Source organism: Dunckerocampus dactyliophorus, chromosome 12 (genome assembly GCF_027744805.1).
Source record: "Dunckerocampus dactyliophorus isolate RoL2022-P2 chromosome 12, RoL_Ddac_1.1, whole genome shotgun sequence".
In the NCBI taxonomy this organism is placed as follows: Eukaryota; Metazoa; Chordata; class Actinopteri; order Syngnathiformes; family Syngnathidae; genus Dunckerocampus; species Dunckerocampus dactyliophorus.
Genome location: NC_072830.1, coordinates 29,245,446 through 29,389,624, shown reverse-complemented (window position 1 = coordinate 29,389,624; position 144,179 = coordinate 29,245,446). Strand labels below are relative to the sequence as shown.

The 144,179-nt window shown below is 42.4% G+C and overlaps 2 protein-coding genes across 4 annotated transcripts in view; both read left to right on the top strand.

The window, feature by feature from the left end:
- The window catches only part of pax3b (paired box 3b), a 38,373-nt gene extending 33,189 nt beyond the window's left edge, over nt 1-5,184 (top strand). For both annotated transcript variants that reach the window (XM_054795288.1, XM_054795290.1), the window contains exon 13: nt 2,653-5,184. In XM_054795288.1, coding sequence (XP_054651263.1) covers nt 2,653-2,687 — 35 coding nt within the window. In that variant the 3' untranslated portion in view covers nt 2,688-5,184. The remainder of the gene's footprint in view (nt 1-2,652) is intronic.
- A 55,349-nt stretch (nt 5,185-60,533) lies between these two features.
- Nucleotides 60,534-115,659, top strand: epha4l (eph receptor A4, like). 2 transcript variants are annotated; one of them, XM_054794085.1, is made up of 18 exons: nt 60,535-60,757; nt 62,351-62,418; nt 64,532-65,195; nt 83,482-83,637; nt 89,440-89,775; nt 94,567-94,691; nt 94,782-94,941; nt 96,495-96,606; nt 99,448-99,506; nt 99,926-100,039; nt 100,527-100,712; nt 104,007-104,068; nt 105,552-105,761; nt 105,854-106,003; nt 106,204-106,400; nt 108,458-108,616; nt 109,800-110,812; nt 114,355-115,654. In XM_054794085.1, exons 1-17 carry the CDS (start codon nt 60,661-60,663, stop codon nt 109,912-109,914), a joined length of 2,970 nt encoding a protein of 989 aa, XP_054650060.1. In that variant the 5' UTR covers nt 60,535-60,660; the 3' UTR covers nt 109,915-110,812; nt 114,355-115,654. The 2 variants fall into 2 exon arrangements, with proteins under 2 accessions (XP_054650061.1, XP_054650060.1); XM_054794086.1 differs by lacking the exon at nt 108,458-108,616 and having other exon boundaries at nt 60,534-60,757; nt 114,355-115,659.
- The last annotated feature ends 28,520 nt before the right edge of the window (nt 115,660-144,179 follow it).

Below are 144,179 nucleotides of genomic sequence, written 5' to 3'. Positions count from 1 at the left end.
TCCATTGTCCCGTATCTTGTTGGTGTAAATATACTTACTTTTGCTGATTCCTGTCCTGTTCACAGAGGTGCCAGCCCGCTCTCTGACGTTGTGAGGGTAATCGTGCATGTCTGATTGCCACAGCAAACTCATTTGCTTTTTCAGTCTTTCAGCAGCGTCAGCTTGCATCAAAGAAAAGCCAGGCTCCCTGAAAGAATACGCACTTGTTCAGTCAGAAGGGTCTTTTCACTTGACATTACTGCTAGGAAGGTCTTGCAGTCAGCATCAGATCTTGATTTGCAGGGCAATGTCGTTTACTGTTACGGTATGATTACAGCAACCGCCGTTTACAATTTTGGTCCATATGGGATTGACCAATCAGTACAATACACTCAAGACAGAGGTCCAATAAGTTTGAATACATTTGGCAAATATAAAATCAATATTTAAGAGAGACCAGTTTTGCAAACATTTCATGAAACATTCCAGTAAAAAGTCTAAAATAAAGAATCAGGGTTGCAAACATGAACAGCCTCCAATCCATGGCGCTGTACTGACACCTATAACCGCTAATGTGCTAACCAGGACAAAACATACGCTCTCGTCCACCTACGCATCTTTACATGGCTGTCTAGTCCATCTTGATATGATTAATCAGTGGGATTGGATAAGCAGCGTGCAGTTGGGCTTGGAGCTGTAGAAGAAAGGTCTTTTCATGAAGTGGACAGATCTTAATGGCCTGTGGCAGAAAGGCTATTAGAAACAGGTGTGAGGACTGAGGTCAGCTGGAGAATCAGCATTTAACAGCGCCGCTTCAGGTCCCAGCTTGAAAGATAGTGATGGTCTGTAGAGCTGGACCACAAGAAACTTTCACTGGTCTGCCGCTAGGAAATAAGTCACTCATGTTTCCCATGGCTGAGACATCAATAATGCATTCTTTCAACATTTGCGGATCAGTGATCTGTGACACTTTATTCCTCTGTTCAATAGATGATGAAAATATGCATCATATTGCATGCATTACAGTGTTTACATGGAAGGAAAGGCCCGAAATAACACGCTATACATTACTACTTTTGTACATTGATGTGATCTCACAGCGTGGACCAGTGACCTGCTTTTCAAAACTCCTGTTTACTTCCACCATTCTAACAACTTCCACTATTCTGTACGTTTGATGACAATCCTACATTTCTGTATGTCCATTTAAGACTTTTAAGTTTCTATTATGTGATAATAGCACATCTCATCCTGTTCATCTGTTCACTTTGGTCATGGTAGTTGCAATGCTTTGTTTGTTTCAAACATGTCGGAAGAATTACATTATATTATACAGTATAATGTGTGTGTATATATATATATATATATATATATACCGGTAATGTGTATACATATACTGTATATAATATAATATAATGTAATATAAAATGATATAATACAGTATTCTATATTTATATATGATATGATTGATAATATATTTATCCTAAGCCTTCTGCATATCTTTGTAATGGTTATGGTTTAATTGAATGGTAATGAATTTATTTTCAGCATGCATACAAGGTAAATTGGAATACATCGCATCATACAATTCACATTTCCACACGTCCAAAAAGAAGTAGGAAGAAGCAAAGCTTATTTCATGGTACTCCCTTTCATATCAATTACAATACATGTGTTCACTTCCTGTATTCCAAATGCACTCTTTGCCAATTTTAAATCCAGAGGAAAATGATAAGGCAGTATAACCATGTGGTACAGTGGGAGTCAAGGTGTACAATCACTGTAAATAAATGATATGACAGTCATGATAAATATACGGTATAATAATAAGTGAAAGGGTTAACAGCTGACAGAAACGTAGCTGGATGATGAGTGAGGCAGTTAGTACAGACAATACTCACAAAGAGATGAAGAGTTAATAGTAGGTAGTTTTTAATAGTAGTCTGTTTTCATCAAACCATCTTTTTAGTATATTCCATTCGTGTGTGACTTTTTTATGACGTAGCTTTTGTGTGCTTTCTCCAGAATGGCGCAGAATGTGGTATCAATCTTTAGGTCTGTCATGACTTGACAGATGTCATTAATACACAGTATGTTGAACAGTTCTGGTCCCTGTATGGACCCCTGGGGTACGCCGCACAATGTATTTAAGCTTGCGGATGTCTGTCTGTTCTTCCATCGTGCACATATTGCTTCCTGTTTGTAGTTTTTTACCCAGTTTAAAACTAACCTTCTGATTTCTTTAAATGTAACAAAAAACCTTAAATTTACCATTTAAAATAGGGAAGGAAAATAACGAGTGTGTAATAATAATTATTCAGTGATAAAAGAAAAGAAGGAAACAATTACAATAAATTACTCAATATAAATATAAAATCATCTAAAATAAAATACATTAGAAGGAGATTTAATTCATGAAAAATACAGGAGTAAAAACTGGCAGACATTGTATAATGTTGATCTTGACCAAGCAATAACTTGTTGATTAATGCTAAATGAATGAAATCAGTAATCAATGATTTGTCTATCCAGTCATCAATATGTTTGTTTTTCCATTCACGTGTCATATCGTGAGTGAAAATGTTTTTAATTAGCGTCATTTTCGGACATAGACTCGTAACATGTGTTGAGTCATTGTAATATTGTGTAACATTTTATTTTCCACGTCTGCAGGTGCCTTTCCTTATCTGAGACCTGAGATCGCCTAAGCAGAAGCTGGAGTCCGAGGAGGAGATCATTCATAAGTCGGACCAAAACCAACCCGGACATCACATGACTGCTTCTTGTGGAGGACAACTCTAAGAAGGGACCACAAGCAGGAACTTTGGATCAGAATCGGTTGCTCCACTGTGGACATTGAAGATGGACAGCACACATACCAGCGCTTACTTCACCACAGCACATACTGTATGACTTCCCAAAACGCCTCAAGCCGACTCCACCCAACTGTGGGGTCTTTTAGAACCCAAATCTAACCAGCCATGAGAGCAACGCACACATCTTAAAGCCACATGAGGACGTATGAAAATCCACGTAACGCCAAATTATTCTCCCAAGCGGTCGCTGCCCAGGGGGAAAAGGAAGAGGCCTTTGCTGATTTTATCTTCATGCCATTATTTGAGATCCCACACAAGCCACACATGGAGAGAAATTCCAGAGGCAAAGAAAGCAAACACGGGAATATGAATATGTGGGTACTCTAACATACACCACAGCTGTACTGCACAGAAAGTTGATTTAAAACTCCATCCGAGCACCGCCCCCTCCTCCGTCTTCCTCCCTGTGTCTCATTGACGTTTTGGAGAGCGAGGCACGGATCCTGGCCTTTTGTAGTAGTCCAGAATCCTTGCAGGAGGTCAGGGGTGACGTGAAGGAAAGTGACAGATGAGAGAGCAGTAGAGGAGGGCGGTGGAGAAGGGGCTTTAAAATAAAGGAAGGGTTGATAGGCAAGATCGATCACAGGCTAAACCCTTTAAAGATCTTCCTCTTCCCAGAAAAAGCCACCAGGTCACAAGTCACGACCACGAGACACTTGAGAATGCAAGAGCGCAACAATGTTTAGATAAAAAGGCGGCCATTCTCACAGCTGAGCAGAAGTGCAATATCATGTGTCCACACCATTTCAGTGTTGTCACACAATGCTTGATTGGAGAACAGGCATGAAATGAAGCCCAGTATTACGTTCAAAGTGGACAACCTTCCCATAACGCCAGCTTCACGGCGCCTGCAGGCTTGGATATGATTTTGAAACAATTAATGCTTGTTATTTTCTCCACAAACAAGAAACGGTTATGACAGATTTTCATGTTTCGCATTGTCTTCTGTACAAAATTCATAATTCTTCTATAATACTTGTGACAACGGGTATCCCCTTTTGTATGGGAGTTCATTACAGTGGAACCCGCTGAAGTCGGTCCTGCTCAGGTGGACAACTCGTCTCTGTGTGCTCAACACGTTCTTCTTATGACTAAACAGTGCTCGCTTAAGTCAACACCATCCACGAGTATTGGGGCCACATTGGAAAAAAATGATAATCGGAGATCTGGAGAATAAAGTAGAAAGAAAAAACATGTACATTTACGAGAATAAAGTCCTAAATTTACGAGAAAAAAGTTGTACATTTATGAGGAAAGTCATAAATTTAGGAAAATAAAGTGGTAATCTTACGTGTCAGAGGGAAAATAGAGCATAGCTCTTCAATCAGGAAGGAAACATTCCTCGTGCTTCAGGCAAGCTTTTATTTCTGACGTGGCAGCAAAACAGAGCAGTTGAGCACAAACAGATGCTCATGTCTTCCCTTCCGTCCTCGCCCCCTCCGCATGCCCACGTACGACACGATGACACGTAGTGTTACGACTTTATTCTCAAAATCTCAAATTTTATTTTTCCAATGTGGCCCTAATACTCCGTCGTACCTTCAAAATTTCAGACTCAAAAGGCTCCCTATGAAAAAGGAGTCTGTATTGTCAGTGTCATCATTTTGGCTAAACAGCAACCCAGAGTGTATTTACACAGCATTAACACGTGCACTGTGACTTCCTGTTTAGTGCAAAGTAAGCTTCAAAATAATATTAGCCAGGATTTTACCACAGCAACTAACAAAATGCACCCATTTAATTTTGTATGCATTTTTTTTTTATTTTGTTAGCCACCGAAAGTTAGATTTGCACACGGTCGAAACATTTCTTGTCATTGTAGTCGAGGAGTACAACAAAAGGACTGTAGGGCTGTAGCTGCTCATGTATAAAAAATAAAAAACATTTGAGGAAAACAAAGTCAACAAACTGCTAAAAAGTCCTTCATTTTCTGTCCAAAGTCACAAGTTAATGTGCAAGCAGGGGCTAGTTTCGGTTTAGATTTCGGTTATGTTGACAGCCGCTTATGTCGACGTCAATCAGCCAGCCCGATATGAACGGGTTCCACTGTAATTAGGGAAATGCACATGTGCAACACCAACCGACCAATCGCACGGAGCCGGTGTAAATAAAGATTGTTTGTCAAATTCATTCCGAACTCGTTGCAAAGCATTCCAAATGAAAAAACAAAAACATGAAAGTTGCCCACAAACAAGCACTCTGTTGTTTGGATATGTTTGCTAGAATGATCCTGTTAGTCGTTTGCTATATTTTTGGTACAGTATTATGAAATAAAACGACATAAGGCCATGTATGTGTATAAGCGCATTATCCTACTATTTATAATGAAATAAACATTCTGAAATGACTCGCTGTTTTGTTCATTGTTTGCTGACTAAATGGGATCTTTGTGCTTACTTTGGTCACATTTCAGACAAATATGTACTTTCCACTCAACCAAGCAACCCTCAAAATAACCATCACCAGACAAGTTGCCATTGAACACAACACAGCCTTTCTTGAGCACCACTGTTCCCTTTCAGTCGTCCATGCAGAGAAATTTGGGTCTTTTTATCCAATCAAACAAAAGAATGATTTGAAAGCAAAAAAAAAAGAGTTGCAAACAAAAATAATTGCATTGGAAGCAAAAAAAACAATTTGCAGCCCCCCCAAAAATTGCAAGGAAAAAGAAAAGATTTGCATGCAAAAAAATGATTTGCAAACAGAAATAATGGATTTGTTAGCAAAAAACTATTTCAAGCAAATGATTTTTGCTCGCACTTCCACTGGATAAAAAAGTGTCTTTTATCCAATCAAACAAAAATAATGGATTTGCAAGCAAACATGATTTGCAAACAGAAATAACGCATGTGCAAGGAAAAAATTGCTTTTATTTGCAAATGGGAAGTTTTGTTTGGACTCACAAGACAATTTGAAGGAGAACTTGCCAAAAAGAAATGTATAATAAAAGCGTTTGTACAGAGTGGAGGATAAAAAATAACCACGTTACGCCAAAGGTAATAAAGTACAGTAGACGCACAACAGGGTCTTAGAGCTGCAAACAAAACTTCCACATTTGCAAATAAAAGCTTGTTTTTGCTTCCAAACCTTTTTTTTTTTTTGCTTGCAAATCTTTTTTTGTTGTTTGTTTGTTTGAATCAAAAGACACAAATGTGTTGTAATACCCCCACTGGTGCCCGCTACTTTAACAAACTGACTTTTGTTCAGCAACGTCTACAATGAAGCCAACAAGCCTTAAAGTGTTTTTTTGGACACACGGCGGACCCGATCCTCTAGAAGCCTCTGCAACACATGCAGCTTACGCTCACAGGGCCTCTCTGTGTGTTTGAGTACCACAAGCATTCATATGTTACGTTCATGCTCACATATACTGTAGTGTTGTTTCACCGTATGTGTGTGTGTGTGTGTGTGTGTGCTGCCTGAGGGTGTTAAGCCTAATTATAACAGCCTTCTGATTAATAGTGTCTGCCTGCAGCACCTTCTGTAAATACACCAACATCGCTTTTAGTTGTGTGACACTACGCCAATGTAAATAGTTGTTTGTGGGCATATAAGCGTACATGCGTTGGCATGGACACTTACACACACACACACACACTGTTTGTGTTTCTATTCACTCCATAAATGAAGACAAATTATGTCTGCAAAATTCCAGAGGACTTTTAAAAAAAAAATGTTTTTTAACTAATGAACCTCCTGCTCCTGCCCTGGAAAGGCAATTAGCCACTGGATGCTGTGTGGTAATGACTCAGCTATATTTTGAACATGCATACAAGTTGCATTGTTATACATCACATATTACAATTCCCAATTCCACATGCCCAAAGAGGAGTAGGAAGAGGCAAAGCTGATTTAGTGCTACCCCCCGTGCTAATACATGTGTTCACTTGTATTCAGCATGTACCCTTTACCAACTCTCAATGACATAAGAGAATGATAAGGCATTGCAACAATGTATTACAATAACAGTTAAGGTTGCAATTCAATATAAATAAATGATAAATGATGTAGCATCCATCATAACTAATAACAGTAAGTTATTAGTTATGATCTTGCGGTGATGCCGTAATGACACATAATGTCATTTCATTTGGTTGGCAGCTAAGAGAGGCTGAAAGTGCTGAGGGTGGTTTAATATAATATCCATGTTGATAATAATAATAATAATAATAATTATAATGTTAATAATACTTTTGTTTCAGCGTTGAAATTGTGATACAATGTGTTTGTTGTCTCCCGCTGTCTCACATGCTCACACACACAACATTTGTGCTGGTGAATGTGTTGCCATGTGATCTTGTAACACACATCCAAGACACCCCCCCATCCCCCCGGGTTGAAGAATGTTTTCTTCCTCTTTCTTGGGATCTAACATGACCTCCTGATCACGCCAGCAGCTGCCTCTGCCTCTCACCGTGTGTTCAAGGCATCTTACGTGGAATATGTCCGCTGTCTCCACCTCACTTGTTTTTAGCATTCTTGGTGTCTTCAGCGGGCGGCTTGTGGCATCAACGGTAACGCCATGCAGGCCGGGATTGCCCTGTGGAAGTTTGGCACACATGTTGCCATGGTCAGTCGTAAAACGTCACTCAAGGTAGTTTGAGGGGCTTATATAGATACACAGATACTTTATTCATTCACGTTTCGAGCAGCTCTCCAGAAAATTAGAATAAATACATAAATAACACAGAACCAATTTCTAGTGCAATAATGCAATAATAATAAATAGTTATATCATTCTACAACAGACAGTTCTACACCACTGCAAACAATAACCAACATAATAAACATGTTTGTTACAGCGGAACCCGTTTACGTTGGCAACCCACGTACAGAATACCGACCAACTCAAGCCCTGGTCCACCGTGTTCTTATTGTTACTAAAAGTGCCCGCTTAAGCCAGCGTCCGTATGCATGATCAACCACTTTTGTCGACCCAAAAGGGTCATTTCTTTGAAAATTGTTTGTTTTTTGTCAATATGTGTGGTGGTGCTGTGTTGTTAACTCCATCATAAGGTCGTGGTTTGCAAAAGCAGATTTGTGGTTATGTCAAAGTCATTAAATACAACAAAGGAGCATCAGGTTGGGAACTGCCGCTTAAAAGTCTTCCCACTTTTGTATTTTCTATTTTTTTTCAGTTTTTACGGATGTATCTGGACGTGTTTAAAATTTCCGACGTCCAGCTTTGGATCGTGATTGGCAGTTTTCATATGCTACATTTTTTTTTTTGCTGTTTTACCATTTCTGTGGCGGAATGTGAATTTCCGTGAATTTCCGTAAAGTAGTATTCTTTATTTATAAATCAAATGTTTTCATAGTTAGAGCAGAAGAAATGTGTTTACGGCCTTGAAAATATGGTTTTTAACATTATTTGAGACCTCTAGACCCGAAATAACACCCCTATAGTCACCTTTACACTCATATTACCCAATATGGTCAACAGCATAAGAGAAACCAGGACGTTTCTCTGGCTCCCTCTGGTGGACTAGAAGCAGCATTGCCGCGGCATTTACACTGCTTTCTTTGCTCCTCCAATTAAGTGGTTTTCTCAAACGAAATGCATTATGGGAGCACTTCAAAATGTTGCGTTTTTTTCCCACATTAAACTCGTATTGATACATGTTTATATATTTCTAAGGTATAATGTTTGAGTGTTAAGTTTCTGTGAGATGAGTTTCATGTTGTTTGTGAAATGGAACCGTGAGTCAGACAAGCTTGTTGTGATGTTTTTCATAGCTCCTGATTGGCTGCTGTCAAATAAAGACTGACTGGTCCTCACGGACTCATGAGCGCCACAATATGCTCTTGTCTCCTCTTGTCTTCTCTTGTCTCCTCTTGTCTTCTCTTGTCTCCTCTTGTCTCCTCTTGTCTTCTCTTGTCTTCTCTTGTCTCCTCTTGTCTCCTCTTGTCTTCTCTTGTCTTCTCTTGTCTCCTCTTGTCTCCTCTTGTCTCTTCTTGTCTCCTCTTGTCTCCTCTTGTCTCCTCTTGCAAATATGCTAGCAATGGCTATTTTGTTTATGTCGATGAGAGCCAATCTGATGTCAGCTTAAAGTATTCAATGACAAAGTCACTCAAACAATGTGGGACGTTAAAGTGGTGTCCGATGCGAACGAGGAATGTTTCATTCAAACTGTACTTCTCTGCGAGGGCAACATGGCGGATGTGCTTGGGGTGTCTCCTTATACCCCCCCGGACACGCACTTAACCCCTGACACTGTGTTGCATTCACACACTCTGTCATCGCCGGTCCTGGCTGCTGCTGACCTGAGCACTAACGCATGCTGGGCACAACTTAACCTCCGGACCCCCGCTTGGAAAAACGCAGTGATACAGGAGAAAGCCAGCATCCCAGGAGGGGAGGGTGATCTCTCGCTTTAAAACATTTTTGTTGAGACTGTGGGTTTGCTTTGTGGGGAAAGATGAACATCCAACAACCAAGGTGGTGTTTTCTATTTACACACATTTAACTACTTTTAATTGCTTTTAGCATGCTTAGTACGTTTGCATTTTTCTATCTTTTTTTGTTTCTCCATCTGGCCCCTCGGGGGAAGAAAATCTGACGCCCGTTGAGGCTTTACATTTGTTCGATGTGATGTTTTTTTGAGCTTTCGTCCGAGTGGAATGGACTGGCTGTGTGATTCCCTGCACTTACTGCTTGATTTCTCTCATTGCAAAGGAAAGTGGCAGAATGACAAACATTGTGGCTCCCGAAAGAGTTTCTTTCATCATCTCAAGTAAAAACACGCCTTTGTTCGGCCCGCAGCAAAATCACCAGTCGTGAACTTGGCTTTTATTGGGGCCATCAGCGGTACAAAAACACTTTGTCCATTTTGCTGTAGATGCAGCTTCCTGTTCTTATGCCGATAATGCAAACTGGGGGATGACAACTCAATGGAGGCGGTCACGGGGGCTGCAAAACACCGATGACGTTTCTCTTCTCGGAATTTAGTTGGACTTGAACGTAAGTGGAAAGTTGTAGTCCATCCACTCGATCAGAGTTTTGAATAATATATCAATTAAAATCATAACGTCTACTACTAAAATGATGTGAAAAATGCATGCATAAGCAAATGTTATGTATTTTTTGCCTAGTGTTCTACACTGGTCACCAGGTGTCAGTAATGTTACTGTAATGTACGGAGAGACACACAAGCACCAGACTTGATCACCGGAACAGCAGGCTTTTATTGCAGGTTTGAATTATCTCACAACAGGCGCAATGATCCCTGACTGTTGCGGCCGTGACAAGCTAAGCTATGCCAAGCTAAAGCTCAACTCCCGAACACACATTTAGAGCAAGCACAAGTCTTATTGGTTTGAAATGGGTTATTTCCTCCTATTATGGCTACTAGACTGGGTAACACCAGAGTAAAGGTGACTATAGGGGTGTTATTTCCCATCTACAAGGTTCTAATAATGTTAGACTTATTTAGAAGATGTAAGCAGGTTTTCTATGCTGTAACTATGAAAATATTCAATGTATAAATAAGTTGTTGGTTGTTTGTCTCGTTTAAATGAGACCATATCTCTCTCATATCCCCCCCCAATCTATCCATTTCTTATACCACTTGTCCGTAGTTGAGTCACGGGAGAGCTGGAGCCTATCCCATTCATACAGCCGTCCCTCGTCACCCTTTATTTCAGAAATGAATTAGTTCATGAATGCTTGCTGTTTCATGTTCCATCCATCGTCTATTTTCTATGCTGCTTCTCCTCACTAGGGTGTGGGTATGCTGGAGCCTATCCCAGGGCACATATAGACAAACAACCCTTCACACTCACATTCCTACCTATGGACTATTTAGAGTCTCCAATTACAATTTTGGAAGGAAACCGGAGCACTCGGAGGAAAAGGAGGAGAACATGCAAACTGCACAAGCGGAGTTTCGAACTCAGGTCTTCCTGACCTCCTGACCGTGTGGCTTATTGCATTAGCCTACTTTGCACTCAATGTAGCCAGCGTGAAAAAAAGGTTCAGGGGTACATTTGTGGCTTCTTACTTTGTCCTTCTTCCCCACTTCGTTTGAAAACCTTTCTTATGTTTAAAAAACAATAAATTCGAGGCTAACTTGTTAGCTTGCTAGCTGGCAGCCGTCTAAAGCCCCTTCAGCATAATAGTGTGCCATCCGGTGTAAACAATGAATAACAGGAGTGTAAAGGTGACTATCGGGGTGTTATTTCATTGTCAGCGGTGCTCTAATAAGGTTAAAAATGTAGAAAGTCATAACAGGTCACCTATGCTCCAACTACGGAAATATTCCATTGATTAACATGAATCCTACATTGTGGAATTTCATTTATTAGGAACCCATTAGCTGCTATAAACGAGGGACGACTATAACGCGATATGAGAATGCCAGCACTATTAGGGACTTTCAGAGTCTAACCCTGTGGTGTTCCCACCAAGGAGCCCCCGCGCCCTAACATGAAGCCCTCAACATACTCGTTCACAAGCATGTTGACTGTACCTGCGTAAACACCAGCAAATTCAACATGAGAGTCATCATCATGAGTCAAACTTAAAACATAAAATGCCTGGTTTAGATGACTAAAATACCTTAATAGTACTAAATGTGACCAATAGCTGATCATTTAACAACTAACCTGCTGTCCAATGACATTATAACCAAGATAGATTGAAACAGAGCTGTCCTATTTTGGGGAAATTTAGGAATTTTTGACTATTCGTCCAGAATTTATGCAGATGCTGGACCCGAGGGAGGGTGCTGGCTTCACCCACAGCAAACTAAAGCATGTAAATGCTCCAGTTAATGCATTTTTTCAAATAACGCCAAGTCAGCAATAGTCTCCAACAGTGTGATTGACTGGTGACCAGTCCAGGTTTTGTCATTTTTATCTCAGAATAACATGAAGAGGGAGTCAAGATATGCGGACTACGTGCAGTGTGCCTTTGTGTTATTTGCCTGCCCTGCAGGGCGGTCCAAAGTGCGGCCCGTGGCACATTCTAAAAATATTTAACAAGAAAACAACAACAAAAAAACCCAGCAAAAATTGAAAAATCAGATGTAGTTTTACAAAAATAAAGTCAAAATGTTAACAGAAAATATTTGTAATCCAATGAGATTACGGCTTTTGCATCCTTGTGGACCCAGTTTGGACGCCCCTGCTGTACCGTGCATGCATGTGTGCCGTCCACTCACAGGTGTTGTTCAACAAAGACAGGCAGACATTCGGCAGACAGTGACGTACATCAGAGGGACGGCGCTGGGTGAATGAAATCAGCAAGGAATTTTGTAGGAAATGACGGTTTGCAGAAGAAGAGCAATGTGACTGCTTCCATATGAAGCCGACACCGACTGCCACCGCCCTTGGAACCGACTTTGCCTGCGGTGCAAACGCACGTGTTTGGACATGAGACAGGCTGGACGGCGACCTCGGGGCCTCTCTCACGCACTACTTCTCTTGACTTGGATGGACAATGTTGATATGGTTATACGGTACCATGCCGCCAATCATTTTAATTAGCCGGGCTCGTGCTGGAGAGCACTGATTGCGAGCACAAACAGGAGAACTTGGGAAACACGCAAGTTAAAAAGACTTCCTGTCAGGGCTCATTGCGCCGTGATCTCTCCTGACAGTCATCTGGACGAACATCGAGACATCTGTCGGCAAGCCCTGCTTATTTGGATCGACTTCTGTCTTGGATGATTTAACTCATAGCTGCTGCAATACCTCAAAAAGAGAGCAATGCAGCTGTGGATGTGAGAATGACCTTCTTTGCAAAGAATTACTGGAACAAATGCAAATCCATCCATCCGTTTTCTGTACCGCTTGTCCTCATTAGGGTGAGCTGGAGCCTATCCCAGCTGGACTGGCCGCAGCCAGTGACAGGGCAAGAACCACGCTCCTCACACTTGAAAGAAACTGAGCCCCACACGAACAAGCACTTGACAATGGGGGCAAGAAAAAGCCCTCAAAGAGATCCCAAGCTGTGAGGCCTTCTGCCTCGACCGGTTGGGTTGAGATGAGAGACAGAATGAAGGGACAGCAGGACAGACGGGCTGAGTGATGGAAAACAATCATTACGCTTATAACAGTGGTAGTGCTATGATCAGGGTATCGAGCTTCGATGGAAACCGGGACTAACATTCCGATTCGCCCGGAATTGTTCATTTTTTTAAATTTCAGTTCCTACTTTCGGTGACTGACCAGCCCGCCGACCAGAAAAAACACCAACGAAGAAGAAGCAGCAGGAAGCGTTTGTGTTTATCCAACTCAACCATGGACAGTGTGGGACGGATAGGCTCCAGCTACCCTAGTGAGGACAAGAGCCACAGAAGATGGATGGATGGATGGATGGTTGGATGGATGGATGGATGGATGGATGGATGGATAGATGGCTGGATGGATGGATGGATGGATGGATGGATGGATGGATGGATGGATGGATGGATGGCTGGATGGATGGATGGATGGATGGATGGATGAATGGATGGATGGCTGGATGGATGGATGGATGGATGGATGGATGGATGGATGGATGGATGAATGGATGGATGGATGGATGGATGGATGGATGGATGGATGGATGGATGGATGGACGGACGGATGAATGGACGGATGAATGGATGGATGGACGGTGTACAACGGATAGGTGACTTTTTTTCAGACGACTTTATAGGAGGAACAGGCATGACCCATACATGCACTAATGAGCTGGCTCTTTTTATCTGTTTTTATATCTTTCAAACACACAGAAAAGGGGAGGACATGCTGCATGTGTTCATGTCTCACATAAGGATTGTGGATGATGGGCAAAATAACCTTTTACCTTCTTTTGCACTTCAGTGTGTATGACTTTAAAAACTGTTGATGTTTTTATCCTTTTGTTCAGTACAGCCTCGTGTGTGTGTGTGTGTGTGTGTGTGTGTGTGTGTGTACAGTTATTTTAGTGTATTAACACACTTGGTCTGAGGAGAGGAAACTGGCATTCAAAATTGGGAACGTGTACAATGAACCCTTCTTAGAAGTTCAAATGCAAATATCAAATGTGCAATTCAAAAACTCATGTACACATTTGGCAAAAACCAAGGCTAAATGTTGTCAAATAGCTATTCTAAGTATTATTTATCAGCAAAACCAGGGAAGGCATCAGGCTGTTCAAATTTACACGCAGCTCTGTCGGGAATACAAAAAAACGTGGGAAATTGGCGTAAATGTCACGCACACACACGCACACACACACACACACACGCACACACGCACACGCACTCAAGCACACACACACACACACACACACACACACACATGCACACCGCTTCCATTAAGGGCAAAGTGACTTTCTTAATGCAAAGAGAGACAACATGCAACTTGTGTGAGATCACAACAGTCATGTGATTGAATGCAGCAGATGGACACCATCAGATGCCTCTGATGTTTTGGGGGTTTTTCAACCTACAGAGAAACTTTGGGGGCGAGAAGGCTGGAAGTGAGGGAGCAGCTGAGGCTGTCCAGGACTCATGAATCAGGCTGAGGCACCGTGAAGTGGTGGCCCTCATCGGAGCCAGATGGGCCCTCGGCCTCGCACACACAACACACACACACAAGACATTGTTAATGGCGTTGTTGGAGTTGTCGCTGTCCTGTGAACAGCAAATGCAGCAGAGCGGCTCATGCATAACTTTTTTGTGTGTTTTTTGTGGTCCAAAGTCCATTTATATCTTTCTACTTAAGTAGAATGTTTTATAGATGTTAAATAAAGTCTCATTTCATTTCATGTCATTACAAGTTACAGTTACAAATTCCAGTTACAATTTTTAGTTGCAATTGCTAGTAGCAGTTACAAGTTAAAGTTACAAGTTCAAGAAATAAAATAAAAAAATAAAATAAAATAAAAGCTTTATTGTACTTAATTTTTCCTGAAATAAAATTAAGTTATTAAGATCAGCAACATAGAAGATGGACGGAAATGAAGTTACTGTATTAATTACGTTAAAGTTAGTTATATTTATTGATTTATTTTAGTTATAGTTTATTTTATGTAGTTTGCTGTAATAGACATTTTTTAAATTTAATTGAATTTTATTTTGTAATTGAACCTTTAACTAGTAAGAGGAACTAGTAACTGTAACAAACTGTAACTAGTAAGTGATTTGTAACCAACTAGTGACTAGTAACTAGTAACTGTAACTATAACTTATTAGTACAACTGTAACTCTAACTTGCAATTCTAACTCACTTAGAAATTGTGACTGCAATTAGAAATTCTAAATAGTAATTGTAACTGTAACTATAATATGTCAAATAAAATAAAATAAAATAAAACAAAATAAAATAAAAAAACAAATTTTACTAATTTTTGAATTAAATTAAATTATAAACAACAAACTTAAACTACATTAATAGTTAATTAAATAGTTAATTAATTAAATACTACAATAAAATGAATGAATTAGAATAAAATAATAGCTATAATAATTAATCAGTTAACTTTATTCCATAAAAACTAAAATTCAAAAATACATTAAATGAAAATAACAAAAATGACAATAAAGGATTTAAATTAAAACTAATTTAATCATATTTTAAATTAAATGTCTGTTTATTTTATTTTAATTTTTGTCAAATACAATTAATGTATTAATTAAAATAAAGTTATTTATCAATTTATTTTATCAATTTTATTAATAGTTTTTATTTTTATGTTATATATTAATTTAATTTAATTTAATTTAATTTAATTTAATTTTGTAATCGTAACTGTAACTAGTAATTCTAACTCTAACTTGTAATTAGTAATTGACTATCTGTGACTGTAACGAGTAATTGTAACTATAACCTGTACCTATAATTGTAACTCTAACTTGTGATTGTAACTATAACTAGTAATTGTAACTGTCAAGTACAAAAATGAAGATGAATGAAGTAGAATTCACTAAAATAAAATAAAACATTTTGGTTCATTAATAGGTTCATTTTATTTTAGAGAAACAAATGAAAACAATTAAAAAACATTAAATACAAACAAATAATTGTATTCCGTTTTATTGTATATTTTCTTTAATGTGTTGATTTAATGTGATGTCATGAACATACATTGTAATCAAATTATATTAGAACAATTATATTAAACTTAAACTCAAATTACAGTCAAGTACGTAAATGAAATACCAGAATAAAATGAATTCAGATCAAATGAAATGAAATCATCTTTGAAAGGCACAGAAAAGAGGGACACGTGTGTGTTCATGTCTCTCGATGGAAAAAATCCACAAAAAGTGCAGTTTTCCTTGAAGTCCTGTCACAGTGCAGGGATATTATTTAAACACCAGGGGGCAGTAGTTCACTGCTGGAGTTGGCACCAAACCATTAACCGCCATGAAAGTGTGTGTGCGTGTGCGCGTGTATGTGGTGGCCACGTGACTATGAAGCCCTTCATTCTCTGTGGCTTTCCCGTCCTCGCAGTTTCAACATGCATTGCCAATGCACCCTGTGCGTGTGCGTGTGCGTGTGTGTAGTTTGAATATGCAGCAGCTCCAGCATGTTAACATGGAGCTAAGTGTAAAAACTAATGTAGTGCTAGGTTTTATTTTGTACTTTTCCGGAAGGTCTGACAGGTGCTAAATGACATTTTACCTGAAGTTCTGGGTTGGCCTTTTTTCACGTCAATGTGTTTTTACAGACTGACACTAAAAAGGCAGGAAAATGCCAGCTTTTGCCAGCTTGTGCAAATGCGTCCAGTTGGTAGGAAAGTCGCAGTGTGCATTTTAAAAGGCGTACACGTCATGGACTATACATTTGAAGCGTCCAGTTGATCCACAAGAGGGCGCCACCGTGAATCTGAAATTGCCGAATTGAAAGTGGAGGAGGCCTTATTCATTGTAAAAGGGGGATTGCATGCTTGCCTTTGAAAGCTCCTTAATATAGGATGTATTTTTTAACAGTTTAAAGAGGTCCCACACGGACCAGAGTGGCTGCTTAGGACCCCGCTGGCACCAGGGGGCCCCAAACACTGACACAATCAGTTTTTGAGTCCTGGCGGTTGTTATTCAGAGAAGAAGAAACTTTCCCCCACGGTCTGGTTTGTAAAGTTTGGTCCGTGTCCATACACATTGGAATACGGCCGGAAGGCATGAATGAGCCTTAAAAGCGGCTCCTGGCTCAGGCATCATGTGACATATGCCGCATGCACCACCCACTCACCCTGGCCACCTTTCTCCCCCGTCATTATTCCATCATCTGCCTGACTTTGCAAACACAACATAACGCTGCGTTTCTAAATGAGGAACGAGCGAGAGCGGGTGGAAGGAGGCGGAGGAGGGCAGGCTGGAGTTTAAACACCGTGATGGCCGACTCTCCATCATGGGGAAGCCTTGAGGGGTTGCAGCCAAGCAGACCTGCGCTGAAGGATGAATTAATCATTGCCTTCCCTTCCGTGCACTGCTTGACTTGTTTTCCGTCTCTCCTTCATCCCTCCATAAATACTTACGTACACCTCTCTCCAGGTCGCCATTTTCTCTCCTCGTGTCGTTCCATCTCCATCCTTGAACCACTTTGCACTCATTTTTGACCTACTTTCTCCGACGGGACACATTTGGTGCACAAGAATGTTGAGTAAAAAGCAAGGCAAGATGGACACCTTCTCCTCCCCACATGAATGTTGTGTTGAAGCTAAAGATTTGTACAACGCTGCTCGTCACAAGGACTTGTGGCACAGCAACATCAAATATTCATGTCTTCCCATCTCGCTGCAACAATTCTACTTTTCTCACTGCTCCCCACATGTCTCACTACTGTCCACTTACCATGTAATCCAGGGGTGTCCAAAGTGCAGCCCGGGAGCCATTTTTGGCTCGCATCTCGTCTTTTATTGGCCCTCAGCGTATCATTGTGACTTTTTCTCGTAATGTGTAATTCACGTTCACGTTCTGCGCACTAACAAAAAACCTGCTTCAAATAGCAAGACGTGATCTGACGATCATCTGACCAGTGGTTTTCAGTTTTTGCTAATTGTTTTTGCATGTTTTGTTCGACCTGTTCGAGAACTTTCAAGTCAGTGTTTAGCAGCTGTTTAGTCGCTGTTCTGTTCATTATTTTTATGTGCAGAATTTGAGACGAAGTAGCCTGGGGAGAGGGGAGTCAGGGCTGCCCTGCTGAGGCTGCTGCCCCCGCGGCCCGATCTCATATCCGCGGGAGAAGATGGATGGACGGATGGATGTTTTAGCAAACAAACAATGACGCCAGGCAGTTGACCAGTGATGCTTGTTTTCTGCTGTTCAATAAAGTTACATTTAAGGAAGTCCATAACCGCAACTCAACACCAAACTGCAAATCTGTCTCGAGAGGAAGAAATTATGATGTTTTTTTGGGTGACGAATATCAGGAAGTTCCCTTTTTTTGCATGTAAAATGGACTCCACTTCCCTTGTGGGTAAATCATGTCGAGGAGTCGGGGAACAATGGGCCGTAATAACAGAAGTAAACGTAATCGTCCAGTAGCAATATGCTCGGTAGGTATTTTTTGAAGAGACCACACGGCTAAGTAGCATTCAAGCTGTGTAATTTCAGCCTTTCGACACTACAGAGTTTTGGTTCAGTGCCACTGCTCTCATAAATCATCAACACTGAACTGACAGGGACTCAGAAACCCCGCTTGGAATGCTTGCTGTAAAACCTGCACAAGGTATTACATTATTACATTATTACAGCCAAATTGTGTTAATAACATGTCCTGTTGGCAGTGTCTTTTCTGGAATGACATGCAGAGTCAAGTCGTGACTGAAGCGCTATTTAAGTCAGATGCATGGGGGACATCGTCTGCCCCCTATGAATATTTAACGCAATGTCTAAAAGCACCACTGCAAAGTCTGAAAAGGTGTGACAGATGAAAATGCTCAAAGTGGCTTGTTTGTGTTTTGTTGCAGGATAAGCATGTTTTGAAGCCAGAAATGCAAACATGTCAACACACTGTCCTCATTTGCATCTAAAAGCGGAAAGTGGTCGTTTGTGAAAATCATGCAAATGCGGTTTTATGTGCACAGTTTGGACGCGCACAAGTTTGTTGCAACCACAGCGGCAACGGCAGGCCACAGGCCTTGCTGTTGCATTTGTGCTCATAACATTGACGCCCCAATTCAGTGCACACAGTACCCACTTGTTGGTGCTGTTTGATGAAACGCTCACAAGTCGGTTGTATGATGTGCCCCTGCATGAACGGTTAAAACGGCATTGCCACACAACCAACAAAAACATATTTTTAGTCGTAACATTTTCAGCAGGTGATTGACAATAAAGGTAAAATATCTACCGTAAATTCCGGCGTATAAGCAGCTACATTTTTCTTCAACTTTGAGCCCTGCGGCTTATACAGCTGTGCGGCTAATTTATGGCTAAATTCCAATCTGACATCTCCTTGACTTCGGAACTACTACTAATTGTTTAAATACTGTGCTGCTCGCGATTCAGTCTTCTTTGGCAGGAGGCAATTGGTAGTCAATAGTCTGCCTCACGGTGTCATTTTACTGAGAACGCTTTACTAACAGCACTAAATTCATCACACAGCAACTTAACACTCTAAAGGTATTCTTCAGACATATACAAACATGTACCAATGTGACTATAAAATGAAAAAAAAACGTTTTAAAGTTTTCCCATATGGCATTGCAGCTGAGCAACACATTCACTGATGTCAGCCTTCCTCTGGCTCCCTCTGGTGGACAGATGCAGGATTGCAGTGCCATCCATGCATTTGCTATGTTGCTTGTCCTCCAATGAAATGGTTTTGTCAAACGAAATGAATTATGGGAAAACTTGAACATGTTTTTTTTTCATTTAAAATTAATTACATTCAATAAAATAAAATAAAAGTATATTAAATTAAATGAAATACTGTGCTTAATAATACTTAATTAATACTTAAAGGTGTAGAAAAAAAGACAATCAGTTGGTTCTTCACAAAGCGAAACGCCGAGAGCTGGCCTGGCATGCAGCATTTTTGTAGGCCTGTGTGAATGACGATTGTTCCTGTCAAATGTTCCAGTTTTTATCATGTCAAATGTTGCAACATACTCATGTCTAGGCGCAGGAAACACCTGCAGTGCAGCAGCATTTGGCATTAATTGTCATTCGTTTGCCATAATCATATTCAAGGTCAGAACCACACGACCGCTCTTTGTGTGTCACCGTTTGAAAGTTACCTCAACGGCAGGAATAACCCTCAATTTGATTCCATAGCTTAATAGAAAATGCATTATTGTCCTCAGCGAAGAAAATTTCCTTCCCCAGGCTATCCTTGCGAGGACGTGTGGTTATTAAAAACTCGCAAGAACACACAGGGTCGCTCGTAGCGGATGATACACTGCAGTCATCCACGGCCATTGAAATATTGATGGAAGCCTCTCTCTCCCGGCCTTAATGAAAAATCATTTTCCGATAAATGTTTCATCCCACCAGATGCATCACCTAGCAGGTTTGAACGGACGGATTTGTTCATTCACCTTCACTGGGGGGGGGGTGGAGCTGGGATGTCTTGCTGTCACCATAAAGAGGGACTGAGACGAGACAAAGAAAGAATGATCATTCCTATCACCGTGTCGCACGTATAGTCACCGTAATCACAACGTCAGGTAAACTACTTCTGTTTAATGCCATCAAATACAAGACCTGTAATCTGCCTTTACAAAGTTAGCCATGCATTATGAGTTAGCTTCCCCACACTGGTATGACGAGTGGCCTCTAGGGGGAGACAAAGGAAGGATGACCACAGCAAAACATGGAAAGGGGCAAGTAGAGTAAGGCTGAACCCCACGTCTCTGAGGGCATACACACACTACAAGTATGGGCTTGGACCCGCAAAGTCCAAAACTAGCATGGCTAGTGTGAGTGCCCTGACCCATGCTCAGGTTTGCCTCCTTCACTTTTTCCTTTCAGCACGATTGGAAAAGGTGGGCCAGGGCACGGCGTGATTCTGTGCATGTGCGCAACACATGCACAGATATCTTAATGATAGCCAGGTTTCACAACAGAAATACAATACCAAGACTCAAAATAATGCAAAGGTCAAACCCACATCTGTGTACATAATAAAGACAGATCATTTAATTCATGCAATCGCCCCTCTAATTGATGTACTCTGAATGGCCTCGTGTGAGAAGGCCCTTATTTGGTTGGAGGTCAGTCTCACTCTGCCACATTGTTGAGGATCCCAAATGTCCAAATGCCCCAGCTCAGTAAGGAGCGAGGAGGCTCCATGGAGGAATGGTAATAGAGGCCCACTGAGGAGGAAAAAATAACAAACGCTGAAGGACTATAAGACTTCTGCTGCTTGTTTGAGCTGCAGCAAACGAAGGTGACATTAGAACGACCAGGAAAATGTGAGTCATGCTTGTCCTCATTTTGTTGCCGATTTAAGAGGAACTAAGGGCAACGCTTCAATGAGAAAAAGGAATTGGCAGCAATAATAATTTCTTAATGGATTTGTGTATATTCACTGTGGCGCTTATGGCGTCTTTGAGCTCCTTTATTGATTAAACTCCCAAATGCCTTTTTGGAATCCTATTTCATTCAAATAGCTGTTGCAGCAAGGATGTTACATCATCCGCTATTTGAGGAAGAAAGCCATTCAAGTGTCATATACATTATTAAACCGCCTGACTTTCCATTTTCCAGGTAAAACTTTGACTGTCCAGTGAATGCAACCAAACAGAGGCGTGTGTTGGCAGCACATATTGATCATCAGGATGGACTCCACATCTATTTCTTTTGCTGCTGAAAAACTTCATGCCTGTAAACTTTATATCTCAGCAAATGAAATGGTGTTATCAGCGGCTCAGACTAAAATAAACAGAATTCATCTTGCCAAGAGCTTTTGTCCCTTTCTTCAGGACGACTTCTTATTTCAGTCTGGCAGTGTAGCGTTACTGCATGCTTTACGTGTTACACCAGGGTGTTACACCAGACTGGCTGCCTTATTGTACTGAAGAAGGCACCCAGAATGTATTGGATATGAAGGATTTTATAGTTACAATTTCAACAATGAACTATAAAACATTTTTAGTCGAGTCTTTAATAATTACTGGGATTCAGATGCTGATTTATGACAAACATTCAAGAAACAAAGCAGCAAAAAAACAAACAAATGTTGAATAAAATATCACCTTTCTGCAGAACTTTGCATTTAAACTTGCTCGGCCAGGCTCAAGCCCCTCGTCCACAAACCCCCACTCTTCTTTGTATCTCATCTTCTCAACGCTGCTGTGTTGCAGTCTCCTGGGTTACCGTAATGGGCGCCACACACGGGAGGCGACAAACAACAGCGTTTGGGGAAACTCCTCGCCAACGCGTAGCAAACCCTGCACACGGGAGGCGATGACCAGCTGCACCGTTGAGCGAGGCGTTCACATCCAGAGCGACGAGTCTCCCACGGTTTGGATTGTCTGTCATTCGGGGGTAGCAAAGTAGTTCAGAGGAGGAAAAGCTGGTATTGATCAAGTACTCTTGCTGGTACCGGATCTTGCTAGTATTGAAGATAAACTTCATAAATGTCCGTGTAAATGAAAGTAAACCTACCTGATATGTTTACTCTGGCGCCAACGAGTTCCCATCCCACTGCTTTTTTCTTCATATCTCTTTATTCTTTTTTAGAAATGTCAAATAGCTCTGGGAAATCTGAGATATTTAGTACGTTTACATGCAGTCAAATAACCCTATCATAACCAGAATATTAGCAATAACCCGGTTGAGCACGGCCATGTAAACACCAATAACCCTTTTGAAAAACAGGAATATGTTCATATTTCGGTGTGTGTTCTATTTGAAAGGAATCTTGTGTCTTCGGAAGGAACGACTTGTAAACATGGCGACACGAGTGAGGAGGAAACAAGCTACCTCGTTAGTGTGGTGACAGACAGGAACATTATGTCTTTTATAGATGGTAGAAAGTACCGTGATGGCGAAGTCTAGCAGAAGGTGAGTGAGAAGTTATGCGAAGCCGGCTTTGTACGAACGCACCTTCATCCAAACTTTCCGGGGAGCTCTGGTGGAAACGGTAGCATGGATATGGATGGCACAGCTCCAGTTTCCTATTTTTTCATGTTCTCGCCTTCCATTAAGGAAGAAAGTGAGACAGAATAATGTCAAGTACTGCTGGCGGGTCAGTACCAGCGCCAAAGCGCAAACAATGGCGACTGCTGCCGGTCCCGCGCTATTGCACATTGCGTCATGACGTTTTCTGTGCGTCGAGACATTGCCCGTGCGTTTTTATTTGTATTTTTTCATGTCACGCATGTAAACGGGTTATTGTGAATGTTTCAGAAACCGGAATATTGACCTTAACCCGAAAATTGACTGCATGTAAACGTAGTGAATATTTACCTGTGAGACCGTACTGATTAGCATCGTGTCCGCTCATTGGTCGATCAATAATCGATTGGTCCTCGATTGGGTGACAGCGATGAAAAGTTGGACATTTTTCAACTTTCTGACATTACTTCGCAAGCCAGCGTGTGCACGAGCACAAACTTTCACACGCGTGAATTTCGCATGTCGCTTGGCTGGACGGTTACTTGCGATAATCGCCCTATCGCTGAAAATGTAGAGGCGATGTCGCGTCCCGCGTGTGGCGCCCATAATGGTAATGGTTTGGTTATTTTGAGCATGAAAACCAATTTCCATACAGTAGCAGTCACATTGACTCTTGCACGACTTAACATGTCCAGAAAGCACAGTCAAAGTGTCTCCATAGAGGACAGACATGAACGTGAAAAAGGAATCATTCTTCTGCATCTAACATGTGGTATCAGAGTGGAACCAAAGGGGTCTTCTGTCTGACAATATGCTCTACTGCTTTCGGTCATATTGCAAAGTGACCATCTTTTTTCTGTTAGAATGGGGTTTGAAGTGATCACTACTCACAATGTGCTTCTTTTTTAGTCCCAGTTGGAACGTTAACAATTTCTTTAAAATAGAAGTGAGATTACAGCTTTTTGTCTGCTGCGTTCTCTCACTTCCTTTACGTCTTCTGTGTGCCAGCAGCCTGCTTCTGGTCAGACGGAAGGTGGTTGTGAGGGAAAACAGTATTAGGCGTGATTGTGGGCTCGGAGTCCTGACACTAACCACTTGCAGCCAGGGAAATTAAGCATCACAACAAGTTTTATTTCTTTTCAAGCTTTTATGAAACCAAATGCCTCTTTTAAAACCACAGCGATGGAGAACATGCGGCAGAGAGGATGAGTCCTTGTGTAAAAACCTGCTTTTGCTTTTGATGGACAGGCACAGTGCAGATATACAGAATGCCAATTGTGCCAATGTTCCATCATTCCATTGTGAAAACGTCCAGCAGCAGCTTGCTGGCATGAAAATAAACATGAAAAATCCCCAAAAGGAAATACCACAACTGGTCAGAACAGACATTACAATCCCCAGAGGGCTCCCACAGCCTGAAAGCACTGTTGTGTACCCGTCTCTGCCTTGCAGCATCACAATAAAGCACACCGAGGACATATTGACATAGCAATATTGTCAGGTTGGCACTGTGGCAACCATGCCCACACATTAGTGGGCCTGGCAGTAACATGATCTGGAAGAGAATGCGATTGGGCCTTTGGGCATGGCTGCTGGTATCTCTTGGCATTTACGGTGCTGCTGTAACGAGAGCATGATGGATGAGGACCACACTATGGGCTCATGTACTCAGAGGGGCGCACAGCACAAGCCAGGCAGCTGCATGAAAAGGTACAAATTAGGACGGGTACTCGTTTTAGTATCAGTTAATGCATTTTTGTCGAGTACGAGTATGAAACGAGTACAGCTGGTTATTATCCTCGTGCTCGTACTCGTGCTGAAGGAAAATCCTCATTGGGTAACTCCTTATGTATTCACTCTTCATGCTCCGTGATTGGCCAGTCACACACAGCGACTGCCCCTCCCTAGACAGACAACCTGCAGGCTGCAGCCAGAGAGGAGCCGTGCCTCATGCTTTCACACACAGACAGTGGCTTGACTCCAGCTCACGTTGCTCAAATTCATACTCACTTTTCCTCAGCTTGCCTCTATTTCGGTTTGTATGATCTTCAAAGTTTGTTGGTAAACTTGTTTCGTAACGTACGCTGTGCATTTGGCAAGACAGACTCAAAAACGGCTCGTGTCACATTGATCACTGTCTCCACTCCGAACGGGACTTTTTAGGTTTTCCCCAGCTTGCCTCTATTTCGGTTTGTATCTAAAGTTACTTGGTAAACTTGTTTTGTAACGTACACGGTGCATTTGACAACACAGAGCTGTAAACGACTTGTGTTGCATCGCTTACTACCTGTGCTTTGTTTTCCCCCCGTCTGCTTGCTTATCAGTGATATAAAGATGTGATATATGATATATGATATAAAGTCAGGTGGGAAACTTTGCTCGTGGTACTGAATGTGGCGCTTTTGAGAAAAATACAGTGACCAAGGCTGACAGATTATTTCCCTGTTTGCCATCACTGGATGTTCACATGAGTCATCAACTTCACGCAGATCGTTAAAAACTAATTAAATAACAAAGTCTCACGGATCACTTGCACACATACACAGTACACGTACAGCTGAATAATAAACAATACATATAGCAACTTCTGATCAATCCATGTCCATTTCAGACTTAAAATAATGTACTGATTTAATCCCCCACCCATTTCCGATGCCCCACCCACTCTGAGTACAGATACGGATAGAGATCATTTAGATGGGTGAGCAGATACAGATACAGAGAGTGGTGTACTCGCTCATCCCAAGTACAAATGATTATCTTGTTGCGTACTCAAAGGAAGTATTGGAGTGTGCTTACTTTTTGCTCCTGCTGGGAAGGATGCTTCATGTGCACACGTGCAGGCTCAACCTGCAAAATGATTCTGCCACTGTTAAAGGTTCCTGCAGTCATCTGGATAATTACGTTGCCATGCTCAGGGCCATGGATGAAACTGGAACTCCACCTGAGACATTAAGAATTTTAATGTTATCATGCTTTAATGGGGGCATTTGCACCAATGGTCAAGGTAATTTGGCTTAAACCTTTAAAAGAAGGATGATGACTTGGTGTGCTTTTTAGAATTATTTTCAATCTCCCTAATTGGGCCTACAGTTCACAAGCTAATGTAATAAAACCAGAAAAGGCATCTTAATCAAGCAAAGACACTGCGGGTAGCGCAAATACCTGGCAGGTTCCACCTCCTGCCACACTACTTCATCTTCAGCTCACTTAGCCAAATGAATAGGCTGCTCACATGTCACCGCCGTGATAATTCATGTTTTTAGCAGCATTTAAAGAACAGAAGTCAATTGTTTGTCTTGCATACTGTTCTTCATGCATTATTACGTGTAAACCTTATTCACAGCTTAAAAACGGTGAGTTGTCATCCCAAGTTTGAAGCAGAGTTCTTCTGTCCTGTGAAATGTGATATTGAACACCACATTAGGACATATAAGGAAAAAAGAGCCAGACGCTGGCATCCTGAATGGAGGTTTATCAAATGGGTTATTGATTTGTAATTCATCATTCAATCCAGGCCAATGGGCTAACGCAAGCGGAACACGAGTTGGCTCAGGCCTCAGATGATGACTCCCACACAATCAATGACACAAAATACAGAAGCATCCCCACTTATTGATGCCTAGAGCCACTCTTTCCTCTGACTCCACTCTTCATACACAGGGGGGTCAATTAAATTGTGTCCCACGCTCACATTGGTTTGAACAGTTGGTGCTAGTGTCCCAGTGGAGACAGGGGTGAGAGGGCGATAGAGGTAGAAGTTGAGGGCCTAAAGGCGCAGTAGCCCACAGTTGGGCTTTCTTAAGATGCAGAAAATGTTATCAGGTGACTCATCAACCAACAGCCGCAATCACAGGTGCAGCTTGAGGCTCGGAGGGAGGTCGCAGAATCAACAGAAACTCAAGACTACGATCCAGTCTCATGTTTCCTGCTCTTATTTGACTCAATGAGTGTGTGTTGGTGTGTGTGACGAGATCCAGTGCAAGGGTTATAAGGACACCAACTGACTGCCTTTACAAACGAGAAAAGCACCAATAAAGTGCAGAACTACTCCAAGGCTAAATTGAGGTCCATTCCCACGATGGTGATGTAAGTTGAGTTTTAGTTGAAACTTACACAGAAAACACGAAGAACATATACAACACCTTAGTAAAAAGATTCCAACAACACTCCGACAATATCGAGATGGGACAACGTTAGCACACCATTAACATGAAGACACAAGGAACTATGCACTTGCAAAGATCTCACCTGGGAAATGCAGACATCTGACCTATTCCAGACATTTACTACAAGGCTCTTGTCTTCAGCAGGAGCAGAGAGAATGTGCAAAAGGAACGAAAACACATAGCACAACAATTCATTCAGTAAAGAAACAAAAAAAGACCGTGAGATACTTTGATCATCCTGCAGGAAATGTGGAAAAACATCAGTCAGAATGTGAACCCACACAAGGAGAACCCAACTGATTTATAGTCCATCTCCTTAACCGCTTGGCCACAACAACTTTGAGGCAGCTTGAATCTTACAGGTTTACAAAAATAGGCTGACATACCAAAGTGGAAACTGCAATAAATCTCGAGGCTATAACGTAAAGCTGGCAATGTGTGAACTGTGCAGGTTACCCTGACTTACTGAGTCCTCAACCTTCCACCACTTCAGAGGACTGTGTTCTTTGAATGCCCGTATTTCCTATGAATTCAATTCTATTCTATTCTGCAGTCTAATGCATCATTCGTATGCAGTGCGTTCCATTGCCATTTTCATCACTGACATGTGATGTCACCTTTTCCTCGCTGCAATTAACACTCTGCCGTAATAAGTGCAGAGTGCTGGCAGAATATCAGCCATCAATCTGTCCTGTGCTGTCACACGTGGAAATGTTAAGATGTACAGCTGTGTTACTTCCCATGTAAACACACACATGCATTAGATGGAGCCAGGAGGTCCATGTCGACTCCATGGGACCTGCTGGGCTTTTATCTGCGGGACACTCTGCACCTGGCCACTGGTGTGTGTGTGGAGGTAGGTGTCTAGCTGGATCAATACGCAAGAACATCTTCTGATACATGTGTGATTGTGAGATATAAACTTTTTTAGTGCCTCTTAAAAAGGAACGTATTAAAGTGTGATTGGCAATTTTTGTTTTTATGTCACAGGTCAGGTTGGGAGGGAGTGGGAGGTTGATGGGATTGTGACACAACAGCCATAACATGCCCCTTATCACACACATAAACACACACACACTCCTGTCTCTCCCACAAGGAATGCCATTTCTCAGTCACGGTGTGACTTTCCTGTTTGAATTACGAGATGCAAACATCAGCCTGCGTTGATAAATGCTGTTTATCCAGGGCCAAAGGATCAAGGAAAGTCTCCATGTAGTGTAAATTGATGACGAGAACGTAAGCGAGTGGAAGCAAATGATGTCAACGCTCTAACCAAGAGTTAGGAGAGGCAGAAATAATGGGATTTAAGTCGGGGGAAAGAAAAGCCAGGCAGGGGGACACCGGCGATGTATGAAGGCTGCTCTTATCTTTCTGAATGAACGGAATGCACACACGCACACACGCACACCCACGCGCACACAACTAACAAAAGCAACTCAGTGGGCTTCCTCTCTTTTTCCTGGGGATAAAACACCTCCTGGGTAAGACACAACATGTTTGTGGCTCTTTGTGTAAATGTGCACGCATTCAGTGGCACACAACACTTTTCAATCTGGTATCCCAGTAGCTTGTTCACCCATAGCATGCCTGGGAAAAAACGTGTGAGTGCGGCAGCTGTTTAATGACAAAGGGGCACAGTGTGCATCAGCCTCCAGGTATTCCCAGCACAATGACTGTCTTTGCATTTACCGACTGATGACGCAGCACCGGGGGCACCAGGAGCACCAGGAGGACGACCGCCCTGCCACCTGAGTCACAATATCGGTGACCAAAGTGGTTGACTATGTACGTCTTTTTAGTAATATGACGAACACAATTGACCAGGCCTTCATGTCGACTTAAACGGGTTGTGGACATAAACTGGGTTGACTTAAACCGTTTAGAGTGTAAAAAGAACACTTTTCTTTTTTTCTAAGCTGTGCGTTTTGTCATCCTCCATCAGTTTTCCTGATGTGTGTGTGTGTGTTCAGAGGCCAAAAAGCCAACAGCAACACATCCATAAGAATCAGGAATCTTTATTGTCATTGTGTTTGCACACGATGAAGTTCCGATTGGTCACTCCCAGCTATATATAATATATATGTATATAAAAAAGGCACACCAATTGTACCAATCATCCCAATACCAATTGTAATTTCTCTGTGTGGAAACACAATAACAATAAAGATTCTGATTCTTGAATAATAGTCAGACCTGCCCAGTTAAGACTTTGCCTCCATATACGCCCATGGATTTGTACTGATGACTTATATCGAGCCTTGGGTTCTTTCTGAAGCCGAATTTGTGATCCGATTTCATTTAACGTTTCAGTAGTTAGGAATGTCTTAAGCAATTCCGCAAAGGGATTCGCTAAAAATCCAAGAGAGTAGAACTGCTCCTCAGTGAGGCTTTAAACCCCTTTGAGCACAAGACAAAGGCTACAGTATGTGGCTTGGGGAGGATTAGTTATTTTCATAGAGAGGACTGACATCCCGAAATGTGATTAAGTGTTTGGTAAATGATTGAGGAGGGCTTGAGAGACTTAAAGCAACGCACTGCAGACGTCATGTCTTTTTTTATGTTAAATACAAACGGCTGGTAAGACACTGCAAGGGCAATGAAAAGTGGACTCCACTTCACCGCCTGTAAAGGTGCAGGAAAAACTGTCTCTTTCTTTGCCCAGTTTTGTCAAAATCTGAGAATTCCATAATCGACTTTTCTCGTGAATGTTAAATTCATTCATTGAATAATTCGTTGTCTACCACTTGTTCCTGTTCAGGGTCACACGTAAACCAAAAACTATCCCAGTTGACCCTGCCTGGGTTTGTGTGTGTCTGTCTCTGCAAAAGAGTGTGTGGAAGGGAAGTATAAGCTGTAGCCTGATGGCACTACAGGGTATGCGTGCAGTCCTCGTTCGGTCAACTACTGACTGTTCTTCAGGCCTGGTAAATGACTTCAGCCCCAGCAAAGAGCTGGGTTATCATTAACAGAGGCACAATGCCGTAGCACTGCTGTCAGAGCTCTCGAACCCGTGACGCATATGTGACAAGGACACGAGATGTGTTCTGTTTTGACCTTGTGTCATTTCAACAAGGCTGCATGGTGGCAGCTCAACGGAGTGCTTGGTTCTTATTTTTGTATCATTTTAGATTTATGTAGCGTGTATTCAAGTCCATGGCATTTTAGAACTGTGTCTGTCAGTAGACACGCAACCACATAAACACACACGATTTAGGCCGAGGACGCAGCTATCAACGTCCACCCTCAACACTCAGTCACTTCTTAGGCTTCATTTTGAAGGATGTGAAGAATAGTAAATAGGAAGACGTTTCCGGTGCTTGCAGAACTGCTTGCATAGATGCATACCTCCGCTCTGAAGGGGACAATGTTGCGGGGGTTTTATGTTTCCACTGTGGTTAAATGCGTCGTGCTCTAGTCCTACCTGAGACTTCTGTGATCCAAATGCTACAACCGCAGAATTTGAGGGGCCTTGGAAAATGTACGCTACCTTTCCTAATGGGCCCACTGTGAGGAAGGAGAGCAGTTCAGCGGTGGAAAATACAGTTTCTTTACTGTTACATGAGACAACACTCACAGGAAAAAGTGGTTGCTACACAAATACTCAGTGTGAGAAAAAAACACACATGTGACCAAAAGTGAGTTCATTAACTTCTTAAACGCCTGGGCCATTTCGCTTAACAAAAACATTCACAATAATCTGCATCTGCACAGCCTGCATGGGTTATCTTGGCATCAAAGTAAAGGGTAACTCTTACTTAGTTAGTTCTTAGTTAGTTCTTACTCAGTTCCAGTGCTGCTTTTCTGCACAACGGGCAGTAAAGAGCCTCCAATCTTCTTGGCTTCCTGCATAACTTTCAACGTTGTCCCAGTTCACGTTGATTCCGAGTTCTTCTTGCACTATCTTCAGGTTGTTCTTAAAAGTTCTTTTCACGTCTCCGGGTATCCTGAGGCCTGTACTGTGAAAGTGGCTCAACATACCCAGGCTTTATTCTCACGATGCAGCTCAACAAAACCTAAATTCCCCAAAAGGAGTTAAACGGCTAAAACTGGGATTATGCGTAGAATGGAATGCCTTTTATTGTCACTATACACAATGAGATCTCAAAAGTTTGGTGATCCCAACGTGAAGCCTGGATTATGCTTCTGCGTAGTCACTACGTTGTCACCTCCTATGCCTTCTGGATCCTTTTAGAGCTCTGCATCGGGTTTGAGTGCATGACGTGCAACTCTATTTTTTTCCAGAGAGTCAACTCAGTGAGCAACCATGACTGTCGTCCACAATTTACCGTGTTATCGTCCTTTGTTGCCAGTGAACAATGGTAATTAAAGAGAAACAGGGAATTTGATTGGAGCTGGAGGTAATCTAACTAATTTCACTTTTATTCAAAAATAATAATAATCCGAAATCAAACGTAGGTTGAACGCTTCCTAAATGAGACATGTACACACAGGAAATAATGTAGTACAAACCGACCAATCGCATCCTTCACAGAGACGTGCACGTCACGCACTGCAAGAGGGTGTGAAGGGGTTTGAAGCCGGCCTAGCGGATGCTGGCACATTGGCGAGGGAGCATAATCCAGGCTTAAGTGTAAGCTTTCAAGCTCTGCCGAGGTTGTCGCATTAGTGTTATGCTTTATGAAATTATTCATGACGTACGCTGATGTTCTTGTAGTTACGTGGACATGTGGTTATTGAGCAATTACCGTAGCAACCCGGTTACCACCCAGCAGCCACCCGCACCGGGGTGCTGCGGTATTAAAAACGTTAACATGATTTATTTAAAACGAATCATTATCAAGATAACCTTCGCATAAACCTCTGTCACCGCTGTCATCACCACCGCCCACCACCCAGTCGTCTCGCTCCGTCCCCCTCCCAAGTCACATTGTCAGCCTGTCACTTTCTGAATAGGCTGAGGCGGCACGGCATTGTTTTAGATTTCATACATGTCATGTGACACAACTGCGTGAATGAATATCACAGGGAGGCTGTTCAGAGACATAAAGAGGCTGTCATCTCTTTTTGACGTCACCTTCGTAGCTCTCATCAGCAGATGAGACGTTTGACAGCCCTGCTGCTAATGAAGGGACATGAACGTTTTGCAGGATCAGAAGAAATTAGTCAATTTTCTCCTATTTTTTGTTTCGGAAATGTTTCTTGTTTGTGTTTACAGTTACACTGCACAGTTTGGGTTGGCCTTTTATTGTGGCCACCCTAAGGCACACCTGTGCAATAATCATGTTGCATCACCAGTGAGGTGGATGAATGACTAATTATGCCCACGAACACAAATAAAGGGGGTATTCTGAGGACGTGGCTCAACCAACCCAGGCTTTAGGCTCAAGATGCAACTCAACCAATCCTAAACTCCCCAAACAAAGCTAAATGGTACTGCAACAGTGGTTCTCAACTAACTTTGTCAAGTCCGGTTCTCGGCATTGTGCGTTTGTGAGGAGTTCAAAAAGATTATTACTGCCAAAAGCTACCGTGTCGCTGACGATAGACCGGGGTGGGGGGCTGACAGAATGAAGCTAAGCAAGTTAACAGTGATTATTATACTAAGTATACCCTACAAGTCTTTTAACACTTAAAACGTTTTAAAAAGTAAATCAATTGGAGCAACAACTTTCTTTTATCATCTTTAAACTGTCTACAGTATATTGTTTTCAAATGCTGTATCTCACTGGAGCCACTAGATGGCAGTGCTGACATGTTTGTGACCCTTTTTAGTTTAACTTAATTTTTTCCTTGTTACAACAAACAAGTGTTTTCTTCCAGTTGTTTGCGTCAGAGTGCTTATTACTCCAGCAAATATTGTAATCAACCCAAGCAAGGACCGCTGTGACATATACGTCTGCTACCATTGGCCAACTCATTAATATTTCATATTGCATTTTATTCCTGGTACTCGGCTCTAAAAGTGAGCGTATCTAGCGTATTCCCTCGGCTGAAAATCTACCTCGCTTACAGATGGATGATATCATCAGGGAATGCTAGCGGCACAGTGTCAAATGTCCAATTCTTAAACAGATGAATCACAGTTTTCAAATCAGTTAATCATTAGTAGCATCTGGAATATGAATATGAATACATTTGGGCTGTTTCTAAGTTGAATTCACATGTTTTGAGTGTACTTTCTGGGATTTCTGAGCACACTTACAGTAAATGCTGGTAAGAATATTCACTTATTCTTGTTTGATGATTAATTACGCTAATAAAATTTATGTAACTAATGAAAAAAATTAGTTACTGCCATTAACACATTATTGACAACCCTAACAATAATATAATATACAATGGGACATACCATACAACAATATAAGACAATAACAATATCAACATCATATCAGTCATAATGAAATAACACAATTATTTCTTTTTATTACATACAATTGTTTGAGCAAAGTAAAGTCAAAATCAAAGTACAAAGTAAAAGTACCAAACCTTTCGTGTCCAACAACCGATTCCCTGAGTTTGTAAACAATAAAACTAGGGATGCTCCAATGAGGGTTTTATGCTGCCGATTCGGATACCGATCAAATGGGATTAATTCAATTAATTAATTATATTAATTAATTAATTAAATTGATTCATTGTCCTCCATTGCTCTTTTCGTTGCGACGTACTCAGGAATGCGTAGATCGGATTCTTAACTGTTAAACCTTCACAATGTTTTACGTTTTTAATTGAAAGCAGTCCCTCTCAATGAGGTGTAGCATGTAACGTAGCCGACCAAACGAAACAAAATCTCTTGTCTTGCATGTGTAAGGCTTGCTTAGTACAGGAACTGTCCCTTGTTGATGCGGCTAAAAGTCAGCTGTGAGAGGCTGACAATTTCCAGACGGTTTGTCTGCTTGAAGGCATTCATCGTGTCGGGCTCAGCCCGTTCATGTGAAAAGTGACAGAAATAGTTACACCAAGTAGGAAAAACACAGTAGCTTGAAATAGAAACTTTAACCAGGGCTTCATATTCACTTCAGCACTGCTGCACAATTAAGAAAAGTGGAAACTAACGGAATCTTGGCAGCAGTTAAGTTACTAGAAGGACTGAATAATGTTTTCCTAATTGTACACTTTATTCCTGTGAGATCCAGGCTGTGTGCAGGCTAATGATGATTAATACACAACTAAAGCAGCTTACAGTTAAAGATGGTTATGTTTGTACTCAATGATTTATGTGAAATGTGTGATGAATTTCTTTTGCTGGCAGCTTTTAAACACAATAGAACTGTTTAAACCATCTTCATACTGTTAATAATGTCCAAGCTACTGTAAGTGTATGTACACACACACACACACACACACACACACACACATACACACATACATACTGTGTATACTTGTATATTGGGCACATAATATCATAACATGTTTGAGGGGCTGATGGAAAAGTAATTGCCTGTCCAAAACTATGGACATACAGAATAATGCGTGGATCTCTGGTTGTGAGCAAAATTGAAACTTAGCTTCAGGCCAGCTGAGCAGCTTGGTGTCAAGTGCTCTGAGCAGGTGCTAAACTTAGCTCTTGCACTGGGTCAGTTGTGTGTTTCTTCTGCCGTCTGCACAGCGTGTGTGTTCTCGTTGTGTCTCTGCGTCACAGACGGATTGACGTCTGCGTCCTCACACTCTTGTGTGGGGGAGCCTCATAACTGCTGTTTGACTCTAACAGAAGAAAATGACACAATAATGTGGGGCAAGTTTTTCAACGAGAGGAGAAAAGCGACCCGTGCAAATGTAAAACATTTGTACACATGCAGAAGACTAAAAGCTTTTAGCAATCAATGTGTGGAGTTAAATTAAGGAACAAGGAGCCAGTTTAAGAAATGGTACATGCTTGGGGTGTATGCTCGCCATCAAGCTACATGGAAGAAGACCATTGCTGAGAACTAGAGATACTCCACATTGGCTTTCTTACCGATATACAGTCGTCCCTCGTTTATCACAATACACACATTTCCGTGAAGTAGGATTCAATATTAATAAATAGAATATTTGTAGTTAGAGCATAGAAACCCGTTTATCACTTTCTAAATACGGGTTTTAGCATTATTAGAGTAGAGCCCTGTGGACATGAAATAAGACCCTAGTAGTCACATTTACGCTCCTATTATTCTTTGTTTACATCACATTGCACAGCAAGCAAGCGAGCAAACTAGTTAGCCTCTCCAAAATACTTATTGTAAACTTAGGAAAATGTTTCAAACGGGAAGAAGGACAAAGAAGTCAAAAACGTACCACTTCCACATATGAATGAGAGGAGAACCTTTTTTTGTGTGTGCGGGAAGACAATAGATACATGCTGAGAGGACAGTTGAGTTTGCTGATTGATGTTGGTTTGGCATGGTTTGACTTTGTTTTAACAATAAAGAGATTGCTGATTGACTACCTCCTCATCTACATTGCCCGGGTAGACGTTTATGCTTAATGATGGTCCCGAAAATGGAGTGATGAGAGTACGGATATGGACCTATACCTAATTTTTATGCCATTATCGCCTGCATCTGTCACATACCACATACCACATACCACATCAAAAAGAGCATCCCGGCGGCAACTGTGGACCCTCTACAGTTTGCATATCGCCAGAACCGGTCCACGGATGATGCAGTCAACACTGCCATCCACACAGCCCTTTCTCACCTACAGGGCCAGGACACATACGTCAGAATGCTATTTATAGACTATAGCTCCGCTTTTAATACAGTCAGCCCCCACAAACTCACAAATAAGCTCCTCACACTTGGCCTGTCTCCCTCCCTCTGTAACTGGGTGTTTAACTTTCTCACAGGCAGACCCCAGTCAGTCAGAGTCCACAACCGCACATCCAGCTCAAGAATTGTGAGCACTGGGACCCCACAGGGGTGTGTGCTGAGTCCACTCCTCTACACGCTCTTCACCTACGATTGCGTGGCCTCCCAGAACAACACCAGCATCATTAAATTTGCGGATGACACTACAGTCATCGGACTGATCACTGGTGGTGTTGAAACATCATACAGAAGAGAGGTGGCGGACCTCATAGCTTGGTGTCGTGATAACAATCTCCTTCTCAATACAGATAAGACTAAAGAGATGATCATCGACCCAAGAACAAGGGAAAAGGAGCCACATAGACCCCTGTTTATTGGTGAGACTGAGGTGGAGAGGGTGAAAACCTTCAAGTTCCTTGGCACACACATCAGCGAGGACCTCACCTGGTCTCACAACACCCAACAAATTCTGAAGAAGTCCCAAAGGAGACTGTACTTCCTGAGAAGACTGAGGAAATTTGGCATGTCCACCACAATCCTGAGTTGCTTCTACAGATGCACCATCGAAAGTGTCCTTACCGCCTCCATCACTGTTTGGTACGGTAACTGTACAACACGTGATAGGAAGGCACTCCAGCGGGTGATCAAGACCTCACAGAACATTGTTGGGGCAGCCCTCCCCTCACTGCAAGACATTTATAAATCTAGAGTCCTACGCAGAACACACAACCTCATCAAGGACAGCACACATCCACAACACTCATTATTCACACTCCTACCATCAGGCAGACGCTACAGGAGTTTGAAGTCCAGGACCACAAGGCTGGCAAACAGCTTTTACCCACAGGCCATCAGGCTTCTCAATGAAGCACTCAGACACGCCACACGCAACACACACTCATAGCACTTTATTTATTTATTTATTTATTTGTATTATTTACTTGCATTAATGTCTCTTCTGTTGTTGTTGCTTAATTTCTTGGTATTTATGTATATGTGTTTATGTTTCTTATGTTCTTATTCTTTCTTGTGTTTTTCTTTCTTTTCCTTGGGAGAATGAACAGAATAAGATTTTCATTGCATGGTATAACTGCTGTTTTACCATGCACATGACAATAAAACTCTCTTGAATCTTGAATCTTGAATCTTGAAGGACAATACCTCAGTGTACATCCATGTACATACTACTGTGTAAAATACAAGCAAAAAACTTGCCACTCGCCCTCGCCACAATACGGTTCAAATGATGTTTTTTCAAACATACATGAATTTAATAAATCATGCTGTTTGTCGTTGAATAGTAGTAGTAAAAAAAAGCATATTTAAGCAAATCTTATGTATTTATTTTTACCAAATTAAGCATTTTCAAGCATAACAATGACTAAATAAAGTAAAATACAAGGAATTAGGAAGACTAATTGTAAATGTAGTATTCTACATTGGTCTCTGGGTGTCAGCAATTGGTCGGTGAGACAAGCACCAGACTTGATTGTTGGAACAAGAGGCTTATGTTGCAGTTTTCAGTTATCGTACAACAGGCACAATAATAATAAGAAGAATAATACTAATGATACTACTACTACTAATAATAATCATGATCATTATCACAACCATTATAAAAACACAGGCTACTGTTGTGGCTGTAATCCAGCTACAACTCAACTCTGAACCCTGATGTCACTTCCTGTCCACATGTCTGGAACACATTTACTGTGACACACACAAACAAGAGTTTTATTTGTGTCTTAAATGTATGTCTTAATGTCTTAAAGGTGACTATAAGGGTGTTATTTCATGTCTAGATGGCTATAATAATATTAAAAACTGTATTAAGAAGACTGTAAAACAGTTTTTCTATGCATTAACTACAAAAATATTCCATTTTTTAGAAGAAGGAACCCTACTCTGAGAAAATGTGCTTATCACAATCTGGTCTGGAAGCAATTTGCCACGATAATTACTGTATATGCTTCATATGTTATCACAGGCAGGTTTACTGTACACGCAGGCAGGACTGAGTGAGGCTGAGGCTCACTGAAATGGTTTGTGGCCAAATGCTCCAGCTGCAGTCCTGCTAGTCAGGATGCTGCACACACGGAGCCTGGTGGATATTCTGCACTTTCATTGCCTACCATGCCAAGCAAAACTGAATCACTGTGCTGCAGGGAATTTCACATTAAAGTGTTAGTTTGTATTGGATGCAGCTGCTGCAGTCTTCCATTGCAAAGGGGCTTGTGGTGTTTGTGATTGGGAATTTGAGTCTGACTTTACATCAGCCTGCTGATTGCGCTTCCATTCTGCACAGTTGATTGAGTTGCTGCCTCTTGTGTTGCTTCACTTGAGTCTGCTAGGCTAGAGGTTAAATACATTTTGTTATACTTATTATCAGTAAAATGTCTGTTTAGCCACAACTCCTCCAAGACTTTTGTTGCATTGTGGGTAACAGTGGGGAGTAGGAGAACAGTTGGAGGGTAGATTGGTACATTGCTTAAAATAGCACCTCAGCTGTGAGCCCAGGGCAAAGAGGGGGTGCTGCTCATTGACTACATTTGCCTAATCGGGGCAATCAAACCTTTGGTCACAGGCCACACTCTTAAAGCGCTCATCGCAGCTGATCCCAAAGCAGATTGTATGTATGGCTGTATGGTATATGTGTGTTGACATATTGCAATCTGGAATAACAACTGGTGACCTTGTTCTCCCTCATTTTAAGGTTTTTCAAGTTTGCTCTGGCAAAGGCCCTGTGAACGCGTGCTCCTGCGCGAATTCATGGTATGTTCATATTTGGCAGATATTTTTGTAACATGTATAATTTATTAGAATTTCTTATCCATTTGTCTTTTAAATGTGGACTTGCTGACTTCTTTGCATGTGCAGGTGTATCAGTCGTCCAGACAAGCCCTGGTTTAATGCACGGTGACTTGTGGGAGCCAGCGTGTGTGCAGCTGACAGGCTTTAGGATCCCTCCTGCTCTGAAATTATCTACAATTGTTCTGCTGTCCCAAAGCCCAGACAACCACGGAACATTTCCCCTCTCAACAGTGTTGCCAGACGTACAATAATAATCATATTTGTACAATAATTTCACCCAGTGTACGATCAGTATATCCAAAAAATCATATACTGTCATAATTTGAATAAATGGCTGTTAGGAAACACACTGCACCTGATGGAGTGCATTGTCTCGCATGCCTCTTAACATCCAGGTGGGTGCGCTGTTCTGCCAGTGTCAGCTTTTTTCCAACAGTGCTGTCAGTGTATTTAAAGGTAAAACTGCATTATAAGATATAGTGTAAATTCCCGTGAATAAGTCTCTACTTTTTTCTTAAACTTTGAACCCTGCGGCTTATACAGCCATGCGGCTAATTTAAGGGTAAATTCTAATCTTGTAACATCTCCTTTATTTCAGAACTACAAATTGTTTAAATACTGTGCCGCTCGCGAGTCAGTAAAGAAATGGTAGCGCTTTCTTTGGCAGGAGCCAATCACGAGCTCACAACAAGCTTGTCAACACAAAATCGAAAAATCGCAGGGGGTCATGATACGTATATGACAGTATAACAATATAACAGTCTGACTCACGGTGTCAGCTTACTAAGAACACTAAACTCATCACACAGCAACTTAACACTCAAAAGGTATACCTAAGAAATATGCAAATGTGTACCAATACGAGTTAAAAATGAAAAAAAACTCTTTTAAAGTTTTCCCATAATGCATTGCATCTGAGCAACGCATTCATTGGGGCGCTGCAATGACCTCAGCCTCCCTCTGGGCTCTGGCTCCCTCTGGTGGACAGAGGCAGCATTGCAACACCATCCATCCATTTTCTATGCTGCTTGTCCTGCAATTAAATGCTTTGGTCAAACGAAATGCATTGTGGGAAAACTTTAAAATGTTTTTTTTTTTTCATTTGAAACTCGTATTGGTACATGTTTGTATATTTACTTGCTATACCTTTTGAGTGTTAAGTTGCTGTGCGATGAGTTTAGTGTTGTTTGTAAGACGACACCACCGTGAGTCAGACTGTTATACTGAGGATGACTGGGCTGACAAGCTCGTCGTGAGTTTTTTCATAACTCATGATTGGCTCCTGTCCAATAAAGAGCTGCCTCGTCCTCACAGACTCGTGTGCGCCACAATATGTCATTTTATGATGTGGACACGTGCGGCTTATACACCGGAATTTGCGGTAATATACACGGACTGTGATAATATTTTAATGTAGCAGATGGTCCTGAGCAACATCAAATTGAGTATGTACAGTACAATCATTTTCCTCAAAATACAATCATATTAAGCTTCTGGTACGATAATTTGTCATTTCCATCTGGCAACACTGTCTCTCTCGAGAGGGAACACAAAGGCGCTTCAGTAAATTTGTATGACTGAGTGTGTTTATATGACTTGTATGTAATCTGGGTTATTCTGAGCAAGCACTAAAGACATTTTTCTGCAGTTTTTCTCTACATGATTGTACTGTCAAAATACCTTCTCTTGTATCATCATGCGTTAATTTAGCAGACATTCCCTGTTAGTTTAGTTTAGTCTTGTCTTATAATCACTCTTAATAAAAACAAAGTATTCTGTAGTAATGTGGCTCATCTTTCAGTCAGCGGTGGAATGTAATTTGAGTATTTTCATCCAGGAGATAAAAAAACAAAAGTTTTTGTGCTTTCATACCAGAATAGCCACTCTACGTTAATAAAGGTCATCGACTAATTGGGACTTTGCCAAATGTAGATCTAGCTTGTTAAGTTTAGCTGCAGGATGGACAGAAAGAGACAAGATAAACACACGGGGAGGAAGCTTATGTGTGTGAAGGACTGAGGGAGTAGGAGATGAAATGTTTTCCTCTTCTCTCATCCATCTTGATAGGTAAACAGTGTTCTGACACCTCGTGACATTCTACCAGGACCCTGGTCACCCGCGATCGAAGTGAGGGGTGAGCCTCCATGGATAAGCATGTTAAGGTCACACATACAACAGACGTCGACCACGTCTTTAAAGCTAACTCTGCCTCCAACATCTGTCACAAAAATGTCAGTATAAAGAATTAATGCTCACCCCCCCAGAATGCAATCTGTCTTCCCCGTTGGGGGTTAGTGTGAGGGACCTGGCAATTTGTTGTCACCTTCATGACAACAGCGGAAGAGGCTTCTACCACATGGCTTGGATTTGCAGCCGTGCCAGATGTGTCTTTTCGGAAACACAAACAAACACGTACCTGCTTTGGAGTTCCTGCTTCAGATGTAGGAGTAGCAGGCTGTGCCATACATGATTGAATAAGGAAAGCATGCGCTCTCCTTCTCAGCCTCCTGCAAAAACAAAAGCTGATTTCAACGACCTGCTTCATGCTTCATGTGTGTCTCAGTGTGCAGCCCTGAGAGGTAGCGTGTACTGCAACACTCGTCTATGAGAACACGTGTTAGCTTGATGTTTTGGAGGTGCTTTTAAAAATGATATTTGGGTGAAATGTGATTCTTGGCTTGCTTCTTGTCTATATTGACCCAAATGGGGTGGTGTGTGTGTGTGTGTGTGTGTGTGGGGGGGGGGGTGGGGGTGTGTGTGTGTGTAAATCATGGTGGAAGACCAGAATTTCCCTTATTTTCAAATGCAAATCTTCACAGGTATGACTGAGAAGTTTGTGTCATGCCCGGCACCTAAAGCCAGGATTGTTTGTCTTGTTGAAGTGCTCTGTGCTGTGTTCCTTCACAGTATACACTATTTTGGCCCCAGCATGGTTGCGATAAACAAACTGACTTGAAATAATCCACAAATTCAAAGACCAAAGCCTTTTTGCTCATGCACAGACATGGAGTGTTATTACTGCAAATATTACCACAGCCAGTTCTGAATATAACCAAACCGGTCCTTGAATGCACCTTCTAACTTTGTCCCACGCTGCATAGATAGACTACTATACTGTATTTTTCCCCTTTTTCTTTCACCTCATGTTTATTTATGCATGTGGGAATGCATAAAGTAAGATTTTTATTACCTTACTGAGGGCTGATGTGTATATTTGTATGGTGCACTTTCTGAAAAACCAACTCCAGGCTCGTACCGGTTGGTGGATGTTGGCTCTGTTTTCATTTTGTGCTTTTAATTTGATGTTGTTCTTGTCACAGTTAGATCGCTATAATGTAGGTATGTTTTACCGATGTGTTTAAAAACGTTCCCAGTGACCAGCTAGCATGCTGCTAATGCTATTTACAGCCATTCTCGTCTTTAGCTGTGGTCACACTGACACAAGCCCCCAAATAGCTGTCCTTGGCTATGCCTGCCAATAAATAGCAGCTTGTAAGCCAAATTTTAGCTCGCAGTTTGAAGTAAAAATTCTAAAGTGGGACACTCGTACGCCAAGATAGCACTGCATAAATGCCAGTGTTCCAGTAACTTCTCGCTTCTCTCTGGCTTCTCTCTGGTAGTCCATGACAACTCAAATCATAGCGACAGATAGAAATAACCAATCTGCCAGGGCTTTGTAGCTAAATTTACCAATTAAAATACTTTGTCAATTTCTGCTGAGTATATACTCCCGCATGTCGCTCCACAGTCACCATTGCGTTTCCTCAAACTACGGTGTGGGCCGAGGGTCAAACAGGACGTGCGCAGGTTAATCGCGCGTCACGTGTAAACTTTGATAGCCCTAATATCGTGGATTGATGCAAAATCCTGAGGAAGCGCATCATTCTTGTTGTGTCTTTCTCACTACATACTCTAAGCGGGGCGGCACATAATAGCGAAGGCCAAACACAGAGAAATACTAGTACAGTACTAGTACTAGTCCAGGCATGTGGCTTATGACTGCGCAGCAGTTTCTGAGGCGGCTTAGGTATGCAAGGATCGTGAGGAACAAATACTGCTGTGCCTGTGTTTGCTCACAAGCACCTGCCACCGCAGACAGCCAGCTTGTGTGTATTGACAGTAAGGCGAGGATCCCAGCATCACATTATGGATCACTAGTGACTGACACAGATGAGGAGAAACAAATATAGTTTCAGCTAAGACAAACCCAATTTCTACCAAAGATGGTAACCAGATTGTAGGCAGACAAAAAGGAGAAAGAGGAGCAACAGCCGAAAAATAGAAAGCAGTCAGTTTATTGAAAAGTGCAGCCTGAGTTCCTGGGCTTTGCGGTGATGTCTGGGTCATCTCCACATAGCCAGCCGCTAACTGAGCAAACTAACGGTTCCTCTTCTGACATCTTCATCAGCTCGATCATCCGATGGAACACATTTTTTCAATAAACTGATGGCTTTATTTTTTTGTCTTGTTCTCCTGCGTCTTCTTTTAGATTTTGTTCAAAAGTATTTGGTTTTCAAGCATTTTTAAATTTTTGTTACATAAGTACAGATTTTAATTACTCCTTTAAAGAAACTTGGGTGTAAATTCTTAGTAGCTTTGTAGCACATGATTCTTCTTACAGTATAAATAGCTAAACTTATTGTGTACACTCGCTGATTTTACCGTAGAGACGGTGACACATGAGCCAATTCCCTTTGACTGAACATCCCCACCTACGTTCTCTCACCAGCTTCAATGCTCAAGCCATTGTTAAGTCAGTAGTTCTCACCTCCTCCTGAGCTTCTGTGGAAATCCTCCCCCACGGCCTCCACTAAAAACTATAAGCATTGGGTGTGACCAAGCGTCAAATCACTTTAAAATGTCGGTTCCGGAGGTAGTAATATGTACATTACAGTGTTCCCTCGTTTATCGCAGGGGATAGGTTCAATAAGTAAAATCCACAAAGTAGTCAACTTTATGCTTTCCCAATGATTATAAATGTTTTAAGGTTGTAAACCCCCTCACCATAATTTAATCATTAACCTACAAAGTTGGACACAAGAAGTATTTGAGTGACTCACACATATTTCACTCCTCCGACTGCCTCTCCGTCGTCCTGGTGAATTTTCTTCTCCTTCCAAAAGAACAGAGACAGAAGCTGAGTTGTTCATCGTTTTGTGTGCATTCTATGAACAAATAAACCACACACACACACACACACATAATAACGAAGATTACAGGATTCCCTGGTCGGAATCTAACCGAGACAGTGTATGAAAAGTGTACTCAATAATCGTCTGTACAACAGCTTTCACTTTAGAATCAATGAAGTGCCGAATGTTAGCGTTTGAGAAAAAACGTTTTTTTTCCGAAAATAAAGCATATTTATGGATTTACTCGGCTGTCACTTGACCGACCTGATGACCTTTCTGATGTTGTGTGATTACAGGCATTCGGCTTTGGAGGCTGAACGTGTTCTTTTGAAGTGCAAATGTCACAAATAATCTTTATTCGGACGGAGGAAAACTAGCGGTAGTTGTACGTGTGCAGTGGAATCATACGTAGTCACACTTTGTTTGTTCTTTTTGGTTAACTTTTTTTCCCTTCGTTATGTCTCGCAAGCGTGAGGCAGACACTTCCGATTGCATTGTGTCAAAGAAAAAGTGAAAGTGAAAAGTAAAGTGAAATTCATTATAAAAATGCTCAGAAAAGAGAAAGGCCAAATATTGGCTGCATGCCCAGTCCAAGCCGCTACAACGCTGCAACCATTATAAAGGATAAACTTGGTATCTTTGTACATGTGAAATAACTTTATTTCACATGAAATATTTCAAAATTCCCATGAAAGTGGAGTATTGGTCACAATAATTCATTGCGTCGAGCTTGTTGTGACGCAGTTTGGCACACAAATTGAATGACACAGTGCATACCAGACGCTTTTTGTTACTGAATACTTGCTAATACGCGTCTGCCTTGTGTCTGTAAGTAATGTGCAACTATAATTATATGACACCTGTGTGGCTTGAGTCATGTCATATCTTAGACAGTAGTGTTGTTTCATTAGGACACTAATTATGTCTAAATTGGAGATTGTAGCTGCTGTGTCTGCAACTGACTAACTGAATACACACGTATGATTTTCATTCTATTTCAATGCAAAAATAAAGTTTTGTTGTTAAAATACATTTGTTTGATACGTATCGACACGTCCAGGCGTCATGTCATGTCATAAAAGTTAAAGTTAAAACTTAAACAATTTTGACTTACTTTAGCTTCCGTAGCTTAGTTTGTTTGCTCATTAGTGTAAAGATTTCCCCCTCCCTCTGGCTTCGTCTTCTTCTTTGTTTGGTAACCCTATGCGTTACTCAATAAGCATCCTTCAATTAGTCAAATGCAGCTCAACAATGTGCAATGCTAATGTGAAGACACACAAAGACAAAAGATCAGGTTAACACCAAAATGAGAGAGTGAAAATTAGCAGGAAGGACCTCCAAACTTCTTCTCTGCCTGACAAACAAACCATTCTGCAGTAGTTATCTGCACGTTAAGAGAGGGGGTCGTGCAAATGGAGGAGAGGGCGATAAAGGACCTTGTTGACAGGTAGTTGCCCAGTGGGCCAGACTTTGTCCAAGAGGCTGGCTCGAGAAATAGTGTTGACATGTCTTGTTCTTTGAAGAGACAGCTCAGTTCCTGTGTGATGGTCGTTGGCTCCGACAGTAAAGCAGTATCTCTCGTAACCTCCCAGTTTGCACTTCTCTTCTCATTTGTTCCGTGTCACACTATTAGACAAATACTGGGGGAAAGAGGGAGAACAAAGTGGTGATTTCAGATGCAAGCTTCAAATATCTGTCCTAAAGTGTAACGGTTCATGACGATGACCAATCCATCATTTGATATTGCAAACTATTGCATTCTCCTAATTCCGTCAGCACTTGTGGAGGAACCTGACAAAGAAATTATCATGTTTTCTAGCGGCACCACGCTGTAATGCAGGCTTGGCTAGAAGTTTGCAATGAATTGAGCATAGAAAATGTGTTAACGACCTTCTAAATACAGTTTTTAACATAATTCAAGCCCTCTAGACATGCAATTATACCCCTATTGTCACATCTACACTCGTATTACCCAATATAGTAGAAACAATCAGAGAAAATAAGCCATTTAAGAGACATAAGACTCGTGCTCGTGTGTGTTGCAATAAATGTGTTCCGGATGTGTGGAGGACAGGAAGTGACAGTGTGAGTTCAGAGTTTTATCTTGGAGTGGATTACGGCCGCGACAGTAGCCCGTATTACTATTATGATTATTATTTTTATGATTATTATATTATTATTATTGTGCCTATTGTGAGATAATTCAAACCTGCAATAAAAGCCTGTTGTTCCGGTGATCAACTCTGATACTTGTGCCTCACGGAACATTACAGGAACCTTCCTGATATCTAGTGACCACTGTAGACTACTATGTATCATCTGAATGCCTTGAATTTGTATTTTAGGTAATTTGTATGCTTGAAAATGCTTAATTTAGGCAACAAATGTGTACAATTTGCTTAAATATGCATTTTTTAAAACTAATAACAGGCCGTATTCAACTGTGAAACAGTATGATTTATGAGTTAATATGTTTGTGAAAAACTGTGGTAGAGTGAAGCCGCAAAGTGTCTCACAAAAATGAGTACACTTCTTACATTTTAGCACCCATTTTTATTACAGGGTATCTTCTCAATGGATAATATTATAGAAATAAAACTTGTATATAGACTGTCTTAAAACATACTGCTGGCAACACAGGTGGGAACAAGGATAATTATGTCTTGTCAAGCATGGTGGCGGTAGCGTCATGGCCTGGGGCTGCATGAGTGCTGCCAGTACCGGAGAGCTGCGGGTCATTGAATGAATCCCAACATGTATTATGACATTCTGAAGCAGAGCATGACTCCGTGCATTCAGAAACTAGTGGAGGAGTGAAAAGTGTGTAACATCCACCATCTTAGTGATGTCATCATGGAGTGAGTGAAATAGGATTCCACTCACAATTTGTGCAGCTCTGGTGAATTCCAAACACAAAAGGTTTAAGGCAGTGTGAGATAACAATGGTGCTCTCACGAAATATTGACACCAGGATACAATTTGGACATGTTCACTGTGAGGTGTACTCACGCAGACTTTCCATCAAAACATCTATACTGCTTTCCAAGCTGTACATGGTCTTCTCTATTGCATTTCTATAGTATTGGCCCAAGAGAAAATGTAACACAATGCTTGCTGAAATGTGCTTGCTCACTTTTGTTAAATACTGTAGGCTTAGCACAGGTGGCTACAGCAAAGACCTTGCAGAGCATCTCCTGGAAACCATCAGTTCAGTTGAACCACGTTTTAAATATGGTATAAATGTTTTATATATCCGCTAAAAATGAATGTTCTCTGCATAAAATGGCTGTGTTTCTGAAATATTGAGTGTGTGCATGTGGGCTCCATCTCCATTTTTTAATCATACGTTTATCTAAACATACCTTCCAGATATACAGTATTTATTCGCCTTCCGACAAAATTACCTCGAGTGTGTGGCTGTTTGGGTTTTTACCACTGTTGATGGCTAAAGAGAAACCCAATCGGTGCTCCATATTAAGGGGCACTGAGTGAAACGGTCAACATCAGGCAGGTAGTAGTTTGCATGCACACATTAATCAAATTAATGCCATAGTTCACATTTCCATGCTCTGTGAAGTCCCAGTGTACATGCACTAATTTGTTATTAGATAATATTGATTGTGACCTGCTTCAGATAATGTTGTAGTGTGGATGTTTCAAGTTGTCTGAAACTTTAATCACAGAGTCATTCTATTTATGCTCGTCACTTTTGGCTGAGTGCCTGTTTTACAAGCACCGGGGGGGAAATTAGTCTCTTAAGTTACTAGCAGTAATATAAGTCAGTCGCATTGGTAACTATGTATCTGAAGATAAGGGGGCTTATATTGTTATTGATCGAGGTATCACGGCACTCCTACCCCGGTCGCAGCTATCTTGCTTAATGTGTTGGAGGTCTCCTCACTCTAAAAGCCTGTATGGCGCATCGCTAACGACTCTGTCTACACGAGCGACCCTGGTTTGAAACCCCGCTATGGCACATACTGCATTTCCTGTCATTATTGTTTTGTTTTTTGATACTGGCTCTCACATTGTCTGGCCGGCCCACTGAAGGTTCAGGCACCAAATGCACCACCCGGTGCTCGGTTTTGAGATTTGTTGTTGTGGCTCATAATTAAAATACAAATTGATGACATATACATTATTTTAATGAAAACAGCCCTAGTCTGATTATAAATATCAAGTAAATATAATATACAGCTTCTGATACAGGTGGTCCTCGGGTCACAGCATTCCATGTTATGGTTATGTGCGCTCTCCCATAAATTCATTAAAAATGTAAATTTGATGGGTAAACACAAGACTCGCCAGAGAACTAGTTAGAGCGAAGGAAGCCGCGCTGATTTCTCGCCAACATCATTAAGGATGAAGATCGTATTCTAGCGTCTAAGTGGACGATGTAAAAATGACAAGGAGGTGGCCGATCAATAATATTTTTTGTTGCAAAACAAAACAGGCTACTGTCGCCTGCAATCACGCACACACTCACACACACACACCCCCACACACACACACACACACACACACACACACACACACACACGCAGTCAGGACTCAACCCGTCATGTTCACAGGCAGTCGGATATCAGAAAACTCTTTCACACTATACATAACTCTCTGTCGCTATACACTATACTTGAGCATGTTAAAGGATCTGCTCCTGTGAAAGTGATAGTAATAACCAGGCAGTGTAGTGGTCTTATTATAGAGATGGAAAGGTTGCTAGTGCTTTGGCTTTTCATTTGATTCTTGTATTTAGTGTTTTATTTCTCTATTTTATGTATGGTGTGAGTGTCTTCGGAGTTACTTTAAGTACAATTAATGTACTGTACAAGAGCCGACTTACACCAAAACTCGTATGTAAACCGAGGACCATCACTATGGGGAAGAGAATTGCAAATAAATGAACATTCAAGTCTTAAGCTAAGACAAAAAAGGTGGCGGTCACACAACCTGACACCTTGCCTTCCACTTAACACCTACTTGTTAGCATCTATGTGCGTTAGTGGACAGACAGCGAAGCACTGAACATCTATCATGTCTCACACACACACACACACACACACAACACACGTAGACCTCATCCTTGTCAAGGCAGTGTGGAAGTTGCGATGGAAGACCCCCAGTGCCAAAATGAGCAGCCGCATGTAGTGTGTACTTCAGCGTATGTGGATTAAATTGTCCGAGGAGAAGCAGGTGCCAGTTGTAATTAGACAGTTATCAGCATGTCTTCGGCTGTCATACCTGCCTGTCGTTTGCTGCCGCTGTCCCAGTGAGCTGACTGATAAGACCGTCGACTTGTGAGGTTGTGATGTCAGCCGTGTCAAAAGCAATGCCCACAGTTTGGTCAACTATTCTGAATCCAGGTTCAACGTAATTCAATAAGTAGACATAACACAGGCAGCACAGAGGCACAGTCGACCTAATATTACAACTGCGGAGTGAGTGTAGGTTAGGTTTAGAAATGGTGTCCTAAAGCAGTCGACGTTTGTGTCCAGCGTATAACCCACACAGATGGAAAGGGCATCAGCAACATGAGGGGAAGTGAAAGACACAGCTTGGAGGTGAGTGGCACTACTCTGTGACTGTCAGTAATAAAAGTCGAGAGCGATTTGAAAAGGCACCATTGTGGCTTCACTCTGTTTTTCCACAAGGGGAACATTCCTCCCAAATTGGACAAAGGAATTTTAATGGGCTGACTAATGGACTGTGATTAGATACGAAGGGAGCGAGATAGAGATAGAGAGAAGGGGGGAAAAGTGATAGGGGGTGGACCTTGTTGGAAGTGTGGGGATCTGAATGCTGCAATGAGGGTGCTTGAGTTCCATCCATGCAGAGAGAGAAGGGGCAACAAAAAATACCCCATTTACCTGCAACCTTTGAGGGAGCGCTCCAGAGACTGGAACAGGGGGGTTATAGTTGAGGTTAGATGGCACACGGGATTTCACTCCAATTGTATATCTGTGTAAAATAAAACAACTAAGGCAAGACATGAGAGATGAGAAAATACGGAACAAATCACGTCAAAATTGTAGTGCAATAATACCTAATAAATAATTATACTTCATAACAATAATACATCATAGGGTTATACGGCCAGTCCTGTCCAGTCCAGTCTTTCCACAACAGGAAATATGTGATGTTTCACATGTCGATATCAGAATTGGCAATTGAGAGTTGAACAATATCGGCATATCAGATATGGGCATAAAAGCCAATATCGGAGAGCCCTAAGATTAGCGTGTTGTGGGGTCATGAACACAAAACTGTATGGGAATGCTAGAAGTTCTGTCACTGTGGTAAAATCCCAAGGAGAGATGTTCATTTGGGACACTAATGCTACTTAGAGCATGTCATAGTCATCTTCAGGTACTCTGCAAGTATGACCTGCTAGACTCTCAGAGTACACAATGAGGACGATCATCTGCCAGATTTGGGCTTTTGACTCATGTGCTATTGTGAGCTTTTCTACGTATACTTCTATTCTTGTACAGTTGCTGTAAATTTCAGCTAACACTTTTTATGATATCATCATACTTGATGTGACACTGCTCATTTTTATTCTAAACGTGTGTATCGCCTCCACAGCCCTCCACAATATCATCTTTTCCACCCCACCTTGTCTATGCCGCCTGTCTGTCAATTTCACAAGAATGAAACAACTTCAAATATCTTTTGCGCAAAAACACATTGAGAACACACACTCTACTTTTACCTTAATCTCCAATGCAGATGAACCTCCATAACCCACAAATACATACTGTCATTCTTTTCCAAATTGGATAGAGACACCGCAATGCGATTACACCTAAGTAATAGCAGGCGGCTGCTCCAGGGGCCAGCTGCTTCTATCTCGCAGTGTGGGATGGTAATTGCTATTTTGGCACACAGTTGCTACCTGTGTGCGTGCGTGAGGCAAATGTGTTTTTGAGAGAAGTTGGGCCATGACAAAAGGAATACAAGTGAAATTTGTGAAATGACGGTGTAAGGGATTTGGATACCCCTGTCTAGTAGATCAGAACCAACGTCTTCTTTCTGCTTTCTGCCCTTATTGGCTGCTCGTGTAAATGCCGGTTTGTATGAGTTTGGGTCCATTGGGGACAGAACACTGCATCTGTGGCCCGCAGCTTGATGTTGGGTGTGACTCTGACACAGTGTTGTTACCCTTCCTTCTTCATTGTCTTCTTGCTCTTCGTCTGTGTATGTGAGTGTTTGAGTGTGCTTATTGCAAGTCTCAGATATGCAGGCAACTGTGTGTTTAACGGGTACGCTTTATTTGGGATATCTTAGCTTTGGTCTTTCAGCACAGTTTGTGTATGCATTTTTTCTGAAGTTGCAGTTACAGTGCAAGACATGAAAGTACATAAAGCACATGTTGTAGACTATCTGAGCTTAGGTACAGATTCACTTTCAATAAGGGCTGAGGTTAAGGACTAATAAAACTAATGTCTTACCAGGTATGGTGAGCCACAGTGTTATGTGTGCTGTGTGTCAGCACCCTCAACATCTCTCTCTCTCTTTTGCTCTCGCTGTGCAACTCAATAAGGCCACACTGCAGTCACTGTGCAGAAATGGGACGCCATAGCAACCAGCCCACCTTTAGGTGATTACCATGCTCAGCTCTAGCTCACCCACCCCAGCCATCAAAAACCCAGGCGGCTCTGAAAGGTGGAAAGACGTAGGAAGTGAAGACAAGAAGAGGAATTAATTAGCTGGGCAGACCAGAATATTAAGTCTTTGCACTCTTTGTTAGGTAGCTTCAGCTATTGTCACTCTTACATACATAGTGCCATGACATGAGGTTAAAATATAGCAAACCATCCACTTCCCATGCTACCAAGAAGTGACGTGCAGTCGGGGAATGAAAAATTAAAAAATAAAAAGAATAATGGAAATATAAACATAACATTTGTCCATTGAGCAGTATTCTAAATGTGTTGTCAGCATAATACAAATTGTTTTTAACACTTTGTTAAGTGCAAAGCGTTAAATTTGCACATTTCCTGATCAAATACAGGGAAGAAACCTTAGGTGAGGCTGCTATGAGCGTCTCTTCTCGGCTTAAGAGGTGTTTAAACGCATTTTGCCTCTGCATTGTCCCGCAGTTTGAAAAGTGTGAAGACTAGACACTTGGAAATTCGTGACCAAAAATGGCACAAAATGATCACACTCCCGCACGACTTCTTTACGCCTTGTCAAGTACTGTTTACATCTAGTGCACGACAATAGTACACGCATCGTGAAGCATTGTGAAGCAGTCGAGGCATTTGTCCCGCTGTCTCTCGCGTGAAGAAGAAGCTCATGCAAAAAAGAAAGGTAAGTCTTTATTGTCTCTCAGCTGCAGAAAGAGAATGCACAAAGAGCAGGAAGGAGGAGATAAACTAGAAAAAAAAGAGGCACAGACTGTGGTAGAGGGAATTGCTGACTAGAAGACGTTGCTTTGGGCATTATGATCACCCGTTCACAGAAATTCACAAGGAAGATCCAGGAGGCTACAGAAATTACTTGAGGAATCCCTCCGACTCCAAGAGGCGGTGGAAAAGTTAACCCATTCATGTGAATGAGACACACTTTGATACGCACCGCCCGCATTATTTAGGCATAGGTTGCGGTGCGTTCACGGTGCGTTCGCGTTGTGTTCACGAGTGGCTCACAGAAATTATGCGTGCCACAATTTTTTTACATTTCCAAGGTTTCTTTGCACACTGGCACGCAGCCCGTACTCATTGGCACGCCATTGACACGCAAAATTCCATACCGCTGCGGGAGCAAAATGCATGCAAGTGTAAAAGCAGCTTGAATGCGCACGCGCTGCCTACCGTCTGAGTGCACACTGACTTGGATCATGTTTGTCGGCATGTCAGCAATAGTGTAATGTTACAGAAACATTTATTATACACCATGACTTTCTACAGCCTCTGTAATATCTTTAATATAAGTACGGCATCATTATTCCTGCTAATTGGACAATAAAATACATAGAAATGTCAAATGTCAGAGGCGCTTACTGTACAGATCTGCTTCATCCTGAGAGAAGGTGATTGTCACTGCTGTTCTTCAAAAGAGATGAAAAGCCATACAATGTAGAGCAACAAGTTGAATGCTGAATGAATGAATGAATTTGACTGCCAAGATGGAGGATTATTACCAAGCTCACCAGGACCTGATCAGACTTTTACAACAAAGTATCAGAGCTTTTCCTGGAGAAGGATGAGGTGCAAGTACTTCATAGGAGGATAAAAGGTGTTTTGTGTTGTTTTTCAGTTAATAAAAACACCACCACACTTCGGGTAAAGTTTCACTATTGCCGATACTGGTGCTGTATGTACTTTACTGTATTTCCAAAATGTGTAGTATCAAAATGAGAACAAAAATTATCATTTTGCATCACAGTTTAAGACCCTTTAATTTTTTGGAGGAAATATGTTTTCTGGGGCTGTGTTCAGTCGTGCATGCAGTTATGCAATACATGTTGGTATGGACTAAAGCATGATGTCCACACCAACTTACGCAAATAAAGACATTTTATGAAAATATTCAATTGTAACTTTAGTGGCTACTTTTTGGAGAGTCTGCTTTATTTTGATACACCGTGTATACACGGCCTGTGGTAAGACTTTACTGGAACAGACAGTATGTATGCAAGCAGGTATGTTCAATCATTTTCCTCCTCAAAACACAATTATAAGCTTCTGGTACACAAATTTGTCATTTCCTCTTTTCCCATCTGGAAGTCAACACTGACCTCTGGTATCATACTACTGAAAACTAAAAATGATGCAGAGTAAACAGGCTGGTCTGATGTGCCACAAGTTGGCTGGAGCTGACACGGTACAGTATATAGGCACCAAATCGTAATTGGGTACGAGAACCTGTCGACTGATCTGATTACATTTCTTCTTGGCGCTTGCAGTATATAAAAACACTGCAGTTCTTACGGACCGTTCCTTAACACTATTTAGTCGGAGACAAGCAGCTGAAAGAACAAATGTTCACTGTGTATTTTTAAACTCCCACTGCCTTCTGTTCATCTCCTCACTTCCAACTAAGTTGGGACATGACTTCACTTGCAAAAAATAATAATACCGTCAAGTTTTGTCCTGCTAAAAATGTGTTTGTGAGATTGTAATACTATATCAGTGCACAGAAGCTTCTACTTGACTTTTTATGACATGCTTTTGTGTATGTACACAAACAATGTACTGTAGCTAATGTCCTGAAGGAGGCACACATACCATCCATATCTTCTCCATGCTGTCATTTCTCTACCTCCTTGAAATATAACAATTAAGAGGTGTTCCAAAGTGCCTGACGCCATGCCATAAAATATCTTAGTCTCTCTAAATCCTTTTTTTCTCCTTTTGCAGCTGCCAAATGACTTTAGCGTAGAACACTTTAAAGAAAACTAGAGAATGGTTAATGGATACTTGAAACTTAATGCTGAAGCCCTGAGTGACTGTGCCAGACTTCAATCTTACCACGCAGTGTCCAATTTAAAATGGGGTATTCATGGGCTTAGTCCCGTAATGTATCATAAACCAACACACAACCACACAAATGGAAATAAACTTAATCATTTATGTTGAAGTGGTGTATTTCCATGTATTGCTCATATTATTGCACTTTTCTTAAAACGTATATAATAATTTAATTTAATATAATGTAATAAAAAAAACAAGTTGGCTACTTCGAAGATTTCACTTATTGCGGGCTATTTTGGGAACCTAGCCCCGCAATAAACGAGGGAATGCTGTATACCATTGCAAGAAATTTCATATCAACCCCATAGCCTTTGTCATATTTTGACTCTTCTATTGTAGCCCGATGTATTCTGCTGGCATGTACTTTCACTGGCACTGGATAAGAATTCAAATGCACTAAGAATGAAAATGTGACAGAGATCATCACACATTTTGTGCTATCTTGACCATTGCACAGCACCATTGCAAAGATAAGGAGATGTGAATGACAATGCACAGAGATACATCCCACCGTCTCACACAAAAAGTGTAATGCTGCATTATGTGCTTGCGTGAACTAAATTTCCAGTCCGGTGGATCTCATCTCATCGCGGACGTTCTGGTTTAACATGGCTGTCCTGCTGGTTCTTTAATCTTCTCCCTTTTCTCCCCCGACTCCCACTTGCTTTGACCTCTGGGGACCGTGCTCCTCACTGTGGCCTCAGGAACTCTGTGTGACGTTGCGGATCCGAAGGTGTTGGGCTTGGCCAGTAGCCTTGGGGTCATAGAGCAGCAGGAGTGAGTTAGGGGCTTAGATAAAACAATGACTTCAACTCTATGAAGACGAGTAGGCGGGCATGAGGGGGATTTTGCATAGTCGGCAATCAATGTGTGACGCCACGTGACTGATTGGATAAGATCCCAGGCACTCTTTGACATTATGGGGCCCATCAAGTGTTTTGAAGCGTTTTTTCCTTTGGTGTTTGACTGCTGCTCAATATCACCATCTGAACACAAAAAACCTTCATTGTTCACATCCAGAGCATCCAATCTGCACACACGAGATGGAACATTTTAACCACAAACCTGAGATCTCCATGAATGAAATATTCTAGTTGAAAATGGTTCTTCATTACGTGGTGGAATGCGTTGAGGACAAAATAACACAACAATGATAAATGGAAATTAAAATGATTAACTTATGCAGGTCTGGATTCAGAATCAGTCAAAATGAAAGTGAAACATCAGATCACAGGTTGATCCATTAAAGTGTGTGTGGCCCCCATGTGCCTGTATGCTCTCCCTACGTCTGGACAACTAACGTTCCTTGAGAGATCTCCTCCTAGATTTTGACCAGAGCATCAGTCAGCTCCTGTCCAGTCTGTGGTGCAGCGTAGCGGTGGAACAGGACACGATGTCCTAGAGGTGCTGGATTGGATTCATGTCTGGGAAGTGCAGTGCACAGCATCACTCCAACCTCTGCTGCTGACAAAAATGGTTTTAACCAGAGTGAAAAACCAAGTGGTTATCGGTGTCTTATTCCTGCGCTGAATTAATGAGTTGCGAATGTAGCGTCTTTGCAGATACTGAACGGAGGGCGAAGCGGTGGTCCATTAAAAATGTCTTTATTGGTGCAAAAAGGTTACAATAACATCCACAGACTTAACTGTCTTCTCAACATGAAACCGTTTTCTCCCACCCGCACCCACACACGTGCGCTCTCCCTTCTCAACCAATCACCAGTCAGGCTTCAGTCTGTACACATTAACGGCCTCACAGTCGGAAATTCTAGAAGTCAAACACAACACATAACTGCAGGGTCGTGACACTATTGATTTAATGGCACTGAAATGAGGCAAAAATGGCTTAGTTTGCATCTTTTGAGGCGAAGTACAACCAAACTTTGGAGCATTTCAACCTGAACAGCTTAGGCCAGATGCGCTCTGTCATCTGTGCAGGTAAAAAACTAACGTCAAGCGTAACACCGTCACGACAGTTGAGTCGGTGGTAAACTATACCTTGTTTTTGTTTCATTTCAGTGCCTTAGCAATAGCAACTATTAGTCACTATTAATTTAGCACAGAAATGAGGCATCATTATCTACTTAGTTTGCCAGTCTGGTTACTCTTGTTTATGTCTATTTGCCATCATGGTGCAGAGCATCGATAGCCATCCCTACATATACGGGGCTGTACATGCAACACAACTAGTCGGTTGTTGGCCTGTGCTGCAGCACTCATTTGTTTAGTGCTGCAGTGTTCAGACCAGCAGCAGTGGCATATACAGCATCTCTATGCATCGCACTGGGAGCCTTGCCACAAGTAGCAGGTGCCAACAGAAAGGACTGCCCTTCGGATATTTGAGCACTTGATTCAATGTTTTTAGTTTTTGTTTTTCAGAATGGCGTGTCAAACATGAAAAGAAAGCTTCCATCATTTGCTTCATTGTATGTGCAGCGTGTCCTGAAGTTTGGTGAGTTAATACGAGAGTGTGTGCGTGTGCGTGTCTCGGTTCTTGGGAGTTGGTGTGTGTGATTGGCACACAATGCAGATGTGTGGGCCGCAAATGCCATCTGGAGAAAACTGAGTGGGTTGCTGAAGGGAGGGGGATCGGGGTGTATGCTCCTCTTACCCCCCTCCGTCAGAAAAAAAGACGCTTGTTTGACAGGAAAATAAAGGAAACGATGGGAGAGTAATCAATCAACTAACACAGTGACACAAATAAAGGAGGACAAGAAGGACAAACTGCCACTTGCTTGATTAGGACTACATCAGTCGACCTCCAAGATGCAGGATCTATGAAAAGTTACTTGTAATAACAGCTTAGAGAAGATCAAAAACACAGTTGCTCAACCCCTGTCCCACTTTTTGCCATTAGTTGCTTCTTTCACCATAACAAGACCATACACTTATTGACTACTATTAAATAAATTGGGCAATTTTGTTGCACCACATGTTGACTTAACATCATTCCACTTGTCAAGATGTTTTACTGAGAGACCCCTACAGAGGCTGCAGCCCCAGTGTGCTACATAACCCTCCCCACATCCCTGCTGAGACATGGAGAACATACAGTATCTTCCCAGAGCTGTCATGTTTATGTAATCCATCCTACCTCCAAGTGGAATGCTGGGGAGAACACTAAGCTGCGCACTGTCTGTTGAAATTTTAAGGTCAAGGCAGGGCTATTTGGAGTGACATCACCCATACGAGACATACCGTTGAAATAAACACAACAAAGTCAAATCTAGGAAGTCTGGTGTGACAACTACAAAATGCTACAAGGACTGGAAGGTTTGGGATGTGCCAAGTACGGATACCAGAAGCAGTGCTTCAGCACAATAAGGGACAAAAATACTTCCACACACTTAAAGCTGCTGGAGCCTGTGCCGCCAAATGCAACATCTAAGGTAAATGGAGTAATGGAGTACCCGAAGAAGCCAAAGTACTCAAAGACATCTGGACAAGATCACATCATCTCGATGACAAGGAAAATGAAAGACACAACACAGGAAGACTGATGTAGTCTGATGGAATCATCAATATTGATAACAACACTACAACATAAAGGCTTGCTGAACAAAAAGATCTGCAATCGGAAACTTCAAAAAAAAATAATTATTTTTATACAGCAGAATGTCTGCCAATTTAAAAGATATCAAGCAATTTACTTATTTAATCTATTTGTTATTAATAATAAGTTATTGCTCAATCTATATTCTGCATTATTCATGCGCTACACAATGTTTCTCTTTATTATTTATTCACTTATCTTTAATTTCTTTCTCATTTTACTTCATCTATTTATTGATTTGAAGCAATGGTAGGATTAAATAACCTCTGCTTCTTGTTGCTTCTGCTTTTCGGACATGTTGTATATCCATGTGTACGTGTGTGTGATGTTCCTTCATCTTGCTAAGCAAACAATGACCATCATGCGATACAAATCTTTGCAGCCAAAGGGAATACGAGGATGACACATTTGTTTTGTCCGTAGAACGAGGCTGTGTAACATTGCACCCAAGGACACTCTGGCAAGGTGAACCTTTTTCCATCTGAATAACTTTCTCTGAAATTTATAAAGGCCACATTCTGTGCAGAATTACACACACTCCACATTAATGTGTATGCTGTCGGAAGTGTGTATAGCCACACGGTGACATTGGGACGTTGCATTGGAACAACTGACTTCACAGCAGCAGACCTGCTCTCCATCGGAACTGTTGGATCCCCGTTTCTACCTTTCACTGAACACCCATATAGACCTGATGATAGTGTTTCACTGAACACCCATATAGGCCTGATGATAGTGTTTCACTGAACACCCATATAGGCCTGATGATAGTGTTTCACTGAACACCCATATAGACCTGATGATAGTGTTTCACTGAACACCCATATAGGCCTGATGATAGTGTTTCACTGAACACCCATATAGACCTGATGATAGTGTTTCACTGAACACCCATATAGGCCTGACGATAGTGTTTCACTGAACACCCATATAGACCTGATGATAGTGTTTCACTGAACACCCATATAGGCCTGATGATAGTGTTTCACTGAACACCCATATAGGCCTGATGATAGTGTTTCACTGAACAGCCATATCGGCCTGATGATAGTGTTCCAATGCACTGTAACACTTGTAGCTGTTACTAAAGACAAACAGGTGCAGGTGCAATACCGTGGAGATGTCATCGGTCACCCCTATACAGTATTTGTTGTTTTGGTTAATACGTCATTTTGACGTATTAAAATAGTAACTAACCGGACAAATACAGTGAGCAAGAATAGGCGAAAAATACAATTACTGTAAAACAAAACTTTGTAGAGGGCTGGTGCAAGGTACAGTCCATATTGATGGGGACGTAGATAAACGTGCCGATACCGGAATTTATCGTCACTGTTTCATGTTTCATGTACTATGACACCAATGAACCGGTCCACCCTTCAAATTCCTAATGGTTTGTTTATAATCATCCATAGGTAGTCTGCTAACTACTCTAACAGACAAACACACACACATTATTTTTTGCACCTTGCTTAATAGTTCAGCCTTGGTGGAGGACTGATCTCTACTGACCGGACGAAACAAATAAAATGAAACAAAAAGTCGCCCCCGGGCCTCACTTTGGATACCCCTGTCATACAGGGTCACCATGGCACCAATAGAACAGTATTATTGTATCTTCCCAAGCATTACCTTGAAGGTTACACCCTTATGACAAGCCAGTGCCCCCCTAATGACACAATGATGCACTTTGTGTGTATGTACTCTTTGCTTACATCTGGATCAGTGTGCTCATTTCATCATCAATAACCACTACAGCAAGTGGCTGTAATCCCATAGAGGCTCGGCACTGATCACAAATAGCCATTGCCAATTCCACAAAGTGCAATACCCTGTCGTATTAAGGAGGTCACACTCGTGCTTGTTCTTTAATCCAATTTTGGAGGCAGAACAGGCGTCAATGTGCCCGCTAGGTGGCGACCTTAGCCTGATTCGGCTCACCTTGGACCAACTCTGCGCTTGACTGGAGCCAGACGAGCTGGATCAGCACAGCCAACTGATGCATTTGACTTTTAAGGAGGGTCCTGTAAGCCTGTGTAGAATCGAGGGATTGGTGCATACTTTATCTCACTGTCAGGCTCAAGTGGGTGAATTATGCATAAAACGCACTGTTGACCACCAGGACAATCCGTGGTGTAGTTTATCCTTAAATGTCACTCGATGACCCACCCAATTTTATGATAGCGTGGCAGATGTCGCGTGGAAATGTCACCAGTCCATCTCCATCCAGGCATCCGCCGATTGGGGAAAAGAGAATGGCCTGTGCGGTGTGTTCTTGCTCTGCTCGAGACACCGCCACTTTCAGGGTGGACAGGTCGATCCGAATATCGACAGTGTCGATACCAACGGTTGAGTTGTGTCGGGGCGATACTAGCTTGATGAAATCGATATTTTCAGTTGTCATCTGTGTTTATTTTTACACATATCTGTTTTGTTGTTGTTGTTACGTTGTTGATGTTGTTATATACGTAGTGTATATTGTTTTATGATTGGTGTTGCTATTTTGCACTATTGGCTTGACTTGCTTGTAATAAGGATTCATTTCTTACTTTAAACTATTGTTACATTCTATGATCAAAAAGGAAATGTCATACAATTATTAAAATATCTTAAAATCAATTTAAAAAAGTATTGGTATCGCTAATACAGGCCCTGTGGTTACGTGGTATCGTCTCGACACCACAATTTGCAGTATCGCCCACCGCTACCCCCTCGGCCCCCTTTCCTATTTGGATTGACGGGGTGCTTGACACGTCAGAGAAGACCCGCCCCCAGCCTGTGGAGAGCCGGGTGCGTCTTTTTGCTGGTGTCCGCTTCCATCCTTATTCCACTGGGGAAGAGGGAGGGAGAGAGAGAGCGGGACCCGAAAGAAAAAGAGCGAGCAACTAAAAAAAAAATTCAGAAGAAAGGGAAAACGGCACAGGGGCACAAATGGCACTCATGGCGGGGATTTTGTTCACGGTTGCCTTTCTTGTTTCTGTGATTTCTACACTTGTTTCCCCCACTCGGACATACCCACCGAATGAAGGTAAGACCACGTCTTGGTGTGTGCGTAAAGCTGTACGGAACAACATAGACACGCTTTGCAACTTTTGGACTCTTTATTCCTGCAAAAGTGGTCTAAAGAAAAGGCTTTTCGAGTGTGCACTTTGCATAATTGGGGAAGGACTGTATGCTTTATTTATGCTTTTTGGGCACACATGGAGAGTCTTTACTTCTCGGCGTCGTGGTAGCAGTTGCGTCGTACATGTGCACATGCAGTTTACACTTGATGATCCACTGTAACACAAGGTAAAGCGCTGACACACTATAAGTCAGCAGAAACATGAGGATGTCTCTGAGCATCTCTCGGAAGATGCATGGTACCACGCGTGCACTTTTAATAATGGAACGTTCGTGGAAACGTCACTCTGGATACACAGACACGCAGAACAGCCGGTTCGTTTCCCAAACAAATGTAATGTTTTCAGAGAGTTACCCATATTTTCATTGCAAATGCCGCAGTTGTTGTGTTTCTATTTTCTATCCTGCGTGCCAGGGATGTCCAGACGTCTTCCACTGAAAAATAAAAGAATGCAGGGCCACTTTGAAATGATTTTATATATTTTTTAATATTGTAAAAAAGATTTAACAAATATGTATATTTAAAGACAATGTATTGTGTGATTATTAGTTATTAGTATCATATCTGAGTACATTTCGGCTTTTGCTTTTTACATAGTGCCTTCTTGCTTTATTTTTCGCCTTTTGCCTTTTGCTGTTTTTTTGGGGGGGGGGGGGGGGTAATTTCATTTCTACAATGTGATGAGGACATCAAATGGCCCCCTGGGGCGCACTTAGGACACCCTTGCTTTATGTGATTTTGCATAGTTGATTTTTTTGCACCTTGGTTAATAGTTGATTGGTGGGGGGCTGCTCTCTACTGATTGGACGTTGACATGGGCCGTTTTTAACATATTTTGGAAAAAAAAATAAAATAAAACTGAGGGGTTTCCAAAACTTTTTCCATTAGGGGCAACTTATTGAAAAATCAAAAGGATGCACGGGAGGAACACTGGTATTTTTATAAATGTATTTAATGTTGTAATAAGGCTAAAAATGAATGTGCTATATATCAAAACACAAACTTTGTGTTTATTGTTATTATTAGTTGTTAGTATCAACAGCTTAGCAGGTTAGCTTTCTGTCTCAACAGTCTTTCTTTGAAATGTTTGCTGTTTTTTGTTTCATTAATTTTACAGATGAACTCCCCTGCTTTATGTGATCTTGCATATTTCAACTTTTATTACTCTTGCAAATGTAAATATAATGTCTTTTGGTCATTCTCAAGTCAAGGAAAATCATTTTCTCAGCAGCAAATACTTGGTAAATGGGAGAAAATCGTTATTTTTGGTTTATTTAATGAAACTCAATCAACAGTTCTTATTCCCCCAGATCATTTTTACACCAACAAGTTTTTTTCAAAAACATAATAGGACCCCTATCGTATTGTATTTTCCCATCTTAAGGTTCTTACCTTAGACAGGTCCATGTTTGTCCTTGTTTGTCAGAGCGCTACAGATTTCCTTATACATGGCAGAGCTGAGAATGCATGCTCATTTCTCCTATTCTTGTTTTCTAGTCACGTTATTGGACTCCAGAGCCGCACAGGGGGAGCTGGGATGGGTCGCCAATCCGACAGAAGGAGGGGTGAGTACAGCAAACAAGTGTCCCCTTGTGAGAACGATGCTCCCTTATTGTGTAAAATGAAAAAAATATATTCTTCCCTTGGTGGGATCCTTGGAATAGACCACTGAATAAATACACAGTGCTCGCTCTTTAGGAAGCTCTTAACCGGGTGAGTCCTTCACTGGGATCCCTGATTATTTACTGAATGTTATGTGCTGCCTGCCTGGGTGCGATCAAGGTGCATTTACTATGATCTTAAAGGCGATGGTTATTCTGGCTATGAAGACCCTCTGGAACCCCCTTGTCGTTCCCTCTACAGACACACTTCCATTTCTCCTTGTTCCCCTTCACTGTGACGGTCAGAGGGGCGATCCTGCAGCGGGCGTCAGGTTTCCTGAATAGACTAGTGGATTGAATCGGCCTTTGTGGAGAAACTTTATATCCTTTTCTGCCATAGCGAGGGAGGACTTGGGGGTGGGCTGGCTTGCTGGTAGGGAAAAGGTCCTCTGGAATGGATGAATACAGGGTAGAGTGGGGTTCGGCTACTGCCACTGGAGGGGATTGAGCCTTGCCTCGACAGGGGGCAGGGTTGAAGCACGATTCTTGCTCTAATGAGATGTCTACAGTGGATTTGATGAGGGGAAAAAAGGCCCGCAGGGGCCACGATTATGCGATAATCATTAGAATAAGGTTAGGTTGATTGCAAAGAAATTTTTGAAAGGCAATTTCGTGTCTTATCCAGTCAGCCTGTGATGGGAACATACTCACACTCTAGCATACGGAAAAGAATGACTTTTTTGTGATAAATAATACAAACCATTAAATAATTAAACTCTGTTAACCTGTGTAAAAAGGTGTTACAATCATTTTTTTCCGTTTTTATAAATTTGACTATGGGCTCAAGTTAATCATTTTTGAAAATTAAAGCAAATTCGTGTCCATCGTGGTATTTGGTGAGCATGAACCCAGGGGCAAGAGAATTCCATATGGTGCAGCTGTTGCAGGCTCTGCTAGTGAGCTGTTTTCAATGCTCATATTCCCCCCTCGGCCATTGGATCACAAGCAAATGATTGATAGGGTCCTGGCAGCCCCAGCAAGCGTGTATTCACCCACTCATTACAGCTGATTCTCCCACCTTCCTGTTGTCGGGGAAAGGTGTGGCCTTATCTCAGTGCTGCTTGTTTTCCACAATAAAAGTAGGCAATATGAAGGGAGCAACATAGTGGAAGAACAGCGGGGAAAGATGCCGTTTTTTATCTTATAGCTACTGTATGTTTTGCATTAACCGTATTGAAGCTTTAAACTAAGTTGTGTCTGATAAGGGACCAAATGGAATCTGACAGGGGAAGGGTTATCCTCCACTCCTCAAATAACGTTGTTATGGTTTTAATGCCTGCCTGCAGCCAAGCTCAGGACAAAATGCACGCTGTGAAACACACTGTTTGAATCCCTGGAAGTAGTGAAGCAGTGCTCTGTAAAGAAGGGAATTTTATCATATCTAAAATAAACTTTACCCTCACAAAAAAAGAAAAGCCATACCGGAGAATGTAATTCAGGCGGCCGTCATCCTCGTCTCCTCCTGCTATGACGTGAACGTGTGTGTCTCAGCCTCCAACTTCTTATCATGTATTCATATGTAAAACAGGCTTATATTAGCCTATTTGCATCATTACAGACACCAGCCATATAATCCTGTTTTTCCGCTTGTGGGTTATAAGTATCACTCCCCAAGTAGCTGAAGTAAAGGCATCACTTAAGCATTTTTATAATTACAAACTTCCTCTCTTGCAGTCAAGCAAAACCCATGAATATAAATATCTCTATGAGTGTCTATTTGAACATAACACGCCTATTAGGTGCAATTCATAAAATATGCATTAAGTTTGGCCATCAATTAATTGCTCTGCTGAGACGGATGAATTGACTAATCTCCCCTGCATGTTCTTTTGCCAAGTGTCTGTAATTCTAGACATCGAGCAGCTCATAGTTATCGACAGTGCTTGCATAATAAATGTAATTACTTGAACAATAATTTATTGATGCACTTAAACTTCCATAAAATTGGAGTCATTTGATGCCAAAGATAGGTTCAAAAGCCCTCTTGTAACTTTTTTTGGTTGTGTGTTTTCTACAGTGGGAGGAGGTGAGCATCATGGATGAGAAGAATATTCCCATCCGGACGTACCAGGTGTGTAACGTCATGGAGCCAAACCAGAACAACTGGCTCCGCACAGACTGGATTCCGCGTGGAGGTGCCCAGCGTGTCTACATTGAGATCAAGTTCACCCTTCGAGACTGCAACAGCCTTCCCGGGCTGATGGGAACTTGCAAGGAAACCTTCAATCTTTACTATTATGAATCAAACAACGACAAAGAGCGCTACATACGTGAGAACCAGTTTGCCAAAATTGATACTATTGCCGCAGATGAGAGCTTCACTCAGGTGGACATTGGTGATCGCATCATGAAGCTCAATACAGAGGTGCGCGATGTAGGCGCCCTGACTCGGAAGGGCTTCTATTTAGCCTTCCAGGATGTTGGAGCATGCATTGCACTTGTGTCAGTCAGGGTGTTCTACAAGAAATGTCCTTTGGCTGTGCGTAACCTGGCCCAGTTTCCTGATACCATCACTGGAGCAGATACGTCATCACTGGTGGAAGTTCGCGGATCATGCGTAGATAATTCAGAGGAGAAAGAGATTCCTAAGATGTACTGTGGAGCCGACGGAGAGTGGTTGGTGCCGATCGGAAACTGCTTGTGCAACCCTGGATTTGAGGAACGCAGTGCAGATTGCCAAGGTAAGAAGCTTTCCTTGCTTCTTCCTTTGCCCTTCACCCTGCCTCAGCCTTTGACTCAGTCGGATATGTTCTCTCTCCTGCATGTTCTCTACCATTTTCTGTCCAATGTCTTCATAGACATTTGAAGTAATAACGAGAGTAAGTAACTTAATTTGTGTGCCCGCTGGGAAATGTTGTGCAATGGGATTCTTCCCTTGATAACTGGTGACTCCAAGATGTGGCCAGGAGGCTCTAGTTTGATTGCAGATTACAGACTTCTGACCAGCGGGGTAGCAGAGTTCTAAACAGACATGAGAGAGGACATAAGCAGGCGTGAGATGGCTTTGAAATAAGGTTGTTTGATTGTGGAGACTGGCCCTTGGTGGACAATTTAGCTATGGGTGTGACCCTCAAATGGGCTGTTTGATGAGTTAAAGACATTTTACAACACAAGTCAAGACAAACTTATGCCGACTCTGTCACAATAGTCTACTGGTGCACCCTACACACTGCCCACCAACACCCCCAAATAAGCACGGGGCCTCAGCAGTGAGGGGTCATAGGCTGAGCATGGGTGATTAACAAGGAGGCAGACAAGGACGCCTCTCCTTATTTATGAGGCAGCCTTTATCTTGGACTAATTGCATGACAAACAGGACTGGTGATTTAGGGGTAGCTGCTAGCTGCTTGGGGGAGCCCGGCAAAGCCGTCCAAGTGGTCACAGATGGTTCTTAGAGTCTCCATGTGCTTGTACTCACCCAGAAAAATGAAGTGATCGTCCAGTCTTGCTGGGTTTTGACGGGTTAGGAACGAGAAAAAAGAGAGACCTGGTATTTTCTGTAGTTACAGATTTGAAGTCAATGTTAAATATTAACATGTAATTCTTGCATAGCACACTCTGCTCTGCGACTAAATACTACGATACATTTCATGTGTAGTTTGAGGATTTGGAAACCAAGATAATCTATGAAGCATGTTGCCTCATGCAGTGGGGGAAATTATTATTTATTCACTGCTGATATTTGCACCCTTACAAAGACATGAAAAGGCCATATTTTTATGGTAGATTTATTTTAACAAAGAGACAGAATATCAACACAAATTCAGAAAAAACAGTGAATTAAGGTAATAAATGAATTTCATCAAGTGAAGTAAGTATTTGTTGCTATTGGCTGGCGACCAGTCCAGGGTGTACCCCCCCTCTCGCCCAAAGTCAGCTGGGATAGGCTCCAGCATACCCCTGCAACCCTAATTAGGATAAGCGGAAATGGAGGGATGGATGGAAATAAGTATTTGATCTTCAAGTAAAATGTGAGGAAGTACTGGGTGAAGGAAGCCTTGCTTGCGAGCACAGAGGTCGGATGTTTGTGGTTGGTCACCAGGAGGGGTGTTGGTCCGTGCCTCTTTCCAGATATTTTTCTAAATCCTGAAGGTTTTTGATGTTGTTGCTTGGAGTTTCAGCTCCCTCGACACATTCTTATATATGATGAAAGGCCGGTTCTTAATGTGCTTCTTCTTGAACGACTCCTTTTTTCACCTTGACTGTGTGTTTTGGGTCATTGTCAAGGTGGAAGCCCCAACCAACCACAAAACACGTTTAGCACTCTGGCTGAGGCGGTAAGGTTTTCAAACAAGATTCTACGAACATGACCCCATTTGTCGGCCCCGCAGGTTTTCCTACACCCTCAACAGAGGTACAAGCTCAAAGCTCCGTGTTTGACAGTCGGGTTGGATTTACATGCCTAGATTATGCCCGTTCCCTCTTGCATCTACACTGCCAGTCACAAGCCAGTCAAAAGTGTGGACACACTTTCTCATTCAAAAGCATGAGGAAGTGTGTCCAAACTTTTGAGTGGTACTGCATATCTTACCAGCTGGATAAAACCTTGCATGCAGAGCAAGGGTGACTGTTAAGTTGAATTTCTTACATTTTTTATTTATGGCAAGAGGTTGTTTTTTTTTTCTCACCAAGCTTTTTTCGCAAGGGACAGGACTAATTGGTGTGCTGTGGGGGATTCTTGGTAGAGGTTGGCAGAGGATCATATACTATTTCACTAAACCAAATGACAATTAATTTATTTTTACTAAGTTTGTTAAATGCATTTTTTTGGTTCAAATTAAACAGCAAAGGGCTGCAAGGTTGTTAAATTCAGTAGAGGATGTATTTTCAGTCCAGTCTCTTTATTGGCAGTGTTGTTTTTCAAGCCAGGATATCCATTAAGGCTGCAGTCACTGCACCACTTCCAGCATATTTAACAGGGACATTCTTACTTTACATTTCAAATATTTTATCTAATAACATTTTACGATTTCATTTGGGAAGCGTACTTCTATAGTGTACACTTGTGGTCACCTTCCATCCATCCATTTTCTACGCCGCTCATTCTCACTAGGGTCGCGTGTATCCCAGCTGACTTCGGGCGAGAGGCGGGGTACACCCTGCACTGGTCGCCAGTCAATCGCAGGGCACATACGGAGATTGGACCCAGATCTTCACGATCTCCTGACTGGAGATGCTAACCACTAGGCCAGCGTGCGCTTGTGGTGACCTGAGAAAGTAAACTCCAGTGAGTGAAGGGTTAAAAGTTACATACATACGTGTGCTTGTGTGTGTGTGTGTGTGTGCGCGCGCACGTGGGCTGGGTTATAGAAGCACCTCAGCCTCTGGTTCCCAGCCCAGGATGAATGGGCCCTCCTCCATCATTGTTTGGGGCAGTGTGGCTGCTGGTGTTCGTTGGTGGGTGAGTGGGGGTCTTGGAGCATATAGGACTTGCATTCTCCACCCCTGGCAGAGGTCAGAGGTGATCCCCTCCTGCATCCATCTTAGCGCTCTGTCTGACAGGGTTGCAGATCCAGGATTGATTAAGACATCAGGGATTTGACAGCTGTGTCGAGTGTGTGAGTGCACACGAGGTGGGCCGAGGCTGGTGAGGGTGTCGACTCCAGGCTAAGGCGAGAGAGGGGCAACCAGGGCACTGAGGTCCAAGGGGCCACTGATTAAAAAAGAGAGGACTCTGTATGTTTGCATTTGCGATCCCTTTCCCTGCTCTGTTGTGGAAGGGTGGGGGTCAGGGCGTCCTCTCGCTCCTCATCTGGTGAGGGGGCTCATACTTTTAGAAGGATGTTGATGTGCTGGTGGGGTGAGGGGAGATTAGTGGACTGCATATGTCCCTCTTGGGCGACAGTAATCACAATTTGTCTCGTCAGGGAGGGAGAGGAGGAGGATGAAGTGCTCTGGCAACAATTTGACTTCCACGCAGCCGTCATGTTTGTTTTTAGGAACAAGCAGGCTTTTCTGTGTTTATATCCAAGCTGTTTATCTCCAAGCGGTGTTTGTCGGCCTGTGTGTTTGTTGAGGACATAGTGCGGTTGAGGCGTGAAGGTGACAGACCCTTTAGACAGAGCTGTCAGCCCCCCCCCCCATACCCCCCCATACAATTTATCAGCAATCAGCACATCCTGTATCATCATCACCATCACCTCAAATGCAAAAGAATGTAATAGTTTGCAGTTAAAGTAAAACCAGGTTTTGTTGAATAGCTCTTTTAATTGAAATACTAAATATTTGTTATTTCTTGTTTGCTAAATGCAACATTGAGAGTTGTGTTTTCCATCACAACTTATTTGTATGTTGGTGCATGATTTTGTGTGTGTGTTTTGGGGACATTTTCACGCGAGACACCAGTGAAGAGGTTTTAGGGAGTTGATCCCCTTCGCACATTCACCCCCATTCTCTGTCTTCATCTGATGACAGCGTTAAAGATGCACTTGGGAGTAACATTCTAAATTCACCACGTAATTCTATTTAGGCCGACGGTCCCTGGTGGCTTCATGTAAACAGACTAAGTCCCTCTACTTCCTGTCTTCCTCATTCAGACAAAGTAAGATTTTTTTCTTCTTTTGGCACACGTGTCTCTACCGCCAAACTGCCTCCATTTCCCTTTTAGGATGCATTAAAGTTGAACGTACACAGCTGGGAGTAGGCTGAATACCGGTAGTGATTGAAGGAATACAAATTGGTGGAACATCATCAGCTGTCATTGTTTCCACTGGGAGAGTGAACAGTCACCTGTTGTGCAAAAAGTACTGAAACGTTTGAACAGTTGGACACGTGCATTCAGAAGTTTTGAGAAGGTCAAATTCACTTCACCTGTAAAGTTACTGTGCATTTTTTCACCCAAAAGCCGAATATCCCTAACTTTTTGTGAGTGGTGTATAATGTAGTCAAGTATATGCATATTTGCAAATATGCACTGCAGATGTACACACGCATTAGTATGCCTTAGCACACCCGCATAGACGCTGAGAGCAGAGCAGAGCAGAGCAAAGCACAGCAGTGGAGGTGAATGTACTCATCACTCATCCTGCTAGAAAGGGGCTCATTTTGTGCTGCTGAATAGACACAAAGATTTCACCAAAAGAGAGCAGGAAAGAACAAGAGATGTTGGAAAAGGGACAGAATGTTTAATGTAAATCTTCCACTGCACTCTCTTTTATGCTGAAAAAGTGATTTAAAGTATCAAACTGTAGTCTTCTTTTCTCCTCTAATAGAATTTTACCTCTAATGCACAAATCTTTCCTTGCCTGGTCAAAGAAGGAGGGGCGATGTGGGTGGTGGCGGTAATTCAGCCATCATTAGCTGAGGTGCTGAAATGCTTTTCCTGCATGGCATGGCCTGCCTCAGCATTTGTTTCCTTCGCAGTTCCTGACACTCATCACCCTTTCTCTTTCTCCTCGCGGTGCCCTGTTAAGGGCAGGAAGCCACCGGTGATGGAGCGTGACCCGGCCTGATGGCTTTGCTGCTCCACAGCGCCTGCTACAGAGCTTAGGATGCCATACCCTGCCAAGCATAGCCACCTTTTGCTTGCCACATAAGACACAAATTAGAAGAGTTTATTTATTTGAAATATTGTGAAAAAGATTGCTTGCATTCCCCTTTTTCCAAGGACCGTAGTGTAGTGCCGAACTGAATCACACTAGGAGGGATGCATTGATCCACATTTTTCACCCATGCAACTCTGATACCTTTTTGTTTTAAAATACAATTGGAAAATTAGCAAATAGAGCTAGAACAATATCAGCATACTTAGCTGTCTCCACACATGCAGCACCACCGCACTCAGCCTGAGGCAGAGCGAGGAGGACAACATCAAGCTGACAGCACTAAAGCACAGACATGGCTCATGGAACGGAAATCTCAGCAGATGATATCAGAAATAAATGACGTCGGTATCATTATTGGGTCGAATCGGTCCCCTCTCCCTTCCCTCGGCAGTTATTTATGATTACCGCCACCATCTTTTATAAAACACACCAATAGAAAGACTCCAAAAGAATCAGAGAACGCAACCTTCCAGAGACAGAAAGACATGGCGTAACAGGATAAGCAACCAGTCATCTGCTGATCACAAGTCTCAGTGCCAGTCATTGGTGCTTATGCGTGGATCATTTCCTGTCCGTCAAACACACTAATTGACATGTGCATTTTTATGCACACTAGTTTGGCATATCTACACCGATTAGCACATCACAAATTTGACAACTTACATGATGGATGTTTTTACTCAGGTGCTAGCTCTGCATATCAAGAGCGGGCTACAAATATGTCATCATTTCACTCTCCTCTCCCCCATCCTTTTTTGAAAAGCATCCTTTTTGAAGCTCATGATGGGTAGGGGGAGCGGTTAAGGCAGTCAGCAAGCCAATTAGCATGTCAAAAGACCCTGAATCAATACCCCAGATCCAGCATCACAACCCTGCAGCTCTTTCAATGCCCCTTCAATGCCGTTCTCCCATTCCTCCGGCTGTTTTCCTTCGTCTTCCTTAATTTTATCCCTCACTCATGCACACTCTTCTCCTTGCTCTCTTGCCCCTGCCTTTTTCTTTAGCTCACAGTAAATACCCCCCCTCCCCTCTTTCTCCAAAACCTTTTTCTCCCTCAGTTGTGAGATGGCAAGCAGAGGAGGTGTTTGTAAAGAGAGATGGACTGATGTATAGGCAGAGAAAGACGGACATAGAGGGCGAAGTGGAAGGCCATCAAGTAGGCATGGGGTATTTTAGACAGAAGGTCCCCGCCACCATTTTAATAGTGAAAGAGGCCTTTTTTGCCAAGAAGAGCTGAGAAGATGGAGGAAAGAGATGGGGGCGGGGTGTAGACAGAAAGATGAACACAAATCATGAGGGGAAGGTATGGTTTAGTTGTCACTTCATTGTCACACCTGCTACCTAAATGTCGGCGATCTCGTTTATATTCGTTCAGTGCACTTGTTGCACCAACTTCTGTTCGTGTTGGATCTCAGGCGGCAGACAAAGGAGCCCAACAGCTCATCCGACGCATGGACGACTCTCACTCCCTGACAATGGCTGGGTGATTGCAGACACCTTCAAACGGTTACATCTCTCCCGCTCTCTTTCTTCTCCCAAGTTCTTAAGCTCTCCCCATCCTAACCGGATGGTCTTCGCTACTCATCCGTTTCTTTCCAAGGCACAGATTCAGCGGCCAAATCAAAGCTGCTCCGTGGCAATCAGTTAGGTCTTATGACAAAAAAAGCCTTGCAATAAAGGAATGCTCTGTAATCTGATGGGCCCTGGCACAGGACGCAGGGCCAATTTTAATTAGCTCAGGCCCCATTCATAATCACGGCAGTGCTTGGAAATGGCACTGGGGGTAATTCTCCCAGGAAATCCTAGATTTAAACGTAAGGAGTGTTAAAGTTTAAGATGCATTTGGCAAGCTAATCTAATCACCTTGAAGAATGCGTGAAAAGAGTAAGATGCTGGTTTAACCCTGTCGTCATGTAACCACATTTTATATTTGGGGAAAGTACATTTTAGTAGAGCTGTAACAATCAATCGATGGCTAATCGATTACCTAATTAATTGACAATGATTTTGGCAATCGATTAATCGTTTTTTGATTTAAATATGCAAATATTCTTGATTTCAGTCTTTCAAATGTGAATATTTACATTTTCTTTGTCATCCATGAAAGCAGACCTATTATCTTTGTGTTTTAGCTAAAACAAGATATTCAGACATGTCAGCTTTGACTTTAGGAAACAGTGAAGGGCATTTTTGCCTCTTTTCTGATTTGTTGCGGACACAACCACTAACTGTGGGTGTTTGCTTCATATTAATTTGGTCCATCCTAACCGATGACTCCATTAATCGAAATAAACTTTAGATTAATCGACGAACAAAATGATCATGATTCATTTTTGTGTACATTTGTTTTACTGGAGCTATTTGACAAACATTTCGATTTTTTTATTATTTAATATATACAGATATATTATATATAATATATGTCTGTAGATATATATATATATATATATATATATATATATATATATATATATATATATATATATATATATATATATATATATTCAAGTGGCAACCTGGTGTTTGTGCACAAATCTTCTATTGCTGAACAAAGAGGCGGAAATTAAAAATGTGTTTTTTTTTTAATCCGATTAGTTGATTAATAAAAAAAATAGTCGTTTGATTAATCCGTTATTAAAATAATTGTTAGTAAGGTCAGACGAAAACTGTCGAAAAAACTACAAGACAAGCTTTGTCGAAGATTTCGAAGAATGATACGTAACTGGGGCACATCAAAAGGGTTCCACTCTATGTATTTGTATTTATGTTTGTGCTATGAGAGAGCAGTCACTCATGGAAAATATAGAAAAAAAAGTCGTTATTTGCTTTGAGCAAGTCTTAGATGAAAAAACATGCTTGTTTTTATTCTTTTAAATCAGTCAAATTTGTCATCTTTTGTGCAGTCCTCAGTCTAATTTGGTCTAAACTAGAATAAACCAAGATAGGCCACCTAACTAACGGGACAGAATGAGCTGTTGATCCTCTTATGTTGTGATGTACAAGAAACAGTAACAGTTTTTTTTTTTCAATTTTCAAACATTCTGAAAGAAAGCTTCATTGTTGGAACTGCATTTGCTAACCCTTTAATACCTGGATTACATCAAATTTTTAAGTCCTAAATCCATCTGAAGCTGAGTGTGAGTGAAAGGACCACTAATGGGAGTACATGCATTTACATACAAACATGTATCGCAAATGTGCATTAACGCGCCTCAGGGGTTCCTGCGGTGCTCGTGCTAGCGCAGCCTCACTACAGGCAAGCTGAAAATGTAATTTGGTATATGTAGGGCTCTCAACAGCGGGGCTCCAAAGCTGCGGATCAGTGACCAAAGGCAGAGGTGTGTCCATGCGAGGGCACGTCTCTGGGATTAGAAACCATGATCCCTTCTGATCCTCAGTGAGCTGTCAAATACTGCTGGAAGGGGAAGAGGAAAGACACAATCCCTTGCAGGCACACAGTATGAGGAGGGAGAGGGCTGAAAAAATGGGAAAGAAAAAACAGTGGAGGAAAATAACAAATAAAACAGTCGCATATAGTGGTATCCAAGTAGAACATTGATGCGGAAGTGTGTGTGGAGGATGTGTGAGGAAGACAATGATGAATGGACTTCTGTCTAGTTGGCCTGATAAATGACTGGAAATGTGAAAGGTGAAGTGGGGGGTTACGGGTATTGATAGTGATTGCTCTTTGAACAAGCCTGCTGTAGTTGGGTCTTGACCTGCAGTGGCTATAGACGATATCACCGTCACATTCACTGCCTGTATTGAATCCCGTTCAGAGCGCATGTTATAGGTCACCTAAGCTTTAATTCATTCAGAAATGAACTGTATTTGCATCTTGTAGTGAGTTCCCTGCTAAATGAATATACTCTATTTTAGGGATGGACGTAATTGATTAATTGAGTATTTACTAATTGTATGTTGAGGCAGTAAAACATGCATACAACCAACAGGGGTGCTACGGAGTCGGTCTCAACTAGTTTGTGTCAACACATGCATGGAAAGTTGAGCTACATTCAAGACAATATTATAATATTATATATTATAATATTCACAGATATTACGGATTCGGATCCAGGGGGAGCAGTGTGGTTTTTGTCCTGGTCGTGGAACTGTGGACGAGGTGTTGAGGGGGATCCGGTTTGGTGGCAGCAGAATTGGGTCTCTGCTTTTTGCAGATGATGTAGTCCTGCTGGCTTCATCGGGCTGTGGTCTTCAACTTTCACTGGATTGGTTCACAGCCAAGTGTGAAGTGGCTCAGGTGAGAATCAGCACCTCCAAGTCCGAGTCTATGGTCCCCACCCGCCAAATGGTGGACTGCCATCTCCGGCCAGGGATCAGATCCTGCCCCACGTGGAGGAGTTGAAGTACCTCGGTGTCTTGTTCATAAGAGAGGGAAGGATGAAACAGGCGGATTGGTGCAGCGTCTGCATCGGTCTGTTGTGGTGAAGAGGGAGCTGAGCCGAAAGGCAAAGATCTCAATTTATTTCCGTCTTCACTTATGGTCATGAGCTTTGAGTAGTGACGGAAAGGCAACATCACGGGTGCAAACGGCCAAAATGAGTTTCTTTCGTAGGATGGCCTGGCTCTCCCTTCGAGATAAGGCGAGAAGCACTGTCATCCGGGAGAAACTCGGAGTAGAAGCGCTGCTCCTCCACATTGACAGGAGCCAGATGAGGTGGCTCGGGCATCTGGTCAGGATGCCTCTTGGACACCTCCCTGGGGAGGATCCAGGACATGTTGGAGAGACCATGTTTCTCAACTGGCTTGAGAAGGCCTCAATATCTACTGGGAGGAGCTGGATGAAGTAAATGCAGAGAGTGAAGTCTGGGACTCCATCCATCCATTTCCTGTACTGCTTGTTGTGTGTTGTGTGCTAATTTGGGTGACAGGCAGGTTAAACTCAGATGACCAGTCAATCACAATTTAGCTTGATCCACTGGAAGGACACTTTCAACTAGCCAGAAGTTGGGCAGGGCAAGACTACACCCACAGGGAAAGTTAAGGGTGACACACATCATCGACAATGTAGACACACACACACACACACACACGCACACACACATACACTCCGTGTGCGCTGCAGCCATACCAAGCAAACATGAGCTGGAACCATTTTAAGTCTGAGGGAGTATGCCTCCACAACAGCAATGACCTCAGCCTTTTAACAGGGAAAGAAATGTGGAGGTTGTGAAGATTGACATCAGAAGAGGTCAAAGGGTAAAGCAGTGACAGTCAACAGTCACCGGGTTGACAGGAACTTTTGAGGAACAAGTGATCCAAGACCAATTTTATGTACAATGAGGAACACATACGTACACATACACATACACAGAACTCATAAATGCATGGACACACTGACACAATGAACTGCAAAGTGCACTGAGAGGCATGCACACCCTCACATGCACAATGGAAGGTGCTTTGAGGCCCCAGACAGGCTGTCGTCTGCAAGCTCCACGTAGATTACGTAAACAAATAACCTAAAAATACCTTCCTTTAAGTCAACCTACTCCAACCCTGCTGAAAAGCCACCCAGCCACTTCTGAGACATGGATCATATTAAACATGTTTCTGGGACCACAGACAAGTGGGAGTTTTACGTTTTGATAGTTATATACTGTATCATAGTTAGCAATTTGGCTGTAGGCAGCGTGGACTCAGTCCCCACTTAGTAACGACGTGAATGTGAGTGTGAATGGTTGACTGTCTCAAAATGTGTCCTGTAATTGACTGACAACCAGTCCAGGGTATAGTCCACCTTTTGCCCGAAGTCAGCAGGGATAGGCTGAACCAGATACGTGGAAGGATGGATGGATGGATGGATGGATGGATGGATGGATGGATGGATGGATGGATGGAAGGATGGATGGATGGATGGATGGATGGATGGATGGATGGATGGATGGATGGATGGAAGGATGGATGGATGGATGGATGGATGGATGGAAGGATGGATGGATGGATGGATGGATGGATGGATGGAAGGATGGATGGATGGATGGATGGATGGATGGATGGAAGGATGGATGGATGGATGGAAGGATGGATGGATGGATGGATGGATGGATGGAAGGATGGATGGATGGATGGAAGGATGGATGGATGGATGGAAGGATGGATGGATGGATGGATGGATGGATGGATGGAAGGATGGATGGATGGATGGAAGGATGGATGGATGGATGGATGGATGGATGGATGGATGGATGGAAGGATGGATGGATGGATGGATGGATGGATGGATGGATGGATGGAAGGATGGATGGATGGATTTACGTGTGTGCTTGTGCAGGTTTTGCAGACATACCCACAGATGTCGATGTTGATGATTTGTTTGTTTTGTAATTGATCTACTACTTTTTCAGGACAGAAATGTCTTCAACTTTCATGCAGTGGGTTATGGAGTTCAAACAGGGTATTCATTCATTTAGGTTAGGTTTTATTGATTACTATCAGTTGCGATTATGACAGGCGTAGCTGTTCATATTTAGTTAGCAATGACTTTATATGCTGTATAAAGTTTATTTAGAAGCAAAGTGAAGTCACCCCATATGTGACTGTTTTATTTGGGCAGTGGTTTGTTATGCGTCTGTGCTGCAGCTCGACATGTGGCTTACGTTTGTTTACAAAATTGGATATGAGGCCCCTTTGAGAGCGCCTTCCTATCGCTTCCTCTTCCCTTTACCTATTCTTAGTGTGTGTTTGTGTGTGTTCTCACACATCCTCCCTTTTCCTGCCCCATTCTCCTTGATATGTGGAGAGTCGAGCAGTTTGGCTGTCTCCACTGTTGCCGACGTGTGTGTCCCCCAGTGTAACTACATTGGCATACTCATCTACCTCCTACCGCTCTGTTTGGTTTGTTTATGATTGAATTAAGATGCAGCTCTTTTCACTGTAAACAATGGCAGGAACGCATTTAGCTGTACTGCCTAATCAAACACACATCCACCTGTGTGCCATTAGTCTTCACTCCCCCCCCGAGACCATACCTTGGCAAAATTTCTGTGCCTTCCGCTGCCCCAGTTGCTGGCCTTACATGGCTTAGAGGCTGTCCACACGGAAACGTTTTCAGGTCAAAATTACAAAGTGTTTTATAGTTTCAGCCTTTCATCCACATGGAAACGGCATTCTGGGTGCCCTGAAACAGTATTTTATGAAAACGGCTTCTAGAGAGGGAAACTCTGACGAATAAGCCACTGCTTTCTGAAAACGATGACGTCACCTACCCGTTGCCGTCACGTGACCAGAAGTGGCAGGTCGACAAAATATTTGAATAATTAGACTGGTATTTTTGGTTTTATACTCCAAAATGACTCGCAGACGTAATTCCACTTCGTCCTAGGTCTAGAGAAGCCTTGGAAAGCGGAAGACGACGGACTTTATGCGCATGTGTTCTTTCTTCTTCTATAGTTTGGGGGTCACACGTTCTGCCTGCGTGTCTGTTCACAGCGCCGCTGGTAGGCGTGCCTTATGTATTGCATGGTTTTCATCCAGTCATACATTCCCGTCTGGATGCAACTGTTTACTTATCCGACACAGTGTGGATGCAAGTTTTTTTCAAGCCGCCAAAAATAAAAATTCCCAGGAACATTTCCGTGTGGGCGGTGCCTGATACAAGTTGTGTTTGGTGGATGTGTTTGCATGCAGATATTGATTCAGAAAGTTGGAAGAAGTTTGCGTAGATTCTGTGTTAGTTATGTTTGTGTGTATGATGTTATCTTTGTGTGCAAGTCCGGGTTCGAATCTGCATTGGGGCAGCTTTGTGTGGAGTTTGCATGCTCACATGCCGTGCATGTGTGGCTTTTTTTCAGGGTACTCCAGCTTCGTTCCACAGTCCAAGAACATGCATGGTACTGTAGGTTAACTGGAGACTCTAAAATTTACAGTCTAAACCAGGCGTCACCAAGGTTTGTCCTTGTGAGAGCTACTTTTACAAAATGAAGATGGCCAAGAGCTACTCATTTTTGTAACATTTATTTTCAGAGCTTATTTTAAACCCAAACAAAGCGAATATGCTTGTTTTACCAGAACATGAACAAAATGCTGGTGTCTACAACTCACATGTTGTATTTCACAATGCATTTCTTTCTACTGTTCTTTCATTATTAACTGAAAACCTGAATGAAAAGCAGGCTTGCGGGCACCTCATGTGGTCGTGGGGGCTACCTGGTGCCCACGGGCACCACGTTGGTGACCCCTGGTCTAAATTGTCCCCAGGTGTGAATGTTGGGAATGATTGTCAGTCCTGCGATTGGCTGACGACCAGACCAGGGTGTACCCACTTTATCGGTGTCCTATATTTTAAAAAGTGGTCTCATTCTCAAGAGGCTGGGTGGATTACTTTAGATTGTTGTGATGTAACTATTGTACTACATTCTTAGTGCCTGACTAGAGGAATTGGGAGTTAAGGCCTACGTGTCAATACGAAGGTGGAGTGCTTGGTACGCAGGAAGCCTTCTGAACAATATTTCATTTTTTTGCTGGTTTATGCACCCACCAAAACAATGTGAGGTGGCTCCCCAGTGCATTCTTGATAAATATCTGCTGAGAGAGGTGTAAGAGAACTATGTATAAACTATGTATGGATATTATTTTTCAAAAGAGAAGGTACGGAATGTTTCACTGCAGTTTCAAGCTAAGAATATCAAATACTGTCAGTACTTTTTTTTTCTTAGCTAAGCTCATTGATTCTGTGGTTTTATGCAGTCAGACATTTTATTCAGTGCAATGTCTGATGAAAACTCATCCGACACAAAAAACTGTCAGTAGCTATTGAAGCTCATGGTCGTGACTAGCACCAGCACAACTTTGGCAATTATCGAAAGAATGTTATTAACATTGTTAACCTTTCTGTCTGCTGTTTTTGGCCTTAATTAACACTAGTATTAATAACATCGACATGTTACTGACTCATTAAGTTTCCCATCTTAAAAGATGATTCTAAAAATGTTAGACTTGCCTGCTGTCAGGTCAAGGTTAAGATGTGTATAGAGTGCGTCATCAATCATGGTGATCAGCTTCGGTGGCCGTGTGTCCCTCATCCATCACACTGATAGTTCCGTGGCCGCGTGGCTGTATGTCGCCGTCAGGGCCGGAGGCAATTAATAACCCAGAGTGACAGGATTAATGAGGTAACCTGCTCCACTCTCCTGCTGTTCCTATGGCAGATGCTAACAGTCAACAGCTAGTCATCGTCAGTAATCCCTACTACTAGTGGCGCAGATCTATGTGCTAGTTGTGTGTTATCCATCTATGTCAAAATAGGCAGCGCATCTATCCAAGATTGGATACAGATTGGTAAACCCAGAGGGTAAGCAAAGTACTATAGGAACCCTAATTCTGTCAGAATCCACTTGGAGAGAAACCAATAAACGAGACACAAAAGCAAGAAGGAATATGGCATAAAGTCATCTTGACTCGCGAGTAGTGGCCTCTCAAGAGTAGAGGCTCTCTGTGCCCTCGGGTCTTGAAAGCCGATCGCTTCTTTTTTTTTTTTTTTGAAAGAGCAGCTTTGTATGGCGATGCTTCTGACTGCTCTTCTGAAGTGCGTTCACTGTCTGTTATGACTAAAAAACAGTGAACGGGTTTTCAACACTCGAGGAAGATGAAGCACAGTCATGAAAAGAGAAGGGAAACACTGCCGTTTCAACTTAATTCTCATCTTTTATCAGAAGAGAGGGGATTGTTCTGCTTTCGCATGCCAGGTTATAGAGTGCTGTGTGACGGGTGTTGTATTCCTGAGTTCTGGAGGACTTTTGTTGTATAGGTTTTCTGTCCAGCTTTTAGTGCCTGGTGTATTGAATGCTTTGTTATCCAGGCTGCAGAATAGTTTACCTATACTTTGCATGCAGGTCACTGATGGTGGGCTGCAGTGGGTGAGTGCGTGGGTTGATGGTTGATGTTTTATTTGGCATCCATTACTTTTCAAAGCCTTCTGTGTAGGCTGGTTCCACATGGGAAAACCCAGTTGGGTTTTAGTTTACGTGCTTGTCTGTTTCTGTCATTGTCTTGTTTTGTCTACTTGCTCCCCTCATGCAGTGCGACTAATTCAGCCAGCACCCCACTCCCCGACACAAACAAAACTACTCATTAACTATCAGAAATCATACCCCCCTTTCCTCCAAATGTGCGTTACTTTGCAAAGAAGCGGGATGTGGACGTGGTGGGAGAAAGCCGTAAAGAAAGAGAAAAGATGAAGAGGATTGGATGAATGAAATAGATTCTGGGGGAGAGAGGGAGAAGAATGTGACATCCCACACTATGAGGGATTTTGGGGCTTTTCAGAATAGAATAAGTCACCAGTCTTTTGTCTGCCTTTGATCTCTCAGCTAAGGGATTTGGCACCTGACAAACCAGAGGTGTCTGGAAGGAAGCCCACAGAGATAGAACATCACTTGGTAAAAAAGCACACAATATAAAACATGCTGTGGAAAGGGGCAAGGTGGTCATCAAATCCATAAAGAAATGCAATACAAGCATGTTCTGGAGTGTTTCTATTTGTGCGTGGATATGGGTTTGCCACGCTGGCCTGGACAGTAATAAATCCATCGACTCTTAAGGGAGATTCCTCTCTAAAGCCACGGTTTCTTAGACCACCCACTGCTGCGGTTCTCTTCCCTCGCACTCGCTCCCTCTCCTAATAGGAAGCAAACTTCCCAGCTTTACTTAGACATCAACCACCTCTCTCCGCTGTTCCTTTCTGCAGGGCAGTCTCTGCTATAAACAATCCCTCACATCTTGACGTCACATTTTTAAACACATTTTCAAAAATGTAGTGTTTAAAAACCACAGAAGACATGTGTCAGATGCCAAACAGGGATTTGCAAGTGGTGCAAAAAATTCTGGACTACCCCGTGGGGGCTCAAGGATCAGCTTGGGATGGCTTAATAACTGAAGAGCAAAAAAACTCATCAACCGTGCACAGTTTGAGGTAGCATCTCCTAAAACCGTGTGTCTTTAAAGAGGCTCAGACCCAAAGGCTGTGAAACTTGGGACTCAATTAACTCTCTCTTCGGCTTTTTGCTGGGGGGCATCATCTCCAACAGCTGGTTGACCCCACTCTCAACTCCAGGCACTTTTCTGGTCAGCGCACATGTACAAACCGTTAAAGCAGCCATGTGCTTTGTCACCTAAAGCGGTCACAATCCCTGAAACAATACCCACCAATCCCAAGTGTCTTTACCACTGATTCCAGCGCAGAAGACTGTGCGTTAAAGATAGAGAGATAATAAGAAGCACCTCCCGACTAATCTCTCCCCTTTTTTGCAACTGCGAAGAAAAGAAACAGAGGCTCCACGCACCCCGAAGGCCACAATCAAAGAGGCCCTTTGCTTAGCGTTACCGAAGATTTTGCCCTGATGAACCAATTGGGAGAAGAAAGGCTCAGCAGGTGGCAGCTAGCCCAGCTCACGGTGCTACCTTAATCCAGCAGTTGAAGAGGAGACATTGTGGCCCTCAAGACACTTCCCTCAAACTCCTCCCAGTAGTTTCATGGTTTTGTGGATTTCCTGCGCTGTTTGTATCTTTTGGAATGTCAGTTGACTGGTACAATTTGAATTATACGTGTTGCAGATGCGAATAGGCACTGATTTGAAACATGATTAGCACTTGTATGCAGTTCATGCAGGGGATCACGTTACCCCTGCAAACTGTGGTCTTTGCTTTACGGCGTTCCAGGTTTCGCTGTTTCGCGGTCACATACACGCTGCCATTAATTATTAATCCATCCATCCATATTCTATACCGCTTCTCCTCATTAGGGTCGCGGGGGTATGCTGGAGCCTATCCCAGCTGACTTTGGGCGACAGGTGGGGTACACCCTGGACTGGTCGCCAGCCAATGGCTGGGCACATATAGACAAACAACCATTCACACTCACATTCATACCTATGGACAATTTAGAGTTGCCAGTGAAGCTAACATGCATGTTTTTGGAATGTGGGAGGAAACTGGAGTACCCGGAGAAAACCCACCCACGCACGGGGAGAACATGCAAACTCCACACAGAAATGCCCAACGGAGATTCGAAACAATGTCTTGCCAATCTCCAGACAGTGACTGTGTGGCCAACGTGCTAACCACTAGACCACCGTGCGGCCCATTAATTATTAATATTGTCCAAAAAGAAAACAAACTAGTTACACACAAAACTTTGTTGGTTGATACGTGGGCTGACGAAGAAGCCACTAGTTTTGTGTGTATTCTGTGGATGTACGATCTTTATCTTTGTTTACACTGCTGAGTCATTTTTCAACACTCCTGAGCTATTCTTAAATGTCGGGTATCTATAAGGATGTAGTCTTTGATGCTGATCCAAGTTGTTTTTTCTTTTACCTTGGCTAAGGTCTGCGTGCAAGAGTGCTATTTTTGTTGCTTGTATTTCAACGAGTCTCCAGTTAGGATCTTTACATCACCATAATGCCACTTGACCAAAACCCAAACCACCAACTGTCTTGCCTCAATACCTTTCACTGCACATGGCAGCCTCCTGGAGCGACAGGTTATTTGGTCCAATCGGTGTTGTGACCGCATGTGCTGCACCTTTCACAGAATTGCTCTTTTGTCTGCCTCCTCTGGTTCAGCAGTTGGGCTGAAATACAAGACTCCCTTGGCCAATATACAAACAAAAAGACGATGGAGAAACTCCTTGAAAAACGAGCCCTCCCAATCAAACTGTCACGAAAGAGAAAGCTGACTACTGTTGCCAAAAGGGGTGTTACTAGCCTTACCATTACAGATTGAGATATGTGGCCTGAAATGTAAAAAACTATTTATGTGAGGAGCAGAGCCCCTGGTTTGCCAAGTGCTGTCCTTTATTTATGAATACTGTAAAGTTGTACGCCAATGCGCCAACAGCTGTGGTTTTATTGTCACTTTTTCTTGTGTAAAAAAACTGTAGTCATTCGATCTTCTCTTGTTTCAAAGGAGAGTGTGCACTTTGTATTCTAATTTAATATTGAAATGTGTGCTTTGGAACTGGGAACAAGCAGAAGCATTGACGATTGAAAGTGACAAAAAACGATTGTGTTGGACGCACGTAAGAAACTCACTGTTTCTCCTGTCAAGTGCTAAATAGTTAATGATTGTCTCTTAGTGTCATGTCTAAAAGGGATAGTTGGGATTTTATGACGTGAAGTTGTATGACATCCCCATCAACAGTGGACTATTTCAGCACTGCCTTACTCCCCCATTTGGTCCCGCGAGTCCAGTTCTGGTCGGATTTCTGTGACGAGGAAAGTAGTTCTGCTTAGTTGCTGGGTCATTTAAGTGTCCAAAAATCCAAACTATCCCTTTAAGGGAATTGGGATCATCAGAGACTTTTTTTAATGACTATCCAAGGCAACTGCATTGTCCTGGCAACTGTTCACAGTGATCTACGATCTAATTATCTATGAACTAAATTTCTCTTTTTCTCTTTTAGCCTGTAAGATTGGTTACTACCGGGCTCTGGCCAGTGATGGTGCCTGTTCCAAGTGTCCACTCCATAGCTATTCCGTCAGGGAGGGCTCCACCTCCTGTGCCTGCGACAAAGGATACTTCCGCTCCGAAACGGACCCAGCATCCATGCCCTGCACTCGTAAGTAAATGCATTCACAGTGCATGCAACATGCAATTTTTGCCTTAGAATCTACAAACTATCTGGACCCAGGCATGGAGGCCCGTATGAATGCACACACAACTGCAATGGAGATAACTAACATATAAATGCTTTTTAAAAACATTGTCCATGGTAATAAATGATGTGTCCAATGCAATGTTAACCTAAATTAGCCCGTCACATAGTTCTACACATGCATAACGCTAGCATGGCCTGTTGTGGAAGGTGTGTTTTGATTCTAGGTTGTACTTAGTGATCAGTCACGGTGCACGAGATCCAAATTCAGTATAAACCGCCACATTCCTGTTTTGTTTTCCCACAGTCCTTGCAAAACAGGAGGAGAACATGAGAGACAAAGACAATCCTTTTTGTTCTCTATGCCTTCACCTTTCTTGATTAGTCAGTCATTCTATTACTCCACGCCAAACTCTCAATGATTGGCGTAACAAATACTATTGACAATCATGCGTTCTCATGATACTCATTCCCTTTGAGATCCCATTTCCCCCCTGAGTCATGCTAGTTGGAGTTCATACTGGTAGAAATGTACACAAAGTAAGACGAAAAAGAATCCCACATCACAAAAAAAGGCTCTCCTTTGCTCCAAAGAACAGCAATCCTACTTCCATATGACAGATGTTTATGTATGACTGAGTATGTGTCATAAAGCAATTTCTACCAGCTAAAACATCTGTTAAGTTACTTTGCTCATAGTTGGCTCACCATTCAGCCCCAATGAGCTGTCAAGTTCCGGTGGACTCATCAGTCAACTCGGCATTTAATTAAATCAGATGAGAGGCCCGATCTCGAGGCTCTTGGAACCGAAACAATCCGAAAGGTTGTATTTTTTGTTTGGAGTTTGATAAACACGCAAAATCAAGCGATGCTTGATTAGGAATTAGAATTATGGCAAGCTATACTTAATAATACTACTAATAACAACAACACCAGTGATAATAACACATTACATTTTCATGCAGTTGTGCTCAGATACCATCAAGAGGAGCCAAACTTCATAACTTGATTATTTTTTTTCTTTACAAAACGTCTTAAAATGACCAAAGTGAAGCATTTCTGCAGAAAACAAAGTTAACTATATAATTATCTTTTTGAAATATAGAGTTAAGCTTTACTTTGGCCAATACAAATTGAAGTGAAATGCAGATGTTTACTTGCTGATAACAGCGTGGTGAATCTTTTATGTGAGTCTTAAATACATTTATTACAAATGTCTTGTAATGCACCAATTAATATTGAAGTGTGTTGTTAAATGAAATCCTAAATCCTTCTAAGCCAATTATGTGGCCTCGCTTGCGTATTGAGTTACGAGCTGACATCGTCCCCGTTGTCCTGTTAGTCAGTGCGGCATTCGACTGTGGCTGCTACAAGCAACAGCTGCCATGGCTCATTACTTGGCTGCTTTGATTGGATAATGCGGCGCAATCTCCTGCGTTCCCGTTTCTACCGCAAGGAACTTGACATTCGCAAGATTCTGACCTATGCACCCCTCCTCGCCAGCTGGTCAGCAGTTGATCTTTGAGCTATCCTACTACCCTGTTTGTCGTGGCTTCTTTCTTTATGTTTTTTTTGTTCCATCTCACCAGAGAATGTTTGAGCTCTGTAATTACACCTGTCACTCATACACCACTTTACATCCCATGATTTTGACACTTTATTCAGTGTCGTGTGAGGAAACAACACCCTAAAGTGTGTTAATTTTTTTTATGACAGACAGACAGACACTTTATTCATCTCCAAGAGAAATTCAGGTTTTGAGCATTTCTCCAAAAATCATAATAAAGTCATAATAAACAATCAATGCAAGGCAGGCAAGATAAGAAAAGAAAAACAAGAAAATAGAATTTGAATAAATACATAAATAAACTAAACGGAACGGTTCACTTCCTATTTGTGGTGCAATCATACATAATCATACTAACAGATAATAAAAATGATTCATGATAAGGAAATAAGTCCGGTCCTGTGTGTGTTTTCATCGCTCCCCCTCTGTTGTGTTGAAAAGCCGCATGGCGTGGGGGAGGAGTGATCGGCAGCAGTGACACTAGCAATGCATGTAGTACACATCGCTGTGTAAAGCTACACATACATTCAGCACAACGCGGTAATGAGGGCCATGGACAGACACCCGTGGGAGCCGGTTGCTCCGCTGCCTGCTGGTTGGAGGGGGTGTTCTACAATTCGGGGTTTCTTTTGGCCCTTGATGTGTTTCTCAGATTTTTCCCAGTTTTCTTAGTGGTGGTTTGGTTTGGAGGAAACGGGGGGCGGCTGGGTAGAGAAGATATAATGGGGAAGACTCGAGTGAAGCATTGAAAATATCTGTGGATTGCAGTAGTGGGGTTGAGCCTTGGTTAATTGTGCCTGCCCTCTACCTTAGCCCTGCACAATAGTCAGCTGACGAATGTTAATAGAAAGAGACAGGAGGAAAGCAGGAAGGAGAGACATTTCAGAAAGTGGAGTAAAAATGAGAAAGACAGATGAAGCATAGGCTGACAGGAAAGAAAGAACTAATGGTCTGAGCAAATTGCCTGCCCATAAATGCATGGAAAAGAGAGGAGGGGGAAAGCTTTTAGCTCAAACTTTATTTTGAACAAACTTTTGGAAGTGTGACGATGCATGTTAAGGCCATTTTGAGCGGACGTTGGCCCGCAATCCATTTCCCCTTGCCACACACTCTCTCGGGATTAATTACAAAGTGCCACTCAAAGCCAACAGCTCTCCCACTTGCCCACCGGTGCATTCTGGGATAGCAACAGGTGCAGTCGAATATGGTTCAAATGGCGTTTGAAGCAAGCAAAGACAGTAATGAGACGCACTCTTAATGGACACATTAAGAGTTACAGAAGTGAGATGTGGTTCATCTTTTTTTGCCGCTATGAGTGTTCCTTATAATTAGCAACACTGCCAGTCGTTCTTTTCTGTCCCATCCGGCTTCTTCAATAATAATCATTTTCCAGAAAGAAATGGTTTGCCCCATTCTTCAGTTGCACGTGCACATCCAGTCAACCAATGCTTCCAAAACGGCTCTTGCGTGGCGACATTTGTGCACAAACGCTCACATACACCTCCTCTGGGCATCTATCGTCCGTCCCCTTCAGTGCTCTCAGTGTCTCAGTGACATATTTCATTGTCATCATACTCTTCTAAAAATAACACCGATAATTAATTTCCTTTGCAAAATGATTAGTCTGCCAACTGACTGGATTTCATATTTCAGCGTGCATCGATCCCCTCCAGTGTGCTCGCCAGCGCTTCATTAGTCAAAGAGAGACATAGAGTGGGAGGAGGGGGGGTTAAGTCAATTACCAAGTCTTATGTTTGAAAGCAACAGAAAAAACACATTCATTACAGTGGCGCTTACATGTAAATTGAAATTGATGATGAGAGGAGTCTGTGGCACATGTCTGCATTCCCTCTTGCATATCAAACTAGCGTGTAGGCTGGTGGGGTGGGGCTTAATAGCAAGGTGCAACACGGACTTGGCCAGTAGTTTTGGAGTGGCAGCCACAAAGACCTTCTGTTATATGCAGGCTTTGGCACCATGCCATCTCCAGCTGATTCATATTTGCATTTGTATGAAGAAATCTGTTGGTTGATTGGATTTGGTTAATTAACAGAGGTGAAAGTGGATCCTCCCTTGCTTTGATAGACCAGACATTAAAAGGGAACATTGCATGTTTCAATTTAATACCTAACATGCACTCAGTGTAGTTGGTACACTGGTACAATCCGATGTGATACTACACAGGATCAAAATCTCTTTTTTTAAAAACTGTGATTATATTTGACAGACATTTCGAGGCACACTGTATTATTTGGAAGGGGTACAGTATATTTCACCTACACAAGAGGGTAAGCTATGAGAAACCCCTCACAGTCTTATTAGGGATGGGCGATATGGCCTAAAATCAGATGGTGATATACATTGCAGCCTACTGCGATAACGAGATACATCATGATATGGTGTTTGATTACAGTAGAAATGATCAAAGTTCAAATTTCCGTTGGGCATCTCTGTGTGGAGTTTGCATGTTCTCCCTGTGCGTGCGTGGGTTTTCTCCGGGTACTCCGGTTTCCTTCCACATCTCAGAAATATGCATGTTGGGTGTAGGATCATATTGTTTTATGAACTTGCTAGCTGAATGAGTAAACATTCATTACGAGTAGGTTATAGAAACAAATAAAGATTAAGAGTTCTTTGTACCCTTGTATTACTCTCGCTCTAGACTCTTATTAATCTACTTTTTAATTCCCTGTTCATGACTAATTGCTCCCCGTTGTTACGCGGTTCGCGATAGACTTCTGTTAATGAAGCTCTTTTTCTTTTGGGTTCTCTACTTTACATTCAAGCTTGATGGTTAGCATGGCTTCCCTGTCGTATCTTTAGCTATTCGTCACCCTCCAGTGTAAAGATACTTGTAAGAAATCTATCTTATTTTCCGCCATGGAGGCAAGGATTAGTAATTTAGAGGAGCGGCTAGCTACAGCGCTACATTACATAGATGACTTGTTGCAGCTTGTCACTCTAAAATTTGCAGGATACGACTCGGTTGTGTTATCAGCATGCGGTATCGCGATAGGGCGATATATTCATATTGTTTCTATTGTATGTTGTTTATATCACCCTTTCCTAAAGTGTGACACATGGTGCAAACCTCCAATTGTAAAATTGTCAAATAATTCTCTGCTTTCTTAAACTGAGCAATATTGTCTTTAAAAAATTAATAATTTGTGTAATGGATCATATTGGATTGTGTAGCTTTTTTGTAGCTTTTTGTACAAAAAACTCAAGTCGACATAATTGGTTGTCGACATAACCAAAACTGAAACTAGCCTTTGCTTGCACATTTACTAGATAGATGGATAGATACTTGAGTTATCTCCAAGAGGAATTCACTTAATTCACTTTAGCCCCCCAAATTCGCTTCAGATTACTGAATTTCTTGTGTCTTTTGCCAGAGACACAAGGAGAATGAGGGATAATGAAGGATTTTTGACACAACAGCAGTTTTTTAACATTCATTTGCTGCTGCAGTTATTTTGTTGTATGCCTTGGCTAAAAACTATGCCTATAAAACAGTAAGCTCCCCCAGGACCTTTTCTAGTGGAGCTTACGGTCCCTTGGGAAGACGGGCTTGGCAAATGAGAGTAAAAGGGGGAAGTACGCAGAGCCGGGGTCGGAGTGCAGAAGCAAAAGCTGGAAAGCTCGATGTGAATCAGTGGAAGTTGGGTGTTGGGGTTGTGCGGGCCAGTCATTACACCAAACCCTCAAGCTCCTTGGTGTAAAAGGTCAGCTGTGCAAAAGAGCCATCAAGACCAAAGTGGCTTGGATTCGGAGGGGAATCAGTGGAGTAGTGCGCCACTTGGACACAATTCGAGGACTGATGACCCCTGACTGGGTTGCCGGGCGAGGATGTGTGATTATCAAAGACCAGAAGCCCCCTATGACCCCCAGCTCATCACTGAAGACGTGTCCATGTAGCACCTAGTGGTGTATATTAGAACGATGAGTTTGTCGACATAGACGAGTTGTTGACATAAATGGGTTTCCTGTGTTATGAATTGAATAGCTGTTTTATTAAGAGGTTTTCACCGATTATTAGCTGCCACAAATGTGTCACTTGGAAGCAATATCGGGTTGCAGGAAAAATGTCTCACCGTCAACAGCAACCACAACTGCATTTTAGTGTCACTTGGTACCTGCTTAGTATTTGACCCAACGGTCTTTATTCTAACCACCAACTTTGTCATTTTTCTCCATAGGACCGCCGACGGCGCCGCTGCATCTCATCTCTAATGTAAACGAGACCTCTGTCAACCTTGAGTGGAGCCCGCCAAGGAACTCCGGAGGACGCCAGGATCTGAGCTACAACGTAGTTTGCAAACGTTGCGGCCCCGACGGGCGGCGATGTCAACCGTGTGGAAACGCCATCCATTTTAGCCCCCAGCAGCTGAGTCTGAAGGGAACCAGGGTGTCCATCAACGAGCTGCAGGCCCATACTAATTACACCTTTGAGGTGTGGGCGGTGAATGGCGTCTCGCCACAGAGCCCCGGGCCAGAACAGGCGGTGTCTGTGACCGTCACCACCAACCAGGCTGGTAAGCTGATCAGACATGGTTTGATTGAGTTTGTAGGAGGGGGGTGTCATTAAAGAGCCTAAGGGGAAGTGTTTAGTTCCGACCGTACTGTTGAAGGAACCCATCCAAAAAGCTGATGTGTCCATGTGCTGTTTCAGAGACCACATCTTTGAACTGAGGTGGCTCATGTCCCATAGGTAAATGTAATAGGCAGTGAACGTGTACTGTACAGCCCATATCCATATGCACTCAGTGTTGTATTGATTAGCTGTTCAATAAATGTCTATGTACAATGTCAGCCCAAATGGGCATCGGTAACGCCGATTGACCCAATTTACTGAATCACCAATATAGAGTTCACCCCTCTGACAATCCAGATAGATACTGTAGATGCACGACATTGGAAATGTCTTTGTATACATACAAGTACTTGTGGAGATTACTGAATTCCTACAACTGCTGAGGAAGAGCCTATGAACAGTTGCTCTTTGTGACAGAGCACATCTTTGTACTGTTTTTGGGAGGTAATCTGCCTACCGAAACATGAAGATGTGGCTCATTTGGGTGGCAGCTGGGTGATGTGGAGAATGATGGATTCCTTTTCGTGTGCTGATTTTCTGCAGTATTTCACTTAAAGCTGAGCAATAGTATGCACGTTGTGAGGGACAAGAGCTATATTTACAGCTATCGCTATGAATTAGATGAGTTGTATCGATCCACGGAGGTTCCATTACAAATGCTGCTAGATTCTGTTTGTGCAATTATTAAAGCACAATATGCCCGTCAATGCAATCTCCTTTCCAGTGTGGGAGGAGGGCCCTGTAAACCCGTGGGGTCGTTCAGAGCCTCCTGTTGATTTGTCATTTAGCCATTTTGTAACTGGTGGTTGTTGTGCAAATGGATTTTACGACCCCGGTCTTTTCTCGTCATCCCTCCCTGCTCACCACCACTTAAAGCCGATCATTACTTTGGTCTTCTTTACTGCTCTTCTCTTGGGTGGCAAGCTAAGTGCCCTTTTTGTGTCGCTTTTTTAGCACTAATTTCCATCCCTGGCAAAAGTGAATATCTTGAATGGGGTTTGGACCAGCAATTTGAGGACACAGTGGCTTGATTTATCAGACGGGGTCAGGAAGATAGAGATGAATGGCTGTGCTGCCTGTGAGAGAGCTGAGAGCGCTGCCAGACAGCCATGTGTAGGAGCTGCAATGGAGTACACCCTAGAGTCTGGTCCGAGGGTTCGCAACAGTAGGACATATTCTGTGCACTGAAAAAAACAATCCAACGAGTGCAATCCCACACGTGGAATCTACTAAGATGCTCACAAAGTGACATCCCTCTAGACTAATCTGCTGCCTCCAGGTTTTACGACACAAATGTTTCTTTTGGCTGTTTGCATGTTTCACAACCGTTCCCAATGATTTGCTGTATGGAGCTTGCAGCTGGAAGTGCTGATGTTTGTATGGATGCTAAACGTGAGATATAGTGTAGTCTGTTTATGCTTTAATGAAGAAACAGTCTGCATTTGCTGCTTAAACAATGTCCCCTATGTGCGCATGTCTCTTGTGTGTGCCAGGGTGTGTGTGTTAAAGAGAATATCTCCAGACTGATTGGATTTCTTTCTGTTAATGCTCAGTAGAGGCTTTGGAATCTCTGGTTTCAGCCTCTGGTAATGCAGCGCGTCATCTGTGGCTGTCCCCCTCCCTGTGCAGCCTCCCTTCATCCAGACATGGTGGATTATGCATTTATTATGATAGATTTATTAGGATTTATAACTGCTGTGGAAAAGACGGCTCGACCTCCTCCGCCTTCCCATAAAAGTTAAAATTTCAGTCGCAAAGGAAGAGGTGAGGTTGGCAGGTTGGAATGTAGGAACGCACATGGATTTTGGACAGTGAGGAGGATGGATGGAAGCTCAGTGGAGAGGCACGCCAAGAGAAAATTAACACATTAGCACTGTTGATTGCGTGTGCATGAGTCTGGAACCAGACGTGTGTGTATGAAGGAGTCAGATTCTTTGCCTTCAAATGAACAATTCCACTAGCATAAATCAGTCGGGTGTGTAACTCTATCGTGCGGGAGGGTGGCTGGCCCAGCTTTGAACTGACCCCTGGCTGCGTGTATTCTCCCTTCATGGGATCAAGAACTTTGTATGTGTATATTGTGACCAAAGAGAAAACCGTAGAGGTGTTTATGTATCTATACTCCATCTTTGGCAAACGTAGGTGACTAATTGGGAATTCAAGCAAGAGAAAGCATGCGTATGTTGGGGGGGGTGGGTGGGGGGGGGGGGGGGGGGGGGTTCATCAGCCCACGTGTGTGAGTTTCCATCTCGATGGCAAATGTGCAAATGAGTTTGGAGAGATGGAAGCAGCCGTTTCAGGGGCTGGTAACAGATCTTGTAAGCAGAAGCCATTTTCTTGACTCTGTGAAATACAGATCCCTGTCCAACTTTTTTTTTTGGTGGCAGCAAAACCGGGGGACTCCAGTTTGGCAGCCTGGCTTCAATCTGGCAACCACATGTGCTCCTCAGTCTTACTTTTTTAATGTTAACACAACAGCACATACTGTAGCACAAGCAGTCAATGATTAGTATGCTTTCGAAGAAAAACTCACCGATCAACAAACGTGTAAAAGCTCACAAACAACACACAACCCAGTGAGAATGTCTTTCACAAGTAGTGTGTGGATTTGCATGCAGCTCATTGATTGGCCCATTGCTTTTTTCCAACACGCCCAGGAAATAGGAAGAAACAATGTGTCATGTCACCCAGTTTATCATGAGAGGTACTGGGCTCCGCCCCCCCGAATCGCTGCCCGAGTCGCTCATCAAGATAGACTTGGTTTTACAGTATTTCCAGTTTGTCCATTTATCAGCTTTTTTGTTAATTTCTGTGATTTTTCTTCACTAAGCCATAAAACATGGCGCTGACGGATAACCCCTTTCCTGTCTGTGCTGTTTGTAGCTAGGGTTGTCCGATACTGTCAGCTGACCGATATTGGTACTGTTTTTTCTGCCGAAAGCGATACAAACAGTGTCCATATGAGAAATGTATACAGTGGCATGTGTTCATTACACGACATTTGCTTGAGGGAGGAGCTGCTGCCGTTATCGGTTTCTGTTGATATCGGTATTGGTAATGAAGCGCTGGAACATCGATATATGAATATGAATATGAATATCGATATATCACTAAAAAGCCAGTATGAGCATCTCTATTTGTAAACTTGCCGTCTCGTGTAAGGAAACCTCGGGAGGAACCACTCAAAAGTCCACTCATCTTCATCCTCACATGAGGTGAAGGAGGAATAAAAATGCACCAAGAGAAGCAGAAGACAATTAAATGGCCATATCTGTCATCTTGGGAGGAAAGATAGATGTGTGGATTACTTGAGTGGAATGAAGGTCTGTGACCTTTGTGGGTTTTTTCTTTCTTAGCTGGAGTGTCCGGGCCCAATCCCACGGGGGCCTTCAAATTGTCTCTCTCAGACGGGGTAAGATTGATCGAGGGGTACAAATGGCTGCCGGCTAATTGTTTAACAGAGATGCAACACATTAGACCAATAGGATGACACAACCTTGGGTTAATCCTTTTACCAGGAGATGTCTGCAATGCCATACCTCTTCATCTCCATCTCAGCTCCCACGAGTCCCGCTGAAAGTGCCACTCCTGCTGCTTCTTTACACAACTGAAACTCAATCCACGGCCGGTGCTTAGATTCCAGGCCTGTTTGAACTCAATCCTCGGCTAAAAGCAGGGTTTTGTTAGCGTAAGCTTAAATGCTCGCCTCCCTGGAGCCTCTGGTCAAAGTGATGAGAATGTATATAATATCATAGATAATGCAATCATGATCGGTGGATGGTGAACCCCTCATTAATCACCCCACTGTAGTGTTTTAAAAGACAGATGGCCTGGACTCAGGAAGGTTACAGTGTCACTGAGACGTATCGGTCAAATAAGGACTCCTTATTCTGCCTGGCCAGAGAAGAGGAAAGTGAAGTTTTGGTTGGTTGAGGTGTCGCAATGTGATGTTAAATCTCTGGTCCTTAAGTCTACCTGTCTCACTAAGGTCTTTGTTCTGCCCTGTGAGAAGTCGTTGTACAGCAGTCTGCTCTCCACTCATTGATTTTTCTCATATTGGGTATGTATGACCCAATTTTAATGTTGGCAAGCTCCCTGAAGATAGAGGTTTGATTTGTGCAGTCGTGACACACTGGAGGTAGGGCTTGAGAGTGAGCCATTATCTTTACTTTAACCTTCATGTGTTAAAGGCGGCAGAACGCAGATAGCTCTGTTGCTTGAATTATGGCCTCATTATCAGCTGCTGCAGAAATGGTTCATGATAAGATCGCTCAGTGGAGCTTTAATGAAAACCAATTGATTTGCTCTCTGGAAGACAAAAAAGGCAAAAGTCTTGTGATCGTTTGTCTGCTTTCTGCGGCGGGTTTTGTAGCATAATATGGTTTCCCAGGGTGACCTGATGATATGCTGAAAATGAAGGTTGTCATTATTTTACTACCTCGAGGCAAGTGTCATCTGAAGCAAAATTGGATCACTTTTATGAATTTCAACCATGAGTACTGCGATGCATTCATTTCGTCAATCCAGCTATGTGGTCGTACTGCTTTTTAAATAGAAGCCAACACAAGTAAATGCCTTGTGGTGTGGCCCACTGTATGACTTTCTCAAAAGGATGAAAGAGCCGGGGATTTAGGAGGGCAACAGAAACCAGACTTATTGTCTGCAAGGCTGAAAACACTGAAGAATGAATAGTAGAAAACAGCAGGATTAAATTGCTTTTTCTCTCGTTTAGCTCCCTCCCCGGTAACATCTGTCCAAGCCAAGAACATCACGAGACACACCATCTCGCTGGTCTGGCAGCCCCCAGAACGAGCCAACGGGGTGATCCTTGAGTACGAGGTCAAGTACTATGAAAAGGTAAGTGGTTGAAACCTTGCCTATTTTGTAAAAGTATTGTTTTCTCTTTGTTTCCCGTGTCGTATTGGACTTTTTTTCTTGCCCCTGCAGGACCAGAATGAAAAAAGCTACAGGATCATAAAAACCTCATCCAGAAACGCAGACATCAAGGGTCTCACTCCCCTAACGTCGTATGTGTTCCATGTGCGTGCACGCACAGCAGCCGGCTACGGTGAATGCAGCGGACCTTTTGAGTTCATGACTAACTCTGGTGAGTGGAGCCCCTTAGGCCATGGCATTTATGCAAGGCAGAACCCACTTTTGCAGAATCCTGCAATGATAGCATCTTTTATGACTGACTTTCATTTTCCTATGAATTTAAAATTGGCAAAGACTACATTTGGAATACATGAAGTGCTGCGAAGCAGAGAAGGGGGGGTAGGATTAAATAAGCTTTGCTTCCTTTTTGGACATGTGGAACTGTGACTTGTACTATGTGATGCATTCCTATGTAACTTGTATGCGTGTTCAAAATCAATTAAACCATTAACATTACGGTTTGATCAAAGGGACATTTGTCACGATATAGCTGTCGCGTATGGAAGATAAACGATTGCACTGCAACACGTGACTTGCAACTTGAGGAGTCGCCATTATTCACGTTGCAAGGAGCCTCAGCGGGTGTGCCAGTAAGGGTTCAACCTTTATGAGTTTTTGAGGAATGATACCATTTTGACTGAAATACTGCTGATCGCTATGTTCTTGATTTTTGTAGGCAGGTTAAAATGTGATCACATTAAAGCCTCGAAAATGCAAACTAAGATGAGTGATAGTACTTACATGCAGCATTCCAGTTGAATTTCAGGTCCAAAACTGTTGAAAGATACTAAATATGGTTAATGTTTGAGGATTGATGTGTCTCGACAGCACAGAATATGCCGGCGCTAACAGCACAAGGGAAATTGGAAAAACTGAAAGCCATACTATGATGTGCACGGTTAGAGAACTGATAGAGGGGCCAGGTGTCCCTTTTGTGATGCAGATCCAAACAGCAGTGCATGATAATAACATGGTCAAGCACACATCCTAATGGGCTGTCATTGTCTTTCAATGAGGCACACAGCCGGAGACTTTATGGGGGAATCGTAAAAAACAAAGGTTTGTGTGTGTGTGTGTGTGGAGAGTTCAGGAGATATGGAGAGCGTGCATGAGGTGTCACTGAGGCCCTATCCAAACAGGAACGTTCTTGGGATTTTTTTTTTGGCGGTTTGAAAAAAAAAAAGTAATGTCCACACTGTGCCAGATTAGTATGTCGTTGCATCCAGACGGGAACGCATCACTGAGTGAAAGCGCTGAATACACAAGGCACAGCTACGTCTGGCGCTGTGAACTGGCAACCATGTGATACTCCAAACCATAGAAGAAGAAAGAACGTATGCTCATAAGTCCGTCGTCTTCTGCTTTTCAAGACTAACGAGAAGTGGAATTACTTCTGAGTCATTATGGAGTATAAGACAACAAAATATTCAGATATTATGTTGGGTTGTCGTCTAAGCTCACTTCTGGTCACGTGACGGCGGTGGGTCGGTGATGTCATTGTTCCCGTATTGCCTGTCTACACGGCAACAACAAGCCGGCATTTTCAGATTTTCCCACTTTGGAAGCCATTTTCAAAAAAATACCGTTTCAGGTCACCTAGAATGCCGATCCCGTGTGGATGAGAGGCTGAAACGAAAGAATACTTTACGTTTCTGTGTGGATAGCCCGACTGAAAGACAGGCTATCTTGCTCATTTTCACTCATCTTTTCCCTCCTCACTCACAGTGCCCGCTCCTATAATTGGTGATGGAACAAACTCGACGGTGTTACTGGTGTCTGTGGTTGGCAGCGTGGTGCTCCTCCTCCTCCTCATCAGCGCTTTTGTCATCAGCCGAAGGTGGGCCTCATCCCTTGGTGCCCTCTGTTTTCTGTCAGCCTGTGTCTCCTCTGTGATGAACGATGTCTCGCTTAGCACCAAGAGAGTAGCTGTCAGGAGATGTGTGTGTGTTGGAAACACACACACACACACACACACACACACACACACACACACACACACACACACATCCGAGCCAGACAACAAGTGGACCGCAGTCACATCCATGAGTGATGGCTCGCCATGATTGACAGTGAGGACAGCTGAGATGCAATCAGCAACCCCTCGCCCGCACTCTCGCTCCCTGTCCCCTGCATCCATCCTCGCTTTTTGATCCTTTTTCCCGTTTATTCCATACCGACTATAATCTGGGCTGCTGTTTGTTGTGTAATGCAGCGCCTTGAGAAATGAGAGCGAAGGAAGCAGTTCAGGAAAAGGGCGAGCAGTGGACAATGAGATATGTGAGAAATAAAAAGTAGGAGATAGAATTGAGACAGAGTGAGACAGACAGGCATCAGGTGGATTTGCAGGGACCCAATCTCACGGTGTTAACCAGCGAGCAGGACAAAGTCACACAGATGGGTTTACATGCAGATGGGGCTGCCTCACCTCACAGTGCTGACTGCAACACATGCATGTATGTGTGCTCATGTGAACATGAATTCTTTCTTCATTATAATATGTGTAGTTTCCTTGAGGTGCCATTTTTTTAATTGGTCTGCGTGAGTGTGTGCCTATTATATTGGAACAAAATCATTGTTTGTGTGTATTGTTTGTGTGGGTGATGGATAGTGAATGAGGCTGACTGTGTGTGTCCTGGCTTTCCATGTGATTGCTTCTCTTCACAGCCAAGCAGGTGGTTGTCTTTGCCTTCTTTATATGCATGCGATGACCAGTGTCATTGTGCTGCAGCAACCATGCGGTGACTGTGGGGAGGGACTGTAATCACATAGCCGTTAACCCTCATTACACAACTGCAGAGGAGAACAATGTGTCACACATGTGGTCATTTCCACTGTCGACATCGCGCATCAATATAAGCACAGGTGTCAGGTTGCTGGGGGATTTTAAAGCATTGTTCTATAAGATTGATTTACAGCGTTTATATCCATCTTGGTCGTCTGCTCCAAATTCCTGCTGTGTCCCTCGGAGGGAGAAACTCTTGTACTGATTATGTGGAAGTGCGATTCATTAAAAAAAATCCAAATCAGGACAATCAAATAGATCATACACTTACCTCTTAATAGGGATGTGTACCTGAAAATGTAAGACGTAAACCGTAGTAACCGCACCGAAAAACTATCAGGCTATCGCTGCCTCATTTTGCTGCTAAATTAATGCAGACGTAGCCACCTGCAACAGGTGCTTGAAGGTGATATTGTGCAAATAACATTTTCTAAGTCATGCAGCGTCCCCGCAGACTCGCAGTCTGACACTCGTTTTAAACTGACCGACCTTAACACGCCAGCAGCAGCGCTCAATTCCAACATGGTAAACGTGCACACACATTTCTCTGTCACGCTCCACACCATCACAGAGCACTTCCTCATCATCCACCAACGGCGAGCGGGGTGCATTCACGAACATCGGAAATGTGAACATCAACATTACAACACAAGCACGTCGCCAGAATGCTGTATCGATGATCAATTTGTGCTTGTATTGTGCAGAATGTATGCACACAAAGGACTGTAAAATCAGAGAATGTGCAAAACATTTGCACAGTTTCTGTAATACATGTCGTATTGTCATGTCATTTGCTGTGATACTAGTTGTGGATTTTATTTCATATTGGTGAATTTATTACATATCATATTGTTTATATTATTAAAGTATTGAAATGACTGCACTAAATTCCAGTGTATAAGCCGCTGCCTTTTTCTTGCTGTGCAGCTAAATTATGGCTAAATCCTACATCTCCTTCACTTCAGAACTACTACAAACTGTTGAAATACTGTGCCGCTCACGAGTCACTGAGGAAACGATAGCTCTTTCTTTGGCACGAGCTATCAGTGCACTCACAACGAGCTTGTCAACCCAATGGGAATCGCAGGAGGTCATTATTTAAAACAGTATAACAACATAAAAGTCTCAGTGTACTGTAACTCTTTCAAAGAACTAACAACTACTAACAACTAACAACACTAATTTCATCACACGACAATTTAACACTCAAAAGGTGTGTATAGAAATATACAAACATGTCTCAATATGAGTAACATAAGAAACCCCAACATTTTAAAGTTTTCCCATAAGGCATTGCATCTGAGCAACGCATTCATTGGGGAGCTGCAATGACGTCAGCTTCCCTCTGGGCTTTGGGCTCCGGGTCCTCTGGTGGACGAAATGTTGTTTTTTTTTATATTAAACTGGTATTGGTACATGTTTCTATATTTCTGAGGTATAATGTTTGAGTGTTAAGTTGCTGTGTGATGAGTTTAATGTTGTTTGTAAGATGAAACCGTGAGTCAGACTGTTGACCTCCTGCCAGTTCCAATGGCTTGACAAATAAAGGGCTGACTGGTCCTCATGGGCTTGTGCCCGTCACAATATGCCATTTTATGACGTGGACACATGTGACTTATGTATGTGCAAATCTGTTTTTTCCTCTAAATGTAGTGGGTGTGGCTTATACACCGTAATTTATGGTATTTTGTTCAACTTGGCATTGTTTTTGTATATTCTACATATTTTAAGTATGGGTTTCAAGCACCATTTTAAAAGTACAGATTTGGCACCGGTATCGGATTATATGCAAACAATACCCAACCCTACCAGCAATACTTTTCCTAAGACATGTAAGATGACATTTTGTCACTGAATGACTCCAACTGACTGGCTTGGTGTTTTTCTCGCCCATAGACGGAGTAAGTACAGCAAGGCCAAGCAGGAGTCAGATGAAGAGAAGCATTTACATCAAGGTAACTCGAAGCAAATACACCTACACACTCGGTCACTGAAAAACATTAGTGCTGCCAGGTGTGTTCACATGCATGCGCTATAAACCACAACTGAAGCCCATAAAAGATTAGGAGGGCACATACTATTGGGAAGTTAATATACCAGCATCCGAGCTTGCCCCAAACACCTAATTATCAAGTCATCAGCATCGGCATTGGTGTCCCACCAATGAGCTCCATCTTCATTCACATCAGCCACAGTGACAGGACAAGCATTAGTGGGAATCAAAGTATGGTGAGAAGAGAAGATGGGGGAGGAGGTGAAGTGTGGCATAGCCTGCAGCATCTTGAAAATAAAGAACAGATGCAGAGTTGTTGCCAGACTGAATTAACTTTCATTTTTCACTTTCTCTTTCCTCTCTTTGTTGTTATTTCTTCAGGAGTGAGGACATATGTGGACCCCTTTACCTATGAGGACCCAAACCAAGCTGTCCGCGAGTTTGCTAAAGAGATTGATGCATCTTGTATCAAGATCGAGAAAGTTATTGGTGTTGGTAAGGACAATTTGTGTTTTGATTTTTTTTACTACTACTGTTTCATGAGTCATTTTTAAGAGGCTTTTCACAACAAAAAATAGTTAAAGAAAATGTTGTATAAATAATAATAAAATGAATAATAAGGGTAATAATAATAATAAATAATGAAAATACAAAAAGGTGCGGATGGAACTTTGTAATACTGCTTGGTTGCATGCAGACATTACCCTTCTTTGGGATGAAAACATCTAAACTGCCTTTGTGGACTAATTATGTTGTTTGTACTATTCTTGTAGCTGGAGACAGGTCATCCAATGACAAAATAATAAAGAGAAAGAATCAATATCCATTTCCTCTTGCTCTCTCATTGCAAAAGTGGGTGTGTGGAGGGGGCAGTAAGGGATTAGAGACCCTGATCAATGTTCAAAGCAGACCCCTTCCAACGTACACATGCACACAGACAGGCACCAAGGGGACACATTTTAAATGCAATTGTTTATTTCAGGGGAGTTTGGTGAGGTCTGCAGCGGACGTTTGAAGATGCCTGGAAAAAGAGAGATCTGCGTAGCCATAAAGACACTGAAGGCCGGCTATACCGACCAGCAGAGGCGGGACTTCCTGGCTGAGGCCAGCATCATGGGCCAGTTTGACCACCCCAACATCATCCACCTCGAGGGCGTGGTCACCAAATGTACGTTTTTTTTTCACGTGCAGTGTCAGCACTCAGGAATTGTTAGATGAGTTATTTGTTATTCAAGTAACCTTGATTTATTTACAACTTTTTTTAAAACTCAAATAGACACACACACACACCATTAGCACACACATTAGCTACAGGCAGTGCATTTAATACACAAAAAGGACATTATCCTCCCTTAAAATGTAACAATAAATCATTTGTCTTGTTGGTGCCTTTGGAGGAAGGTTGATTGTCTCTCTGGATGGCAGTAGCTCTTATCTGGATGGACTTTGCTTCCCACTGAAAGTTGGAAAGTTCAAACCTGCTGTTGACATGAAAGTCGTTACATATTCTCCGCATATTTAAGTGAACCGAGTGGGTGAGTTTTCTGCAGTGTGCTCTGATTTTGATGATAGCATCCCGACATTTTGAGAATGTTTTCAGGATGTCACAGTCAGGATGTCTCCTGGTGGCCTTTGTCCAGATGGAAGGGGTGCATCGTCAGTGGGAAAGGGAAATAGAGCAAGGTGGGCATTTGGGGAGGGGGATGCTAATGGCCCAGAAACAGTCCCTGTAGTGCAGCACCAGGCTCATTAATCATGGTGTCAGCTCTAAATGTGTTTGGGGTTAGGGAGTGATACCCTATCCCTCCTCTATCTGCTGCTTTATGGTCGCAAAACGCAGGCCACATCTCCCTCCCTCCCTCCCGCCGCCCTTGGCTCTATCTACTCTAGTTCCGTCTGGCTTCGCTCTAGCTTTTGTACACTCTGCTGATGCTGTTTGTTAAGGTCGAGGTGCTTGTGTGTCTATGCGTGAAAGTCTTGTCAACACGTCTGAGCACTTTGTGCTGCATGCATGTGTGCGGGAGGGCTACCATAGCTGATGGCCAGCCTCTCCTGAGGCTCGGTGGATGAAGTGCCTTAATGCGTCGTGACATAGCAGCGGCCTGGTGCTACCTGTGCTAGATAACGCTGTCTCTCACCCTTTTACGCACACAACACAGACGCATGGATGGCCTGGCTTGATCTGAAAGTGAACAGCAGCTTAGGCCAAATTGCATATCATTTCCAACACCGTTCACCCCGTAGATGAACCCTTAGACCTTAGCGAGACACTGTGAGAAAGACAGAGAAAAGACAGATGGACAGGCGGAAGGAAAAGAAATCCGAGACAAGCGACAAGTCAGGGAAGGTGCAAATAGAGATGGAGAGAGAAAGAGACAGCCAGGCGGTTAGAAGGTGATGGATTGGAGGGGCGACAGAGAACAACAGCAGGAGCGACAGTGAGAGAAAACAGAGAGGTATGGAAAGCTACTGAACCACAGGCTGGAAAAAAAACTAACAGTATTAGATGAAGGAGACTCACATGAGCTGTGTTGCAATGACAGCCGCCAACATGAAAGGCTGGTGGGGCAAAGCAAGAAGGGCGTCTGATAAGTCCCACCCTGCTTCCACTCTCCCTTCCGAGAGCTCAAGTCAAGGTTTGAGCAAACGAGTCCTTCACACTGGAGTGTGTCTGCGCAATCTATTAAAAACCCATTATTTGAATAGCACACCCCTCCCCATTTCAATAAAGTTAAAAGGAATTCTCAACAGGGCATGAACTAGTTGGCATGTGCAACAGAGCCATTTAAGGGATGTTAATTATGAATACCTAAAATACATAATTGGATAAAATCACACTTAATGTTTAAATCTAGCCTCCATTAAAGTGTCTAATCTACATAAAAGCAAGTGCTTGCTAATTAACGGCAGATATGTTATTAAAAGCCCTGCCATTGGCTGGCGACCAGTCCAGGGTGTACCCCGCCTGTCGCCCGAGGTCAACTGGGATAGGCTCCAGCATATGAGGAGCTAATGAGGAGAAGCGGTATAGAAAATGGATGGATGGATGTTATTGAAAGCCAGTCTTTGAGTTCTCTCTCTAAGGAGTGTTGGTCCTTTGTTTTCCTAATATTGTCCCTTTGTTGCTTGATTCTTCCTTCACCGTTTCATTGGCAGGTGATTATCGGCCCTCTGGCGGGGGCCCTAGCCCACAGTTCATTGCCAAAGGCGGCAGGGCATATTCAGTAAACAAGGAATTAGCATGCAAATAAGCTGCGGGGAAGAGGGCGGGGCAAAAAGGCGAGAGTTTAAGGTCGCAGGTCAGACGCTCCTCAGACTGGATTTGGGAGCTGTCAATCAGTGGCTGCTCCAGGGCCGAGGCGCTCAACAATAGGAACAAAGATGGCTGACAAAGAGGGCCCCTGCTCTCCCCCAGCTCTAAATCCACTTCCTCTTTTTGAGGCATCATCGGGGTGCCCTGTGCTTAATGGGGTGCCAATCACGCGGCGGGTGAGGGGCTGACTGACGGCCCCTTGGCATGGCGAACGGCCTGCTGTGGAGCTGCTTCACCTTCAGGACCTCAGCTGCCAACGGCTCACATCTCTGCTGCTGTGGGCATTCTGCAGGAGCGCATGACAGATTTCACAAGTCCCCACTCACGGCCAAAGCTTTCTCAGCACTCACTTAGCTGCGCCCCTTGAAATGGAACGCGAAACACAGGATGTCCTCTGAGGAATTTGTTGTTCTTCTCACTTTTAGTCATGTGCCGATGCCATGGATGGTTATGCACCTGCTTACTCGTGTAAAAGGATAACAAAAATACCTGTTTACGCCTCAGTCCTCCTGCCTGCTGTCCCCCTCATCCTCCGGGAAACAAAGACAGACCAAGATGCACCAGGGAATGTCCACCCTCCCCGCCGCCTGCCCTGCTCAGATAAAGACACAGACGCACCCCACAGAGGCGGAGCGGGCAAGATAGCTGGATGAGGTGAAAAAGGCCAAAGCGGAATGGGCGGGGCTGTGGGGAAAAGGCAGTGATACAACGTATGGCGAGGAGAAAGGAATATGTGACACAGTTGAGAGTGACAGATGTGTCAAAAGTTGGAGAGAAGGAAGAGGTCAAAGGGACAGTGAGGGACAAAAACAATGAGTCATATGGACTCTGGGTGGGTGACTGCGATGAAACGTAACGTATCCAATGTCTGTTCATATTTGCATGAAGACGAGAGGAGTGTTTTGTCTCAGAGGAGATGCCATTGCATGTGCAGCACAAAAAAAAAGGACGTCGGGGTAACCGTTACACTGAGATAATTAAATCACTGTGGGACAGAGATGGATGGACTAACAGACACACACACACACACACACACACACACACACACACGCACGTAAAGTCCCCTGAGAATATTGTGGGCTGTCATGTGCATAATTTCCCTCCATAATCATCTGCCTTCATTCTCTCAATCTCTCTCACTCTCTTTAGGTAAGCCAGTGATGATTATCACCGAATACATGGAAAACAGATCGCTGGATGCATTTCTGAGGGTCAGTCATGCGTTTCTGTGTGTGTGTGTGTGTGTGTGTGTGTGTGTGTGTGTGTGTGTGTGTGTGTGATGCAGCTGTAGTATGCTGATTGCATCTTATCGCTGAAATGTCATCCACCCAAATTACAAGCGTTTGTTCACCAACATTTGCCCTAATCTTTATCCTTCTCCTTGATCGACTTAGCGTTTTCCGGTGACAAGACTTTGACGCAGGTTTCACCTCTGTGTTAGCAAGAGCCCCGTTTTCACCACAGGAACTTCCCAGGAACTTTTCTCTTTGACTTGGGGTTTTGAAAAAGTACCTAGTGGCGAGGTGGGACTTTTGAGAAGCCCAGGAACTTTTTAAAGGTGGGCTATGTGCTGAAGAACGCTGATTGGTGGAACACATTTGTAGTGTTTGTGTTTAAGCCAGTGGGCGGTCGTTAGTAATAGGTCCAGAGGGTCCATCCAAAACCGAATCGCATGAGAGCTGAAACAATTTTTCCCATAGGGAACGATATAATTCCAGTAAATCCGCTCCAGACACCCAAAAATGCTAAACGATTTAATACAAAATTATAGTTTTACATGAAGAAAACAACCTGAAATGCATATAAATGATGAATGAAAGGAATAAACGGCTGTGTGCTCACACGACTTTGTTTACTGCCACTGGCGTGACTGTGTAAGCCCACTACAGTATGCTACAATTTGCAACTTCCCTGAGCGCCATGGTGGGTTGTTCTATAAAAAAAAACACACAAACTGAAAGCCTATTCGCCTAACTCTCAGGTCACACAGTGCGTTTGAACGCCTCATCACATAAACAGCACAGACAGTGCAGTGCACTGTCAAAATGAAACAGACGCAGCGTTGCACACATAATAAAGATGATTAAAGGATTCCCTGGCTGGAATCTGACTATAGTGTCCCACCTCTAAAAGAACCGCTATTCATTGCGAGAACTGGACAGTCAACTCTTTTAATTTGGATTACCTGGGATTTAGATGATGATTAACATAGTGTGAATGTCAACCTACAGTCCGGTTTCAGTCCAGTTCAGCTTGCCTGTTATGATTTGGAAGAGTAACCCCTGATGTGGCTTGGGTTTCCACCTAAGGGTGTTAGCATAAGACAGTGGCACCCATCAATAATTTCGTGCAGAAGACGAAAATGACATAACCAGTGGGCGGACCAATGCACCAATGGGGGACTCCCAGCGTTTTGTGTTTTTCTTTTGGCTGTGGCTGTTTATTACAAGACTTGGAGCGATATTTTCATTGCTGCCTGGAAGTTACGCAGAGATGCAATAAAATCGCAGCATCGGTTGTAAAAGTAGATCTGTCTGTTGTGTACTTATATTACGTACAGTATCTATCATCACTATCGCCCATAAAAGCAAGGAGGTAACCTACATCGTGTAAAATAAATCTTATGTTTCTGCTTCTTGGTTTTAAAAATAGTCATGTCAATTGAATGATTAAAAAAATCCCTCTTATGTGTAGAAGAACGACGGCCACTTCACAGTGATCCAGCTGGTAGGCATCCTGCGCGGGATAGCGTCGGGCATGAAGTACCTGTCAGACATGAGCTACGTCCACCGTGATCTGGCAGCTCGGAACATTCTGGTCAACTGCAACCTGGTTTGCAAGGTGTCCGACTTTGGCATGTCTCGTGTGCTGGAGGACGACCCCGAGGCTGCGTACACCACCAGGGTGAGTGTGGGGGTGACACTGACCTGACGATGCGTCATCATCAATGTGCTTCGTCAACTTTTACTCATCGCTCCGTTTTTTTCCTAATACAGGGAGGGAAGATTCCCATCCGATGGACTGCCCCTGAGGCCATCGCTTACAGGAAGTTCACCTCATCCAGTGATGTTTGGAGCTATGGCATTGTCATGTGGGAGGTGATGTCATATGGTGAGCGGCCATATTGGGACATGAGCAACCAAGATGTAAGTCACAACTTCTGCGAATGATAATGAAGATAGAGCGTTAAAAACCTGCGTAATACAGCTGCCCCGAGACACTTTTTACTTTCACATGTGATTGTACCAGCAAAACTACTTGGAATAGTTTAAATAATTCATAACCAGAAATGCAATTTGCAAACACAGAATCATGTTGATATCAATTATATTTTCATGTTTTGTAGGTGATTAAAGCTATTGATGAGGGCTATCGGCTGCCCCCACCCATGGACTGTCCCGTGGCGCTCCACCAACTAATGCTGGACTGCTGGCAGAGAGACAGGGCGGAGAGACCAAAGTTTGGCCAGATTGTCAACATGTTGGATAAGCTGATACGCAACCCGAACACCTTGAAGAGGACGGGAGGAGACAGCAGCGTCAGGTGAGGGGAGAGGCGATGACCAGCTTCCATGGCTATGTTCCGTAGATGTATTGGGTGGTTTCTCCCCATGTCAGCGCCTGGCTCTGTGTCATTGAGAAGTCTGTCTTCAGCTTGTCTAAACAAAAGCTAGAATCACTGTACTGCTTTAGTTAGAAACACACTGGTTTCATTACAGCCACTTTTTTTAAAGTCCTCGTGACAACTGGCAACCAGTGAATAATGACCACCATTAATAATATATGTTGACATTTTATTTCATGACACATACCACGTAGCATTGTGAGCTTAAATAGCAGACACGACCAACATGGCCCAGTTTTCCAAGCAGATATCATTGACAATCCCATACTACAGTGCAGTACTGTAAATCCTTTTTTTTTCGGAGTCATTCTGTGGGGATTTTTGCCCGTTCATCAAGGATTCAGAGGTCCCTGATGTTGGATGAGAGTGTCTGGCTCGCAATCTGTTCTACTTCATCCCGGAGCTTTTTGACAGGCTTAAAGTCAGGTTACTTCCACGGCAAACTCATCTCAGAATCACTTTGTGGAACTCATGCCGGAATAAAATACTTCCCAAACTTTCTCAGAAAATGTCCAAAACCATTTGTAAAGAGTCGTCTACAGGGCAGGGGTGGGCAAACTAGGGCCACCAGGCCCGGCCCGGCGAACGTTTCTACATTTTTTTAAAAATTTTTTAAACATCCAAGGTTTAGCAGGCAAGATGACTTCCAGTGCTGTTGTGGAACGTTTGAGTTGCACAGGAAGCGTAGCCAAACTATACCTACAGTATACCTACACTGGTTTACGCTTGTCGCTTGATTGCTAAAAATGTAAAAGTAAACAAGGTAGGACATACTCATGCTCTCAATATTTAAAATGTTATCCTTCGCAGCACTTTCTGTACACAGCACTTGTAAATAACAGTTACGTGTTGTTGTTCAGGCTTAGTTGTTGGCTTCCTGAGTGACTTGAGATTGCCATAATATTATACATTCCACATCCTTTATTCATTTTTTAACCCAGTGTTGCCTGCGAGTCAAAAGTTTGCCCACCCCTGCTCCAGAGTAACAAAGGGCCAAGCCCCACAGCTGATTGATTTATTCATTTGAGCTTGTCTGTACAGGCTCATTTCATGACAAAGAGCCCGGGTAGCAAATAAGCCGTATAGTACGGTACACCCTGGAATGTTGCTGCTTTAACCATGGAGAGAATTACAAGGTAACGCTACGTTAAAAAATGATATGACCCTACAGTACAGCTCCGCTGCTATTACTCTTGAGCGGTCAAGAATGACCTACAAGTGTTAAGAGACTCAATGCAGCCCAGTGGAAGTCTGTTTCTGAGTTTAATGAGTGAGCACACACTTGCACGCTTACCTAATGGGACACGGCAAAAGTGAATGCTATTCCTGATGGAGTAATTAGCAGAACTGAGTCGTATAAATGCAGCTTTTAAAAAGTACAGGAGGGAATGAGGAGGTGTGTGTATGTGGATGGCAATGCACACTTTTCCACCTCTTCATGAAAGGTGACTTATTAAAGAGTCTGACATCCTGTTCTCACAGTGCAAGCCAACATTATTTTAAAAAATAATGAATCGGTAGAGCAGCACAGTTGGCTCAGACGGACCGGCCCCATGCAAATGTTTCATGGCCGATGGAGCTGATGGAACTATTGTCCATGCACAATAGACAAAATCGTTGTAAAAAGGAAAGATCTCATTCTCGTGACTTTTCAGGGGAAATTCCACAGCTTGGCTCAACAGGAAGTCCATTATCTCTTATTTTCTGTGTTCTATGAAGTAAGGGTAAATGCTTAAGCTGTTTGACTGGCATCCACAACCACAGTGATGTGGAACATCTGGGTCCATCAGTAGTAGAATGGTGGTTGTTGTGTCTGTCATTACACGACATGTATTATGCTTAAGAACCAATGCATTTTAAGTAAAAAGTAAAAAAAGGTTCATTTTTATTTTTGAATTGTGCTGGACTAAATTGATTTGAGGTGGTGGAGCAACCTCAAACTAACCTTGCCTTCCTGACCTTTGTACACTCACCAGGCCGACCACTATTCTGCTAGAGCCCGGTAGCCCAGAGGGGTCGTCGGCTGTGGGCACAGTGGAGGACTGGCTTCAGGCCATTGGCATGGACAGATACATTGACAACTTCACTGCTGCCAGCTACACCACTCCTGAGGCTGTGGTCCACATGACACAAGAGTGAGTAGGTGTAGGAAAAGTGGGAGAGAATGTGTGGGAAAAAAAAGTACAGAAGTCAGAGCAAGAACAGGCGTGTGAGCGATGCTTGTGCTAACACAGCAGAAAATGATGGGATTCGGAGGTGGTCGTCACGGAGACTGGCGCTTTGTTTTGGCAGAAAAAACGATTCTGATATTATACAATAGGGATGAGCGTATCTGTATCTCTATCTGTATCTGTTCACCCATCGAAGTTATCTGTATCTGTGGTTATGAAGGGTAATGAGGAAAACCTTAAAAAACCCGTCCGGAGTGGAGGCAGTGACCAACGCGACACGAGCCGTTTTCAGCTCTGTCTTGCCAGTTGCCCAGCGTACATTAGAAAACAAGTTTACCAACTTGAAATATCATACAAACGGAAATAGCGGCGAGCTGAGCAAAACTGAGTACTAATTCCAGCAACGTGAGCTGGAGTCAAGCCACTGTCTTTGTGTGAAAGAGTGAGGCACCGCTCGTCTCCGGCTGCAGCCTGCAGCAAGTCTGTCCAGGATGTGGCGGTCGAGCGTGAAGACTGAGTACATAAGTACTTACCCAATGAGGATTCTCCTTCAGCACGAGGACGGATAATGATGAGCTATACTCCTTTCATGCGCGTACTCTACAAAAATGCATGATCCGTAATGGATACTCGCTCAGCCCCTTTATATAATATCTCATTTTCATGCCAATAATTGGCCGATATTTGGACATCCCTGGTTTGTGTGTGTTTACATTTTGTCATTAAAAAGTTTGTTCACAAAAGTTTGTTGTTTAAATGTCACCATTTTCTCATAAAAGAAGGTCGTAAGTACAGTTATTATAGTTGGTTAGTTTGGTAGCTTGTAGAACAAACCTGTTAAATGCTGACTTTAATATGATACATGATTACAGAGATGTCATTCTTGGGAAAAGAAGACTAATGACGTTCATGTGCTGGTCAACATGTACCACCATTCCTTTAATATTAGTGAAGACATAATTCATGACATGTGTCAGTCTCTGTTATTTAAGCATCCATTGAATCTTTGAAAATGACAGGATTGGGAATGCTTTGTTGGCAACTGTCAAGCCGCTGAAGGCTGCAAAATCCATCATGCGGATCATTAGGTTTGTCTGTTTTTGTTATTGTGGGTCCTCCGTATTAAGTGTGCTTCCTCTCCTTGCAGGGACCTGACCCGCATCGGCATCTCCTCAGCAGCACACCAGAGCAAGATTCTGACAAGCGTCCAGGGAATGCTCTCCCAAATGCAACAAATGCAAGGCAGAATGGTTCCCGTCTGAGAGATTCAAAACAGAGAAGGAAACGGGAGCAAAGTGACTTCATTTCCTACAAAAACAAACAAAATACAAAAAAAAAGACATTTGAAACGAGACAAACTATGAAGAAATAGTTTACCTCATTTTTGCACTTTAACTTTGCTCTGAAAGAAAAGTGGGGACAATGGCACTTTTTCTAAAATTCAGACATTTGCCCTTTTTTGTTGAAAGCATTTGTGGATAGATGGAGGAACGTCTGGAAGCGCCTCCAAACGGCCCATCTGGAATGCCTTTATTGGATTGGAAGGAAGACACACGGGAAACCTTTCCTCACGGGCAAAGTGTTATTTCTGCAACTTTTGTTTTTGAATGATACGCAGAGTATTTCTTTTTTTCTACATGTGACCGTGTTTCTCGCACATGCTTTGTCTCTGTGGGACATCCCCAACCACCATTGTTCTGTCTCAGCTGGATCTGTTTGGTAGCTCGCACACAAAATAGAGGATCTTATCTGTCAGAGGCTTGGCAGCACAGTGGGGAGCTGTATGTTGTTCCTTCGCTTTATTCTGGACTTTCTTGCAGATTTTTGTTGCCCCTCAAGACGAACGTGTTTGATCTTCCAGAGCAACTCCCCTTTCTTCCTAAAATGTCCTCCCACACCTCTGCGGGTCGTCCCATGCATCTCTGTATCAGAATCAGAGCCTTGGCGGCCTCCACATCCTGCTGCAGGGCCCCCTGACACTTCCTCACCGTTCTCAATGGAATATCGTTTGTCTGGATTTAATTGGGTTTATTCGTGCAGCAACACAAAGGAACATATGGCAGGATTTAATCAAAAGGATGTCTGAAACAAATGCAATATGGATGCGGAGTGAATAACAATCATCACCCTCCACTGAGGATTAGTCAAGCTGTTATCAAGGTGAGAATTGATTGTATTTGTTTTCCTGCACCTGCAATGTGATTGCTGCTATGCAATGAGGTACTATACATACAGTCAAACCTCGGTTTTTGTATGCCCCGGTTTTAGTATGATTCCGTTTTTGGCGAAAATTTTCACCAAAATTTTGCCTCAGTTTTCATACACCGTACAATATTTCACCTAACAAACTAGTCTGTTTACCGTGTACTGTTTGTTCTGCGAAGGCGAGTGCCCGTACAAAGCACCCTGCGCGTTGCTGACTCACTGTCCGTGAATTGTTTATTATGACTGGTAAATAACCCACCATGGGGCCAAAGAAAGGTATGAATACCAGTGATTTGACAAAGAAGGTGAGAAACACTATTGAATTCAGTCTCGCCAGGATGTACAGGAAGTCCGCATCAAAAATAGCTTCCATCCATTTGTCATTTCTAATTATCTTGTATTGTTTTCTGCATGTAAAACTATAATTATTCTCTCTAAAATGTATTTTTTGGGCCTCTGGAGCAGATGAATTGGATTTATATGATTTCCTATAGGAAAGGTTAGTATGGGCCTGCAAGCAAAGCGCCTCCCATTCCAAAGGTTGGCAGTTCGATCCCCGTGGTGGGCAGTCGGGTTACACTTAGAACTTACCCACTTGTGCCATGGATATGATGTATGAAAAAAACTTATAGAGTGCAACATTTATGTAACCCCATGACCGGTAAATATCCCTTCAAAATGAAAGCATCTTTAAACTTCAAAATAAAACCAAGAATTTTGCGAACCTAAATAACAAGTCTTCATGGAACATACCAAACATGAAACAAACATGTAAAAGCCACAATTGCATAACCTTTTCTTCACTTCATTCTGAGTTCATTCTGAAATCAACATTACACAGTACAACATTCTTCAGGCAATCAACCAAACCTATTTCTATGGGTGAACTTTATAATGCACACAATAAAATAAAATTAGCAGGGTGCTACGGTAATGCTGCCTTTGTCCATAAAATAACTTTGATAGAGTAATTAGTGAGGAAGACAATACTCAATCGCAAACCATAAAAAGAGGTGGGTGGAACCATTCCAACGTCGTCATTAACAATACATTCAAAATGTCTACTGAAATGGTTTTCTACTTTTTTTCCATTGGGCCTTTTGGAACAAATGATGATGAAAATGGAGGTTCCTCTCTATGTGGACGAATGTAACGGTGACGCTGATCCTGACAGGAAGATCGCTGTCGTACAAACAAACCCGTTATTAAGCTTGCTTTCTAGGGCACAGCCATGGTGGAACTGAGATGTTAAGCTCAGCTTAAACGTTGAACGTCAGCTAGAAATAAGGCTTCAAACCCAACCCGTATTTGTCAGTTCATTCATTGATTGATGAAGAAGCAGTACTGTAGCTCTGTCTGCGTGAAAATACACAGAAGAAGAAGACAGCAGCTACCAATACTACATGGAATGAGAAAAACAAATTCCATAACATGAATGATTATTTACAGAGCCGTCCAGCAAAGCAGGCTAGGAAGCAGCATGTGCTGAGTCAAAGTAGACCTGACATTTTTTTTTCTTGAATAAAATGTACTTGCTTTTTAAAAATGGGGTACAAAATGGAAAAAAACCAGATTAATAGTAGAATTTTAGTAATTGTTACAGCTACTGTTCAACTCTTTGTTTTATATGATTAAATTGTGTATTAATACACACTCTTACAAAACAAAAGTTAACAAAAGGTAGTCAACTGAATCCTGATTTTATAATGTCAAAAGTATGTTGCTGTGTGTTCAGGCACACGGGATATTTAGGAGTGCTTTTTTAAAATTAAATACGGCTGCAAAAAAGTATCAAGTGCCAGAACTTTGATAAAGAAGGTGAAAAAAACGATTGAATTCAAGAAAGTACTTGCTGCAAAGTACGGAGGTAGCGTCTGTTACAATAGGATTGTAATGTAAAGGTTCCTTACTTAACATAGGTTGCTGGGGGGATGCTTTAAGGGAGACACTTAACAGAACGTGAGCCAGGCCAGTGTGTGTAATGATGAATGCTGCCGAAGTTTACTTATATATTTTATATATGTACAGCGTACGTCTCTAACTGTCCACCCTTTAAAGTTAAGTTTGTAACGAACTAGAATGAAACAGCATCCACGTGGCTCTTCCATCATTCTGCTTCCGCTCATGTCTGTGTTTGCTCATCTCCGTAAAGCTGACGTTAAATGTTCATTTATTCATTCGTTTTCTATGCCGCTCGACTCCCAGCTGACTTTGGGCCAATCGCAGGGCACATATGAAACAAAAACAAATTATTTAAAAAAAACAACCATTCATACCAATGGACAATTTAGAGTCGCCAATTAACCGAACACAATTTTTGGAATGAGGGAGGAAAACCCACGCCTGCACGGGGAGAACACGCAAACTCCACACAGAGATGCCCAAGCGGAGATTCCAACCCAGGTCTTTTCATCCGTCATTTAAGTGTACAGTCGTCCCTCGCTACATTGCAGGTCAAACATCGCTCCTTCACCCTATTGCATCCATCCATCCATCCATTTTCTATACCGCTTCATCCTCATTAGGGTTGCGGGGGCATGCTGGAGCCTGTCCCAGCTGACTTCGGGCGACAGGCGGGGTACACCCTGGACTGGTCGCCAGCCAATCGCAGCACCCTATTGCAGTTTTTCAAAAATGTATTCATTAATAAATGATCGCTGTTTCATGGTTGACTATGGCCTCTCATTAGTCTCAGGACAGTCCCCGTGTGGGCAGGGCCTAAGACGTATTCTACATTGGTCACTAGGTGTCAGTAATTCAGTAAAAAACAAACTTCATCACTGGAAGTTTTTTTTGCAGGATTTCACAACAGACAAAACAATAATAACATACTAATAATCATCATCATCATATTAATAAAACTGCGGCCATAGCCCACAACAATCTAAAACTCAGCTCTGAACCCCTGACGTCACTTCCTGTCCGCCATCCAGTCTGTCCCTCGAAGGTAAACTGTCTTAAATGGCTTATTTCGTCTTGTTTTGTCTGCTCTATTGGGTAATATGAATGCAAAGGTGACTCACTGCGTGTTATTTCATGTCTACATGGCTCTAATAATGTTAAAAAGTGTATTTCAAAGATAGTAAGCAAGTTTTCTATGCCCTGACTAAGAAAATATTCTATTTTATAAAGAAGGAATCCTACTTCGCGGAAATTCACTTATCTCGGTCGGGTCCGGAACCAATTAACCGCGATAAACGAGAGATTACTGTATTTCGCTTTGTTTGCTGCTTGTAAAAGTACTTTCAATTTCAATTGAAATTATTCTTGGTAAAATGTGTTTTGTGTTAATGTTTTTTTGTGTCTGAAACGGATCAACTGGATTGGATTGGATTGTTTCTTATGGGAAAACTGATTTGGCTTCTGTACTTTTCAGTCGGTCGAACCTTTTGGAACGGATTGTTGCCTAAAACCGAGGTTCCGCTGTGTATTCTTTTTCAATATGCGATGCTGTGTACCAACAAGTAATGAGCAGGTCTCTCTCTTTTGCTCCTCAGCTGCTGCTGTCCATCCTCTGCTTGCCATGTCCAGAATTCCTCCTCCTTCCTCGCTGTCTTCCTCCTCTTCCCCCCCTTGGAGTCTGACGTGACACTGAGATGCTGAATCCATCCCCAAGCACCTGACATGTCCCCTTGACATTCTTCCTGTCATGTGCTTGTGGCCATCCAGCATTGTACCGGAGTAATATGAATGATAACCGCGTCGCAAAAAGACTCTGCGAGGAATGTAATATAATCCAGAAGGGCCTGCTCCAGTGGATGATCTTTTTTTTTTACCATTTTTTTAAATCATCATGATTTGTCTTTTCTCCTTGGTTTGTGTGTAAGAGAGGTTAGTGTTCAGTGTGTGAATGAGTGCACAGGTGTGTACGATGCGTGTGTGTCACGTCCCTGAAGATGAGTAACTGTGTCCATTCACAGGAGGTTGGGGAAAACAGACTTGAAAAAGAAAACCATGTACAAAATGTTGCTCCTACGTGTGTGAGCTCTTCTGTTGAGCAGCTTTTTGGAATGAAACCAATTTGGACACAGTCTTATGGACAAGTGTGCCTAAAAGCCGGCTGTCCACAGTGAGCCACAAACTACAGTTTGGACTTGTCAAGCTCGTGATGATAAATGTGATGCCTCAGTACAGCAACAGTGAGTCAGTGTGAGGAGGAAGAAGGGATTTATTTTTTTATTTTCATCCCAGAACACATGATACAGCTCCAGGTAAAACCCAGCGGACTTATTTTGCTCACTTCCTTTATGTCTTGAAACTGTGCTTGTGCGAGTGTGAATGTTTTCAGCTTATGTACGTGACACTTCACAAAAACACCTCCGTCCTTAACACAGCTCGACTGCTTTTTCCTTTCAGCAATGTGTAACTTTTGTGTTTTAGCGATCAAATAAAAAGGACTTGTTTGGAAATATGCAAGACATGTTAGGAAGGAAACAGAATGTACTGTAAAATATTTGTTTTCCTTTGCTTAATGTCTGATGGTTTGGCAAAACATAAAAAAAGAAACAATGAACAGAACAGAGAAGTTAATGTAATTGTATGCCTTCCAATGCCATGTGATCTAGTCCTGTAGATCTAACATCTTTTTTGTTCCTTTTCGACATGATCATGTTAGATTCTTTTTGTCAATGAGATATAGGTACATGTAACTTATGACATTTATTTATGTCCTTTTATATCTAGTTTGTAAAATAATAGCCTCAAGCGAAGGAAATAAAGGGGTGCTGAAGTGCACTCTTATTACAGTAGAAACCATATGATGTCCTCATGTCTCTTATTCGCACACAGACACTTCTCATGAGTGGGAAATACAGTATAAGATCCGAAACGGTTTATTTTATCCTGAAAATGCCATTTTTGTTTGCAAGCCTTTTTAAAAAATGAGATATCGGCTCATATCGGTATCGGTTCTTCCTGCCGATAATGAGACCATCACCATGAGATGAGTTTGAGACCATCAAACTGCACTGTGCACCACAGAGCAACAAGATCATTACGTCTCGGTCTGTTGGAATTATTTCCAAATGTTTCTATACAGAGAAAGAGCTGCTGCATAGGTTGGTATCATTTCTAAAGTACAGTATTCCCTCGTTTATCACAGTTAGTTGGTTCCACCTTCATCTGTCATTTCTGCAAAGTAGGATTCCTTATTCCTTATGAATGGAATATTTTTACAGTTACAGCATAGAAAACCTGTTTACAACCTTCTAAATACGGTTTCTAACATTATTAGCGCCCTCCAGACATGAAATAACACCCCTACAGTCACCATTACACTCGCATTACCCAATAAAATAGACAAAATAGGACTAAATAAGCCATTTAAGACAGAAATAAGAGGTGTATTTGTGTGTGCTACTACAAATGTCTTCTATAGGGGACCTGAAAGTGAGACGGACAGGAAATTACGTTTGGGGTTCAGAGTTGAGTTTCTGCTTTGCGTGGGTAACGGCCACAAAAGTAGCCTGTGTTTTTACTAGGAACTTTTATTTGCGATTATTAGCCTGTTGTGAGACAATTCAAATGCGCAATAAAAGTCTGTTGTTCTGGCGATCGAGTCTGAACAGTACAGGACACTACTGACACCTACTGACCGGTGTAGAATACTATCTTTCCTTAACGTCTTTGAATGCGTGTTTTGAATGCTGTAAACACGTATTTTAGTTCATTGAGCAATATTTATACTTGAAAATGCTTAATTTAGGCAGAAAATATGTAACATTTGCTAAAATATTCATATTTTTAGACTAAAGCATGAAACAGCATGATTGATTAATATATTTTTGGAAAAACCGTGATAGAGTGAAACTGCAAAATTCGAAGCGCAAAGTAGTGAGGGACGACTGTACTGGACGATACTGGATATTGGTAAGAAAGCCAATATCGAGCAACTCGAATTTTGATTTTAAACCAAGTTTATTATTTTGAAATGAAATATGAGATAAAATACTTCAAAATGTAAATTTTTCTTGTTCTGTTGGCAGATTATTTTAACAATTTTATCTTGATTGGAGTTCCACGGTTTTCAGTGTCGAGCTGATGCCCACACAGCAAAAACAGCATGAAGGGTTCATAGCAAGAGACAAGAAACATTTCCTGCAACATACACGACACGACTACTCTTTAGCCAAGGAGTTTCCAAGTTCAGCAGGTTTTTATCATTTGGAGCCCAGTGCCACTTTTCCAGCCTTGTGTATGTGTGTTTATTCTGAATAACATCTGCTTCCTGTGGTCACTGTGAACAGCGATAAACCACTGATTTTCCAGTCTTTGATTTGATAAGAACCCAGATGGACAGAGCGAGAGCTTAGAAATCAAGCCGAAGACAAATTGTGTTTTTCACATTTCTTGAGAAATCACCAGCACAAGGCGTGCATACGTTAATGTTGTTTCAGTTTGCAGAGGGAGATAGTTATCAGCCTCAAAGGAAATGTCTGCCATTTACAAAACTTGTTGGCAGGCTTAGCGGGAACGACAAAGAAGGATGAGAATGTTGGAGACTTTACTTTTCCTTATTTTGAGCAATATGGTTGAGTGGTATAAAAAAAAAAACATCCACCGACGGCCATCCAGCAGACATCTGCCAAGGTCATTGGAATTTTTGCTGTTTGCACTACGAACAGTGAAATCTAAGTCGAACAGAAAGAGAATGTGGAAATAAGGGTTAACAGAGAGACTAAATTAGGGTGCAGAAAAAACAAGCAAGTTGCAGCATCTCAATCATCGGAGGTAGTGACTGTGGCTCCCATCATTGAAGTGAACACTGTGTGTCAACTACAAGCTATTATGTACTCCTGAAGACCTTTTATGGACTGCACACATTTACAGTGGTGCCAGTAACAAAAAACAACGTTTCATGATTTTGCTGCATTTAAAATCATCTCAAACTCCATTGGTAAACAAAACAGACAGCGACATTGCCAAAAACACAAACCAACATGAAAGCACACTGACAGGAGACGCACGTGCCCTTTCTTGTAACGCAGCGTGAAGGTATTTCTTTTCTCCATTGAGTAATGGAAGCGAACAGGAGACGAGTGGCTGTCAGTGAACTAAACAAACACAGGAAAACTGAGTTCTGAGTGTTTAGTCGGGGATGAATGATGAGTGACAACTTTGGCGACACTATAAACAAGGTCTTTGACAAAGGAATTTTACAAGAGGACCAAAGACTTGGGAAAACTGCATGGCATTTATATGGGAGTCAACATGACCGACGTTAACAACACCTGCACAATCAAGTCAGGTCCAATGCAAGCGCTAAAGGCAAAAGTTCTGCTTTTAGAATGATTACAAGCGCAGTGCAGATCCCTATCAAACCAGAACAGTTATGCTACACGAATGAAACAAAAGTCAGAAGTCCTTTTATGTTTGTTACCAGACACTTTCTGGAGACCCATTTGCTTATCTTAGCACAACAATGTGCACTCCAATGGAGTAAATAAATGCATGGTGTGATTTTAATAATGCATGGACAACCTTAGGACTAAAACTATAAAAATATAAAACTATTTTCCAAAAAGGGCATTATGCAAAAAAACTGGTATTTCAAAGGTTAAAAAGTAAAATATATACATTTCATACTCGTGACAAGAACTGCTAAAAACATAAGTAGCAAAAACACAAAATAGACAAAATAGACCAAAAAATGACAGACTAAATTTATAGATAGAGGGTTATTTGTAGGGATGTCCGATAATATTGGCCCACCGATACTATCAGCCCGATATTGGCATAAAAATGTCAATATTAGGATTGGGACTTTTTCCTATAATGAAGCCGATAATAAACATAATGCTGTATGTAGGCCTATATCCCGTATTTGCTGGCACGGAAAAGATGACCTCATCAAACCGTCTCTCAAGCGTGTAAACAAACGTGGGTGGCTAGTAAGTAGCAAGCTGCCTCGTTCCGTCCATTCATCCATTTTCTGTGTCGCTTATCCTCACTAGTCGGAATGTTACAATTCCCGGAAGCAAGCGACGCTAAAATCTGACACTGTGTGTGCGCTCGATTAGGAGAGTCTGTGGGGACGTCCGTGAAAATGCTGCTTTTTCATATGGTATCCGGTGTATTTTCATGTTTGCTAGGTAGATTGCTTTTCCTCTTCAATTTCATGTCATATTTATACTGTGTTGGACCACCTCGACTCAGACGAGTGCTTTGAAAGTTAAGTCCAACTTTAATCTTTTCAAATTCATGGATTGGAGCTTCAGGACAAGATAAAAGGTATGTAGAATATAAATTCACTTTAATATCCATCTGCAGATGAAATTTCATTAAAATCTGATGGTGCGAAATATGTTCATTTTGGCCCGGAATTACTGTGTACATGCAATTTGTAGTGTGGCGTGGAAACGAATACAGCGTGCTGCTGCGCACTGGCGGATTTGTTAAGAACACAGATGGAGAGAGCGGGAGGTGGCCGTGGCCACCCCTGGTCACTCTCCGGGAACCCCAGAGGCCATCTAGACATTTCAGGTATCCACTTATTGCCACCCCCATGAGAGTAATGTTCTCACCTTGGCCACATCTCAATCAGTGGCTCTGCCACTGCTGCTGCACGAAGAGTGCTTGGCCCACATGAAAATTATGATACTTAATTTTCTTCCCTGGACTTTTTGATGATCAAATAAATGTAAATGGCTACTCTGTTGACTTTTAAGACAACGTTTTGTACTATTCATCCAGTGTGTTCTAACAGACTAAGTCTGTAATTGTTTGAGATTGTTTTTAAATGTTGTCTCCAAGGCTAACTGGGAATCTGGGAGAAAATGCAAAAAAAAATATCAAATTTCCAAGTGGTGTGTTTACAATGAAAGCCAATGTTCCACCCAATTCCTGTAGGTGGTAGTAATGTGCGTTATAAAGTGCGTTTTAAAGACAACGGCCAAAGAGCTTGAAAAGACGCTCTGGCTGCCATCTTCAGTTTTTAATGATGATGAGTGTTAAATCCACATAATCACACATCTTCTATCCTGATTTTCCTTAGACCTTGAGTATTATATGACTTGATGCCAGGTATGAGAAATGTACTACTATCTAGCGGGGGTCTGGGCTACACTTGGTGCTTTGGTCTTCTTTGAAAAGGCAGACATTTTGATGGAACTCTTGCAGTGGATGTTATTACATTGCGGAGGTGTATCCAATGAAGTGTCCAGTGATGTTATACTGTACTGTATGCACCCAATAGGTTTCTGTCAAATTCCTTTGTGATGAATCAGACTGCAAAATATCAATGTGTGTTTCTGCTGCTTTTACACTCAGGAGATGAGTACCATCGGAGACAAGGGAACGATAAAAAGATGTGATGGGGGATCTTGGAGAGGAGGCGGACTTTTTTTCCCCCTCTGGTTATGAACTGTCTACTCTGCACCTCATAAAACATGTCTGTTTCCAAATATTTGATGGCCTTGAACAGCCGTGAAAAGGTCAAGAGAACAAAACTGAGAGAAACATTACACGGGAAGCCAGATGATGTGTCTAACACTCAACGACTATCCCAGCTGTTTCTCTGTCAAAACAACACCTATTGTTTGCTGCACATCTAAATTGGAATGTTTAAGCTCCGGGCTCCACACACCAAACCAACAGCACCAGGAGCCATAAAGAAAGGCAATTTCTTGTCTCCCCGCCTGCTTTGTGTGGGAAAGCGCCTCTCTCCAGGAGCATAATCCTTCATTGAGTGTTGCCCTGTTGGAAGAACGTAGAGCTTTATCAGCCCCACTGCAGTAATCTCACCTCCAGGCCGAAGAGCTCCAGCAAGTGGCCTCTCACCAAATGAAGGCCAGGGGAGGTCACCTCATCGAGAACTCAATTGCTTCTTAACCAGATTCCTTGGCCAGCCCAACCTGATAGACTGAACTTTAACCTTGCTACTGCGTGAACATCGAGGCAAATACATACACAAACATGTTCATCTCAAAAGCAAACATGCAAACAAGCTTTCTCAAGCCTTCAAGTCTCTTGTTCTGGAGTTCTTAAGCGCGACGGTTTCTGAAGAGAAAGTAATTAGGTGATGTGGATTGGCTTCCATGGTGGTAAGATTGTTAATCAAGCAAAGCCCCAGCCACCACCACCAGCAGCTCCTTTTACCCCACCCTGTCTGAACAGCTGCTTAATGAAGGTCCAGCAAGCTATCAGCTCAAACAGAACCCTGGTTATCACTGGGACGCTAATTTAAACATCTACCCATGATGGCTTGGTCGGCTGAGATGGACTGGCTGACTGTGATGTATGTGTGTGTGAGTGTGTATGTGTGTATATATACAGTATTTATATATATATTTACACACACATATATTATATTAGGGATGTCCCCATCTGCATTGTAGTCCAATAACAGCAACTTACCCCCCACTTGGTCTCCTATGTCCAGTTCTGCTCACGTTTCTGTGATGAAGGACATATTTCCAGTTAGTTGCTCGGGGCAATTAAGTCAAGAGTTTGGCTTCTCAAAACAATACGTGTTCAAAAGATTAAAACATGTGCATCACAAAAATGTCTTCTGAAAAAACGGAAGCCTCACAAAACGCTCTACGTTATTTCTGTCTCCCGGCGTATCCCTGCGCAGGCGTCGCCTGTGCGTTCATGTGAATGTGACGAAGACGCTCGCACACACGCTAGGAACGCGTTTATTTTGTTTTTCCAAGCTTCATTTCAACCATTTGAAAAATACGAGAAGCTATAACGAGTAGACAGGTGACTCTTTTATGCATATTTGCTGAGGAAGATATTTCATACAGTAGTCTTCATTGGTTCATTGTACTTATGCAGTGACAACAACACAAAGAAAAAAATCTGCAATGGGACAACAAAGAAAAGGCAGCACAAGGGCCATCCATCATTTGCTGGTTTAACATAGCTGAGAAAAGGGAGGGAAAATTAAAGACGATGGAGAGCTGGTTGATGCTGCTGAGAGGGTCAGGTCAGGGATTTGCTCTGTTCACCACAGCTTTTGCCTTCAGACTGATGACTGAAGTAAGATTCCAATCACTGCTCTCATGTTGGCTATTTCACATGCACCTGGCATGCGCGCACACACACACACACACACATTTACATTTAGACATGTACATGCATTCCTTACAGTCTAATCCTGGCTTTTCAGCAGGAAAATGAATGGAATTAAAATACCATTCCTGACAGAAGATTGTGCTTCAACACCTCAACAGTGATAACATCACAAAGAGATGAATCCAATCTTCCTGAGATCTATTTGATGTATTCTGTATTTGCCCCTATTATTGCTCTGTATTGTATTTGGAATAGTAAAACCCTTGCAGATGTTTCTGTGTATCATCCATCCAGTCATCTTCTATGCCGCTTATCCTCACGAGGGTCAGGGGTATGCTGGAGCCTATCCCAGCTGACTTTGGGTGAGAGGCGGGGTACACCCTGGACTGGTCGCCAGCCAATTGTAATCTGTGTATCATGACTACAAATGTATTATAGCACAGGAAAGGAGGTGAAGAAACTTCATTTTGCTGCTCCTAAATAATTTGGTTTTGTTTGGGTCGTGAACGAAGAACTAGTCACATTTAATGCAAACCATGACTATGACTCCGATGCTGTGGCAGGATTAGTACTGTATAGCCGCTGTAATACCGCACTGCATAACCACGTTCACAGTGCCAATGAGTAAATTAGTAGCGAACAGGTGTGAAGTACAAGTATGTGTAAACTGTGTGGGGCTGCGTGCCAGTGCGCAAAGAACATTTTGAAATGTTCAAAATTTCTGCCATGCATCATCTGTGTCGACGCACCGCAACCAACTCGCAAACAATGCGGGCGCATCAAAGCATGTCTCATTCACATGAAAGGGTTAACTTTTCCACCACCTCTTGGAGCACGTCGTAATCATAATGCAATCATGATGCCCAAAGGCCCACTGTCCTTGCTTTCTTTTTTCTAGTTAGGGTTCTGCCTTCTTCCTGCTCTTTGTGCATTCCCGTTCTGCAGCTGCCAGATAATGTCGACTTTTCTTTGCTGCAATGAGAGCTTCTTCTCTGGAGTTCAACATCTTGTAGGTCCCTTAAATAGAGGAATTTATGAAGCTAGGGGTGATGCTACGTGGTGACAATGCATACCATGAGGGAACAATGTGCATCGTCTGTACTATGTTGTACACTATACATAAAAAGTACTTGACTTAGGCGTAAATAAGTCTTGCTGGAAAGTGGCATTACGTGCCAATGTGTGCCATTTTTCGTCGCAAACTACATGCCAAGTGCGTAACTTACGTATAAACAGAACACAAACAGTGGGCCAACTCGTCTTCACGCTCTTCAGGCGTGCCATCTAAATGGCACGTATTGCCATGGCGAATTGCGGGACAATGCGGAGGCAAAATGTAAACACCACTTCAGACAATGGGAACAGTCTAGTTGATTGTGAACATGCTTAACAAAGTTACATTGAAGAACATCATATGCTGACACTAGCCCAATTCAGTATATCTGAAAAGGAGTAAGAAGAAGCAGAGTTTACATGAAGGGTTCCAAACAAAGCGGGGAAGAAGGACAACGTAAAAAGCCAAAAACTTACCACTTCCACACAGAATGGGAGTAGACCTTTTTAACCTCTATCATGTTGGACATGCCATGGCTGACTCCATGCAGTGTGAAGGTAATGTAATGTCAAGTAATCTCTCACCAATGTAACTGACTGTAACTTACTAACACTAGTGACAAGAATACAAAGTATGACTTGTCTTTCAATATTTTTGACTAATAATAGGCCATGCAGAACTATGAAACGTTCGAGCCGTGAAGTGGCGAGGGACGACTGTATATGTGAATCAACTCAGAGATGGTGTGTGTATGAATGGTGAAAAACAGCATCTGTAGAGTATTCAACTTTATTGGGCGTATTCTCCACAGCAACATTTTGTTGCGAGTGTAATTAATTGGACAGAACATGGGCATGGGTTGATATACTCCCCCTTAAGGCTCAGCATGTGTTTTTTGGTTAGTAAACTCAGAGCACTCAATAAAGCTCTTTAATAAGCCTTGAGAACTGGCATTTAACTTCCTAGGTTATTTGCTGCCTCACTATTGTGAGACTGTGGGGCTGATACGTGCTCTTCACCTGTACACGACCTCATTGACTGACTGGCTAAATGATTGATGCTCACCTTTGCTAACTGGCCTCTGGAGCCCAAAGAGAAGCAAGGCTGACTGGCCAGCGGGCTGTATCATGTTTGTGTGTGCATATACAATCAGCCCAGGAGACACTATAAAATGCAGGGATGAAGCACAATGTGTCTTTTTGTGCTTGTGTAAGAAATGTGTAAGCCTGTAACCAGCAAGCCTTCTGGAGGTGGCTAGGTCTACTGTATTTTCAGAAGTTTGATTTTTTGATTATTATTTTTTAAACAGCATACATCAAGCGCATCACTTGGGTTCTCTGAGTTCGCATAGCTCATGGAGTCACAGCATGGTAACAAAAGGTTGCCGTAAGGCGGCAGTAGCTCTGTAGGGACTTCAGAGCTGGACAGTTTCGGTTTGGGTCCCACTGTAAACAAAAAGAAATTGCAAGTAGTTGTTGTAGAGATGCTAGTCTGCTATCCCCGAGCAAGGAGCTGAACTCCAACTCAGAGTTTAAAAGGAGTTTTTGACATGAAGTTGTATGGCATCACCATCAGCAGTGTAGTTTACCAACGGTGACTTACCCCCCACTTTTCTGTGAGAGGAGTTCTGGTCAGATTTCAGTGAGGAGGAACGTAGTTCCGGTTATTTGCTGGGGTCTCTTAAGTAAATAGCTTGGCTTCTCAAAACAATGTGCGTTCAAAAAAGTAATACATTTGCATCACAGCACCGTAGATAACAAAAAAGTCAGACCTCTCAGTCGCTTGGCGTTATTTCCTCTCCGTTGGTATCACTGCTGCTGTGGAACACATCCAAACAATAGACAGGCGAGAACGCGTAGTGATACCAACGGAGAGGAAATCACGCCGAGCGACCTTCCTCCTCACCGAAATCCGACCAGAACTCCGCTCACGGAACAAAGTGGGGGGTAAGTCACCATTGATACACTACACTGCTGATGGGGATGTCATACAACTTCATGTCAAAAAATCCAAACTATCCCTTTAAGTCGCTGTTTGCATGCCCCCCCACCATGAAATCTGTCCTCGCAAACCTGCATAAGTTTCGTCTGCAACGCAATATGTACAGCAGAGCACAAACTGAATTTCCCCTTGAGGGATTATAACCAGTATAATAAATGACATTCAAATTAATTGAATGAAATGGTCTTTGCTTTCGTTCCCTGGCAGTACAACTGCTATGTTTTCAACCCGAGTGAATTGAATTTAAATTAAAGCACTAATAGGGAACATGACAGAGGTCATGCCACAACAAAAAAACACATTTAATTGTTGCTAATTGTATGTGTAAACGTCGACTCTAAAGGCTGTACTGAAGATTCAAACATTGGATATGATCAGATTGTCTCTGAGGATGCCTTGTGCTGTTTTTAATCCTCACAAATTACACAAACCACATGGTCATTAGATGGATGGAGACCAATCCAATATTGACAGGAGGTCGTGTAGGTCTTAATAGTTGGCGATGAACCTGGGGCTCATGATTGTTTGTAACCAATCATCGTGCTGCAATTGTAAGAGAAAAACAACAGCCGTGTTTTGGAGAAGGGAAAATGTGTGTCTGAAAGTGGATGTTTTTGTAGACGTATGTGATCCATACAGTAAATACCACAATACAGGGATGTTGCTGTTTGTGTTTCACTCAAGATAATGCGCTTGATAAAATATTATGTAAGTGGAGGTGGCAAACAAACCCTTTCCCTGGCTGACTTATATATAAAATGTATAAATAAACATGTAACACACACAGAATGATCAACAACAGAGTGTCTGTCTCCTTTATTTGTGTTGGAAAAGTATCAATTAAGTCATTGCACTGTTCATGCCTGATGTGATGATGTGTTCAAGGGCACTGGTTAACGTTAAGTTTCCGACATCAACCAATCAGGGGATGGAAACTGTGGGCCAGCTGTGAGGTGAAGCGGAAGTTAAAAGTGTGTATGTGACATGGGCCAGCACTCCTGATTGTGAAGGCTGTGGGCAGATTACACTGACATGGCATCACAAAAACACAAACAAAGCACATCATTCTACTCAAAACAAGTTCTGCCTGCTCTTGCAAGAGTTAATGAAAGTTATTCATCACAACATTTTATTAACTCACGCACATACAGTAGCTTGCTGAGTAGATTTATTCTTCTTATGTGTGTAAATTCAGATGATTGATCCAGTTTAATTAAATGTCCTAATTGAGCTTTGCGTTAGACCACAGTATGTACGTGCACTAATGAGGAGGTGTGGCTTGAAACCTCCATCATCTTCATGCCAAAAGTGTAGGCCTGTGAAGTTCCTTAACTGAACCTTGCATTGTGCACTGGACCAGCGTCATTCTGAACCAAACAATTCCCAGAGTTTTGGAAAGGTAGGCTTCCAAACCCAACCCCTGACTAATTAATTAGCGGTTTAAAGTGTGTCTTGAGCCTTGTGTCACTGCAACAGCCATCGGAATGGTTAAAAAGTACCTTTCAAATGTGGTGACTCACGCATACTTCGACAAGCAGCTGCATGAGATCTCTCATTACTGAAGAAAGATTAACGACAGGATGGACATGATTACTGGGAGCCTAAAAAAACACCACTTGGGTCTGGAGGAGTTGCACTTTAGAGGATGCTTCATGCTCGACAGCGAGCACACTCACACTCCAAGCCAGAGATCAGACAGATGTTCAAAATGTTAATGAAGCGTTCATGTTCCTGAAAAGTATTTGGAAATTATCTTCTCCATTTGTCAGGGCAGAACGCACTAAAATGCAGCAACACTCTCACGCACGCATTCATTTTTATTACCAAACAGACGTGATTAATGTCAAAAGTAGGGTAAGTTGGTGAGTTCACTTTGGTAATTTGTTGAATTTATTTTTAAACTCTTTTACCCAAAAATGATTGCAATAAAGAAGAACGTCTTGACAGAGAAAATGAATGTGGATCAAATCTAAGTACAGTATATTGCTAGCAAGAACATGGTGGAAGAAAATGCAGATTTTCAAGTGGTTTATGCTCTCTTGCTACCGCAGCTCATAAAAAATACACTCAAAACTCAAATGTGACAAAGTTGACATGAGGTCAGTTTTTTTTCTTTTCTTGTATTTTTTTCCTTTTTGTTCAATATTTTCATTCACTTCCCAAAGTGAAACTTGATTCATTCTTTCAAATAAAGCCTGGAGGGTAATGCATTCCCTTAAAAAGATCACATTATTGTGGCCATTGGAGACAAAAGTTAGTCAAGGTAGGTAGAAAGAAAATGTTACTGTAATGTTGTTCACTTAAAAATAGACCCTTGACTTGTCTCTCTGAGGAGGGGCACACAAATGGTTTGAATATACTGTACCTATGCACCGCTCCCTACACGTATGCCATTCAGCATTCACAGCCCCACTCTTTGACCAAGTTTTGGTAAAACAAAACAACAACAACAAATTTCTCCAAAAATAGCCTTTTCCCCCCACAGTCATGAAAAAAATGATTAGACCACCCTTGTTTCTTCAGTTGATTGATCCGTTTGAATGGCTGGTGCAACTAAAGGTACATTTGTTTGGACAAATACGATGATGATAACAAATATAGCTCATAAGAGTTTCAACAAAGGTCCCTTTAGTTGTATCAGGCATTAAAATGAACAAGAAATGGAAGAAACAATGGTGGTCTAGTCATTTTTCCCATGACTATGTTTATATTTTTATGTTTCACTGATAATGTTTGAGATTTTGAACTTTTTTTGCGCAGCGAGAACCTGTGAGACGCAAAAAACGCTGGCCTCAAAAACTGCAGCAAGGTGAACACTAATGTATGATCGTAAGCCGATACTGGAATTCCAACAGGCAAACGGTGTGGATTATGTAGACGTGGCTTGGAAAAACGCCTTCGAGACGGGACAACAAAGCGGCCTGCAGAGGAAAGTAACCCCCCTGTGGGTTCTACTGTCAGTTCCTAAAATGCTATAAAAAACCCTAAATATCATTTGTAACAGCCAAAATGAGATACAGTGAAGCATATTAGGGACAGTCAAAGTCTAAGGATGTTTTACAGAAGTGCTTTCATTCAGCTATGCCTGGGCCTATCCCAGCTGACTTGTGGTGAGGGGGGGTGTGCACCCTGGACTGGCCGCCAATCCCTACGTCATGTAGACAAACAACCATTCACACTACCATTAACACCTGTGGGCAATTTTGAGTCTCCAATTAGCTGAAAATGAATGTTTTTGGACTACGGGAGGAAACCAAAGTACCTCCAGTCAAACCACGCAAGCACAAGAGTTTCTATACTTTGGTTCACTCATGTTCACTAAAGTTGCTCAGTAAATGACAGGGAAAAGTTATTTGGGAAATATTTTACATTTTTTAAAATCATTTGGGATCTACTCAATCTAAATGTGTGACAACTGAATCATGTAAGGTCTTCACCTTTTCCTCCCCTCGTTTCCTCCCGTAGGTGGGCCATGAAATATAACATTCCTGGTGACTAACTGTAAAAATACCAACACACCTGGCAACATTCCAATCCGCAGCGCTAAGAATATCTGATATTTGCAAATGCTTGTAAAAGTCAGTAGAACATTCAGTAGGATTTTCCATCTGTGTTTTAACAGCATTTGTTGTTACTTTACTTTAGATGGAACATCCTGGCGAGATCGAATTCAATTCAAGTGTTTCTCACCGTCTTTATGACGTTGAGAACAAATCAGATTCGACTATGAAAATCCTTAGTCAACGACAGCACTATTCATGTGTTTATCCAGTACAAGAAGATGAACTAATGCATTCACTTGGCTTGTGTTTTGTTCGCCTGAACTGATGCTACATTGTAAAACATTATCAACGACAGTTAGGCGGTGTGAAAGAGCGAGGAGCTGCTGAGGAGAGATACCCGTGTCAGACGAGGGGAACACCTATCGATTTACATCCAGTACATCTGCGCATGCCACAATGAGGCCGCATGTATTATTCATACAGTACCTATGAAATCCATAAATACTCCTACTTCACCTGTCAGTGCGCAGCACGCTTTAACGCTGGTTAGAAGCAGAAGGTGCAACTAAGACAAAGCCTGGCATTCAGAATTAAAGCTGGCACGTAGTTGAAGGCTACACTGGGGCGGTCGTGTTGGATCTGTCTGTGTGTGTAGCTGTTCTTTTAGTGGTTAGAAAGCTACTCCTCCACATCGAGGCCTTCAACAGCCCAGCGTTCCAGCTCCGACTGCCTATGAAAATTTACATCCCACACCGAGTCATAAAGCAGCCACTCGCCTTTCTTTCTTTCCACCTCTGCCTTTACGATCCGGAGTGGACAGCCTGCTTGAGTTATGAGGTTTTTTGGTGGGGGACAGAAGAAAAATAAAAATGCTATACAGCCATGCTGTCTCAAGGAGTGGTGTTCTCTGTCTCGCTTGTGTTGTGTGTGTGGTGCATGAGAAGGGGTCTGCACAGGATAAGGCTTGTGAGTGCATGCGTTTCCCGCACTGAAACAAGTAATTATGTGCAATTAGATATGCGAACACACCGAATCAAAGCAACACGTGCTAATGCATCAAATATTAAAGCTTATATCAACTTTATGAGGGAGTAACTAGAGCGTGTTTGTTATAACAGAGTCTAATGTGACAAAAGAATCTCCTTTTAACATGATACACACCTTTGGAGCTGTCAGATGACTTTGAAATACACACTGCTCTATTTGTCAAGAGCAAGTTGCCCTCATAAACACTCCACTTAATCTCCACAGCACTGAGGTCACCCCCTCCTCATTGTCATTCATCTCTTCAAGTTTAGAATAATGCAGTCACTCCCTTGTACACACAAACACACAATATAACAAATCTGCATTGGAGTCATATTTGTCTTCCCAATCAAGCACATAACTGCTGTGTTCTTCACAGGCGACGCTTTGAATGGTAGAATCATGAAACACGGAGCAGGAATTCTTTTTTCGAGCAATGAATGTCAGCTTAATAAAAACAGATTTAGCTTGTATATTTACTGCCTTCATGGTCTGATACTCCTTTCTGGCTGAGACGGTCGAACATGCCGCTGGGTTGCATCAAGACAGGAAACACTAAGAAGGCATGTGTTTGGTTGCTGAAACCAAGCCAAGCAGACGCCAGCCAGGGAGGAGGGGTTTGATGATATCAGCACTGGCCTTGAGTGTGTTGCTCATCTCGCCACACCGACGGAGAGGAAGGACGGGGCAGTCAGTCACTGGACCTTCACACCACAGAACCGAGCACATGATTACACACACTGACAACCACAAAGTCACAGTCCAATGAAACGCACGTACATTTCCGGACCAAGAATTGTTATATTTAAACATACAAACCAGATTTATGATGTGTTTCCAAATGTTTGAGAAACCCTATTTTTTTCAAAAATTATTGCCAAAAATATGTGTCATATTTTGTGTACTATCTCAGTTACCGCATGGCCAAACACCGCCCAAACTAAGTACAGTAGACTGGTGACTCAGTCTCTGTGAGTCACGGATAGTGATTCTTTTAAAGTGGGGACACTATACACAGATTATATACTATACATACTATTCATACTATACACTATACACAGATTATATACTATACATACTATACATACTATACACTATACACAGATTATATACTATACATACTATACACTATACACAGATTATATACTATACATACTATACATACTATACACTATACACAGATTATATACTATACATACTATACACTATACACAGATTATATACTATACATACTATACATACTATACACTATACACAGATTCCAGACAGGAAATATCTTCAGAATCTTTATTACCTGTGTGTGTGGTTTATGTCTGTAGAACACGAACACAACGATAAACAACTTCGTATCTGTCTCCTTTCTAAAATGCATATTCTAAGAGAAGTATAGGCTTGATATATACAGTATGTATATTTGTATATATATATGATGTATATTTCAGATTGAAATATGGTGGCATGCGGCCCACACTGTCTCTGATGGGGCCTCTCTGTGTGGCATTTGCATGTTCTCCCCATGCAGGGGGGGTTTTCTCCGGGTACTCCAGTTTTCTCCCACATCCCAAAAATTTGTATGTTTTGGAGACTAAATTGCCAATAGGTATGAATGCAGGTGTGAACGGTTGTTTGTCTGTATGTGCCCTGCGATTGGTTAGCAGTACACCTGTTGGGATAGGCTCCAGCATACCCCATGACCCTAGTGAAATGAAATGAACGCATGAATAATTCATAGATTAATGGCTTTACTTACCTAAAGGGGGCCTTACATCTTGACGTACGTGTTACCACACCGCAATTTTGGGGAAATTTGTTGTCCGTGGCCAGCACGTAGAGGAAGTAAGGTGTCAGAGGGGTTACAAGTGTGTTGTACGTATGGAGCAAGTGATTCGTGACACCCACGTGCTTGCCACTCGCCGTCCGTCGGTAGCTTTTAGATTGTGAGTGCAGCGTGTGACTTGTGCATGCTAGGTGCTCTTCATGTAAGGCTGTCGTAGGTTTCACTCACTGGGGACGTACGTGTGGGGGCATCGTGCAGCACACTCACTTCGATTGCAGGATGGCTTCCTACGGCACCTACGGCTATCTTGACCGGGAGAAGCAGAGTGTACAGCGGGAGAAGCTGCTGGCCGTGGCCGGGTAAGGTGCATTAATATCGGACACGCTATGTGAGCAGCTTCTGTGCGTCCACGCATGTCGGGAGAACCAGAGTATACAGCTGGAGGAGTCGCCCGCCGCGGGAGGAGCTGCTGCCGTGACCGGGCAATGTACGCACGCAGAAAATAGTTTGCATACCAATTTCTTCCTACGGGCTTTGCATGCTGCCACGTGCGTGTCTCTTGTGATTTTCCCCATTTTACACGCAGCCAGCACATGGGAGCACGTACGTCGGGATTGAAATATTAAATCTGGGGTTGGCATAGTCGCAACACATACTGCACACGGTCTCCAAAACACCCTTTATTCACCTCGCTAAATATCTCTGTCAGTTCTGGCCCAGCGACTGTGAAACACTGCAGACACAAACACACGATTGCTCATTAACAACAAATGTATGAAGGATGTGAGCAGCACAGGTTGTTTTCTTTCTAAATGACTACAGGCTGGTCCAATGGTCTGACAAAAATGGCTTTCTTCCAGCTACCACGTCAGTAATGAGCTCATGAAATAGCCAACATGGCTGCCATGTCAGCGCGTGGATGAACAGGGCCAAGGATAACAGCGACAGTTAGATGTTAAGCTCTCTTTTACATAAGGGGAGACTCAGAAAAACAAACTAATATCCAGGACATGAAGGTTAGCAAAGTGTGCAGCGGAAAGAGTGAAGGTTAGCGTGCAAGTTCAAGGACAGAATGTCTCCACAGACACACACATTGCATCAGGCAGGTTGACTTTCCTCGCCTTTCATACTATTGAGTCATTTGAATATAAGTACAATGGAATCTTGGTTAGCATAAGCCCCCCAGTTATTGTCGAAAATATACACCAAAATTTTGCCTCGGTTTGCATACATTTTCCGGTTAGCATACAATATGGCGTGCGTCTTGTTGTGTTGTAAAACTTTAATTGTGTAACTATAAAAATGTGTTTCGTGTTAACATTTCCACCTTTCTGGAACAGTTTAATTGGTTTTACATGATTTCTTATTGGAAAAATTGACTCGATCAAACTAACCGATTAATGGCGCTAACCAAGGTTCTACTTCAATAACTCAACTGCTGAACACTGGAACTGGCGTTATCCACCAACATACAAGCCACTGTATTTTAACACATTTTATTTTCTTGGATTTCTCATAGTTCTGCTGGCACGAAAGCAATGAACTGAAGTGTCGAACTCCACAGTAACAATATTCTAGCTTTTTAAGAGATAATACTGATCCTATGTCAGAAATCCATACTCAGAAGTGATGTGAACTGCATTGCTTGGTGAAACTGGGGTATAGTAAAGACAAAAGGTCACTGCGTATTTTTTTCTCTGCATGCATTCTGATTTCTTCAAACCAGGACTGGACTAGAACGCTGGGTCTGCATTTTTTTTAAGCCGCACAGTAAGCCAAGCCAGTGAGCCAACATACTTAAAACAAACACCATGCCATAAAACCTGCACATTTAAATGGCCTGAAATCATTATCCATGTTCTTACCTGTGCTTTCATTGGTCAGGAATCTTAAACTCTCCCTTGCGAAACCATAATGTAACAGCCTGGCAAGTCAGTGGACCTGGAACATACTTGTACAATATAGAATCAGTAATGAGTCAAATGCTTCACTCAACCTTGAGTCTTTACTGTCTCATAGGAAGACTCTAAATTAAAACAAATATAATGAGGAATAAAATAAAAATGAAATCAATAAAACATTTTTCACAGTCATTTCCTCTCCTTTTGCTCAACATCAGTCTATTTATTTAACAAGAATGCTGGCGATGGCCTGCATGGCAGCCATTTAATAAAGACCGAATTTCAGTCAGGTCCTTTGCCCTGTACCCGAGTTATGAAAACACTGGAGTGTAATTCTGTTTCAGAGCATGATAATAAACATGGAGTCCATATGTCGGTTTATGCTCTGTTATTAACCAAAACCTGAATATGTGACAAGATGTCATGAATTTCTCTGACCTGACATAAAACACTGCATTGACTCAGTGTTTGCCCTGCACTGGGATGCCAGATACTAAGTGTGTACATACAGGTTGGCCGCACAGCACGCTTATCGAATGACTGCCGTTTCACACCATTGTCATCCTGAAATCAATCACATTGTATTCGCGTCATATTTGCAAGGCTCTTAAATTGAGGACTGCTTTGCCTGAGCATGTGTGTTTACGTTTACAAGGAGAATCACTCTAACTCGACTTCCTCTTTCAGCTGTTAACGTTATCTGCCTTTTGGTGTTCTATTGTCTCCAAGTCCATTCCCCCCTGGTGCTGACCTTCAGAACAGACTGAATGTACTTTTTCTCTGTAGCCATGATGTACAACTGGATTATGGGCTCAAAATCAAGTACATAAACAGATTCCTTGATCAGAGGAAGGCAGTCACAAAAGGACACTGAAAGAGGAAAATGGTCTTTATTCAAAACACTGTGACTAACTAAATAAAGTTAGAGGTTTCCACTGAAATTTGCATACCAATGAGATATCGGTTCGTAATGCTATCTTTTTTTCTGCCGACAATGATACATGACATCGTGTTCCACACAGCAGCAAGCTTGCAAGCTCAGTATGTCAGCGGTCTGAAATTATTTCCAGGTTTTTCCAGGTTATTTCCAGGTGTAAGTACATAAGGCATCTTCCTTTAATAGATCTAATCTAATATCACACCTCAGGACAAAATCACTTGGACTGAGATGCAGCAGTACTGCAGTACAGCAAAGAATGAGGCCAGTGTATAATTTCACTGATTGGATTAGACCAGAGTTTTATGCTTTGCACTTTACTTTGTGCTAATACAGATGTTTGTGCCACACAGAAATGTGCAGCTTTTCAAATTGTAAAATTGGCAGGCTTATTGAAATGGATTCCTATTTGTGACGTCGCTGTATTAAGACTAACCTTTTTTAAGACTGGCCCGAACTTTTATTTGACTATTGGTCATGATTCTGTAATGACTTTTGTTGAGACAAAATGTCATTTTTTCTGCAACCTACATTGCATATTGGAGTATTTGTATTTGTGAAATTAATAATAAAAGAAGCCAATGTCCTCACTAGGGTCGCGGGGGTATGCTGGAGCCTATCCCAGCCGACTTTGGGCAAGAGGCAGGGTACACCCTGGACTGGTCACCAGCCAATCGCAGGGCATCCATGATTCTAATGTGCTGTAATTTCAAAAATCATGTTTTGTCTGTCTACCCCCGTCGTCTCTGCATTCTATTAGTCTCCCTTTGGGTCCAACACTCGCTTCGTTTTGTGAGGTAGAAATATGCCGAATCAGCTCCTGTGTTTCTTTTAATTTATAGTGGAGCAGATGATCGTTTTAATATTTATTTTCTTTTCAACTCTTTGGAGAAGAATAGAATTCTTTCAGGGCTTCACAGTCAGGAGGAATCTGACCTTTTTCCTCCTTGGAACTGTTTTGAAAACATAACTTGAGTAGAAAGTTCAAATTAAATTAAGTATTCTTCAATTTTCTGTCTGCAATGACATTCCCCCCCCCCCAGTTTTATTGGAATGAGAAACAGGCCTGGGAAAATTAATCAACCTCATTGGTAAACACATAAGAAGAACTGAGCTTACGTCTTATCACGTAAATCTGAATTTTCCCTGTGTGGGACAATGTGCCTAACCTCAGCCATCCTATAAAAAAAATCTGGAGCATATTTTGTGGCTTTTCATAAATTTATTATTTTTGCTTTTCAACATAAGCTGTTTTCTGTATTTTCTCAAGCTGCTGTACCGCCCTTGAAGTCTTCTGGCACCCGGTCACACTTTGAAAACTCCTGTCATAAATCACAAGTTAGCTTTGGAGGCCATTCAGACATGCTGCAAGTCAAATCAAAGTCATCTCCAGACCTCCAAATGTTATTACATGAACCTCTAACTTTCACCAGAGTTGAATTGAACTCATCTCATGAATGTCTCAGCACTCTTTGAGTCTGTTCAATGTTAGTTAAATAATGATTGCAATGATTTCCCTGTCCCTCTCTCCAAGAACACAGCACTTCTCCATGCTGAACATGTTCAGTTGATATATTTCATGATTTCATACATACAATAGATCAGAAAGCTTCACACAAAGCCACATTTCACATTTGTTAATCATAGATTATATTTATGGTTTGTTCTATTAGATTACATTAGTCTAAATATTTTATTTTCACAAAAACTACCAGATAAATACAGTATCTGCAGCTTCCAGAAAGGAAGGATAGCATTTCACAAATAGGATTGGGATTTTTGTGTTAATGTGCAGTATATTACACAATGAGAGGAACGTCATTAGATTCACCTACAAAATCAAACAAGATGTACATCATGTGTTTTTTCTGTCATTTATTGCAACAATTCATCCAGCGGTGCAAACTCTTCTCATGCAGACGTCGGTGCAGTAATGTTGGTGGTCTGTGTAAGGGAAGCCAGGCTCCTCATTTGCAGACAACTGCCTCTGCTGCTACACATCCTTCACTTTCTCCATCTCCCCGTCCCCTCATGTCTCATCTGCCCTTACCCTGAACCTGCCATGAGAGGAAGAATTGGTAACGTGGGAGGTGGAACAGAAGTAAGAGGAGGGGAAGGAAAAGAACTATGCACCGGCATATAGAGTACAGCGGGGCTATTCCACTGGCAGCCCGACACAGCTTTTCATTTGGCCAAAATGAACCCAAATCATGTCAACCTACCGATAAAAGTGCTCATTCATGCAGTACTTCCTCCACTCTGCAGGGGGCAACAGCGAGGCATGCGCATCATAATGAATCAGCAGTAGAAGAAGACGGCTCGCATTCAAACAAGTATGCCGCTATTGACTTCAAAAAAAGAAAAGCAGACATTAAAAATTGCACTTAAATATTTGTGTGTTGTAGGGAAGCGTGTGTTTACTGTGCAACTAGGGATGTCCGATTTTGGCTTTTTTGCCGATAACCGAAAACTGAATCGTACGAAAACTGATAGGTTCAAAAACCGAGGTTCCACTGTGTTTGTGGTAAATGATAATTTTCAGACAAATTATGTGGAACTTGGAGAACATCCTGTGAATCACTGATTTAAACTACAAAAACCTCCCTTTCCACAGCGAGAAGCCTGCACTGTTATGTGCTTCACTCCTGTACATTTTTCACTCCGTGATTAAATTCAAGCGAGCCTTTCACCAGAACTCTTCCTCCAAGGGGCCGCATCAATCCCTGGTCAGCTTTCAAGTTTGATGCACTTTTACAAGCTGTGTCCCTCATAGGATGACTTTTACAACTTTTGATCCAGATTGGCTGATTGGCCCAATGTGGCCGAGAGGCACAGGTGCAACACATTAACGTCGTAATCAGAGTCAATGACAACCAGGTGTGCCGGCAGGCAAGGCGACTGTGTTATAAGGGAGCAGGGAGACTCTGTGAGGCTGGCCAGTTATTACACGACTGAACGCACAAGGCTGTGTTTCATGCGTCTAACTGAGACGTTTTATGCTCATGTTGTGCTCTTACTGCTTTACAGTGTGACTCTGGATGGCTGCCAGTTTGTTTACAGCATGGTCGTCTGGACTTGATTGAACGTACAAGGTGTACATTTTCTTTAGAAACTGCTGGACAATATTCATTTTCCCATAAGGACGATGAAGCTGCCTTTCCTGCTGTAATCACTCAACCACTTACTCCTTTCCTCCTTACAGTGTAAGGGACTGATTGCGAATGCAAGATTTTGTGCATGTCCCAACTTTCACAGTTCATTACGTTTAGCTGGTGTATATACTGTACACTGCCTGGCTAAAAAGAAGCACCTTTGCTGTAGGATTGTTTCCACAAGCTTTTGCAATGTCACTGCATGTTTTTCTGTCCAAAGTTGCATTCACTTTTCCACCAAGTTTTGTATTTTATCGATCGCACCGCTGCACAAAGGGTTCTCCAGCATTCTCAATGTGTTCAGGTTTGGACTCTGTGGTGGCCGATGCATGCATGAAAATGATGTCTTATGCTCCCTCAACCACTCCTTCGCAATTTGAGCCTGATGAACCCTGGCATTGTCACCTTGGAATATACTCATGCCACCAGGAAAGAATATAATTTACTGATGGTATAACCTGTTCGTTCAGTGTATTCAGGTAGTCAGCTGACCGTATTCTTTGGGCACATAACGCTGTTGAACCGAGACCTGACTAGGTCCTGACGAGGGGCCGCGTTGCTATCGGAGAGCTAGTCAATGATCACACAATTTTGAAATGCTTTTCAAATTGTATTAAAAAAAGAACAATATATTTGGTCACAGTGCTGGACTCCAGCATGAAAAAGAAAGTTCAACAAAGAGCCCAGGATGAAGGTACACTGTCTATTTAGCAGTTGCTGCGCCCTTCTACGAAGTGAAAGTTATGTTGGTGTAGAAGTGAAAGTTAAGCTTGTGTGAGTGATTACAATGCATCTGTTGTCTGCCTCTTCTACCAGTATTTTTCCATCAGTCATCTGCAAGTGTTGTGCAACTGTGATTGCGCTATGCGTGTTTTGCGAAGCTGACTGACAAAGCACTGAATCTGAAAGCTGAATGTGAGTGCAGTGATATCTCAGAATGACCAAAACACCGGGTGTCTGATATATCAAGACGTGTGAACATGCACTAAACGGGGTTGAAAGTTGCGTACGTTTACACCAACATTGTCAAGAGAATGTACACACTCTGGACATGGCACAAGAACTCTTTGGGGTGAGAAATGGTGATTCATAGCTACCTTTTTTTCCACTACAGCAAACTTTGGTGCTGGTGACGGGCGAGTTCGGAGCTGCAGTCAAGCCAGTATAAAGAGTCCTGTAGGACTTCAGTCATTAAGTTATACCTTGAATCAGTGCATGAGCCGCAACGTATTATACAACGACGCCGGGCACATGCGTGCAAGTTTTGCTGCTACTAGCTATGCAGAATGAAGGTTTCTTTGATGTCAGCAGAAATTGCAGTTGCAGTACAAGTATTGCACACCGCAAGGCAGTGGAACCCAGCACATTCACAGCCCTGCCAATTCAGATTTTTGTTAAATATATATATATATATTTATATGATTGTCTTTATGCTGGACTGATGTGTTGACATTTTGCATTCGGTTTGGCAGCTCTTAAATGCACCAGAATTTGTTGTGAGGTGCAAAAGTGAAGCTTAGACATGAGTTCTACACCATGACTCTGATTCCATGGGTTGTTCGATCATCTTAGATTATCATTCATTAGTGGTGAGTACCGACACATTTGAGAATTTTAAAAGTGTGGCCATCCCTGCTGGAACCTTCAGAAGCTACCCCGAAACAACTCTGCCAAGTGGAAAAGCGGTAATGGTGACATGATGAAATGTGGCCGGATGACTCGCAGATTTAACTGCACTTTATATCAAATATAAATCATCACATAGTTGTACAGTCAACTGTAGATATTCAATTGAAGATATAAGCCACCTCCTATCTGACATAAATCAGGAGTCTCAGTATGTAATCACTGCTCTTTCACCATTGCATTGATGGACTGAACTGCTAAGTAAGAATGTCTTTCTTACACCTGATGTCCTCCTTGATCTGGGAAATAACCTCATAACACAACAACCAACAATTATTTTCCGCGTTTCTTACGGTTCACCTTTGATCGATGTCTGCCCTTTGTGTTCGAAGTTATCCTATATGGTTATGACTGCATTGAACAAAAACAATTCCAATGCTTGCCCAAGTTGCTTTTTTTTGTATACCGCATGTGGCATATACTTTATTCCCCAAAATACAAGTCAGGTGCTTTCACAGTGGCCCAATCTTGCAGTCAAGGTCCTTTTCTGAAAGCTATGCTGTCACCTTGTGCTGTTCCGGTTGGAGCTACAATTCATATAATGTCCTAAAAATGCCACCATCAGCCCAACATGCACCTGTGGGTCTCCATGTCCCTTGATTCATTATTATGATTCCCTGTTGTGCTGAGCTTGATGTACCTTTCTGGGGGGGATGTGGTCAGGATTGAAACACCACAGCCAATGCATCCCTATTCTTTTAAAAATCTATATTACAAGATTTTGCTGGCTGCACTAATTTTGAGACTAGAACATTCCACCTGCAATTCACCCTCTGGGGCACAGGGTTGGATTTTACGCTTCTGCATGCTTTTACCTTGGTTGGTTTCCTTTTTTCCGCAGTACAAACAAGCACATTACTTTTTCCATTATAACATACTGAATAAACATGGCTGAATATGGCATGAATAAACAATTTCCCTTCCCTTCCTACATGGATGTCAGTTCTTTACAAAACTAAACAGCATTATTATTTGGCATGTGTTTCAAACATGCATCTAAAATGAAACTAAAAGATACTGATGTTGAAATGAATGGCCGCTGTGTTTTGCAGCTGATGACATCCTGCTCTTTGGTTTCAGCAAATTATATACATTAGCTAAATGCTGGTCTAAGTAGCCAAAATGCGACTGCCAAGCCTGCAATGACATAATGCCTGCAGTAGGAATGTTTTTAATATGAACTGAACTGCCTCATCATTCCATCTGCATTGTGAGACCAGTGTGTGTGTGTTCATTGGCAGTTGTCAACGATTTCAAATGCATTGGCTCCTTTGAGGTTACAGCAGCACCATTCAAAAGATTAGAAGGAAAAGAAACCGGCTTATTTAGTGAACAAAGTCTTATGTCTCACGAGACTTCATTTATCCCAAGTTTGTTTAAGTCTTCAGTGTGAATTTTACATTACACTGTATCCCTTTTCACTCTTTTCATCAGCTCTTTCTTTTTTTTTGACATTCTGACAGGCCACTGCAAGTACAGTCTCTTGCCACATTGCTGTTCAACTTTCGCAGCTTCGTTCTATCACGGCTTTTCAAACATTTATTAATAAATCATGCGCTTTCATGGAGGAATATGGCCTATTAGTAAAAATAAATAAATAACTAAAATACAAATATAAGGCATTCAGATCTGTAGTACTTTACAGTGAGTAGAGTGCCAGTAATATTACTGTAATATTCGGTGAGACACAGAAGCACCGAACTTGATCGCCGGAGCAGCAGGTCTCTTGTAGGTTTGATTTATCCTACAATGGGCACAATAATCCTTAATTAAAATCCTCCATGAAAACACGGCTGCTTCTGTAGCTGGAACACACGCCACACCAAAACTCAACACTGAACGCCCGACGTCGCTTCCTGTCTGTCCCGCTACTTAATTCCCCTAGGGAACACCTTTCTAATAAACATGAGCATGAGGTCTTATTAATGTCTTAAAAGGCTTATTTTCTGTTATCTCTACCCTATTAGGTAATAAGAGTGTGAAGGTGACTATAGGGGCTGTTATTTCATGTCTAGAGGGCTCTAATGGTAAAAAAAGAGTTAAGATGGTCTTCCACAGGTCTGTAGGATTTAAGTGTACGGTAGAACCTCGCGTAACGTAAACCTCCTTTTATGTAAATTCCACCGAACGTAAAGAATTGATGTAAAGTTTTTGCATCGTATTACGTAAGGAATTCCATATAACGTAAAGCGTCAAGTCGGTGCAAGCGACAGAGAGACTAACAGAGTACACTTGGTGACGCCTTCTGACGCTTTACGCTCCCATTGGCTTATTATCGGGGCACCGCCTACACTCTCATCTCATTAGCTGATTATCGGGGCACCGCCTACGCTCTCATCTCATTGGCTGACTTATCCAGCGCGTCCATGTTTGTATATGAGCTCCCTTCCTCATCGTAGTCGCCCTTAAACTAGTTTGCACGCATTGAAATCTCTTCTTAATTTCTTTACTTCTCTTTGTGTTAAAATTAAAGTCATGGCCCCTAAACCAAGTGTAAAGGAAAAGAAAAAAGAGAAAAGTTGTCGATCGAAACGAAGCAGGAAGTTATCCACAAATTCTGACGCTTCATGCTCTCATTGGCTGTTAGCAGAGCACCGCCTACGCTCTCATCTCATTGGCTGACGTATCCAGCGCTTCCGTGTTTGTGTGTGATACACAGGCTCCACTCCCCCTCCTCCTCCTCCTCCTCCCCCTCCTGCCTCCACTTGCGCTCCTGATCAAGACATCTGGTGAACGGTGAGATTGTTTTTGTTTTTCAGTTTTATTCATTTACAGACATCTTATTTATTGCCTTATTTTATATTGGAATGTTACTCTACTATGTTTATGCTGTTTTCTTATATTTTCCCACCATATTCAGTGGACTTGGAATATTTTGAAGGACCAAAAGTTGTGAGTTTGGGAAGATCTTGGAACAGATTAGGCTATTTACATGTATTTTACGCTTCGTATAACATAAAATCCCTATAACATGAAGGTTCTCGGAACGGATTATTTACGTTGTAGGGGCGTCTACTGTATAACTGATTTTTGGGAATGTGGAGAAGAAAAAATGAGAGCATAATAGCAATTAAGTTTTTTTGTGAAAATTAAAATGTCAGATCAAAAAGTAATTTTGCTGATCTAGTGGCCACACAATGTTGTTTTTAGTCACGTATGTAAACCCGTATTTCAAAAAATCGGGCTGGTCTTTCCGACTCTGGCGAGCGCTACCGGTTGCTTCTCACTCAGGTGGGGGTGGTGGTGGTAATGCTGTCAGGCTTTCTTAAGAGGCCTCAAGCTCTCCCAGGTTTTGAGCTTGAATATTTTTTCCGTGAAGGCAACACTCCGCTCCACCTGACTGGTTTATTCACATCAAACTAGGTTCAGCAGTTACAGCTTTCATCCAAAAATTCAATTACATAACTTCATCTTATTCCACGCATGTCATGGTATTCAGGCTCTGGTCATTTCTGATGGACAGTTGTACCATAAGTCATAAGTTGTGCATGATGCAAGGACTCACATTTTAGAAGTAACGCTTGAAATTAGAGACTGCATGGGAAGTGGAGAAAGGGGGTATATGACAGGACTGTTGTACTTCTAGGCTCTTTCTGTTATGGGAGAGAAATTCAAAGACTTGAGAATTGGCCTTTCTCCACCCTGAAATCCATCCATCTGCATCTTGTCTCGCAGACCAGAGTGCAAAGTGAGGCTGAGGCCTAAAGGCAAGTTTTTGGGCCCGGAGTTATTCGCAGTATACATTTCTATTGTCGGTCGTGTCCCACTGGGACTGCCAGCTGACAGACTTTCACAAGGCGGAGTTGAAGGCCTGCACTCTTGGTAAATATATCTTTTCACATTGTTTATGTATGTTTAGTGACACATTTGTTTCATTTTCTACTTTATTAACTGTTGAAAATCAGTTTTGTAAACAAGCGCCAAAAATGACTTTCTTCGCCTCCTACTCACATCCATCCATCCATCCATCCATCTTCTACCGCTTATCCGAGATCGGGTCGCGGGGGCAGCAGCCTAAGCAGGGAGGCCCAGACTTCCTTCTCCCCAGCCACTTCATCCAGCTCCTCCTGGCGGATCCCGATGCATTTCCAGGCCAGTTGGGAGACATAGTCTCTCCAACGTGTCCTGGGTCTTCCCTGAGGCCTTCTACCGGTCGGACTTGGCCTGAACACCTCCCCGGGGAGGCGTCCGGGAGGCATCCATGACCCTAAAAAAGGTGCTTCATGCTGGAAAATCCTCCAATGTGGCTGAATTTCAACAATTCTGCAAAGATGAGTGGGTCAGAATTCCTCCACAGCGCTGTAGGAAACTCTTTGCAAGTTATCACAAACGCTTGATTGCAGTTGTTGCTGCTAAGGGGGGGCTCAACCAGTTATTAGCTTTAGGGGGCAATCACTTTTTCACACAGGGCCATGTAGCTTTGGATTGCTTTTCTCCCTTTTAATAATAAGTTTCATTTAAAAAGTGCATTTTGTGTTGAGTTGTGTTGCCATTGACTCATATTTACATTTGTTTGATGATGTGAAACATACAGTAAGTGTGACAAACATGCAAAAAACCACCACTGTGTATCACAAAGCTGAGACAGGTTTGTCATATAGCATAGTTTCTTTTAATGTATGCTTATTTAATGGCAGGTTGCCTGTATAATGAGCTCAACTGCGTCACACCGGGTGCCAGTATTTGTTGCCATAAATCTAGTGTAAAATGCAAATTGTTCACTGCGTTTCAGGGAGAAGTTGTGGTCTAATGCTTTGACTGCACAAACGGGTTGAAAGTGTGGCAGGACTGCACGCATCACTTGAGGTTAATGTGAGCATTTCTAATGAACAAGCATACCAACAGTCCAACAATGCATACTGGTGAGATCTAATGGCTCAATACTTTACACAAACCACAGAGTGTGCAGTGGTACTGTATAGCCAGTCTAAATGAAGCATAATAAAACGTAAAAACATGTTGGACTATTAATATGGGCCAAAGCAACCGTAACCGCTTGCAGAGTGATCTATTAATACTGTCATAGGAACAGCAGTTTTCTTAGCCCGTGGGAGTGAAGTAAATTCAACTCAAAAGTGTGTATGAACGTTTGCATCAACACAAGCGCGCACACGCATATTATTCTACCACAGGAGACGCATTTGTACAGTATGCGTACAAATTCACCTCCAACTATCATTATTTACAGGCGGCACATTTCTCGCTGTGCAAGAAAGCGCCTGCTGATTAATTTGTTATTTCTGTCAGAGAAGAACATATAGATAAACAC

Excerpts from the sequence above, each read along its gene's own strand:
- epha4l (XM_054794085.1), top strand. The coding sequence starts at position 60,661 with ATGGCACTCATGGCGGGGATTTTGTTCACGGTTGCCTTTCTTGTTTCT. Across the intron at positions 65,196-83,481 it reads ACGCAGTGCAGATTGCCAAG|CCTGTAAGATTGGTTACTAC; the intron begins GTAAGAAGCTTT and ends TTTCTCTTTTAG. Across the intron at positions 104,069-105,551 it reads CGCTGGATGCATTTCTGAGG|AAGAACGACGGCCACTTCAC; the intron begins GTCAGTCATGCG and ends TCTTATGTGTAG.